Source organism: Lolium perenne, chromosome 4 (assembly GCF_019359855.2).
Source record: "Lolium perenne isolate Kyuss_39 chromosome 4, Kyuss_2.0, whole genome shotgun sequence".
Lineage (NCBI taxonomy): Eukaryota > Viridiplantae > Streptophyta > Magnoliopsida > Poales > Poaceae > Lolium > Lolium perenne.
Window position 1 is genome coordinate 137,013,794 of NC_067247.2, and position 144,179 is coordinate 137,157,972.

Below are 144,179 nucleotides of genomic sequence, written 5' to 3' on the forward strand. Positions count from 1 at the left end.
ATGATATCTACATGTTTTATGCATACTTTACATCATATTTATGCATTTTCTGGAACTAACCTATTAACAAGATGCCGAAGAGCCAGTTGCTATTTTCTGCTGTTTTTGGTTTCAGAAATCCTAGTAAGGAAATATTCTCGGAATTGGACGAAATCAACGCCCAGGGGCCTATTTTCACACGAAGCTTCCAGAAGACCGAAGAGTCAACGAAGTGGGGCCACGAGGTGGCCAGGAGGTAGGGCGGCGCGGCCCAAGCCCTGGCCGCGCCGGCCTGTCTCCTGGGCCCCTCGCGACGCCCCTTGACCTGCCCTTCTGCCTACAAATAGCCTTCGTCACGAAACCCCCAGTACCGAGAGCCACGATACGGAAAACCTTCCAGAGACGCCGCCGCCGCCAATCCCATCTCGGGGGATTCAGGAGATTGCCTCCGGCACCCTGCCGGAGAGGGGATTCATCTCCCGGAGGACTCTACACCGCCATGGTCGCCTCCGCAGTGATGAGTGAGTAGTTCACCCCTGGACTATGGGTCCATAGCATTAGCTAGATGGTCGTATTCTCCTTATGTGCTTCATTGTCGGATCTTGTGAGCTGCCTAACATGATCAAGATCATCTATCTGTAATGCTATATGTTGTGTTTATTGAGATCCGATGGATAGAGAATACTATGTTATGTTGATTATCAATCTATCTTTGTGTTGTTTATGATCTTGCATGCTCTCCGTTACTAGTAGAGGCTTTGGCCAAGTTGAAGCTTGTAACTCCAAGAGGGAGTATTTATGCTCGATAGTGGGTTCATGTCTCCATTGAATCTGGGGGAGTGACAGAAACTTCTAAGGTTGTGGATGTGTTGTTGCCACTAGGGATAAAACATTGATGCTATGTCCGAGGATGTAGTTATTGATTACATTACGCGCAATACTTAATGCAATTGTCTGTTGTTAGCAACTTAATACTGGAAGGGGTTCGGATGATAACCTGAAGGTGGACTTTTTAGGCATAGATGCATGCTGGATAGCGGTCTATGTACTTTGTCGTAATGCCCAATTAAATCTCACTATACTCATCATAATATGTATGTGCATGGTCATGCCCTCTTTATTTGTCAATTGCCCAACTGTAATTTGTTCACCCAACATGCTATTTATCTTATGGGAGAGACACCACTAGTGAACTGTGGACCCCGGTCCATTCTTTACATCTGAAATACAATCTACTGCAATTGTTCTACTGTTCTCTGCAAACAATCATCATCCACACTATACATCTAATCCTTTGTTACAGCAAGCCGGTGAGATTGACAACCTCACTGTTTCGTTGGGGCAAAGTACTTGGTTTGTGTTGTGCAGGTTCCACGTTGGCGCCGGAATCCCTGGTGTTGCGCCGCACTACATCTCGCCGCCATCAATCTTCAACGTGCTTCTTGGCTCCTACTGGTTCGATAAAACTTGGTTTCATACTGAGGGAAAACTTGCCGCTGTACGCATCACACCTTCCTCTTGGGGTTCCCAACGGACGCGTGCTGTACGTGTATCAAGCTCTTTTTCTGGCGCCGTTGCCGGGGAGATCAAGACACGCTGCAAGGGGAGTCTCCACATCGCAATCTCTTTACTTTGTTTTTGTGTTGCTTTACTTTATTTACTACTTTGTTTGCTGCACTAAATCAAAATACAAAAAAATTAGTTGCTAGTTTTACTTTATTTGCTATCTTGTTTGCTATATCAAAAACACAAAAAAAATTAGTTACTTATATTTTCTTTACTTATTTCAACATGTTTCCTTTTAATTTTACCGTAAAAGACATGCCGGTAGGACGTGGGTCTATAATTGGGAGAAATAATATAGAAATTTTTTTCAATCATGTTAGTACCATTGAAGATTTTGAAGATAGACACTTGGTAGAACTTGCTCCTACTTATGAAATTGCTGCTGCTGCTTTAGTTCGCATGTTGGAAACTAAATTTGTTAATCTCAATCCTATAATCCAACACATGTTTCTTACACTCGGTGATATGGAAGAAGGGGAAAAGAAAGATTTTGTTTTAGAAACCCTTCTTAGAGAATTTGGTGGTATAGCAAGAGAGGCTAGAAAGGTCTTTATTAAATATAAGATGCTTGGTTCTTATACCAATTTTGTTAGTCTCCTCGAAAAGATGGACATGGAGAGAGTAAGGTAAACTAATAATATTAATGATGGTGGGGAGATCAAAGCACCAAGACCATGTAAGCTCCTAGCAATGAATGACGCACTAGAAAATAACTATGCTTGGCTTGTTCCTGAAAATTTGTTTGATGCGAGTAGCAAGCCCAAGACTAATGAAAAGGGAGCCGCTAAAACTTATGTATCCAATATATTATGCATGGTTGAGAAAACTCCAAACCCCGCTGTAGATGCACCATCTCTTGATAATACTTGATACACACTTTCTGCGCCTAGCTGAAAGGCGTTAAAGAAAAGCGCTTATGGGAGACAACCCATGTTTTTACTACAGTATTTTGTTTTATATTTGTGTCTTGGAAGTTGTTTACTACTGTAGCAACCTCTCCTTATCTTAGTTTTGTGCATTGTTGTGCCAAGTAAAGTCGTTGATAGTAAGGTTCATACTAGATTTGGATTACTGCGCAGAAACAGATTTCTTTGCTGTCACGAATCTGGGCAAAATTCTCTGTAGGTAACTCAGAAAATTATGCCAATTTACGTGAGTGATCCTCAGATATGTACGCAACTTTCATTAAATTTGAGCATTTTCATTTGAGCAAGTCTGGTGCCTCAATAAGATTCGTCTTTACGAACTGTTCTGTTTGGACAGATTCTGCCTTTTATTTCGCATTGCCTGTTTTGATATGTTCGATGGATTTTTCGATTCCATTGACTTTCAGTAGCTTGGTGCAATGTCCAGAAGTGTTAAGAATGATGATGTCACCTCTGAACATGTATATTTTGATTGTGCACTAACTCTCTAATGAGTTGTTTTGAGTTTGGTGTGGAGGAAGTTTTCAAGGATCAAGAGAGGGAGATGATACAACATGATCAAGGAGAGTGAAAGCTCTAAGCTTGGGGATGCCCCGGTGGTTCACCCCTGCATATATCAAGAAGACTCAAGCGTCTAAGCTTGGGGATGCCCAAGGCATCCCCTTCTTCATCGACAACATTATCAGGTTCCTCCCCGGAAACTATATTTTTATTCCGTCACATCTTATGTGTTTTGCTTGGAGCGTCGGTTTGTTTATGTTTTTGATTTGTTTGAATAAAATGGATCCTAGCATTCATTGTGTGGGAGCGAGACATGCTCCGCTGTTGCATATGGACAAGTATGTCCTTAGGCTTTACTCATAATATTCATGGCGAAGTTTCTTCTTCGTTAATTTGTTATATGGTTGGAATTGGAAAATGATACATGTAGTAATTGCTATAATGTTTTTGATAATGTGATACTTGGCAATTGTTGTGCTCATGTTTAAGCTCTTGCATCATATACTTTGCACCCATTAATGAAGAAATACATAGAGCATGCTAAAATTTGGTTTGCATATTTGGTCTCTCTAAGGTCTAGATAATTTCTAGTATTGAGTTTGAACAACAAGGAAGACGGTGTAGAGTCTTATAATGTTTACAATATGTTTTTTATGTGAGTTTTGCTGCACCGCTTCATCCTTGTGTTTGTTTCAAATAGCCTTGCTAGCCTAAACCTTGTATCGAGAGGGAATACTTCTCATGCATCCAAAATACTTGAGCCAACCACTATGCCATTTGTGTCCACCATACCTACCTACTACATGGTATTTCTACGCCATTCCAAAGTAAATTGCTTGAGTGCTACCTTTAAATTTCTATTCTTCACCTTTGCAATATATAGCACATGGGACAGATAGCCTAAAAACTATTGTGGTATTGAATATGTACTTATGCACTTTATCTCTTATTAAGTTGCTTGTTGTGCGATAACCATGTTCCTGGGGACGCCATCAACTACTCTTTGTTGAATATCATGTGAGTTGCTATGCATGTTCGTCTTGTCTGAAGTAAGGGAGATTTACCACCTAATGGTTAGAGCATGCATATTGTTAGAGAAGAACATTGGGCCGCTAACCAAAGCCATGATCCATGGTGGAAGTTTCAGTTTTGGACATATATCCTCAATCTCATATGAGAATATTAATTGTTGCTACATGCTTATGCATAAAAGAGGAGTCCATTATCTGTTGTCTATGTTGTCCCGGTATGGATGTCTAAGTTGAGAATAATCAATAGCGAGAAATCCAATGCGAGCTTTCTCCTTAGACCTTTGTACAAAGTGCATAGAGGTACCCCTTTGTGACACTTGGTTAAAACATGTGCATTGCGATAATCCCGGTAATCCAAGCTAATTAGGACAAGGTGCGGGCACTATTAGTATACTATGCATGAGGCTTGCAACTTGTAAGATATAATTTACATAACACATATGCTTTATTACTACCGTTGACAAAATTGTTTCTTGTTTTCAAAATCAAAGCTCTAGCACAAATATAGCAATCGATGCTTTCCTCTTTGAAGGACCATTCTTTTACTTTTATTGTTGAGTCAGTTCACCTATCTCTCTCCACCTCAAGAAGCAAACACTTGTGTGAACTGTGCATTGATTCCTACATACTTGCATATTGCACTTGTTATATTACTTTACATTGACAATATCCATGAGATATACATGTTATAAGTTGAAAGCAACCGCTGAAACTTCATCTTCCTTTGTGTTGCTTCAATACCTCTACTATGAATTATTGCTTTATGAGTTAACTCTTATGCAAGACTTATTGATGCTTGTCTTGAAGTACTATTCATGAAAAGTCTTTGCTATATGATACAGTTGTTTACTCATGTCATTTACATTGTTTTGATCGCTGCATTCATTACATATGCTTACAATAGTATGATCAAGGTTATGATGGCATGTCGCTCCAGAAATTATCTTTGTTATCGTTTACCTGCTCGGGACGAGCAGAAACTAAGCTTGGGGATGCTGATACGTCTCCGACGTATCGATAATTTCTACATGTTCCATGCCACATTATTGATGATATCTACATGTTTTATGCATAATTTACATCATATTTATGCATTTTCTGGAACTAACCTATTAACAAGATGCCGAAGAGCCAGTTGTTGTTTTCTGCTGTTTTTGGTTTCAGAAATCCTAGTAAGGAAATATTCTCGGAATTGGACGAAATCAACGCCCAGGGGTCTATTTTCACACGAAGCTTCCAGAAAACCAAAGAGTCAACGAAGTGGGGCCACGAGGTGGCCAGGAGGTAGGGCGGTGCGGCCCAAGCCCTGGCCGCGCCGGCCTGTCTCCTGGGCCCCTCGCGACGCCCCTTGACCTGCCCTTCCGCCTACAAATAGCCTTCGTCGCGAAACCCCCAGTACCGAGAGCCACGATACGGAAAACCTTCCAGAGACGCCGCCGCCGCCAATCCCATCTCGGGGGATTCAGGAGATCGCCTCCGGCACCCTGCCGGAGAGGGCATTCATCTCCCGGAGGACTCTACACTGCCATGGTCGCCTCCGGAGTGATGAGTGAGTAGTTCACCCCTGGACTATGGGTCCATAGCAGTAGCTAGATGGTTGTCTTCTCCTCATTGTGCTTAATTGTCGGATCTTGTGAGCTGCCGAACATGATCAAGATCATCTATCTGTAATGCTATATCTTGTGTTTGTTGGGATCCGATGAATAGAGAATACCATGTTATGTTGATTATCAATTTATATCTATGTGTTGTTTATGATCTTGCATGCTCTCCGTTATTAGTAGAGGCTCTGGCCAAGTTTTTGCTAGTAACTCCAAGAGGGAGTATTTATGCTCGATAGTGGGTTCATGTCTCCGTGAATCTGGGGGAGTGACGGAAACCTCTAAGGTTATGGATGTGCTATTGCCACTAGGGATAAAACATTGATGCTATGTCTGAGGATGTAGTTATTGATTACATTACGCGCAATACTTAATGCAATTGTCTGTTGTTAGCAACTTAATACTGGAAGGGGTTCGGATGATAACCTGAAGGTGGACTTTTTAGGCATAGATGCATGCTGGATAGCGGTCTATGTACTTTGTTGTAATGCCCAATTAAATCTCACTATACTCATCATAATATGTATGTGCATGGTCATGCCCTCTTTATTTGTCAATTGCCCAACTGTAATTTGTTCACCCAACATGCTATTTATCTTATGGGAGAGACACCACTAGTGAGCTGTGGACCCCGGTCCATTCTTTACATCTAAAATACAATCTACTACAATTGTTCTACTGTTCTCTGCAAACAATCATCATCCACACTATACATCTAATCCTTTGTTACAGCAAGCCGGTGAGATTGACAACCTCACTGTTTCGTTGGGGCAAAGTACTTGGTTTGTGTTGTGCAGGTTCCACGTTGGCACCGGAATCCCTGGTGTTGCGCCGCACTACATCTCACCGCCATCAACCTTCAACGTGCTTCTTGGCTCCTACTGGTTCGATAAACCTTGGTTTCATACTGAGGGAAAACTTGCCGATGTACGCATCACACCTTCCTCTTGGGGTTCCCAACGGACGCGTGCTGTACGCGTATCATCCTCCATGTAGCAACTATTACAACTACTTTGAAATACTACTCAGCATGAAATTTAAAGACAACCATAAGGCTCCTGCCGGTTGCCACAATACAATAATGATCATCTCATACATATTCATCATCACATTATGGCCATATCACATCACCAAACCCTGCAAAAACAAGTTAGACGTCTCTAATTTGGTTTGCATATTTTACGTGGTTTAGGGTTTTCGAGAGAGATCTAATCTACCTACGAACATGAACCACAACGTTGGTACTAATGTTTTCAATAGAAGAGTAAATTGAATCTTCACTATAGTAGGAGAGAGAGACACCCGCAAAGCCTCTTATGCAATACAAGTTGCATGTCGAACGAGGAACAAGTCTCATGAACACGGTCATGTAAAGTTAGTCCGAGCCGCTTCATCCCACTATGCCACAAAGATGCAAAGTACTCAAACTAAAGATAACAAGAGCATCAACGCCCACAAAACCATTGTGTTCTACTCGTGCAACCATCTATGCATAGACACGGCTCTGATACCACTGAAGGATAACGTTGCATAGAAAACAAAAATTTTCCTACCGCGAACACGCAATCCAAGCCAAGATGCAATCTAGAAGACGGTAGCAACGAGGGGTTTATCGAGTCTCACCCTTGAAGAGATTCCAAAGCCTACAAGAGGAGGCTCTTGTTGCTGCGGTAGACGTTCACTTGCCGCTTGCAAAAGCGCGTAGAAGATGTTGATCACGATCCCTCCGGCGCCACGAACGGGCAGCACCTCCGTACTCGGTCACACGTTCGGTTGTTGATGAAGACGACGTCCACCTCCCGTTCCAGCGGGCAGCGGAAGTAGTAGCTCCTATTGAATCCGACAGCACGATGGCGTGGTGTCGGTGGCGGTGGAGAACTCCGGCGGAGTTTCGCTAAAGCACGCGGGAGCTATGGAGGAGAGGGGGGCGGCTAGGGTTTGGGAGGGGGTGACCGGCCACTTGGGGGGTGCGGCCAGGTGGTGTTCTTGAGGTGGCCGGCCCCCTCCCCTTGTCCCTCATTATATAGGTGGAAGCCCCAAGGGTTGGACTACAAGTCTCCGAATAAGACCCGAACCCAAAACCTTCCATATGATAGGGAAACCTACCCAAGCTAGGACTCCCACTAGAGGTGGGAGTTCCACCTTCCATGGAGGGGGTGGCCGGCCCCCCTTGGGGGAGTCCACTTGGGACTCCTCCCCCTCTAGGGTTGGCCGGCCATGGAGGTGGAGTCCCTCCGAGACTCCACCTTCCTTGGTGGTTTCTTCCGAACTTTTCTAGAACCTTCTAGAACATTCCATAGAACCTTCCGCATCATTTTAATTCACATAAAATGACATCCTATATATGAATCTTATTCTCCGAACCATTCTGGAACTCCTCGTGATGTCCGGGATCTCATCCGGGACTCCGAACAAATATTCGAACTCCATTCCATATTCAAGTTCTACCATTTCAACATCCAACTTTAAGTGTGTCACCCTACGGTTCGTGAACTATGCGGAAATGGTTGAGTACTCACTCCGACCAATAACCAATAGCGGGATCTGGAGATCCATAATGGCTCCCACATATTCAACGATGACTTTAGTGATCGAATGAACCATTCACATACGATACCAATTCCCTTTGTCATGCGATATTTTACTTGTCCGAGGTTTGATCTTCGGTATCACTCTATACCTTGTTCAACCTCGTCTCCTGACAAGTACTCTTTACTCGTACCGTGGTATGTGGTCTCTTATGAACTTATTCATATGCTTGCAAGACACTAGACGACATTCCACCGAGAGGGCCCAGAGTATATCTATCCGTCATCGGGATGGACAAATCCCACTGTTGATCCATATGCCTCAACTCATACTTTCCGGATACTTAATCCCACCTTTATAACCACCCATTTATGCAGTGGCGTTTGGTGTAATCAAAGTACCTTTCCGGTATAAGTGATTTACATGATCTCATGGTCATAAGGACTTGGTAACTATGTATCGAAAGCTTATAGCAAATAACTTAATGACGAGATCTTATGCTACGCTTAATTGGGTGTGTCCATTACATCATTCATATAATGATATAACCTTGTTATTAATAACATCCAATGTTCATGATTATGAAACTAATCATCCATTAATCAACAAGCTAGTTTAGAGGCATACTAGGGACTCTTTGTCTGTCTACATATCACACATGTACTAATGTTTCGGTTAATACAATTATAGCATGACATATAAACATTTATCATAAACATAGAGATATAAATAATAACCACTTTATTATTGCCTCTAGGGCATATCTCCTTCAGGATGAAGATGGCGAAAGCTTGCGGTGCAACTCGACTAAAAATCTTTGGCGACTCACAATTGGTGGCTCAGCAAGTTATGAACCAATGTGATGCAGTCAACGATAGCATGATAGCATATAAGGAGGTGTACCATGAGCTCGAGAAGCTGTTTGATGGATGCGAGGTCAATCACACCAGTAGGTTGAGCAATGATGAAGCCGACGTTCTCGCAAACATCGGGTCGCAGTGCCTTCCAATCCCACCAGGTGTATTTTGGGAAGAAATAGCGGAGAGATCCATAAAGCCAAAGAAGGCGCAGAAAAAAGCAAAGGAAGAAAAAACTTCGGCGCCCCTCAAATAGGCCGTGGAGGACGAAGAAGACCAAGAACTTGTGATGATGGTAGAAGTTCCTTGGATGCAAGCGTACATATCGTATATCCTTCGGAAAGAAATACCCGACGATCCAGTGGTGGCAAGGCGAATTATTCGGCGATCCAAAGCTTTCACAGTGGTCAAAGGGGAGTTATACAAGCGAAGTATTTCAGGCGTCCTGCAAAGGTGTGTCACACCCGAAGAAGGAAGGATAATCCTAAAGGATGTGCACGAGGGAATATGTGGTCACCACGCGAGCAGCCGAGCTATTGCAGCCAAGGTTTTTCGGGCAGGATTTTACCGGTTGACAGCAATCGAGGATGCAAAAGAGATAGTACGAACCTGCGACGTGTGCCAGAGATTCGCCGCAAAACCTCACTCTCCGGCGGCAGAGCTGATGCCAATACCATTGTCGTGGCCCTTTGCCCAGTGGGGACTTGATATGGTGGGCAAGTTGCACAAAGCTTCGCCAGGAGGATATGAGTACCTGTTGGTCGCTGTCGACAAATTCACCAAGTGGGTAGAAGCGAAGCCAGTAAATTCACCAGATGCAGCGTCGGCAATAAAGTTTGTGAAAGGCCTCGTCTTTCCGTTCGGAGTGCCTCATAGCATTGTCACAGACAACGGTACCAACTTCACAGCTAAGGAGTTCAAGGCATACTGCGCAGAAGTAGGCATTAAATTGCACTTTGCGTCAGTAGGACATCCACAAACCAATAGCCAAGTCGAAAAAGCTAATGGTATCATCTGCAACGGCATTAAAAAACGTCTGCTAGGACCGCTTGAAAAAGGTCGACATACCTGGCCAGAAGAATTGCCAAGTGTTTTATGGAGCATCCGAACAACACCAAATACGGCGACACAAGAAACTCCGTTCTTCCTTGTCCACGGAGCCGAAGCAGTACTACCAATTGAAATAGAGCATGATTCTCCAAGAGTAACAGAGTATGACGAGGAAACATCACGAAAAGCTCGGGAGGACGATATGGATGCACTCGATGAAGCTCGAGATGAAGTACTATCACGAGTTACCAAGTACCAGCAGGACCTGAAAAACTACCACAGTCGACGATTGCGGCCCAGATCCTTTCAGGTCGGCGATTTGGTCCTACGGCTTAACCAGCAAAGTACTGAAAAGCTCGAGTCACCATGGTTGGGACCTTACGTCGTCACGGAAGTCATCGACGGAGGAGCATACAGGATCAAGGACAAGAAGACAGGGGCTCCCGAGAAAAACCCCTGGAACGTGGCGCAGCTCAGGCGGTTCTACGCCTAGAGTCGAAATATAGTCCTCCTCTGTAAAAATACAATGTACTGAAACGCCCGCGAGTTTTCAGACGCACTCTTTTCCTTTTCGGGGCACCGAGTGGGGCCGGAAAGGTTTTTAATGAGGCGGGCTCGCGGTGCTGCAATATAATAAAGATAGTGGAGATATACTTCTTATTCTTCGACACGCTCGGGGGCTCAACGCCTTCAAGTTACAAAATATACACAATATAGATAAACTAGACTTACCGAAATATTTCTCCTTGGTACAAGAATACCTCGCCAAATAGAACATCGGGAGCTAATAATTATAAATATAGTGTACTCGTCAAAATTTTAGTGCTTTGGTCTGAAAACCTCGCAACAAAAATATAGAACGTCACCACCAAGACACTCGGGGGCTCGTACCCATTGACAGCAAAATATATATCTTCTTGCAACAAGAGAAAAATCTTCGAGATAACAAAACAGTATAAACTCAAGCCAGAGGCTCGGGGGCTTCACAATATAGACTACACTTCACAGTGTACAAAAGAGTTCGACAAAAATAAAGACATAGTTCCTTGCAGTATAAATACAGCTCAGTTTAGGCCTAATATACTATCTATGGATAAACCTTTGGTTGTCTTGTGCTCAGCATAGGTCCCCTTGATGAAGAATTCTGAATCCATCCGAAGAAGTTCATCCATCATCGCCTCAGCCACAGGAGTAACCATCGCCTCAGCCAAGCAATCATCAACAATCTTCGTCAGATCCAACTTGGGATGGCAAATGTGTATCATAATCATGGCGAACCTTGCTCCAGCAGTCAATTGAGCTCGCACAAAATTATGAATGCGAGGGGCATCTCTAAATTTCTCCATCATTCCAAGAAGAGTTTCGGGAGCCTCATCTCGAGGAAATAAAGTCTTGTAAACAAGGGTTAAGGTTCTCGTGCAGAAATTGAGAAATTCGCGCACCTGACAAGCGCGATCTTGGAACCTGACAATTTGCTGAGTTCGCTCAGGGGTGGCCCAGAACAGACAGCCATGGTTAAGAGAAAGATTGACGAGGAGATTCGTTCTGACATTCACTCTTTCATCTTCAGCGGCAGCGTCGAGAACCGAGCCTATTAAGCGACAAAGCAAGAAATCTAAGGGGAGGCACAGTAAAACAAAAAAGAAGCAGTGTGAGGTTGGAAAAACATACCTAGCGTATCTGCGCTAGCTTCAGTCATTAGCTCGAGCATGCTATTTTCTCGAGTAGTGGCTTTCTCAGCTTCCGACACAACAGCATCCTTGGCAGCTATGGCCTCTTTGGCTTGTTGAAGAGCACTTTTCTCCCTCTCGGATGCTTTTCGAGATTGTTCCATCATTGCCAGAGTTTGTTTTTTCATGGATTGAAGTTGTTGTCGAAGTTCTTGCAAATCTTGCGACAATTGTTTGCTTGAAGAACCTTCGATGAGGCTATCATCGACTAGTGTTTTCTTCGAGAAGGAAGAAGCAGGAGAAGTATCGGCAGGATGAGGATTGGCAGAGTAGTTATCAAATATCAACTGGAAAAGAAAATTCTAATATCAAATGATTGCACAAGACAGAATTCCATTGATCTTCAGAAAATTTACATTAATATTACAGAAGGAGTTCTTCAAAAGGACTACTAAGGTAATTGTCGCCAAAGCTAATATGGCGACAATAGCTAAAGAAGCAGAAAAAATAAAAAGCAGGGGCATTCAACTAGACCTCCGGCTTTGACGAGCTAGGAGTTGAAGATGGCTTGATTCCGAGATAGGCCAGGATTTTCTTCGTGTTGGGCTTTGCCACCTTGATCAGCGATCGCCATTTCGTTTGCTCTATCTGTTCTGTGTCGCCTACTTTCGCCCAGTCGATAGTTTGTTGGCTATCAGCGATCAAGGCAACAGTGCTTTCGACAGCAATCTTCATGTTCTCTTGGCGCATCTTCAGTCCAAGATCCTCTGGTGGGTTGAAGTCCTTGGCAAGAGCAAGGAAAGTCTTGGGTTCCTCTTTCTTTGGGAAGAAGTAGGGGAACAGCCGCAACAATCCTGAGTCAGCATGTCCAATGCCTTCGCGAGCTTCGGTTCCATGAAACTCAAGGATAGAGAGTGCGTCAAGAAGAGGATCGTTGTCGGGATCTTCAAGCTCAAATTCTTGGTTTGTTTTACCTGTCGCAGAAAATATATGTTGGTCGACAGCAAGTAAAAAAAAAGCAAGTATAAGAAAAATAGAATGGATCGACAAAATTACCGACAAAACGCTGATTCTGCGTGTTCAAGCGCTTGATGATCACCTTTTCACGAGTAGCCTGCGCGGCTTTGTGCTCGTTCAAAGCAGTTTCGGCATCATCCAGTCTTTTTTGCAGATCTTCGACACCAGCAGCTTTTGCCTTGGCCTCATCAGCCTCCGCTTTAGCTTTGCTAGCATCAAGTTTAGCCTTCTTGCAAGCCGCTTCACTTTGCTCTAATTTCTGAGCAAGCGTGTCGACAAGCTTGTTGGCTTCCGCAAGTTTTTCTGCCAAAATAGTTAAGAATCGTCAAAATTGCGACAAAACAGGAGCAGGAAGCTATAAACAAGGGCCAGTAAAGAATTATTACCTTTAGTCTTGCTGGCATACTCACGGTACACAATGAATTGGGCACCGATGCGAACAAGCTCTTTGATCATAGGCTGTCAAAGAAGGGCAAAGAAAGAAAATGTCGGTATGGGAAAAAATATGATGGCATAAAGAAGCAAAAAGAGGAAATATAGACAGTGATAAGAAAATTAAGAACTTACATCATCCAAGAGAGGGCTAGAGGAGCTACCCAATTGGAGGGTAGGCTCCGGGATTGTTTCAACCCTTGTCCTTTTTGGTGAAGGGACAAGAGGGCTTGAAGGAGGAGTAGGAGCGCCGACGTTTTGTTGAGGAGGTGAGGATTCCTCTCCTTCGACTAGCGTCTCCGAAACAACCAGAGTATGTGACGTACTCGTTCGAGCAGCCACATCAACAACTGGTACTTCTTCCTCATCATCGCTGCGATTAAATGTCGGCAGCATAAAAAGCAAGATAGACAAAAATCTTCGAGTACAAAAATAAAGGGAAATAAACAGTGACTTACGAGCTGATGAGGGCCTCGAGGTATGGATCATAAGCTGCCTTCTGACGTGAAGATACAGCTTCTTCGGCTTTGGAGGTGCCGGAATCTTCGACATCATCCCTTTTCCTTTTGTTCCTTGGAGAAACAGCAGGAGGAGGAGATTCTGCCGATGCAGTACCTTCAGAAGATCCCGCAGATTTTTGAGAATCTACGGGTTCATTCACAAAAGAGGGGGCATCTTGGTTGTCGTCGGTGACAACGGCCCTTTCATCGACTTCTCCACCTTCAGGAAGGGGAGGAAGCGAGACAAGATTTGGATGGTTCTATATAAAAAACAGGGGAAGATGTCAAAAAAGGAGTTACAAAAAAGATAGCAAGGCAATAACAAATCAATCGACAAAGCTTACCTTGGGAAGCGCATTGGTGGCGCTGTACGGTTTTACACGACAAGACGAAGGGACAGGATCTTTTTTGCTGAGGGAGGAGATTTTTCGGACAAGCTTTTCTAAGTCCTTGACCTCTAAATCCGCCGACAACCGATCTGCGTCCTTGTCGCCAGCGTACTTCCAGAGAGGGAATTTGCGAGCCTGAAGAGGCTGCACTCTGGTTCTAAGAAAATATGCTGTGATCTGAATACCTGACAGCTCTTTGCCGCGAGTATTCTGCAACTCATGGATGCGAGTCATCAGGGCTTCTGTCGATATTTTTTCTTCCTCGGTAGCCTCTGCATCCCAGGAGCGGCGGCGAAGGATTTTCTCGGCACCATCGAAAGGAGGGATGTTGTCTTCAGCACATCCATGGTTCTCCTCCTGAATGTACAACCACTTCTTGCGCCACCCTTGAACTGAGTCAGGGAGTTTGACATCGAAGTGATCGACTGTGGGGCGAACGGAAATAACAACGCCGCCTATATTATAGGCGACATTGGGAGAGCCATTGCGGCGACAAAAGAAAATGCGCTTCCATAGCGCCCAGTTAGGCTGGACGCCAAGGAAGGCCTCGCAGAGGGTGATGAAAATGGAGATATGGAGGATGGAATTGGGCGTGAGGTGGTGAAGTTGCAGACCATAAACAAAAAGCAGTCCGCGGAGGAAAGGATGAATGGGGGCGGAAAGACCGCGGATGAGATGGTCGATGAAACTTACCCGATACCCCATTGGAGGGGTTGGGTAGCTTTCTTCACTAGGGAAGCACAGCGCCTTCGGCTTCTTGCTGATCCCCAGCTTCTTCAAGAGATTGATGTCCTGGGTGGAAATTTTGGACCTTTCCCACTCCGCGCTTCCCAGATCTACGGCAGCCATTGAAGACTCCGGCGTGCTGTGTTTGATCAACCGACGAGGTGGCATCAACAATGGCACGGGAATGCAGCTTGGAGAGGATGAGCTCAGGGAGTTGTGGGGCGCAGGAGGAAGTTTTGCAGAGGAAAGCAGGGGAACGGCGCGAGCGGAAGTGCTCGAGGAAGAAGGGGATCTTATATAGAGGTGCGGTGAAGCGGCGGACCGTTGGATGAAAAATGTGTGCGGTATATGATAACCACGTGGAAACAGGGGTAAAAAAGTATTTTAACATTGGAGAAGTTACGGTACGTGCGCCAGGAAAAGCGGAGGACGTGTGTCCCCCACCTGCACGACGTGTCAAGGTAATGGATAAATTGGGCCCGCAAGGCAGTGGGAGAGGACTTAATCGCGATTTTCAGACTTGCAATCGTGGCTATCGTCAGCAATAACGTCACTTTAGCAGGAGAAAAATTCGACTCAACAGCTGTATAAAAAGGCGACATGCAAAAATATTGGAGAGCCTTTGATCAAATACAAGTTTTTGATCAAATGCTCGGGGGCTACTTTGAAAAAATGAAAAGATCAAGAAAGACAAAATAGAAATGGCGAGAGCCTATGATCAAATACAAATATTTTCTCATAGCCTCGGGGGCTACACCCATCGGGAGCGTTGTTTGCACACCCGAGAAATTATAAAACTTCGGGAGAAAAAGAAAATATAGTAGCATAAGGCGTGGAGCCTACACCCAAGCACAAGTCCTTGGCTGTAGCCTCGGGGGCTACTCCCATCGGGAACGCTGTTCGCGTGCCCGATGAAATTATAAAAAAGAAAGAAAGAATGAAAAGAAGAAAGATAGAAGAGCAAAAGAGTATATTTCGAGTTATAAATAACTCTGCATATACTCCCATCGGGGGAGCAATATAAGTCATCTTTGACTCAATAAAATGTGCCATTCCAACAGCCGAATAAGCACTCGACAATATATTCTCAGAACGCCAAAGTTGCGATCAATTTCTGAATGCCGCAAAACTTTGCGAAGGTAAGACCCCAGATCCGTTCTGTGAGGCGTGGCGCCGTCTCTGATGTCGGTTTGCTACTTTTATCCGTATCAACAGATACGAAGAAAAATCCTAACGGACGCGTTAGGTACCCGATAAATATGGCTGGGACCTGTCGAAGTTTACACCAGTATCCCGAGATCATGTCCAGGGACGTGATCTTGAAGTAGGTTTTTGCGGATTGCCACTAGAGCAGTTAACTAGTACCTGATCCGTCAGATGAACTAGCCCCAACTACCATTATCCCTGTACAATATAGCAATTTATGTGAAGAAATATAAAAAAGTTTTAAGTTGTCGAGTAAAAATAAACAGTGGAGATTTTCCCTGACTCTACGATTCAAGCAAAATCTCGGGGGCTACTGACATAGGCATCCCCAATGGGCATGCCAAAGTTAGTACCCGGGGTTTACTGAAGGCCCACTACCCGAAGAATAAGAAGATTCGGAAGCCCAAGATATTATTAAGGAAAGCTAGAGTTGTAATAGGAAGCATTATTTGTAATCTTGCGGGATGAGTTAGAAACCTTCCCGGACTCTGTAACTTGTACAATACGAATCCCTCGGCTCCGCCTCCTATATAAGGGGGAGTCGAGGGACAAAGAAAGCATCGAATCATTGTCTCTCAAACCCTAGTTTTCATAATCGTCGAGTACTTTTCGGCTGAAACCTTCGAGATCTACTTGCCCTCTACTTCCAACTAAACCCTAGTCTACAACCCGTAGGCATTGACAAGTTAATACCTTGTCACTAGTGCTATAAATTTGGCTTTCACGAAACATATTACAAATGCTCTCATAAAAGCTAGAGAGGAGAAACTAGAACGCGAAACTTCTATTCCTAAGAAGCTAGAGGATGGTTGGGAGCCCATCATTAAGATGAAGGTCAATGATTTTGATTGTAATGCTTTATGTGATCTTGGTGCAAGTATTTCCGTTATGCCTAAGAAAATCTATAATATGCTTGACTTGCCACCATTGAAAAATTGTTATTTGGATGTTAATCTTGCTGATAATTCTACAAAGAAACCTTTGGGGAGAGTTGATAATGTTAGCATTACCATTAACAATAACCTTGTCCCCGTTGATTTTGTTGTCTTGGATATTGAATGCAATGCATCTTGTCCCATTATATTGGGAAGACCTTTTCTTCGAACTGTTGGTGCTATCATTGATATGAAGGAAGGTAATATTAAATATCAATTTCCTCTCAAGAAAGGTATGGAACACTTCCCTAGAAAGAGAATGAAGTTACCTTTTGATTCTATCATTAGAACAAATTATGATGTTGATGCTTCGTCTCTTGATAACACTTGATACACACTTTCTGCGCCTAGATGAAAGGCGTTAAAGAAAAGCGCTTATGGGAGACAACCCATGTTTTTACTACAGTACTTTTATTTTATATTTGAGTCTTGGAAGTTGTTACTACTGTAGAAACCTCTCCTTATCTTAGTTTTGTGCATTGTTGTGCCAAGTAAAGTCGTTGATAGTAAGGTTCATACTAGATTTGGATTACTGCGCAGAAACAGATTTCTTTGCTGTCACGAATCTGGGCCTAATTCTCTGTAGGTAACTCAGAAAATTATGCCAATTTACGTGAGTGATCCTCAGATATGTACGCAACTTTCATTCAGTTTGAGCATTTTCATTTGAGCAAGTCTGGTGCCTCAATAAAATTCGTCTTTACGAACTGTTCTGTTTTGACAGATTCTGCCTTTTATTTCGCATTGCCTGTTTTGCTATGCTTGATGGATTTTTCGATTCCATTGACTTTCAGTAGCTTTGTGCAATGTCCAGAAGTGTTAAGAATGATTGTGTCACCTCTAAACATGTATGTTTTGATTGTGCACTAACCCTCTAATGAGTTGTTTTGAGTTTGGTGTGGAGGAAGTTTTCAAGGATCAAGAGAGGGAGATGATACAATATGATCAAGGAGAGTGAAAGCTCTAAGCTTGGGGATGCCCCGGTGGTTCACCCCTGCATATATCAAGAAGACTCAAGCATCTAAGCTTGGGGATGCCCAAGGCATCCCCTTCTTCATCGACAACATTATCAGGTTCCTCTAGTGAAACTATATTTTTATTCCATCACATCTTATGTACTTTGCTTGGAGTGTCTGTTTGTTTTTGTTTTTGTTTTTGTTTGAATAAAATGGATCCTAGCATTCTTTGTGTGGGAGAGAGACACGCTCCGCTGTTGCATATGGACAAATATGTCCTTAGGCTTTACTCATAATATTCATGGCGAAGGTTGAATCTTCTTCGTTAAATTGTTATATGGTTGGAATTGGAAAATGATACATGTAGTAATTGCTAAAATGTCTTGGATAATGTGATACTTGGCAATTGTTGTGCTCATGTTTAAGCTCTTGCATCATATACTTTGCACCTATTAATGAAGAAATACATAGAGCTTGCTAAAATTTGGTTTGCATAATTGGTCTCTCTAAGGTCTAGATAATTTCTAGTATTGAGTTTGAACAACAAAGAAGACGGTGTAGAGTCTTATAATCTTTACAATATGTCTTTTATGTGAGTTTTGCTGCACCGGTTTATCCTTGTGTTTGTTTCAAATAAACCTTGCTAGCCTAAACCTTGTATCGAGAGGGAATACTTCTCATGCATCCAAAATCCTTGAGCCAACCACTATGCCATTTGTGTCCACCATACCTACCTACTACATGGTATTTCTCCACCATTCCAAAGTAAATTGCTTGAGTGCTACCTTTAAAATTTGGGATTTCTATTTTCGTGCCCTCGGGTCCTTAGTTGTACTCAGTTTTCCCCAGCTCCTTAGTTTTTCCTCAGTTTTCCCCAAGCCCTTGTCTGAACCCGCAGAAGGAGCTCGGACGGAAGGAATCCGTTAAGTTGACCGTTCCATGCTGACGAGTGGGGTCGTGTCGTTTGTGGGGTCGCGTCGTGTGGGACCGCGTCGTGTGGGGCTGGTAGGAAGGGACCGCGTGGGACAGGACGAGACCATGTTTGTGGGGCCGTAGCGTGTGGAGCCGTGTGGGTCCGGGACGGGAGCACGAGTGGTTTCTGTCTCTTTCGCCCAGATTAGCAGTTTTCAATGTACCTTTTTCCTCTCTCTCGCTCGATCTCATTCATATTTGATAGCCCAAATTGGTAGCAAATCTAGAGCAGCTTGTCCTTCTGTTTTTTAACGCCATTCATTTCTTTATGCCTTCGTTTTTACCCAATCAGGTAGGAAATCTAGGGCACAAATCCAGAGAGAAAATATAGGATAAGCTGCATACAGCAACCAACATAGCATAGATATATTCAGGACAGATCCAAAAGTAGTACCGATAGATCCAACATAAGCTACATTTTACATGAATTTAAGCTGCTCTACAGATAGAGCAGTCACATACAGAGAGTGCAGTAGGCACGTTCAACGCCTCCAGGTAGCGCGTGTGACTCGCTTGGAGGTTGCGCAGGTGAATCCCAAGTGCTTTGTGTTTGGCCATGTACGCATGCACGTTCACGGTCCTTCCAACTCTAGCGCCACATCTGCCAATGGATTCAGCATGGTTCACCAGGGAGTTGAAGTCGGTGGCGTGGAGCTTCCTGTTGCAGAAGGGGCACTTGTAAATGCCTCGAGCAAAGGGGCCATCGTAATGGCCGGACTGCAGCCTCCTGAGGACGTGACGAGTCTTGGTGTGGAAGGACTCGTCGTCGCTGTCGACGTCGCTGCTCTGCACCTGTCACGTAGCACCAAAGATCGTGCAAAAAAACGGAGTCAATTGCAACGATGATGGAACAGAGAGTGAACAAAAAATCATGCATGATAATATGGGCTCGAAAAAAAGAGGTAGCCTCAGTTACATTGGACACACTTATATCCAGGATTTGAGTCAGCAAACCAAAGATCATGCACAACAAATTTGTACACACCAATTGTTTACTGACCAAACCCTGAATCAATTTATGCCCAAATATTCATCATCATCGGCACAAATCTTAAACAAAAGCAAATCACAAACACTAATAACGCAAGATCTAACACAAAAGGATCGAACTAGGAACAGACGAACAGTAATAACGCAAGATCTAACACAAAAGGATTGAACTAGGAACAGACGAACCGTAATAACGCTAGATCTAACACAAAATGATTGAAATGAGATAAGAACAAGGGAACAAAGGGTTACCTCCGCCTCGTTGTCGACGATGCTGGTGTCGTAGGGGTTCTCCGGCGCGTCGTATTGCACTGGTTCGTACGGGTCCCAAGCGACGGGGATCGGACGGTGGCGGCGGCCGATGCGCCGGCTGCTACGTTGGAAGCAGCGACGGGGCTCGGACGGGGGCGGCGGCCGATCCGCCGGCTGCTACGTTGGAAGCAGGGACAGGGGCCTGGACGGGGGCGGCGGCCGATCCGCCGGCTGCTACGTTGGAAGCAGCGACAGGGGCCTGGACGGGGGCGGCGGCCGATGCGCCGGCTGCTACGTTGGAAGCAGCGACAGGGGCCTGGACGGGGGCGGCGGCTGATGTGCCGACAATGGGCATCTCATTCTTCTCCATCGCCGGCGGTTTTCTTCGGGGTTTTTTCTTCGGTTGTGGAGAAGATGATGGGACAGGAGAGGCGGTTGCAGTGAGCCAGTGAGAACGTGCGTCGAGGGAGAGAAAGAGGGGCTCTATAAAGACGAAGGTGGCGTGTACCGCAACACGCGTCCGCTATGCACGGCTGCAGCGTGCACCGCTACACGAGTCTAACCCTGGGACGTTTGGTGTACTCAGTTATAACCTCAGGCCTTATACAGAAATTTTATCTGTACTCAGTTTTCCCCTCGAGGACTTAGACCGGCAAGTGCAATATACTCAGTTTTACCCTCAAGTAGCTGGTCAACAGAGAGTCAACAAATGAGATTAACATAGCTAATTGAGTCATTTCATGCGCAAAAAAATCCAAAAAAATAAAAACATAGTGGCAACTACTCATGGAGTCTTCCTACGCAACCTGCCACCTAGAAAACCTTAACAAACATATATAAATCAAGTTTTACCACAAATTGCCACTTCTCAGAATCACTAGTGTAGCTATGAAGATGATTGGTTTTCCACCCAAACCCCTTTGCAAAACATCTTTCCCAAAACATAGTTTGTCTAAATGATGCCATAATTGTCACACTCATGTATATTTGAATTGCAAATAATTTGATGTAGCCCAATATGAATTATATTGTACAAAACACACATTTTTCATTTTGTAATTCTTTTGTTTGAATCCCTTAGTCTATTTACTATTTATGTGCCCTTGGATTCTTAGTACTACTCAGTTTTGCCCTCAAGTACTGTCACAAATGCTCTGAGAAGCCCAAACTTATCCTGATTGGTTGAGCCGTTGTCACACGGATCGACTCCACGAACCGTTGATCCACTGATCTAACGGGCAGTATACCCCTATCCGTCTCTTCGTGGCAACCTCTCTCTCTCTCTCTCTCTCTCTCTCTCTCTCTCTCTCTCTCTCTCTCTCTCTCTTCGTGGCCACCCCTCTCTCTCTGTCGGTGGAGAATGCCCACCCCTCTATTTATGTGCAATAACGAGTTTGCCACTTAATATAGTTTGGGATATAGTATTGGTATAAACATGAGGCATACATATTTGCAGATTTCGGTGATTGCATTATTTGTCACCCCTCTAACAATTATCAACTATCTTTAGCTGTCCTTTTCTTTTAGGGAATATAGTTTGGGATATAGTATTGGTATTTTGAAACGGCCTAAAAGTGGTATAATTTTGTTATAAACATGAGGCATACATATTTGCGGATTTCGGTGATTGCTATCAACTATCTTTAGCTGTCCTTTTCTTTTAGGGAATATAGTTTGGGATATAGTATTGGTATTTTGAAACGGCCTAAAAGTGGTATAATTTTGTTATAAACATGAGGCATACATATTTGCGGATTTCGGTGATTGCATTATTTGTCACCCCTCTAACAATTATCAACTATCTTTAGCTGTCCTTTTCTTTTAGGGAATATAGTTTGGGATATTGTATTGGTATTTTGAAGGGACCCTATTTTGAAAGGGATCCCATTTTGAAACGGCCTAAAAGTGGTATAATTTTGTTATAAACATGAGGCATACATATTTGCGGATTTCGGTGATTGCATTATTTGTCACCCCTCTAACAATTATCAACTATCTTTAGCTGTCCTTTTCTTTTAGGGAATATAGTTTGGGATATGGTATTGGTATTTTGAAACGGCCTAAAAGTGGTATAATTTTGGTATAAACACGAGGCATACATATTTGCGGATTTCGGTGATTGCATTATTTGTCACCCCTCTAACAATTATCAACTATCTTTAGCTTTCCTTTTCTTTTAGGGAATATAGTTGGTAATTTCGGTGAATGCACACACTAACTTTGAAAACAACTACAAGTACATGTAACTGAATAATGGATTTGTAAGGTATCCCTTGTAACAACTTCTAGCGCCTGGTGAGCAATGATAAGAATCCGATCGTAATTATACAACAACAAAAAAACCAGCCATCAGTTAGCTTGCTTCTTCAACTCGATCAGCTGCCTTAACTGCTTGTTCATTTTCTTCAGTTCTCCCTTCACTTCCACCAGTTCTGCATTGGGAGCATTAGGCATAATCGGAACGGCTCCTCTCTCCGCCGCATTCTCTACAGCAAGTGCCCCTCCCACATTGCGCGCCCCCATAGCGCCAATTGATTCCTGCAATCGAAGCCTACGAACGTACACATCGATCCACTCGAAATGCCTGCATTTCTTCAAGATCTGAAAACAACAACGTGAACCCTAAATCCCAAATTCGAGGGAATAACAAGAAAATCGAGAGAAAACAGAGAAATTGGAGCGAGATCTAACCTTATCCCCCTCTCTATATGGCAAGCTCTCGCATGCAACGAACTCACGTCCACGGTTGCCGTTCTCGTCCGTCTTACAGATTGACCGCTTCAGAGGCTCCTGGCGTGGGCAGTCAGGGCATCTTGTCAAAGGCACGGGTCCATACTCCGGCCATGAAGAACGGGAGGTCGAAGAGAAACTAGACATCACCCGCCTGCCGGAGAAGGGATGCCGCTGGCGGAGAAGAAGAACAATGGGGCGCGGGGAAAGAAAGGGGAAGCAATGGCACGGGCACGGGAGCGGGGCTGGCTCGGGCTCCCATTTTGCAACGGTCACCTGGGTAAGTTGTGGGTCCGGCGCACTTAACGTGGACAAGTTGTGGGTCCCACGATGATCTGGATAAGTGAAAACGTGTCCACTGCGGGGCACCAACAGCGGCCCCACTTGCCAGCACCAACCAACGTCAACTAACGGGATTCCTTCCGTCCGAGCTCCTTCTGCAGGTTTCAGACAAGGTTTTGGGGAAAACTGAGGAAAAACTAAGGGGCTGGGGAAAACTGAGCACAACTAAGGAGCCAGGGGCACGAAAATAGAAATCCCTTAAAATTTCTATCCTCTACCTTTACAATATATAGCTCATGGGACAAATAGCCTAAAAACTATTGTGGTATTGAATATGTACTTATGCACTTTATCTCTTATTAAGTTGCTTGTTGTGCGATAACCATGTTCCTGGGGACGCCATCAACTACTCTTTGTTGAATATCATGTGAGTTGCTATGCATGTCCGTCTTGTCTGAAGTAAGGGAGATTTACCACTCATTTAATGGTTAGAGCATGCATAATGTTAGAGAAGAACATTGTGCCGCTAACTAAAGCCATGATCCATGGTGGAAGTTTCAGTTTTGGACAAATATCCTCAATCTCATATGAGAAAATTAATTGTTGTTACATGCTTATGCATTAAAGAGGAGTCCATTATCTGTTGTCTATGTTGTCCCGGTATGGATGTCTAAGTTGAGAATAATCAATAGCGAGAAATCCAATACGAGCTTTCTCCTTAGACCTTTGTACAGGCGGCATAGAGGTACCCCTTTGTGACACTTGGTTAAAACATATGCATTGCGATGACAATCCCGGTAATCCGAGCTAATTAGGACAAGGTGCGAGCACTATTAGTATACTATGCATGAGGCTTGCAACTTGTAAGATATAATTTACATAACACATATGCTTTATTACTACCGTTGACAAAAAAAAATCTTGTTTTCAAAACCAAAGCTCTAGCACAAATATAGCAATCAATGCTTCCCTCTGCGAAGGGCTTTCTTTTACTTTTATGTTGAGTCAGTTCACCTATTTCTCTCCACCTCAAGAAGCAAACACTTGTGTGAACTGTGCATTGATTCCTACATACTTGCATATTGCACTTGTTATATTACTTTGCATTGAGAATTATCCATGAGATATACATGTTACAAGTTGAAAGCAACCGCTGAAACTTAATCTTCCTTTGTGTTGCTTCAATACCTTTACTTTGAATTATTGCTTTATGAGTTAACTCTTATGCAAGACTTATTGATGCTTGTCTTGAAGTACTATTCGTGAAAAGTCTTTGCTTTATGATTCAGTTGTTTACTCATGTCATTTACATTGTTTTGATCGATGCATTCATTACATATGCTTACAATAGTATGATCAAGGTTATGATGGCATGTCACTCTAGAAATTATCTTTGTTATCGTTTACCTGCTCGGGACGAGCAGAAACTAAGCTTGGGGATGCTGATACGTCTCCGACATATCGATAATTTCTTATGTTCCATGCCACATTATTGATGATATCTACATGTTTTATGCATACTTTATGTCATATTTATGCATTTTCCGGCACTAACCTATTAACGAGATGCCGAAGAGCCAGTTGCTGTTTTCTGCTGTTTTTAGTTTCAGAAATCCTAGTAAGGAAATATTCTCGGAATTGGACGAAATCAACGCCCAGGGGCCTATTTTGACACGAAGCTTCCAGAAGACCGAAGGGAAGACGAAGTGGGGCCACGGGGCACCGCCACACTAGGGCGGCGCGGCCCAGGGGGGGCCCGCGCGGCCCTAGCGTGTGGGGCCCCCGTGAAGCCTCCTAACCTGCCCTTCCGCCTACATATAGTCTTCGTCGCGAAACCCCCAGTACCGAGAGCCACGATACGGAAAACCTTCCAGAGACGCCGCCGCCGCCAATCCCATCTCGGGGGATTCAGGAGATCGCCTCCGGCACCCTGCCGGAGAGGGGAATCATCTCCCGGAGGACTCTTCATCGCCATGGTCGCCTCCAGAGTGATGAGTGAGTAGTTCACCCCTGGACTATGGGTCCATAGCAGTAGCTAGATGGTCGTCTTCTACTTATGTGCTTCATTGTCGGATCTTGTGAGCTGCCTAACATGATCAAGATCATCTATCTGTAATGCTATATGTTGTGTTTGTTGGGATCCGATGGATAGAGAATACTATGTTATGTTGATTATCAATCTATTACCTATGTGTTGTTTATGATCTTGCATGCTCTCCGTTATTAGTAGAGGCTCTGGCCTAGTTTTTACTCTTAACTCCAAGAGGGAGTATTTATGCTCGATAGTGGGTTCATGCCTCCATTAAATCTGGGACAGTGACAGAAAGTTCTAAGGTTGTGGATGTGCTGTTGCCACTAGGGATAAAACATTGATGCTATGTCCGAGGATGTAGTTATTGATTACATTACGCACCATACTTAATGCAATTGTCTGTTGTTTGCAACTTAATACTGGAAGGGGTTCGGATGATAACCTGAAGGTGGACTTTTTAGGCATAGATGCATGCTGGATAGCGGTCTATGTACTTTGTCGTAATGCCCAATTAAATCTCACAATACTCGTCATATCATGTATGTGCATGGTCATGCCCTCTCTATTTGTCAATTGCCCAACTGTAATTTGTTCACCCAACATGGTATTTATCTTATGGGAGAGACACCACTAGTGAACTGTGGACCCCGGTCCATTCTTTTACATCGAATACAATTTACTGCAATACTTGTTCTACTGTTTTCTGCAAACAATCATCATCCACACTATACATCTAATCCTTTGTTACAGCAAGCCGGTGAGATTGACAACCTCGCTGTTTCGTTGGGGCAAAGTACTTTGGTTGTGTTGTGCAGGTTCCACGTTGGCGCCGGAATCCCTGGTGTTGCGCCGCACTACATCTCGCTGACACGCGTACAGCACGCGGCCGTTGGGAACCCCAAGTGGAAGGTGTGATGCGTACAGCAGTAAGTTTCCCTCAGTTAGAAACCAAGGTTTATCGAACCAGTAGGAGTCAAGAAGCACGTTGAAGGTTGATGGCGGCGAGATGTAGTGCGGCGCAACACCAGGGATTCCGGCGCCAACGTGGAACCTGCACAACACAACCAAAGTACTTTGCCCCAACGAAACAGTGAGGTTGTCAATCTCACCGGCTTGCTATAACAAAGGATTAGATGTATAGTGTGGATGATGATTGTTTGCAGAAAACAGAAAAACGAGTATTGCAGTAGATTGTATTCGATGTTAAAGAATGGACCGGGGTCCACAGTTCACTAGAGGTGTCTCTCCCATAAGATAAATAGCATGTTGGGTGAACAAATTACAGTTGGGCAATTGACAAATAGAGAGGGCATGACAATGCACATACATGATATGATGAGTATTGTGAGATTTAATTGGGCATTACGACAAAGTACATAGACCGCTATCCAGCATGCATCTATGCCTAAAAAGTCCACATTCAGGTTATCATCCGAACCCCTTCCAGTATTAAGTTGCAAACAACAGACAATTGCATTAAGTATGGTGCGTAATGTAATCAATAACTACATCCTCGGACATAGCATCAATGTTTTATCCCTAGTGGCAACAGCACATCCACAACCTTAGGGGTTTCTCACTCCCCGCATTCAATGGAGACATGAACCCACTATCGAGCATAAATACTCCCTCTTGGAGTTACAAGCTTCAACTTGGCCAAAGCCTCTACTAGTAACGGAGAGCATGCAAGATCATAAACAACACAAAGATAGATTGATAATCAACATAACATAGTATTCTCTATCCATCGGATCTCAATAAACACAACATATAGCATTACCGATAGATGATCTTGATCATGTTAGGCAGCTCACAAGACCCGACAATGAAGCATAATGAGGAGAAGACAACCATCTAGCTACTGCTATGGACCCATAGTCCAGGGGTGAACTACTCACTCATCACTTCGGAGGCGACCATGGCGGTGTAGAGTCCTCCGGGAGATGATTCCCCTCTCCGGCAGGGTGCCGGAGGCGATCTCCTGAATCCCCCGAGATGGGATTGGCGGCGGCGGCGTCTCTGGAAGGTTTTCCGTATCGTGGCTCTCGGTACTGGGGGTTTCGGGACGAAGACTATATGTAGGCGGAAGGGCAGGTCAGGGGGCCACACGGGGGCCCCACACGCTAGGGCCGCGCGGGCCCCCCCTGGGCCGCGCCGCCCTAGTGTGGCGGCGCCTCGTGGCCCCACTTCGTCTTCCCTTCGGTCTTCTGGAAGTTTCGTGTCAAAATAGGCCCCTGGGCGTTGATTTCATCCAATTCCGAGAATATTTCCTTACTAGGATTTCTAAAACCAAAAACAGCAGAAAACAGCAACTGGCTCTTTGGCATCTCGTTAATGGGTTAGTGCCGGAAAATGCATAAATATGACATAAAGTATGCATAAAACATGTAGATATCATCAATAATGTGGCATGGAACATAAGAAATTATCGATACGTCGGAGACGTATCAGCATCCCCAAGCTTAGTTTCTGCTCGTCCCGAGCAGGTAAACGATAACAAAGATAATTTCTGGAGTGACATGCCATCATAACCTTGATCATACTATTGTAAGCATATGTAATGAATGCAGCGATCAAAACAATGGTAAATGACATGAGTAAACAAATGAATCATATAGCAAAGACTTTTCATGAATAGTACTTCAAGACAAGCATCAATAAGTCTTGCATAAGAGTTAACTCATAAAGCAATAATTCAAAGTAAAGGTATTGAAGCAACACAAAGGAAGATTAAGTTTCAGCGGTTGCTTTCAACTTATAACATGTATATCTCATGGATATTTGTCAATGTAAAGTAATATAACAAGTGCAATATGCAAGTATGTAGGAATCAATGCACAGTTCACACAAGTGTTTGCTTCTTGAGGTGGAGAGAAATAGGTGAACTGACTCAACATAAAAGTAAAAGAATGGCCCTTCGCAGAGGGAAGCATCGATTGCTATATTTGTGCTAGAGCTTTGATTTTGAAAACAAGAAACAATTTTGTCAACGGTAGTAATAAAGCATATGTGTTATGTAAATTATATCCTACAAGTTGCAAGCCTCATGCATAGTATACTAATAGTGCCCGCACCTTGTCCTAATTAGCTCGGATTACCTGGATTATCATTGCAATGCATATGTTTTAACCAAGTGTCACAAAGGGGTACCTCTATGCCGCATGTACAAAGGTCTAAGGAGAAAGCTCGCATCGGATTTCTCGCTATTGATTATTCTCAACTTAGACATCCATACCGGGACAACATAGACAACAGATAATGGACTCCTCTTTTATGCATAAGCATTCAGCAATTATTTTCTCATATGAGATTGAGGATATTTGTCCAAAACTGAAACTTCCACCATGGATCATGGCTTTAGTTAGCGGCCCAATGTTCTTCTCTAACATTATGCATGCTCTAACCATTCTAGCGGTAAATCTCCCTTACTTCAGACAAGATGGACATGCATAGCAACTCACATGATATTCAACAAAGAGTAGTCGTTGATGGCGTCCCCAGGAACATGGTTATCGCACAACAAGCAACTTAATAAGAGATAAAGTGTATAAGTACATATTCAATACCACAATAGTTTTTAGGCTATTTGTCCCATGAGCTATATATTGTAAAGGTAAAGAATGGAAATTTTAAAGGTAGCACTCAAGCAATTTACTTTGGAATGGCGGAAAAATACCATGTAATAGGTAGGTATGGTGGACACAAATGGCATAGTGGTTGGCTCAAGGATTTTGGATGCATGAGAAGTATTCCCTCTCGATACAAGATTTAGGCTAGCAAGGCTATTTGAAACAAACACAAGGATGAACCGGTGCAGCAAAACTCACATAAAAGACATATTGTAAACATTATAAGACTCCACACCGTCTTCCTTGTTGTTCAAATTCAATACTAGAAATTATCTAGACCTTAGAGAGACCAATTATGCAAACCAAATTTTAGCAAGCTCTATGTATTTCTTCATTAATAGGTGCAAAGTATATGATGCAAGAGCTTAAACATGAGCACAACAGTTGCCAAGTATCACATTATCCAAGACATTTTAGTAATTACTACATGTATCATTTCCCGATTCCAACCATATAACAATTTAACGAAGAAGATTCAACCTTCGCCATGAATACTATGAGTAAAGCCTAAGGACATATTTGTCCATATGAAACAGCGGAGCGTGTCTCTCTCCCACACAAAGAATTCTAGGATCCATTTTATTCAAACAAAACAAGAACAAAAAACAAACCGACGCTCCAAGCAAAGTACATAAGATGTGATGGAATAAAAATGTAGTTTCACTAGAGGAACCTGATAATGTTGTCGATGAAGAAGGGGATGCCTTGGGCATCCCCAAGCTTAGACGCTTGAGTCTTCTTGAAATATGCAGGGGTGAACCACCGGGACATCCCCAAGCTTAGAGCTTTCACTCTCCTTGATCATATTGTATCATCTCCCTCTCTTGATCCTTGAAAACTTCCTCCACACCAAACTCAAAACAACTCATTAGAGGGTTAGTGCACAATCAAAATTTACATGTTCAGAGGTGACATAATCATTCTTAACACTTTTGGACATTGCACAAAGCTACTGAAAGTAAATGGAATCGAAAAATCCATCAAGCATAGCAAAACAGGCAATGCAAAATAAAATGCAGAATCTGTCAAAACACAACAGTTCGTAAATACGAATTTTATTGAGGCACCAGACTTGCTCAAATGAAAATGCTCAAATTGAATGAAAGTTGCGTACATATCTGAGGATCACTCACGTAATTTTTCATAATTTTCAGAGTTACCTACAGAGAATTTTGCCCAGATTCGTGACAGCAAAGAAATCTGTTTCTGCGCAGTAATCCAAATCTAGTATGAACCTTACTATCAACGACTTTACTTGGCACAACAATGCACAAAACTAAGATAAGGAGAGGTTGCTACAGTAGTAACAACTTCCAAGACTCAAATATAAAATAAAAGTACTGTAGTAAAAACATGGGTTGTCTCCCATATGCGCTTTTCTTTAACGCCTTTCAGCTAGGCGCAGAAAGTGTGTATCAAGTATTATCAAGAGACGAAGTGTCAACATCATAATTTGTTCTAATAATAGAATAAAAAGGTAACTTCATTCTCTTTCTAGGGAAGTTTTCCATACCTTTCTTGAGAGGAAATTGATATTTAATATTACCTTCCTTCATATCAATGATAGCACCAACAGTTCGAAGAAAAGGTCTTCCCAATATAATGGGACAAGATGCATTGCATTCAATATCCAAGACAACAAAATCAACGGGGACAAGGTCATTGTTAACGGTAATGCGAACATTATCAACTCTCCCCAAAGGTTTCTTTGTAGAATTATCAGCAAGATTAACATCCAAATAACAATTTTTAAATGGTGGCAAGTCAAGCATATTATAGATCTTCTTAGGCATAATGGAAATACTTGCACAAAGATCACATAAAGCATTACAATCAAAGTCATTGACCTTCATCTTAATGATGGGCTCCCAACCATCCTCTAGCTTCCTAGGAATAGAAGTTTCGCGATTTAATTTCTCTTCTCTAGCTTTTATGAGAGCATTTGTAATATGTTTTGTGAAAGCCAAATTTATAGCACTAGCATTAGGACTCTTAGCAAGTTTTTGTAAGAACTTTATAACTTCAGAGATGTGGCAATCATCAAAATCCAAACCATTATAATCTAAAGCAATGGGATCATTATCCCCAATGTTGGAAAAAATTTCAGCAGTTTTATCACAAGCAATTTCAGCAGTTTTAGCAGTTTCAGGCAGTTTTTCGCGCTTTGCATTAGAAGTGGAAACATTGCCAACACCAGTTATTTTACCATTATTAGTAGGAGGTGCAGCAACATGTGGAGCTTTAGCATTGCTAGTGGTGGTAATAGTCCAAACTTTAGCTATATTATCTTCTTTTTCATTTTCTTCTCTTTCCCATCTAGCACGCAATTCGGCCATCAATCTTATATTCTCATTAATTCAAACTTGGATGGCATTTGCTGTAGTAAAATTTTTATTATTATGATTCTCATTAGGCATAACTTTTGATTTCAAAAGATCAACATCAGCAGCAAGACTATCGACTTTAGAAGCAAGTATATCAATTTTCCCAAGCTTTTCTTCAACAGTTTTATTAAAAGCAGTTTGTGTACTAATAAATTCTTTAAGCATAGCTTCAAGTCCAGGGGGTGAATTCCTATTATTGTTGTAAGAATTCCCATAAGAATTACCATAGCCGTTGCCATTATTATAAGGATATGGCCTATAGTTGTTACTAGAATTGTTCCGGTAAGCATTGTTGTTGAAATTATTATTTTTAATGAAGTTCACATCAACATGTTCTTTTTGAGCAACCAATGAAGCTAACGGAACATTATTAGGATCAATATTTGTCCTATCATTCACAAGCATAGACATAACAGCATCAATCTTATCACTCAAGGAAGAGGTTTCTTCGACAGAATTTACCTTCTTACCTTGTGGAGCTCTTTCCGTGTGCCATTCAGAATAATTAACCATCATATTATCAAGAAACTTTGTTGCTTCACCAAGAGTGATGGACATAAAGGTACCTCCAGCAGCTGAATCCAATAGGTTCCGCGAAGAAAAATTCAGTCCTGCATAAAAGGTTTGGATGATCATCCAAGTAGTCAGTCCATGGGTTGGGCAATTTTTAACCAAAGATTTCATTCTTTCCCATGCTTGTGCAACATGCTCAGTATCCAATTGTTTAAAATTCATTATGCTACTCCTCAAAGATATAATTTTAGCAGGGGGATAATATCTACTAATAAAAGCATCCTTGCATTTAGTCCATGAATCAATACTATTCTTAGGCAAAGATAGCAACCAATCTTTAGCTCTTCCTCTTAATGAGAAAGGAAACAATTTTAGTTTTATAATGTCACCATCTACATCCTTATACTTTTGCATTTCACAAAGTTCAACAAAATTATTGAGATAGGCAGCAGCATCATTAGAACTAACACCAGAAAATTGCTCTCGCATAACAAGATTCAGTAAAGCAGGTTTAATTTCAAAGAATTCTGCTGTAGTAGCAGGTGGAGCAATAGGTGTGCATAAGAAATCGTTATTATTTGTGGTTTTGAAGTCACACAACTTAGTATTTTCAGGAGTACCCATTTTAGCAATAGTAAATAAAGCAAACTAGATAAAGTAAATGCAAGTAACTAATTTTTTTGTGTTTTTAATATAGCAAACAAGATAACAAATAAAGTAAAGCTAGCAACTAATTTTTTTGTATTTTGATTTAGTGCAGCAAACAAAGTAGTAAATAAAACAAAGCAAGACAAAAACAAAGTAAAGAGATTGGGATGTGGAGACTCCCCTTGCAGCATGTCTTGATCTCCCCGGCAACGGCGCCAGAAATTTAGCTTGACACGCGTATAGCACGCGACCGTTGGGAACCCCAAGTGGAAGGTGTGATGCGTACAGCAGTAAGTTTCCCTCAGTTAGAAACCAAGGTTTATCGAACCAGTAGGAGTCAAGAAGCACGTTGAAGGTTGATGGCGGCGAGATGTAGTGCGGCGCAACACCAGGGATTCCGGCGCCAACGTGGAACCTGCACAACACAACCAAAGTACTTTGCCCCAGCGAAACAGTGAGGTTGTCAATCTCACCGGCTTGCTGTAACAAAGGATTAGATGTATAGTGTGGATGATGATTGTTTGCAGAAAACAGTAGAACGAGTATTGCAGTAGATTGTATTCGATGTTAAAGAATGGACTGGGGTCCACAGTTCATTAGAGGTGTCTCTCCCATAAGATAAATAGCATGTTGGGTGAACAAATTACAGTTGGGCAATTGACAAATAGAGAGGTCATGACAATGCACATACATGATATGATGAGTATTATGAGATTTAATTGGGCATTATGACAAAGTACATAGACCGCTATCCAGCATGCATCTATGCCTAAAAAGTCCACCTTCAGGTTATCATCCGAACCCCTTCCAGTATTAAGTTGCAAACAACAGACAATTGCATTAAGTATGGTGCGTAATGTAATCAATAACTACATCCTCGGACATAGCATCAATGTTTTATCCCTAGTGGCAACAGCACATCCACAACCTTAGGGGTTTCTGTCACTCCCCCAGATTCAATGGAGACATGAACCCACTATCGAGCATAAATACTCCCTCTTGGAGTTACAAGCTTCAACTTGGCCAAAGCCTCTACTAGTAACGGAGAGCATGCAAGATCATAAACAACACAAAGATAGATTGATAATCAACATAACATAGTATTCTCTATCCATCGGATCCCAACAAACACAACATATAGCATTACAGATAGATGATCTTGATCATGTTAGGCAGCTCACAAGACCCGACAATGAAGCATAATGAGGAGAAGACAACCATCTAGCTACTGCTATGGACCCATTGTCCAGGGGTGAACTACTAACTCATCACTCCGGAGGCGACCATGGCGGTGTAGAGTCCTCCGGGAGATGATTCCCCTCTCCGGCAGGGTGCCGGAGGCGATCTCCTGAATCCCCCGAGATGGGATTGGCGGCGGCGGCGTCTCTGGAAGGTTTTCCGTATCGTGGCTCTCGCATCGGGGGTTTCGCGACGAAGACTATATGTAGGCGGAAGGGCAGGTCAGGGGGCCACACGGGGGCCCCACACGCTAGGGCCGCGCGGGCCCCCCTGGGCCGCGCCGCCCTAGTGTGGCGGCGCCTCGTGGCCCCACTTCGTCTTCCCTTCGGTCTTCTGGAAGCTTCGTGTCAAAATAGGCCCCTGGGCGTTGATTTCGTCCAATTCTGAGAATATTTCCTTACTAGGATTTCTGAAACCAAAAACAGCAGAAAAACAGAATCGGCTCTTCGGCATCTCGTTAATAGGTTAGTGCCGGAAAATGCATAAATATGACATAAAGTATGCATAAAACATGTAGATATCATCAATAATGTGGCATGGAACATAAGAAATTATCGATACGTCGGAGACGTATCACTCGCCGCCATCAACCTTCAACGTGCTTCTTGGCTCCTACTGGTTTGATAAACCTTGGTTTCTTACTGAGGGAAAACTTGCCGCTGTACGCATCACACCTTCCTCTTGGGGTTCCCAACGGACGCGTGCTGTACGCGTATCAACAATCAAGATCCCTGTGACTATTTTTGTTCATTTTGAGAAGAGTGGAAGATAATTCTTATGGGCAAATAAGGATGATTTCAACAAGGAAAATGCCTAGCAAGTTGGGAAATGATATGTAAGCCAAAGGATCAAGGTGGCCTGGGTGTTCTTAACTTAAGAACCCAAAACAAAGCACTACTCATGAAGAATCTTTATAAGTTTTATAACCACCAAGATATTCCATGGGTAAACCTTATTTGGCAAGCTTATTATCACAACAACAATACTCCCCACTTATGCAACAGAAAAGGTTCTTTCTGGTGGAAAGACTGTCTCCCTATGGTGGATGAATTCAGAGACTTGACTTCATGTTCTGTGCACAAAGGTAACTCAATATCTCTGTGGTTTGACAAATGGGATAATAATAGTAAGAAAGAAACCCAATACCCACGACTTCTATCATTTGCTAAGAATGACAAGATAAATGTGCTTGAGGCTACTGGATTTGAGGATTTATATGATCTCTTTCATTTACCACTATCTATTGAAGCTCATCAAGAATTCAGGAGTTTACAATTGGATCTAAATGGACTTTCCAATTCAGATCTTAATGACATATGGCATTTCAATGGAAGTGAAGCTTTTTTCTCCACAAAGAAAGTTTACAGAGCACTTATCGGTAATCATGAAGTGGCCAAGCTAATACTTGATATATGGAAAATATGCAATATTCCGAGACAGAAATTTTTTGCATGGTTGCTCAAGAACAACAGACTGAATACAAAGGATCTCATGTGCAGAAAGAATTTCTTTGTGCAATTCAATGACTGCGTTTTGTGTGATACTTGTCCAGAGGAAACCCTTATGCACCTTTCTTGAATGTTCTTTCAGCCAAAGTTTTTGGTGGGCACTTGGTATTGAGTGGAATACTGATTTTCAGCTCATACATATGATTTCTGATGCATGCCAGAGATACAATATGAGCTTCACCATGGAAATAATCATCTCTGGATGCTGGGCTATATGGGATCAGAGAAATGGATTAATATTCAGAGACATTGCTCCATCTTTCACATCATGTTTTTCTTTTTTTAAAGCCATTTGTGTCTCTAATCTTCATAGGGCTAGACCCAGTTTGAAGGAAGGCATGACTTCCTGGATTGATACCTTGTAATTGATAGACTTGTGATCCTCACTTCGCCTGTACATTTTTTCCACCTATTATAATATAAAAATCGACAAGCAGTAGGGTTTTTGCCCTACTGTACCGTGTAAAAAAAAAGTTATTTCTCTTTGGAAGAGAATGTGGCTCGTGTCCCAGCTAAGAATTGTTTTCAACCGGTTCGGTGGGTCTAGCGGCCTGCGTCAACATAAATGTTAGTTGTCGCTCTTGAATAGCGACACGGCTATGCATGCAGTCCTCAACCAGGTTTAATGAGTTTTTTTGTTTTTTTGGCACGTAGATGGCCTCTCGTGATCTAGTCAGCTACAGCAGTAGGCAAGTGCAGCTATTCATCGTGGCGTCAGTCACGGGTGGATGAATGGTTGCAGTGACTCGATCGGTACACGGCAGGGGCTGGAACCACACACGTAGCGGTGTAACTGATAGTTTCACTCGTGGCGCGCATATTTTCTTCGTGCTACCTATTAATACATGTTTGTGGAGAAAAGTACCCTTGACTGCGCAGATCAGTCTGTGGTGTAACGGATACACTCTCTTCAAAAAATATCTCCCAAATCAAATGAACATTCACGGTCAAGATGATTGCGGTGTATTGGTCCCGGAGCTCATTGGAGCCTAGAATGTTTTTTTTTCAAAGGAGACCAGAGAAAAATACCCGGGCATTGTCCGCAAAGGTGACTCAGAGGGAACCTAGGGTTCTGCATCCCGCTGCCACCTCCCCTGCGTTCCTCCATCGTCGCCGCCACCATCGACAACATGCTTCTAGCCTACAGCAGTGGCAGCGAGGCCTTTCATCCTCCATTTGTAAGGAAGGGTTCCTCCATCAAAGCATCGACATTGTGAGCCGCTCTAGCATAGTTGCTTCTCTTCAGCTGATCATCGTGGGTCTTTCTTGTTTGACAAACGTGGTGTTGCTCACAATGTGGCGTGGCTTTCAGCATCGGTAAAGCTTGTTTGGGGTCTTCTTCCTTAGTGTTGGTCTATTTTTACAGTTGTGAATTGTTTTGATCAGTGTGAGATATATGTCATCCGACATTGCAGCGTCCTTCGAAACAGGGTGAGAGGGCATTCTTTGGTGATGGATGGATGGTAGAGTAACAAAGGATGCCCTTTTCTAGAATCGAGATAGACACATTCATTTCGTCCCTAGGTTATATATGGACCCACTTGGACGGATGAAGACCTCGGCATCTAGGCCGCTATCCATTTCTTTTCTTGCTGCCTAAGTGTGTACTACCTCCGATTTAAGGAATAAGACGTCCTCGTTTTACGTGCTTTTCGTTTGACTAAAAATTACTTCAACAGGTATGGATATACAATAATAATAATATGTCTTTGTTCTGTTAGCTCTTCTTCCCAACAGGTATGTATATACAATAATAATAATATGCTAGGCTTAGCAAAAGGAAGGTAAGATTGTATAGTTATGAAAAAAAAAAGGAGAAGGTTATAGTACTGATATTGTTTGCCAAAACATTTTACATTGGTGGAGGGTTGTAGCAAATCGTCTGATGTTTTGATCCCAATGAGATGCCTCACCACACGGCTTTTTCAAGATGATTGCCCGCTCAATTTCTGCCCTCGTGATTAGGGTTGCAACAGGGCAATCCGTGTAAGCCCGCGAAAATAAGACTACTCCCTCCGTCCCATGAAGCATGTTGGAGGTTTGTCAAAATTTAAATTGTGTCGAGATGCTATTTAGTATCTAAATATACTATTTAAATCTAGACAAATCTCATACAAGTTTCCTGGGATGGTACGTGGGAGTAGTACAAACTAAACTAATTTGGTAAAAGAAAAAAATACAACGAACCTAAGAAATTTTTGATTACTAAGCGGGTCAGATCGAATGCCGCGCTGCATCTATACTCCTAATCAACCAGAGTTGTACCGATATCATGGCCATTCAGATCTCAAGCACCAAGCAAATATACATACCTGCTTGGGCCAAGGTTTTCAATAGGAGCTCGTTTGTGGATAATTGTTTTCAGTTTCACATACGCTGATCGTAAAACTAACCATAGAATCATGGTCGACGAACCTGGACAGAATTACGAATGAATTATAATTCCTTTAGATCGGTCTGGTTCGGGCTAGCCTGCGTCAATGTAAATTGTAGCCGTCACCCTTGAATATGGACCCGGCTATGCAGCCATCGACAGGTTGCTGGCCTCTCGTGATCTGATTAGCTAGTAGGCAAGTGCAACAGTACGTCCATTCACGGGTGGATCCACGGATTTGGACGTGGTGACCCGATCGGTACGCGGCGGGGCGCTGCAACCACACACGTGCCGGTGTAAGATAGTGCCACTCGTTGCGAGCAATTTTCTTCGTGCTGACGATTCAGATCAGTCTGCGGTGATAAGCACGTAGCACAGCACGCAGGACTTTGATGAACTGAGTAGACATAAAGCTGATCCATATAGTTGAAGAAACATCTTCCAAAATCAATCTGAAACAGTTCGATCTACATCTTTTAAAATTAGATATGTACACTGTAGTGTGAGATATAAATGGCGATTTCATACTTTCAAAAAAAGTGGCGATTCCATGGTTAAATATTACAGTTTGTTCTTTACACGAAACAAACAAGATCCGTTTCATTTGTCTTTTTAATAGCCAAAAACAAACATGTATTTTTTCAAAAAACTAGCAAGGTGGCCCTCGCAAATGCGAGGGCCATTGTAATGTTTGGGTGAAAAATAAGTATGTTATATGTATCATCTTTAATGTGTAATGATTTTCTAAATAGAGTAGTAAATTTTATTGCTCTGTGTGGAATTTTCTTCGACTCATTTTTTATACCCATTTAATACATGAGACTCTTCTAAAATATGGTATAATCTAAATATGAACACGTACTCGAAGTCCCAATTGGCGAATTGTTTTGTATACGAATATTATCTTAAATTGAAACTAATAAACTCAAATAGAAGTACGAAACAACCTAAGCTTAACTTATATATTTCTATAAATTGATAGCCAATTTATATATCCATGGTTACATTTTTTGAAAATTTAGAAACCTCTTCAAGACAGATTTCTTCAATCGGCAAATTAGAATGTTTCGGTCCGAGTTCGAGACTCGCCTATAGAAATTGATCCGTTAAGGTCATTTGGGTATAGTGGCAAGAAATCGCCAACTCTTGGATAAAGCAAATATCTTAGGAATAATATTTTTGAAACATCGATATCTTTTTACATGTTTTTTTTAACTACATGCAGCCGGCTAGGTCCATTCTCGTACATGACCGGTGCAATTATTCCATGGATCAAAATTTGGCAAGAAACCGATCTGCCGGGTATGTCACGTACTCTTATTCCTAAAGAACGTATGTATGCATCTAGGTTTACGTGCTATCAATTTACTTTTGTACATGTATAATATTGTACGTAATTTTTTTAATCTCATACGTTCATATTAATATTATCTGTTTATATTTTTCTTAGCACATGTAAATTAATCTGGTGCTTAAAAATATATTTTTTATGGAAAATCGAATCTAAACTATTTAGAAATCTGAACAGCGGATCGACAGATCTCTAAATCCAGCCCGATTCTACACGATCAAGCTTGATTGATGTCTCAAATTTGTCAAAATTTTATATATTGGTAGATAGATTTTCTTCCTTACAGGGATGGTGCATGTACGTGTCAACCATGACATGTCATGTAGGTTCACAAAATATGTGTTGATACATGTTACGTAAAATCTTTAAATCTTGACCATTAAATTACAGATCTAATAGGTGAAATAATTCTAATGATGTGGATTAACCTCATGTCTCTATTTTAAACATCCGTTTTTTGCTTTTAGTATATAATAGATAATCTTACGTGTACACACTAAAAATTTGTATCGTTCGCGTACTGTTGAGCATCCATGTCAGCGCGTCTGGCATAGGTTGGAAGATTTACTAAACAGATTGTGGCGATCACCAAAGATGCTCTGTTAAAGGGGTAATCGATCTGGAACATGACATGTATCATCAACTGTCCGTGTTCAACATTGTCAAATCTCCAAGGAATTGAGATAGTGGTGAAGGGGAGACGATATCATGTCGTGGTTGATGTTTAATCGCGCTCCTTGAGTATCAGGACTGAATCTTGGGTGTGAAAATTCTTGATCTAAACCACTATGGGGCAAAATGTTTGTTGTCACCCTTCAGGAATGCATTGCTTTTAAAAAAACCTTCTCGCGACCGTGTGATCCGACATTTGAATCTTACTTTAGGTTCTCAGGTATAATTGTTAGACAAGAGATGACAAACACCATGCGATTTACATTTCTAACGATAATTCGGTTGCGGTTATTCTCTAAGGTATCATAAGAAACGACCGGCACCATCTCATTGTGCTTCTCCTTATCTTGGTCGTCGGAGTGCCATTTTGATCATAGGTGACAAATTTCTTAGCTGTCAGAAGATATAAAAAAAGTATGATTTGTAACGAAATCATATTGGTGCTAGTTTGTACCTTTGTTGCCCCATCGTCCAACTGACTAGTAGAAAATGAAATTAAACCAGCTTAACAAATTATGGGGGAGGCTTAACCTTAAACTTTACTGGTCAGCATCCTCTTCGTTCCATAGATTTGTTTCTCAAGAAAATTGTAAGCTTCTCCCGTATCAAACGAGAAAGATGATAGGAGTCAAGAGTTATGTGGCTTAAAACAATATGTGCTTCTTGGGTACTTCTTTTTTCAAGTCAAATATGTTTGGCTATTGGGTTTTGAATTATGAAAAAAAAAGGTCTATCATGAATTATGAAAAAAATATGCCGTGTCTATGTTCCCCTTATCGATTTGTTTTACGTACCCAAATAAATGAAGATGAAAGAATCCAGTTGCCAAGTTATCATAAACTCAGTGATGCAACATATTTTTTTTTCAACAAAAAGCATACACCCCTAACGGCATTAGGGACACACACAACTAAAAAAAAATTGACACAAAATCGTGGTGCACATGGTGGTGCTCCTGGAATCTCTGTCCTTGGCACATCGCACCCCATCCATCAACGATACAAAATGTTCAGTCCGACACGACATCTTATCACCTCAGTAGGATAAAGCTTCTAGAAGCGCAGCCCCATCCTGATCACGCACTTTGTATGGCGAAACGTCAGGTAGGCATGCACAGCATCACTCACTTCAGATCCATAATCGAACTGCTGCCCACCAAACTGGACCCACCTGGACTGGAACAGAACTAAAGTATGGTGCCCTGTTTGCTCGAACCAAAAGGCCAAACAAAAGCTGTGGATGATTAACGGTGATCAGTGGGCGGGGCTTCCCCACCTCCAGCACGGGACGATGGAGACTGGTCTCCCTCCGCCTCACCCTCACATGATCCTGAGCAGATGACCTGCACTTCATCTCTCCCGCCATTTGGCCTCTTCCCCTCGTTCTTATCCTGCTAGAGCCCACCTTCTCGCCCATCCGACCCCAAGCTCCTGAATTCTATAGTTTATCCCCAAATACTTTTCTACTACATGATACACCTAGAAATGGATTGAAAATGATAGTGAGACAAGTGAAGATCCCCGTCTCCTTGTCATGGACCCGGCTGTGCGATCTTTTTTCCTATTCCCAGTGCGTGGAAAACTTGGGCGCGCGCGCATGTCGTTTTGCCTATCGTTCTATTCTCTCTGAGAGCGAGAGCTCAGAGCTGGATGCAATTTGGAGAAGAAAATGAACGCCGCCATCTCGTCAAACATGGAAGATAAGATTTACTAGTGCCTTCGTTCCGATCTACTAGTAGATTGCAGTGTTACGGCGTGTCGTGGTAACGGAAGAAGTCTAAGGGTAAGGAAGAACCGGCCGGAAAAACCAGGTGGCGGTCGGTCATCTGTAACATGCGCGCTATGCCGCTGAATGGAGTAAACAACATTGGATGTCGACCGCCAGCTGCGGTGTCGCCGCCACCTTGCCCCTCCTCCGCCATTGCTGCAGCTGTGTCCCCCGTGATCCCGCTTCATACACTGAACCACCATAGCTGCAGCTGTGTTCCCCATGATCCCGCTTCATTCCCTGAACCACCCACCGTCAGGTCTGAACCTCCCACGAGCCTCAGCCGCAAAACCTTCAAAATAGCTGAGCAAGCACATTGATTTAATCCAAACTGCTCTTTCAGCTAACAGACGGGGAAATGTGAAGCCGACCTTTTCTTCTAGCTAGCGGGTGGGCTGTGTACGTGTACCTTGATTTCCTTTGGTTTCTTTTGCTCTCCTCGGTTCTCTCTTTATTTTTTCATACAAACTAATTAATATTCTTCTGAAAAACTTACATGACCAAACAAATAATGGTGCCAAGCTAACAATTGGCATGGTGCTCACGAAGTCACGAACCGTTGCAGCGACGGATGATGGCACTCCTGGTGTTTCTATATTCATGTATACAAAATGAACGAGGGACACTGGTCGAATTGCTCATTCGTCAAACACAACATTCAACATCGGATGACACATGCCGCCTTCTGCCTGTAATCCAAATCAACTTGAAAATGATGTGCAAAAAACATCATCGAAACATATCAAAATATGGTCTAATTTTAAAGATCAACCGAAAATAGAACCCAAAAAAAGCACCTACATGTTTCCCCCACGTAATTTGATTGCGCACTGCTTCCGTCCACTCCATTCTCGCTTGCTCTATCCACTAGTGGAGAAAAGGTCTTTCGTCCCAAGCCCCTGGGAGCAAATGTTCCCGTTTTGAACCAAACCGGGACCAATGGGGGGCATTGGTCCCGGTTCATCATGAAAATCCTTTAGTCCCGGTTCGTTTGGACCCTTTAGTCCCGGTTGGTAACACAATCCGGGACTAAAGGGCCTTTAGTCCCAGTTCGTATTACCAACCGGGACTAAAGGTCTACCCTTTAGTCCCGGTTCGTATTACCAACAGAGACTAAAATATTTTTGGGTTTTTTTTTTGCCTCCCCATGCACCTCCACCCCCATGAATCGTCTTTTTTAACACTGTAAAATATAAAAGAAAATGATAGAAAAATCAAAAAATAAAATCATTTCAGATTCTTGTATGTTATGCAACCTACTATTAGGAAAAATTAACAAATTTGAATTTTCACTTTTTTTTTGCAAAAAAGGTTTGAAAAATGGTAAAACCGCATTAACTTTTGCATACAACGTCGAAAAAAAACGTATAATATATCAAAATCATCGTGGGAAAAAGTTACATCCGAATTCACCGGGGTTTACCCGGTTAGTCAATTTTTAGATTCTCAAAATTCCAAATGAAAATATGAAAGCAGGAAGATTTTAGTTTTTGCTAGAAATTCAGAATTTTATATTTTTAAAATTTTAAAATAATAATTACATCATGCATAAAGATTACTATTACTTAACCATAAAGTTAGCCAATTTTTAGATTTTCAAGCTTGGCAAAAAATATTAAAAAATAATAAATTAAAACAAATTTTAATACAAATTAAAAAAAATTAAAAAAATTATAATACCATTACCACAACATGTTATTACATCATTAGTTTTATTTATTAAAATAATTAATTGGAATTCGAATAATAAATAAGTGTGACATCGACCAACATGTTAATAGGATTGACATGATACTAGTATCACAACATGCGCACGAAGCTCTTGGAAATGGGACGGGAAAGGAACTTGAAAGTTAAGTCGTGCTAGTGCTGGAGTAGTGGGAGGATGGGTGACCAAGCTGGAAGTTAGACCACGGGTAAGTAATTTGACTAGAAATTAAGCGTAGTTAGAGATTAAGTGTAGTTAGAGACTAAACTAGTTAAATAACTGAAATACTAGAAATTCTGAAAAAATAGGAAAAAAAGAGCGAAAAATAATTGGGCATAACCAAATGGATTAAAAAAATAACGAAATAACCTTTAGTCCTGGTTCGTCATTTCCTCGACGCGCGCCAGTAGCCCACGTGGCGGGACCTTTAGTCCCGGTTTGTTTTACAACCGGGACTAAAGGGGAGGGCCTTTAGTCCCGGATCGTTGGTCCCGATTCCAAAATCGGGACTAAAGTCTTTTACCAACCGGGATTAGAGGCCTTTTTTCTACTAGTGATCCAACCTCAGCCTGTCAAATTTAAAACATTTGATTTCTAGTTTCGGCATTATACCAGATAGAAAAAAATGCTGCTTTACTTAATGGTAGATCCTATATCTGGTGAGACAATATGATAGCACTGATATGCATTGTTACATAAAAGAAACCCGCAACAGGCTGCACTTTTCATGCCCTTTAAACATGCCATCTGTTGCACTTTGTATTCCACTTAAGACACCAAATGATGCAATTGTGTGGCCTATGCAACTTGGCGCGTTCAATCGCACTAGATATGCCCTGTGACAATTTTGATATTGCTAATTTTTTTATACCTTATGATTGCTTATAGGGCGACGCTGACCGTCGATCGGCTGAAAAAGGTTGAGAAATCGGTCGTCCTCCGCTCCGTCGGATCAAGATCCGACGTCCAGAATCAATCGTAATGTAACTTTTATGTTTTGCTCCCTAGTATTTGGAAACTCAACCCGCAGTCCTTCTCTTCCCCAGTTAAACTGAAAAGTTATATCCCTTTGGGCCTGACATCCTCAATATTTACAACAAAAATGCCACCCGACGATGGATCTGAGTCATAACGAGTATTACAACAAAATCTTCATCCCGCTTACAAAAAATATATACTATTACAACAAAATATTCACAACAAAAATTCAAAATATAAATGTTATAAAAAATGGATAATTAACAGCTATTTTTCTACATGTTGGTTTACAACAAAAATTGACAACAATTACAATAAAAAATCAAAAGCTATAACAACAAAAAATATGTGTTCGTGACTATGAAAAATTGGTTAAACAATAACACATTTTCTATATATTTAATTACAATAAAAATCACCAAGTATTTTACCAAAAAATATAGGCGATTACAACAAAAAAAATTATGGCAAACGCCCAGATAAACATTACAACATCTCTTACATGTTTTCTTTATAAATTTTATACGCAATAGTTACAAAACTAACAAACGTATACAACATCTCTACGAAAAAAAAGTGTCCATGACTAAAACAATTACACCAGAAATCACAAATAATTATAACAAAAAAGTCAATCGTTTACAACATATCAAGAAAACACATTTTCGTAACATATCACTTAGAAAAATCTTACAAATTATGGCGTGTGAGTTTACAACAAATTTTTATCTAATTATTACAAATCTGAAAACAACACTGCACATTTCTTAAAAAAAAACAACACTCCAGTTTTGGGCCGAAAAACCAGGCCTATATGAGTCGCGCGGGAGCGAGCGGCGACGACCGATCGCTGCCAGCGATCGGTCGCCGGATCGGAAACGTTTTCCTTGTTTATATCTAACAATTATATAAGCGTTTTTGCTTCCGTATGCACCCACCACAAACAAGCCAAATCGCGAGAACACATGGACGGTTAGGATTCGTTCATACCGCTTCGGGTCTGGGGGCAAGATTGTCATTTCCTGTGTACTTCGGGTTTGGCTGGGTTCGTATCAGCCCACGTACAAGCCCGTATATGACCCATACCGCAATGTATTATACGCCTACGTGTCCACGCGCGGCCACGCGGAACCGCCGAGATATATAACGCTTTTCTCCCCTGTCCTCTTCACACTTCAGCGCATCCATCCAAAGCAATCCCCAAATCGGGAAAAAACCCTAGGTCAAGAACAGCTCGCTCTCGCTCGTGCTCGCTCGCGCTCGTCCATGGAGAGGGGGAAGGGGAAGGAGGGGAAGGGCAAGGAGGCGGCGGTTGACGACACGCAGTTGGCGGCACCATCGGCGGCCGGAGCTGCCCCAGATCTGAGCTCCGGTTGGGGCCAGACGGCAAGATACGGCTGGCCGGTGGCTGCACCGGCGAGCAAGAAGCGTGCGCACGAGACGGAGGCGCAGATGCGGCGGCGGAAGAAGAAGAACCAGAAGACCCGAGAGAGGCAGGAGAGGAAGGCGGCGGGGCTCAAGATCAACAGCCCCGATGATGTGCCCACCTTCGAAGAATTCGACTCCGCCGACCCGTCCGAGGTAAATTTCTCAACCTCTCAACCTTTTTTTTTGCTTTACATACCATTTTTTTTGCACATTTGGGGTTGTTGGCAAAGAAAACAGGGCATCATGGTCATGGTTTCTCAATCAGGCCATGGTTCAGAGCGGTTGCCTTCCGCTTCGATTGTGGCCTAAGCACATGCATTTGCATAATTCCCTAGAGAAACTAAGCAAGATGTAAATGGTAATCTGACAAGTCGTCCATATGTACCTGTGCCTTTTGGCTCATCCAATTAGTAACAAGAGAAATTCAATGATCTTTAATCACACCCCTTGGAACATTGGTGTTGTTTGCTTCCATACTCTTGGTTGCATCAAAATAGAGTGATTTCAGATTTGACTTATGTTGCCTCCATCGTTCTCCAATTGTTTTTAATATATACTTTTCCAATCGAGGAGGGTAAAGAAACCTCATCTACATATCCAACAAAAGTAATATTATCATAACATGAAATGTAAATCATAAGAACTGTAGCAAAATATTTTTAGTGAACTCTGGATCTACCTTTACTGCGCCAATATATCCATTTTTTTGCACATTTGGGGTTGTTGGCAAAGAAAACAAAGCATCATGGTCATGGTTTCTCAATCAGGCCATGGTTCAGAGCGGTTGCCTGTGTTTCTCTGCTCCTTGCTCAACGCATTGATGCTATGCTAATTTGATTAGCTCTTGCTTAGTTGCTTGCTACTCGATCGCTTAGCTCGATGGCGGAGGACGACCCAAGATTATGGTGTGGTGAAGATGATAGCTTAGAGGAAAAATTGATACCACAAGCCAAGATTAAGCGCTAGTTCTAGCATAAAATCTGCTCAAGTAATAGTCTATTAGTATTAATTGCCAATGCTAGCTATTGCATAGGCTAGACCTTGCCAGAATGGGAGATCCGCCACTTGGCTTAGCTGCTTGTTTGTGTTTGGTACATTGTTTGCTTAGCTGCTTGTGTGTATAAGAAAATTGGAGTAAAACCGAGGCTAACCAGGTATTAATCCTCGTATTCCTCGAAATGTAGCATTACATGCTTAGGTTACAAATTTACAACATATTATAGGGTTATATGTGCCCATCTTGACTTCCTGTTTCATGTTGTTTACTTGAATTACATAATTGCGTGTTTCAAATGGAGCTTAAATCCTGGTTAGCAATTTGTATGAATGTGTTAAACTTTTATTTAACCGTGTGATTAAGAGATGCTTGTCATATTAATTTAACACTTATTTCCATCAATTCGAACAACATTTGTTAACTGGTTAATTCACACTATTGCTATAATGTCTTATTTATACAAGTTTTAAATTGCAGATGCTATCTACAGTTAATAACTAATTTGCATTATTGATTTACTTATTTATGCAAGCTTTAAATTAGATATGGTATGTATAGTTACTAACTAATGTGCATTTATACAAATAAATACTTTGCATTGTTTTCATTCCTTTTCTATTTATAGTCATTACATTGTTTGTACACCATAGCAGCTAATTAACCTAATTTACTTCATTTAACAGGAGGATCCTTCGGATGAAGTCTGTTCTGACCGGGAGGATAGGGACGTGAAGAGTAGGCATGTTCTCCGCAGGCTTAGGTGCAGGGAGATTCGTTACCTTCTTGGCCCAGGGAGGTTCAAGTGCCCTGGTGCGGCCGCAAGGAAATGCCGACGGACTTCCTCGGCATGTACCAAAGCATGCCGGCTACATCGGTGTTGGCAGCGGGCGGACACCCGCACACATCAGGGCCAAGCATGCCGCCTACGGCCTCTTCCTCAAGAAGTACGCCCCCGTGCGGTAGGAGCATGCGGAGGATGCCGCCGACCTGCTCGCCTACTGCCCGCCGACCTGCCTACCTGATGCCTACCTGCTATCATGTTCCTTTAGTTGTGTGTTTATGTTAAACTCTGTCGTACTTATGGTGTTGAAACTTGGTTAATGCTGTGTTGAACTATGTTTCTAATTAAGTATGCTTAGTGTTTAACATGTGTATGTTGTGCTTACTACATATGCTTATGTGTTGTGCATGCTTGGCCCTGTTGTGTGCTTGGATGCTAGGTAAGAATGTTCTATTTGCTGCTGTTGATCTAGCCTGTTAGCATGATGTAGTGACAAAGATTTATTTTTTTAGATCAACACGGGTTGCCCCCCAGCCTCAATTTCATTGAAAAAGAAGCCAAGTCTATTACAGGATTAAAACTAGACACCAACAAAATAAAAGGAAAACAGGGTTTACTGGGAAGATTGGCTGCCATCCCAACCAACTCCGATGTACCAGGAAAACCTGGAACAGGTTTAGAGCAGTGATCACACACTGAAAACAACCGCCATCTAAATCCATTACATGGGGTCAAACAGATAGGTAGGACACACTAGCACAACTGCCATGCTTCAATTCACCAAGTGACAAAGATTTTGCCAAAGTAAGCGTTTGATTATAGGAAATGTATTGGCAGTTTTGCTCAGTTGTGTTGCAGACGATTTGTACATAATTGATAAGGTATTTTCCAGTGGAAATGGGGGAAAACCTCTGGTAATCTAAAATAAAGACGGCGTGTTGGCAGTAGGGTGGAGTTGTTATCTTATGTGATACTTGACAGCAAAAAATCTCTCAGTCAACAACAACAAATAGCTCATTTCACAGCTACAACACTCACAACAGACAGCAGCCCAATCTAGACTTGACTAATGGGCCAACTCCATCCAATTAGGCCCATTAGGCTACATATAAAACAGGAACAACTATCTCATTTAACAGCAACAATAATCGCAGCGGATAGCCCAATCTAGATTTGACTAATGGGCCATGTCCAACCAAATTAGGCCCATTAGACTAGTTGAGGTGGTACATATTAAATATCAAAAAAAATGAAGCAAAAAATGGGTGTTGCCGCGACTCGAACCGCACACCTAGTGGGAAGTCGTCTCGCAGGGGTAGTCTGGTAACCAGTGGGACGGATAGATACATATTGACACTCACAAGTAATAAAGGTATCTATAGTCATTTTATCACTTCCGTTAGGTTATTAAATGCATGTTTGTACATTTTTCAACACACAGATCTTTGTGTAGTCTATTATATACAATTCACTAATTCACTAATTGAATATGAAATAGATAATTCAATATGAATCTTAACACTAAATTTGTAATATATATGAATAACAACTTAAAAAAATTGAAAATAGCTAAAATTCTAGTCTTAGTGGATTAGAATTTTTTTGATTTTTTGTTGGGTTTTGTAAACAATTTGGTACAAGAAATAGAAGTCATTTGAGGACGAACAGGTTTGAACACACATAGAGACTCACTTAGATTACATAAATATGTCACATACATAAATAAGGATGTAAACAAGTACCACCGTCGTTACATAGATAAGTCCAGGGACACGACACGGTACAATATATAAAAACACGGCATTTTAAATAAACACGATAAAACTAAAAAGTAGAGAAACGTGCATGACAAGCTTCACGAAATTCCTCCTCAACTTTCTTCCACCCTGGCTGCGCTACTCGACCACCGTACGTCATCAACACCTCACTCCTCGTAGGGGAGGCAGTGCATCTGGTTTTCGGTGGGGAAGATGCACTCGCAGTTGGTGAAGATGTTGTACGTCGTGAAGAAGATTGACTCGCAGCCGCACCAGAACACTTGGCCGAGGAGCTCGTACGCGTCCCACGGGTTGGTGAGGGTGACCGTGAGCAACTTGAGGGTGACGCCGTCACGAACCTCCTCGAGGTGGAACATCGGCGGCGAGCCCGGTGGGAGGTGGGCGAAGCCGGCGGTGAAGAATGCGTCGGCGAGCTCGACGGGGCTCCTCCACCTGGATTGCACCCACACACGGAGCGTGCGCTCGACGAGGACGCCCGGCGGGTAGCGCAGCTCTGGCACGGTAGGCGGCCGAACGAAGGTCGGTCCGACGTACTGCATCTTCTGGTGGTGCTTTGGCGTTCTAGGAAAGGATGAAGGGCGTCGTGTCTGGAGTGGAGCTGGGTGGTGTGTGGGAGAGGAATGTAGACGTATAAATAGGCTAGAAAAATGTGGTGTGGGAGACGAAGATTGTTGTTTGGCGATGAAACGACGCGAGTGACGCGTGCATGTAGCCGTTGCCGTTTCGCACATTAATCGAGGGGGTGTCCTGTGTCGTTGTCGTTTTACACTGAAACGGGGCGGCGCGTCTGCTATCAGCTGAATCGATCGCACTGAAACGGGGCGGCGCGTCTGCTATCAGCTGAATCGACCGCACTAAAACGGGGCTTGCTGGCTCATTCATGGCGACGTCGTGGCGATGCATGCATAGCTGAGTCACTGCTGCGGGGCGCATGCATGCCGTCGTCGTCGCTTCCCGCGCATGCAGGCCTAGGCCGGCGCATTGCACAACGGGCACAAGGCCAGACCGCAACACGGCCCAACAGTCCATCTAGCGTGCCCGCTCGGAACCCCCACCCGTGTTCAGGAAAAAAAAAGGAGTTCAGCCAATCAGATTGCTGTATATTCAAATATTCCTAAAAATTTCAGAGAAAATCTAAAAAAAATAAAATCTTCAAAAACAGTGTATACATATCAAGTAGATGTCTAGGAAATTTATTTGGGTCGTTTAGACAAGGTCGAAAAAAAACATGCTTAGAAATGAGGCCGTTTACCCTACCTTTGGAGCCTGTTTCTGGCACTTTTTTGACCAACCCTGGGATGACCCCATATTGTCGGCAGTGGTGCACCATGTCATTTAACACACTTCAAGCCATGAGTTTTGCAATTTGCATGAGTGAATGCACTTGTTCATGTGGTGTACACCCCTCAAATACGGTGTCAAAACAGTGGATCGTCTGACGGCGCGTGTGCATGGTGGTCCCATCTTTTGGGATCTGCTTCACCATGGCATCCAAACACCACTTACATCACCATCCATGTAAGAAATCATGTGCTCCTTGCCTAGCTACCTCACGGGAGCCCGCACACATGGCTTACGTGCAAAACGGCTCTACCCAGGCCACAAAGTGGGCCCACAACCCTTGGGTGACCCCATGTGGTGGGCACTGGTGCACCATGTCACCCCACCCACTCCTAGCCATGGGTTTAGGGTTGTGCATGTGTGAATGCCCATGTTCATGTGGTGTAGACCCCTGAAATATAGGGTTCTCGTCAGAACACGGTGTCAAAACAGTGGATCGTCTGACGGCGCGTGTGCATGGTGGTCCCATCTTTTGGGATCTGCTTCACCATGGCATCCAAACACCACTTACATCACCATCCATGTAAGAAATCATGTGCTCCTTGCCTAGCTACCTCACGGGAGCCCGCACACATGGTTTACGTGCAAAACGGCTCTACCCAGGCCACAAAGTGGGCCCACAACCCTTGGGTGACCCCATGTGGTGGGCACTGGTGCACCATGTCACCCCACCCACTCCTAGCCATGGGTTTAGGGTTGTGCATGTGTGAATGCCCATGTTCATGTGGTGTAGACCCACGAAATATAGGGTTCTCGTCGTAACACGGTGTCAAAACAGTGGATCGTCTGACGGCGCGTGTGCATGGTGGTCCCATCTTTTGGGATCTGCTTCACCATGGCATCCAAACACCACTTACATCACCATCCATGTAAGAAATCATGTGCTCCTTGCCTAGCTACCTCACGGGAGACCGCACACATGGTTTACGTGCAAAATGGCTCTACCCAGGCCACAAAGTGGGCCCACAACCCTTGGGTGACCCCATGTGGTGGGCACTGGTGCACCATGTCACCCCACCCACTCCTAGCCATGGGTTTAGGGTTGTGCATGTGTGAATGCCCATGTTCATGTGGTGTAGACCCCTGAAATATAGGGTTCTCGTCAGAACGAGGTGTCAAAACAGTGGATCGTCTGACGGCGCGTGTGCATGGCGGTCCCATCTTTTGGGATCTGCTTCACCATGGCATCCAAACACCACTTACATCACCATCCATGTAAGAAATCATGTGCTCCTTGCCTAGCTACCTCACGGGAGTCCGCACACATGGTTTACGTGCAAAACGGCTCTACCCAGGCCACAAAGTGGGCCCACAACCCTTGGGTGAAACCAACAAAAAGATGACTACCAAAAACCTAACATAATCAACTGAAAACACTACTTTTTTAAAAAACTCCACGCATAGATCGGGTTCCCCACTCCTCCCGACACCGACGAAGCCGGCCGGAAGAGGGGGAACCCAATCTATGGAGGAGACTGAGGTGGAGGCGGCGGCTGTACCTAGGAAAAAGTTTATGTTCTTCTTACTTTCTGACTATTTTTAATTCAGACAATTGTTTGTAATTCAGACTATCGGCTTCGGCGTAGGGTATACGGGAGTCACTTATACTGTATTCTGTACGTATACGGGGATGACGTGGCGTGTAACGTGGCAAGGAAGGGAAGGCGTCGGTGACGTGTAGAAAGACGTGGCGAGGGAGCGGAGGCGTCGGGGCATATAAAAGTCCTGGAACCGCTCGTCCGCTTCCATTTCCCCCCTTCCCCACTTCTTCGAGCTCCATCTCTCCCCCAAAAAACCCTCGTCTCTCTCCCTCCGCCCGTAGGTTAGGCAGTGGATCGTCCGCCGTTGAGTAGATCTGGCGGCGATGGAACCTGGTAGAGCTGCCGCGGAAGAAGTGAAGATGCTGGCGGTCGTGGAAGGGGATGCGCGGCCGGAGGCGGTTGGAGGGGATGGCGGAGCTGGAGAGGAGAAGAAGACGGCGGACGGTGCAAGCAAGACCGCCGTGGAGACCTCCTTCATCGGCTCTCCCGCCGTCGGCCCGTTGGTGGCGGCAACGGCGGATGTGGACGGCGACGAATCTGCTACAGGGAAGGGCGATGCGGGTGATGCTGCGGGTGATGGTGCCGCAGCCGTCACGGTGGTGGCGGATCTGGTGGATCAGGCTGAACCGTCCGCGGCCTTGAAGGTGGTGGCGGATCTGATCGGTGCGGAGGCGTCCGGCCATGTCTGCGAGGTCAAGGACGACATGCAGATGGAGGTTAGTTCGTTGTCGGCTTTTTGATTTCGATTAACCGGTGCGAGAGGAAAGAATGGGTGCACAGATTATCACATATTGATAGTTTCAAATGTTTTCACACAATATGTTCATATACAGATTATCGCATATTGATAGTAGTATTTATACACAGACATGCATCAAGTGGTTTGAAACGTTGATGATGATTAAACACCAGGACGTACATGACATCAAACATTATATGTTAGTTAAACCTTAGTGATTTCAAAATACTATAGTATTGGAGCGGCCTAGCTAGAGCAGAGAACAGAACAAAAGAAACTGTAGTTTAGGAGGATGCTTCATTGTTGTTCTGATTCATCAAATTTGTCATGGAAGTGATGTGAAGATAAGCTGCTAGGTGCAATGGTTGCATTGCTGCTGGTTCTCATTTCATAGTTACTAGCTTACCATGCTAGCTGTTTCTTTAAGCTCATGTTGGTCGAATTAATGATGTTGCACATCCCATCTTTGCTAAGTTGGAAAGCCTTGAAGGAGTTATCAGTTATTATTTAAGATTGTAATTAATTATCAATAAATCCCATGAAAATAATGACTACAGGTGATATAGTTACTTGCTTGTTGACTTATTGCAGTTCTGATGCATTGCTTAACAGAGCAGACAGTATACATCTATATCAGTTACACTGACAAGAATTAGCCTCATGTGTCCTGCTACTTGGAAATTTCTTTTATTTTAATTATGTACATGGCTGTACTGTAAATTATTTAGTATGTGCTGATTATATTGCAAAATTAGAATGTAAGCATCCAGCTAATTTTGATGACCTAGAATAATGTGAGAATATTAACCTTTTGAGATTAATGTGGGGATTTATCATGGGATTAATGTGCTATCATTGAAAGGGTCCTGTAATGTATAGTATAATGAAAGCATGATCAGGGTAGGTGCTAGCATAATGTAACTATAAATATAATTCCCTTAGACTTGGTAGTTTGGAGTATACATAAGATATAATTAAAGAATAATTAAGATGATCTATTTGGTATGCATAGTATTTGGATGTTATTTTCCTATAGGTGATTACTGTGGTGACTTTTCATATTTGTATGTAGGCTGGTGAAGGTTCCAGGAAGCGGAAGCGCGAGGAGGAGGAGCCTGTGCCTCCTCCAATCCAGGAGCTAGGACCTGTCCCTCCTCCAATCCAGGAGGAGGAAGTACCTGTCCCTCCTCCAATCCAGGAGGAGGAAGAACTGTGCTGCTCCCGGCATTGCCTGCTCCACCAGTGCCTGCTCCACATGTCCCTGCTCCATATGAGGAGTTGCAGGATTCAGATGGCTCCCTGGAGGTGAGCTATACAAGTTGTTCTGTACCATTGCATGTATTTCATTGTGTTTGGTTTGTATCTGTAATCATAACTTGTACATTTTGTTGTTGTGCAGTATGACTCCCAGGATTCATCCGAGTCCGTGGACAGCAGGAACATTGGATCCTTCAAGACCAAGCTGATGCGTAAGCTGGATCTTGGGGCCTTCCCTTTCAAGAAGAGGGGGAAGTACTTCGTCCATGGCACAAGGTGAAGCCCGGGGATGGCAAGCTTAATAGCTCGAGGCAAAGACTGCGAGGAGCTAGCCCATACTGGCACCTCCAAGCAGATTAGGGCAGAGCATCATGGGCTTCTCTTGGTGCTTGCTATGGAGGATGCTTGAAGCCTAGTTCCTGTGGATGGTGGTTGCTGTCGATGCTTTTGTAGATATGCTTTTGGTTTATGATGTTGGAACTACTGCTTCGTGTTGTGTTGAACAGTGTTTGGTTAGCTTTTGAACTGAGTTGTCAGACCATCTACTATAGTGATGGTCTTAATTACTGAGTACAACGGCTCTTCGGAGTACTCCTCATCAGCTTTTCACTGTCGAAAAAGAAATTTTTATTTCTGGACATGATCACATTACAGAATTCACTGTTGCCCAACCATAACATCTAGGCCGAGCATTTTAAAAGCCCTGACATCGCGATTATAACAGCTACTAGAATAATTATAGCACACAAGGCGTACTGAAGAAACAATTCCCGTTGGAGAGCATATTTTTTGACCTTATTTATCTTCAACCTTGTTGTCGCCCTTGTTTCGTTTTTACTAATGTTGTGTTCATCGATGATATCAGCCATCATCAACTCGATTCGGCCTTTCTCTTCCAGAAGTGTTTCTATTTTTTTTGTTGGTAGTCATCAATGCTTGTTCCATCTTCCGAATTGTCTCATGAGCCACCCCGAGCTTCTCTTTGACAATCCTCAATTCTTCATCAATCTTCATTTTCTCCTCTCTTTTAAAATTTAGTTCTTCTAGGAGAACAATTTTTGCTTGTAGACAATGTTGAAACTGGGCACAGCCATCCCGAATACCACACTCACATATTGATTCCTACAATAAAACGTGAAAACATATTAAATTCGACATAACTTATGAACTGCACATACCGATGACTCTTCAAGATATTTAGAATCCCATGAGATGAAGACGTTAACTTAGAATCATACCTCATCCGATGAGTTGTGCATGGGTTCGACGCGGTCGATGTCGTCCATAGCCGAAATCACCATGGCGGCGGCGACCTGTAGGTGGAGGCAGGATGGAGATGCTGATGAGATAACGGGCCGAGGGATCCATCTTTTCGTTTGTGGTATGCTTCTTTATGCTCCTCGTGGGCCGCAATTGAGGCCCATCCTGGCCCAGCCTTTTATTTAGGTATTTAACTGCCGTACTAATCCTCAAATCTAATTCCCAAACGATCTATCTCCTCAACGCCTCCTCTGATCTACGACTGGACGCCGACTGCGTCCTCGAAGACGTTGGTTACGAGCTGACTCGGATCTCATCGCCATGGATGTAAGTATAGTTCGCTCACCTCGTGCCATGCACCTAATTTTTTTTATGAACTCTTGCCTGACAACATATGTAGACGCGGTAGATCGTCTTTACTTTGATCTGCCCAAGTTAGATCTGGTCGTCTAATATTACTTCCCTTGGTTGGGTCGCTTGGGAAAAAAATATCGGCCGACTTAATTAGATCTAGTGGTTAATTTCATCGTACGTATATGACATATGAGAACATTGACATTGATCAGCCATTCCTTGCTACGCCTCTTGACTTCGTGCTTTACCGAATTGGAGGAAAAGGCCTATTATAAGGGGTAAGTCTGTTTATGTCACTCAATGAGAACACAGTGTTATGAACAACTTAATTTAGAATTAATTGATGTCCCTTATGTTTTTTAATATTACATGTAGGTCCTGGAGAAGAGGAAGAGTATGATTTTGAAGCTTTCATAGAGTATGCAAATCGAGTTAAGATGAATTATGACGATTTTGATGCACTCGAACGACTAGTTGCGAAAACCCTACCAGTAATTCCATTGTACGTGTGCACCATCAAGAAATCACACATCGTGAAGAATAAAGCAAAGATGGTAATTAATTTTGATTTCCATCATTTCTTACTACTAACCAAGATATGCCGATAATTGACTGTCAAATTTATGTGTAGTACTTCTCAAGGAGGTTCACCCTCAAGCACATTCTGCCCAATATTCAGCTACCAGCAACAATAAAGCTGTACTCACCAGGTGCCAATGTTACAGAAGTTACGATGGTGATGAACATGTCAACGGTGAAAGGAGTACCAAAAGGAGGTGCCATGATAACATCACACTGGATGGATGTGGTGAGGCAGAATGGCATGAAGAAAAATCAGAAATACGTGTTCTGGTTCCGTAAGCAAGGAGAAGGTGGTCTGAAGATTATGCTTGACTGTGTGTGAGAGCAGCCCGGTTCAGACTTCGCTCGTGAAGACTACTATAGCTATCTAAATTTTTTGTTTATATCATGTCCGTTGGTACACTTTTAGTATGGTGCAAATTTATGTCATTTTTAATGGTTTCACACTTTTATGACAATGTGTGAAGAGTTCGATCGTGAATGCTTATTAATTATATCCAGCTTATTTCTCTACAAGTGTTGTATGAGGGTTGTAGCATTGTGAAATTTGTTGATGCCCCACTCGACAGTGGCACTATAGATATGTCAATTATGTACATTGCAGATCTAGTAATGTGCAAAAAAGACCATATTTTTAAAAAAATTCTTCGTTACAAACAATTGAAATCGTAATTAAAAAATATTTTGCACCGTCGTACTAGCTACAAGCCATTGTTGTGTGGTGCCATGCGGAACCATGGTATGCTTGTAGGTGATCAGCACCTTTGAACATGTATATATTGTTGCTCCAAAAGAGATAGGGAGAAGTAAGTTATCGTTGCGTCTGCCGAATGCAAAGCAGTGTCTTATCACATGCATAGAGTGCCCTCCGTGTATGGGCTGTGTACTAACGGGCTGGCCCAGATATCCATCGAGAGCTTGCCTAATTATAGTATTAACAGCAGATGCCCTAGTTAGCGGCACGTCCGACGCACAACGTCTAACTACCCACGATTTCTTCTTCAAGTCAACATCGCCTTCCATCGCCGTCTGGAGAAGATAGGAGTCCTTTCGTCAGCGGAGCCTACAGCTCAATCTAACAACGGCAACATCCGTGTTCCAGCCTTCCAGGTGCGCGCGTTTGCAATCTCGTTTATCATCGATCCTTTCGCCCACTTGATCTAGAGTGCGCTTGATCTAAACCTTCATTCTTTGCCGGACGTGTAAGTTTTAGGTTGACATTTACGCTGTAGATGGTTAGGAGATTTTCTATGTCGGCAATAATTGTTGTTTGTATATGTTATTTGCAGAATGGATGAATTAGATGGCCCGGTCTATTGTGACTACACATTGTGGACGGATCTCGTAGCCACTTTCTCAGGACCTCAACGTGCGAGGTTTAGCTCTACTACTTTGCGGACGATGTTGCAACTGCCAGCCTTCGCCACGCGCACAAATATGATTAGATTTATGATAGAGCTATATGATCCTAAAACTGAGACATTCGTCGTACAAGACAAGGCAGGAGCGATAACTGCAACCTCTGTAGACATAGAATGCATTTATGGTCTACGTAATGAGGGTTATTCCGCTTTTGATATAATTGATCAAGAATATCTAACAAGTAGAAGGAAAATACCGCCTAGTTATCTCAGCAAGTCTAGTGGAAATCTAGTTATTGAAGACTTGATTGCTGACATACAGAGAGAGAAAGCTTCCGATGATGACTTTGTGCGGAAAGCAGTGCTTGTGCTAATTGGCACGGTTCTTGCGCCATCTGGCCCAAAAACAGTCGATAGAGATCACTACTGTTTAGTGGAGGATGTTCCTAGACTGTTTAACATTAACTGGAATCACTTCACATTGCGATACCTCCTTGATAATTTGTCTGCTTACACAAGATCAGCAGGAAAAGGTAGGGGATGGCCGGTTGGAAATCTTTGTCTCACTCAGGTATGCAAACATGATTAGCACTATATTTGATGTATGTGACAATTTGAAACTTATTTCATTTAAAATGTGTTGTTTGTAGCTACTATACTGGGAAAAGGTGGTAGTTGTCGATGATCCTACGTATATTCCACACAAGTCTATTCGGCCACTAATGAAAAACTGGACTGAAGCGGAAGCGGAAAGGAGGTCGCAGTACGACTATGCAAATGGTCGTGGGAGAGGCAAAGTGAAGGTTTTGTTTTTATCACTACTTCTAGCTACATTATATCATAGTCGACGTTGTGTTGTTATATTAATTTATGACATTTGTTTTCTAATTTGACATGCAGATTATTAATGATCTTACAACTCAAGCCAATGCCAGAGCGCAAACAAAGCAAAACACATCGCAGAATGGTGAACAGTCACGTTCGACACGTTCGAGACAGAGGCTTAGTAACAAGGACATAATATTGGAAAGTTTGAAGAAGGAACTGACGGATCACATTGACAAACAATTAGCACTTGTACCAAAGAGATGTGCAGAGGTGAGGAGCCATTCATTTTACAAACACGAAAGTATTACATTATCAGTAATGAATAATTATGGTACTACTTGTTTTGCAGGAAGTCCTAAAAATGCTAAATAAGAATGGTGTCATGTACAAACCGGTTGAAGGATCAGAGTCAGGGAAAGGAGGAGATGAGGAAGAAGAGACTTCTAATCACATCAATGATTCGTCTAAGAAAGAATTCATGTACAACAACAGTTCTGACGAGTTAGATGCTATAATTAGCAATTTAACAAAGAATTCTGGTAAGTTTGTGACACCTCCTAAGCATAATGGGGTGCCGGAGGCAGGAGATAATGTGTACGTCACACCAGGAAACCTCGGTAACACGGAGGGTACACAAGATAATCCTTTTATCTTAAATGATACCACAAAATCGGCATCATCCTCGGATATACGTATACCGGATGACATTTTCGCAAGATCTACCACCAAGGTGAATGCTGGACAGAAGGATGACCTACATGACGGTGAACATGAAGTTATGAGTACTCATAGTGGTGAAACAATGGGATGACAGGCTAGTAGGAAGAAGGGCAATACAGCAAAGTGTGCAAATAGTAATGGAAGAAGGAGAAACGCAGCGGCGGTACAAGTTGGAGGGAAAAGGAAACGGACGACGAATCAAAAATATGGATCACCATATGTGGTCGCGAAACCTAGAGCAAAACGTCAAAGCCGTGTAAAGAAAGGTAACACCATTTATTCGTTATTTCTTTGTTAGCAAATAAATGATGCTGCAACCTGTAACACATATGTTATTACTATTATGTGCATCAGGGTTGTTTGCAGAACATGAAGTTGGGGTATCTTCGGCAGTACCAACACAGCAGGAAATAGAAGCTGCCACTTTATATGTTAAAACAATATCCAAGCTACCAAAAGAAGCATCTAAAGGAGTGTACAAGAATGAATATGGCGCCAGCTTGTCTTCAGAAAAGCTTAACGTCATTCTTGCGCACGAATGGCTATCTGATGATGTAAGTCTTCAAAACCAAAAGTTTGCGTTATACTCGTAATTAAACTATTTGAATTTGAAAATATTGTTGTTGCTATCAGATTATTGATGCTGCTATTGGATATTTGTCTCTCCGTGTTGGGTCTGATCGAATGTTATGTCCTGCGTGGAGGACAAACTATCTCCTTGAACAAGCAGAAAAACAATACAGAAAAAAATACAATATTAGAAATATAGATGAGGTAGTTACAAGACCAGGAGCCTTAGGTAGGGTTATGGATGAATATTTCAAGCGTGAGAAGGTAACAGCAGTTTCTTTCAATGTTTCATGCGAAATTAGAATAAAATAATATGATAATTGACAAAGTTTTTTCCTTCTCTTGTAGACATTTTTCGCACTGAACATACGGAAAACTCATTACGTAACTGTTGTCATGCATACAAAGAAGAAGGAATTCCAGGTCCTTGATCCTCTGTTTCGTTTAGGGGTGTCAAAATCAGTTGTGGAAGACTTGGTATTACACTCTCTACATACATGTCTTTGTGTACTTTCTCATGTCTGTGCAGTAATATATTTGTTGTTTCGTAGATTGGGCAAATTTCACAGGACATACAACAAGCAAACAATACTTGTGACACAGAATATCCTGATGTCGAAGAATGGCCTATTAAAAGCTATGACATCCCTAAGCAAACCGATACGTAAGTACCTATATTGCATTACACATAAAGAAAGTCGGTTTTGTATATGCGGAGACTTTTAAATTTTGTCACATTATATAGCAGCAATTCATGCGGATTATGGGTATTGCAATGTATGGAGCACTGGGACGGAGATCAGATGACTTGCCCGGTTTCTCAGGTTGGCTATACTATGTTCCATGCACTCGGTTAATTTTAACAATGTTAACAAGCCATGTGTATAACACCTTATAATGTTTTGGCAGGCCACAGTCGATGAATCGAGAGAAAGTAGAGTTGCAAACATTGTTTTATCACCACACAACATTCTTGACAGGGTGAAAAACAAAATGAGATTGCTAGCAAAGACCAGGAAAATATAAATTTGATAGTGTGACTGTTTGGTTTGCTCCCGCAGAAGGTTTCCGGACACATGTAATATTGAATTTTTAATTGTCTTCGGTTGTAAACAATATTTATTCGGTTAAGATTATCTACAAAATTTTGTAACATTGGTTTTATTTCCCATTATCGAAAGTATGCAATTATTTTTATCTTTGTACATGCATGCTATGATGATTATAAGGAAATGCCTACTTCACAATATATAATGTCTTTTGCCATTTTTACATAAGAACACCAGAGAATTAAGAACATCAGTACAAAATAAAAACATCAGTACGTTACAAACATTAACAACTCCATCAAATACAAAGCTATAGTCGTCCCATTCATAATTAAGGAAATTTACTGCCCTTTAGATAACTATGAAAGAACTACCCTTCCTGCTGCAGCACATTCCTGCACATGTTCACAGACATAAAATTACACAACAACTCATATGAATCTTTTAAAGTATATGAAACAAAATGGCAGAAAAACTTACTTCGGATGAAATATGCATATTGGGTTTCTTCTGTTATGCCCTTCTCCTTGGCATTCCCCGCACACCTGCACCCTGCGTTCCTTGTGTCCTAGTGGTCTTCCATTTTTAGTCATTGGAGATTTCTGCGCTTCTTGCCTAGGTGCACCCTTAGTGGACACTTTCAAAGGATCACCAACAACAATATCGCATGGTCTACTAGCATCTTCATTTTCATGCACCGACCTGAGGGGACCATATGCTTTACCTTTAGCATACCCCTCTCTTCTAGAAATTATGCCATCAATGGTACTGTTCCTGAGATCATATTCCTCTCGAATTGTTTAATGCAATATGCATAGCCTGTGATACCTTAATATTCATCCTGCTTTGTATTTCATCCGCTCCTCTCGCCCAGGACCAACCCCACCCAAACATGTCGCTGGTGCGTTTAATGGCAACCCTAACCTGGCATTTTTTGTGAATCGTCGTAGAGCACAACATTGTGGAATTTCAGTAAATTTCAAGAAATGCAGCACATGCAGTATGTGCTTGCAAGGGATCCCCTTTCTAATCATCCTTTGACAGCTGCACCTTATAATTTCTGCGTCCTTGGGTCTATATTCCACGTAGAACCTGGTCCTTACATTATTCCTCCATGTCACAATGAAGATGTTTGAGTCTCCTGCCTGCATTTTTTCTAAGATCTCTATGCCGCCAATCTTTGAAAGCTCACCTTGAATAATATAGAACACAAAGAGAGTGAAGATTTTTGCAAAGAAGCAACCTCTAGTTCTCTGAAATTAGTAATTGCCACTGGTGTAGTCTGTGAAGCCGTGCAGTCGTCGTGGGCTTCGTTCTCACGGAGACGGACAATTGCGTTGTCGTAGTGCATAATCATATCAACAATTGTCATTTCCCCATCTACGTGCAGGTGCAGACAAGAGTTTAAACTTTCACTCCGCTGGTTACTTTTCATACCCAGCCAGAATCCTTGAGAGAGATACGCTGCAGCCCAAAGTTTCTTCTTGGTGTACATCCTCTTCATCCATGTTCTGGTTTTTGGGGATTGCCATTTTCTGTAAAATGCATGCCATCGCTCCTCAAATACTTGCTCTGAGGTGGTGTAATACAAAAGAGTCCTGAACTCGTTCAGTGACTTGTTAGGTAGATGCATCTCCATATTTTTTTCAATGTGGAAGCTGCAGATGCGATGCGGCACACCAGAAAATACTTCGCCGATTGCGGCGATCATCGCGACATCTCGCATCCGTGATTATCGCCTTTGGCTTCTGTTGACACATCGCTTTGAGGAAAGTCTTTAGAAGCCAAACATATGTTTGTTCATTCTCACTTGAAAGGATGGCACACCCAAAAACCGTTGTCCTACGGTGGTTGTTCAAGCCCACAAAAGGAACAAATGGCATCTTATATTTATTCATCTTGTATGTGCTATCAAACACCCACACATCTCCGTAGTCCCGGTAATCCCTACGTGACTGGGAATCACACCGTAACATGTGCTTCAGACGGCCTTTTTCATCAACGTCATATTCAAAGAAAAATTCAGGGTCCCTCTTTTTCCTCTTTGACATAATGCGGATGGCTGTGGTAGCGTCACCGTCGAAAAGCAGCCTCCTCCTGTCCCTAGAGCACATGTTGTACAAATCCTTTCTTGTGAATCCAACACCAGCAAATGAACCGGAGCCTGCAATGAATTTTCTCATAATGAGGTGCTTCCTAATTCCCATGGATCCCATTGATAATATCTCAGATCTCTGCGCGTCGTTGATCGTCCTATGGGACCGAAGAAACGGAGTCTGACATGGTTCAGCTGGGTCATGGTTATGTTTGTCACGAAAATCTTCAACAACCCAGAAACTAGTTCTTCCATCAAACTTGACCACCAAACGTGCCTTGCAGCCGCAGCGAGACTCAGGTCTGTGCCTATATACACGGCCTTCCGTGGTCAGTTGGTTTTTGGGACGTCTGCCCTATCTGGAACACACAAAACGCCTTAACCGAATTACTCCATCATCAAACCGCTTAACCTGGTCAAGCCGGACCTTTGAACCCATAATCTTTAGCATATCTGTTGTAGAAAGAATATGTCATTGCTTCGTAAATAAAAGTCATCTCTTTTATCATCCAAAGATAAATCCCGATCACTATCGGGATATTCATTGCCATTGCTACCTTTGTGTGGTTTCTCAGCTGACTAGCGCTCGGCGTCGCTCGCAAGTAGAAAACGTAGGCATTAATTAAAACTATAAATTTATGTGTTCCAGCTATATAAGACTGATAAAAGAGAGATAACAACCTGGCTCATGTCAACAGAATCCTCAGAACCGATGCACCTTCCACATCATCGGTGTGGCCCGTGTCCAAGTCGATTCACCGTAATAGTCGTACTCAAGCTGCTGCGTGTCAAATTGTGCCTGAAATTTATTAATGCATTTCGAAATTTAGTAACCGTAAATTTTACAGTTGCCATCATTTCATGCATCATTTTATGTCACTGTATGAGTCACTACACATACCTCACTAGTATTTAGACTGTGTGTGTGTTCACCATGGTTCTCATCATTTTGATCGTCTGTGTGTTCGCCATGATTGTCATCATTATCAAATTCATCGTACGCAATCTGCATAAATTATGACATGAGGAACCATATATAATTTGATGATGCTGGACTGCTGGTAATCGAAATGAAAAATAGTGGCTCACATCAAACTCGTCTTCGCTCGGCTTCGTGTCGCAAATTTTCCTCCATTTCAGTAGTCATCGGAATTATAGCCGACGTACTCGTTTTGTTCCTCAATCATACCAGATATAGAGTTCTCCATATTCTGTAGTATTGGACCATAATTAGAATTGAAAAACCGGCAGAATTGCGTCCTCTTACTATGCTACAAGATGAAGTCATGGTACCTGTAATTTTAAACCCTAGCGGGGAAGATGCCGAGCCGGTGGCGCGCCTTTCCAAGGTCGTCGATCTGCGGGGGGGCTTCGCGCGCGGTCGGCGGCGTCGACATGCGAAACAACCACCGGCGGCGACGGACGTGCCGGCAACAACCGCCGACGGCCGGGCCGGCAACAACCGCTTGCGTTCAACCTAGCGACGGCGTGGAACAGCTCGATCAGATCTCCAGTGCCGATGAAAACGATGCATGCAATGGGAGCTAATCACGGTGATTAGCTTAGCACGTGGGACCCACCCACGTGGGGTCGTCCGTATAGATACGCCTGTGCCCCGTATACCCATACGAGTCTTGCACTGGGCTTGGATATGGGTTTCGGCGGGCAGCACAAAAAAAACAAAATCGGGACCACCGTACCCTTCGGCGATAAGTCGCGAGTTTGGAGAGGGTGCGCACCGAAGCACACCTCTTATATAAGACCTTTGTCGCTACTAGTTTGAATGCCTTGTATAAATCACGAGTATAGTGAAGATATTTGATTGCAAGACACCGACACGATAATATCATGGAAAATATAGCACCCTCTTTGATTTATATGTCTCTTGTGGATCACAAGATATCATTTATGCTTTTAATTCGTCAAAGACAACAGTACCCGCTATCGGCTACACTTGAAGATGAACTCAAAGAATTTTTTTGAAATATGTCCAAATGGTGTCTACAAATTTCGTCATAAGATAGTGGGGGCACTGTAGAGCAACAGTGCCTCGCGTCAGACAAGCCATCATGGTCCAGCTACATCACGCATCGTAGGCTACGGGCGAAGACAGCGGACGCCTAGCGCACGTCGCTGAGCACGTCATGTCTCCGCTGACCTCGGAAGGACGGACACGCCCTAACGGCTGGTGACGCCAGCGCCTCGGGAAGGAACGGGGAAGCCGGAGCCGGCGGGCCCGGCCAGTAGACTCTAGGGACTTCCTTGTAAAGTAACCGGCACTATATAAGCCGCACTACCCCTCCTGTGCGGGGGACGATCGACCAACTCTCATTTCATACTTAGCACCGCTCGGGAGAAAGGCCTTCTTCTACCTCCAACCCTCTCTCAAGCCGGACACAGCTCAAGGAGCACCATTGTACTATCTCTTACATCATATACACTCTAGAGCAGTAGTAGGGGTGTTCTCCGTACGAGAGCCCCGAACCTGGGTACGTCGCTGTGTGGCTCGTGCCCATACCCGCATCCGAAAACCATCGCAAGCCATAGGCAGGAACCACCCAACTTAAGCCATCCTATGGCATATGCCACGACGATACCACGACATTCCTCAAGACAAATAATTCCTCCAATTATTGAACTACATTCAGCTACAAGTCTCACTTTATACAACCCACATCAAACTTCTCCATGAAAAACAGCACAATAATCCGGCACATAGAGACCAATCAGTGTACTCCACGTAGCACCGCCTGCCCTTCCTGTCTATTTAAGCCTCCTGGCAGCGAGTGAGCCATCCGTGCCAAGAAGCAAGCTTTCTCTCACGAAAAACAAACAAAATGATGAACGCAAAGCACATCGACCTCATCCCGGGGATGCCCGACGACGTCGCCGTCGACTGCCTGGCGCGCGTCCCGCACGGCGCCTTTCGCTCGATGCGGCGCGTCTGCCGAGGGTGGAAGAGCGCCGCCGCGGCGCCGGACTTCGCCCTGGCCCGTGCGGAGGCAGGCGCCAACGAAGATCTCGTCTTTCTTCTGCAGTTCTGCAACCCGGCCGCCGGGGACGACGGTGGCCCCAAGGACGGCGACGCGCCGGAGAACTCCCCGGCCTACGGCGTGGCCGTGTACAACGTCACCACCGGGGAGTGGCACCGCGAGCGCGAGGCGCCGCCGATGCCGATGTTCGCGCAGTGCGCGGCCGTGGGGACCCGCCTCGCGGTGATGGGCGGCTGGGACTCCAAGACCTTCGAGCCCGTGGCGGACGTCCACGTGCTCGACGCCGCCACCGGCGTGTGGCGCAGGGGCACGCCGATGCGGTCGGCGCGGTCCTTCTTCGCGTGCGCGGAGGCGGGAGGCAAGATCTACGTCGCCGGCGGCCACGACAAGCTCAAGAACGCGCTGAAGACCGCGGAGGCGTACGACGCGGTGGCCGACGGCTGGGACCCGCTCCCGGACATGTCGGAGGAGCGCGACGAGTGCGACGGCATGGCCACCGTCGCCGGCGACCGGTTCCTGGCCGTGAGCGGGTACCGCACGGGGCGGCAGGGCGGGTTCGAGCGCGACGCGGAGTGGTTCGACCCGGCGACCCGCGAGTGGCGCCGGCTGGAACGCGTGCGCGCGCCGCCGTCGGCGGCGCACGTGGTGGTGCGCGGCCGGGTGTGGTGCATCGAGGGCACGGCCGTGATGGAGTGGCGCGGGGAGCGCCGAGGCTGGATCGAGGTGGGTCCCTACCCGCCGGGGCTCAAGGCCGGCACGGCGCGCGCGGTCGCCGTCGGTGGCGGCGAGCGTGTGGTGGTCACGGGAGCAATCGAGTCCGGCGGGCACGCGCTGTGGGTGTTCGACGTCAAGTCCAAGAACTGGACCGTGGTTCAGCCGCCGGCGGAGTTCGCCGGCTTCGTCTTCTCCGTGGCTTCCGTCCGCGTGTGACCGTCCCCCGTCTCCATTGCCCACGCCCGACCAAGAAGACTACTACTAGTGAGTCTGTATGTGAGTTCTTGAGTTGCAGTGCTTTTGCCGTTGATGGATCTGAGATCCTGCGCAACGACTACAAGAAATTGGGGAAAACAAAAAAACGGAGGAATCATGGTGTTGAGACAGTCTAGCTAGTACTACCTTTTTTCTGTTGTTGAGACAGCTTGGTGTTTTTAGTTCCAAGATTTGGGATTGTTCTTGTGAGATGTGTATTATCATCAATCAGTCAATCAATCACTGTTCCTCCGGTTCATATTAATTGACTTTAATATGAATGTATCTAGATACATTTTAGTTGTAGATACATCTATATTGAAGTCAATTAATATGAATCGGAGGGAGTACATATATTTTTGTTAGATGAAACATCATGGTGTGTATGGTTTCTCTGTCAGCTCATCAACGCCGGCGTGCTAGCAAATGTCTAGGAATCGCCGGTGGCTGCCGCCGTTGAGCTGTCAGCTTTACGCTACTGTTTTGTTCATTTTCTATTTGCCCGAAACCCGGAGGCTGCCCGCCATTGGTACGAGCTGGACGGCGGCCGCTAAAGCAGAGGAAGGGTTGACATGACTTGCACTCAACGCAACGGCGAATCAGCCAGCCATCCGTCTTCTTCCTCAACGTCGCCATCGTCTAACCGGGTGAACAGTAGGCTGATAAGGTCGCCGCCGATTATGGCGTCCGTGCTCCGCTCACCATCCTGAACCATTCGTCGCCCCTATCTCGCACGGATCGCTATTAAACTGCAGCGACTTTTAATTATTTTTGGAGAGAAAGCTTCAGTCGGAAGCAGCTAGGTTGCTGTTACCTGTTAGCTGTATGTATCCATCTGTTTTCTTGGCATGGACGACGTGAACCAAGCTTGCGAGGTATGCATCCACATCGTGCCATGCCGGGACGATTGATTGCGAGGACGATGAGTTTGCTGCCACATCTGTGCTAATCACCACCTCCCGTGCCAAACTACGGCCAGCTCAATCAGTCCTTGTTTATTCTAGGGACTGTCTAAATATTATCTAGCTGAAATTACAATTGGCTATAAGTCAGGTTTTTTCCTCGTGTTCATCACCCCATTCCCCCGTCCCCGCTCAGTCTTCATGCTGAAACGCAAATGAAAAAATGTTCATTATGACTCTGGTTTTTATTTCTGGTTTTACCAAATCGAGACTGGCCTATGCACCGAAACTTCAGCCTTCTTACACACCCCCGAAGTTATCAAAACAAAGTCCAACTTACACACTGAGAAACAAACAGAGAGGAGGAAGAAGGAAAGATTGAGCAAATATTTCTTTGTGGAATATATAAGCTCCAGTCTTCTTAGTGATCTATACGGATCTTGCGGCAAGGTAAGCTACTCTCATATGGAGGTCGGCTGGTCCTTACTAATTCTGTACTCACAAGCCTACCTATGTTTTTGCTATCCTTCTTGAAAATTCCAAAAGGGGTTTTGAAAAGATTGGATTTCTACCAGTCTCGTTTTTTCTAGCTGACTGACCAACATAAATGAATATACCGATTAACCAAATGGAATATTATATGCAGATCCAAAGATCAAGGAGGACTAGGCATTGAGGTACTTGACATTAAGAATAGGTGTTTATTAAGTAAATGGCTTTTTAAACTACTTAATGAGGAAGACGTATGGCAGGAGCTATTACGCAATAAGTATCTTAAGCATAAAACGTTGTCACAAGTAATGGCGAGGCCATTAGACTCTCCTTTCTGGAAAGGTCTCATGAGAGTAAAACATGACTTCTTCGAGAGAGGTTCTTTTGTTGTGCAAAATGGTAAATCCACCAGGTTCTGGGAAGATACTTGATTAGGAGAGACGCCGTTATCCGAACAATATCAATCGCTATATAATGTGGTACGCCGAAGAAACGTTTTGGTGGCTGATGTGTTAACAAGTAATCCTTTGAATGTCAAGTTTCGAAGGACTCTTTCCGATACTAAATGGGTTGCGTGGATCCATTTGGTACATCTGTTAATTCTATACATTTGAATAATGATGAGGATGAATTTGTTTGGAAGCTTACAACTTCTGGTAGCTTTTTCGTGAAACCTATGTATACTGATTTTATGAATGAACATACGGTCTATTTGAGAAAGTATATTTGGAAATTAAAGGTACCGCTAAAGGTTAAGATTTTTATGTGGTTCTTACACAAGAAAGTAATTCTCACGAAAATAATCTATCAACACGTAATTGAAATGGTTGTACGAAATGTGTCTTTTGTGACCACGACGAGTCAATCAACCATTTATTTTTTTGAGTGTCCCTTTTCTCGTCTTGTTTGGAGGGTAGGTCATATTACCGTTAATATTACCCCGCCAATAAATTATACGAATATGTTTGGTAATTGGTTGAATGTGGCTGATAAAGATACCAAAGCACGAATTCGAGTAGGAACTTGTGCTATTGTGTGGTCCTTATGGAGTTGTAGGAATGATATTATATTTAACAGAAAATGAAATGCTCATTTTCTACTGATTATCCGCATGGCTACCCATTGGATCCACGAGTGGTCTTTCCTACTACCGGAGACGCAACATGCGCATATGAATTCTGGGTGCACCCGTCTGGAGACGGTTGCACGGGATATCTTCAACCAGGCTGGCTGGTGGCTTTCTAGACGATTACAAGATGCATAGGCGTTTTGTTCTGCTTATTCTTTTCCGCTGGTTGATTTTTATGAACACTTTGTGTGATCCTTGTGGTGTAAACTTTGAAACATAAACTATGCAATAAAGGGCTGTGTGCATCAATTGATGCAGAGGCCGGGGTCTTCCCCATTTCGAAAAAAATACGGATCTTGCGGATATCTTGATGTTGCACAAAGAAATAGAAGCATCTCAAAACATTTGCTATATGCTAAGTAAATTCTCAAGCCAAGAGAAAAATTTTAAGGACAGTGATATACTCAGATGCAACTGCTTAATGATAAGATGCCCACGTTCTCCAAAAGCATATGGATGGTACTTGCAATAATTACAAGCGGATGGTTCAATAGCAAGGTACTACATAAGCAGAAAACAGGGTTAATGGAATTATCAGGTCCGAGTATATTACTTACTGAAAACAGCCAACTGTAAGACTGCGTGCACATGCTAATTAGACCATATAGTATATCAGTTTACCAGGCATATAGCAAACAACAACGTTTGTTTGAACATTTTTTCAAACGGTTGGCATGTGAGCAAACCAAAGGCCGCTCCAAATAACCTCCATAAAATTGAGCAAACAAAATTGAGAAGAAGAGACTGAAAGAAAGACTAGAAAATCAAGTCAAAAGAGAAAATTTAACTGAGGTTGGGAGATTGAAGATGACTGAGCAGATAAAACTGCAAACAAGTAACCATTGTTCAAAAAATCGTCCGAGATACCGATTTATTGACTGATTTATCATGAATTGGATGGTAGCCAATAAGATTTTAGCATATCGGCTAATTTATCGTTGCACCGATATTTTGGCTAATTTTCAGTCTGATAGCCAATATTTCGTCCGGTTTTGAGTCTGATGGCTGATATTTCGGCCAATTTTCAGTAGAGTTTCTTTCAAATTCGGTCTAGCAGTCGATATTTTCATCTTATTATCTTGGGGAATGATGCATTAGCTCCAAATTTCCATTCCTATTGATTCAAATGCAAGGAATCAAGGTAATACTTATGTTTAATATTATTTTTACATAGCATATTATAGAAAATTTAGTGCAAAAAATTAGGATTTACAAAAAAATAAGCCGATAAATGACTGACCGATAAAATCGATTAATTGGTTGATAATCAATTAATCTCCGTTTTGGGGCAGACTGATAAGTTAACAATTAACGATTTCTTGAACATTGCAAGTAACTAATAGACTGGGATACTGAGAGAAGAATTGACCGGGCAAAGACTGATGAAATAAGTGGTTCGTAAGAAAACCATACTGGTCCAATTTGACATCTTAATAATACAAAATACACAACCACACTTGTTGAGACTCGAAGCTTGCCACTGAATTAACACACTAGCTTCATATCTGCACCGTGGATTCCAGAAAAGCTGTTGTAAACTGTGAACTGTGGAAAAGCTGATGTGAATTGTCAACTGTGGATTATCTGGTAGTTGTTTGGTTGTGGCAACTGTGAACTGTGGGCTTTGCTAGAAATATCTGTAATGCCCCTGAGAGACAGAGAGACTGTTTATATGCGAATTGATCAGAAAACATTGATGTGCACCAATTGATATGTAAATCGCCATTTTGGGATAATATTTATAACTTTTTAACAATGTTCCATACTTATAGATAATATGAATAGAAAGTGATGTCCTCAAATAATTACAAGATAAACACACGTAGAAGACATGCTTCGCATAATAATGTTCTCGATCAACATAGATATTCTATTGCTCCCTCGCCATAAGCAAAGCATCAACGATCCTAGAACGCGATCCTACTCCGAACATTGTTCATGGACTATTCATTCTCCACTTCTGGCTCGTCATCCCATTGTGTTTGTAGTGCTGCACATGCTGCTCCAGGTAGATCATCCTCATCTTTATCACACTTATCAAACTTATGGTCATACAATTTGCTATCACGAATAAAATTGTGCAATGTATACAAGCCATAATGATATGCTTCTGTGTACGAGGTGAGAAACTTGGCATTGCCTTCAATATACGCCACTTCTGCTTCAAGACTCCAAATGCATGCTCTATTACATTGCAAAGAGACGAATGAAAGAAATTAAATATCTCATACTTCCCTCGAAGTGCACACCCACGGCGGGGACGAAACTGCGGTAGAAGGTAGTACTCCCTTTGAAAGGAGGATGGTAGATTTTGTCCATGAATATTCTAATATTTAATGCAGTATAGAGATGCTAGCTAGCATTGAACAGAAATATTCACATTTGTAACAAACTAACAACATACAAAGGAGTTGCGCAGCTCACCAAGATATGGCAGCCTGTCGTTTTCCATGTGAATTCCCCAAGCAGTCAGCAGAACAGCTACCTGTTTCATTCCTGAGAACAGCTCCCCATCTTCTTCCCAATAGCTAGCACCACAGTTCAATTTACCCCAGCCTAATTGTGGAGTTCTTTAGGTCAGTAATAATTCAAGATTAGCATCCTCCGACCTTATGTCAGTTGCTTTTTCTTCGGGTTGATCGCAAGTGTGTTACGAGTTGCTTACATCCCTTGCAGGTACGTGACCTTGGATGAGAACGACTTGCTTCGTCTGTTTCTGCCCCGCCCACCTTCGTTTCTGTGGACCAGGTACGTGACCTTCGACGAGGAAAATGTAATTTTCCCTCAATTTTCTTTTTTAATGTACTGAATTGACAAAAAATCACTAGGACTATATTGTAGACTCACCCCTTTTCTCTTGTTCTCTTATTGGGTAGTTATTGTGGCAAACTATGGGGGTAAAAGAAAGAATTTACTCTATATTTGCCATAGAAAACTAATTTTATTTCCTGTCCTCATACTCTCTTTTTGGGCCCTGGGAGCACCTATCCAGCCCAGCTGTTGTCGAGGGTGCTCCTCGGCAATGCCCTCCGATAGGGGCTTAGGGTTGGTGGAATCCTGCAAGCTGACACGAGACATCGGTTCACAGACAAGCGGGGAGAGCGATTTACCCAGGTTCGGGGCCCTCGATGAGGTAAAACCCTTACGTCCTGCCTGTCTGTTCTTGATTATGATGAAAACAGGTTACAATGGGGTGCCGAATAGTTCAGCTGTAATCTCGTCGAGATGCTAGTTGCTAGGGTAACCTAGTTCTAAGCTTCTGCTGGCTAATATTGCTAAGGTTGATTGTCCCCCTCGATAACCCCTCTCCTGGCCTTTATATAGATGGCCGGGTCCCGAGAGGTCTAATCGAGTACGAGTAGGTTTACAGTAGATCTATCTCCGATCTTTCCTTGTTCGGCTTCTTCCGTGCCTTGTACTCCAAGCAATCTTCCGCCGCACCGTCCTAGTGGCCCATCTTGCCATTGGGTACCTTCATGGGCCTCCAGTTGGACTGTGTAGGGTAGAGCAACATTGATTACCCGAAGGGTAATGCCCACGTCAGTAGCCCCCGAGTGTCTAGCCGAACATAGTTCGGGTGGAGACTAGAGCATGTCTTCTTCCGAAGTTCTTCTCCTCGATCATCCTTGCCTTTCTTCTATCTTCTATCTTTTATCTTCTATCGGGTGCGCGTCAACGCTCCCGATGGGAGTAGCCCCCGAGTCTAGGTACGGATGCTTGCAATCCGTGCGTAGACTCAAGTTGTACTACTCGAACATCTTCTTCTGCCGAAGTTTTTCCTGCAAGTCTTTGTAGACCATCCGATACATTTTCTTTATGCAAGGGATAACGAATAATGTGCCCAACTTTTGTTGGTTAACTGCCGATGGCAAAACAACGTTACCCTACACAGAATCAAGTCCCCGGGCATGATCCTGGAGTGCGAAAAAAAAATTTATCGGGTGCGCATTCAGCGCTCCCGATGGGAGTAGCCCCCGAGTCTGAGCATGGGCGCTTACGTCCAGCTGCAGACTCGAGTCATGTTTTTCCTTCGAGTCTTTTATTCTATCGGGTGCGCGCCAGCGCTCCCGATGGGAGTAGCCCCCGAGCCTAGGTGCGGATGCTCGCAATCCGTGCGTAAGCTCAAGTTGATCACCCGATACTTTCTTATCTCTTCGTATGTAATCAACAGTGCCCATGACGTCACTGATGACACGCCATTGTTGTGACCTGATTGACAAGACTTGACCCCCCGGGCCCACCCTAGTTCTGCGCAGGCAGTTTTTAGGTTTTGACCAGTGCACGCGCAACGACCGAGGCGTTTCCTCGATTTTCACGCGACGTGGGAATAATGGGCCGCCGGTTCCATCCTGTTTTCAAGCGCCACGTGTACAGCTAGATTCGCTCCAACTCCCACGACGCCCACGGAGTTATGGCCACGATCTCATGTTAATCCTTATGGTATAAATAGAGGGCTTCCTCATTTTTTACTTTTTTACACCTCCTACTGCTCATCTCCTTCGCGCATCCTCTCCTTCTTCCCGCATCCTTCCCTCAGAAGCTTCAAGCGCCATGGGTAAGAAGAAGGGTGCTAGTGCTTCGGACGCGGCCAAAGTTAGCCGTGATTGGAGTGCCTCCGCCATTTCCAACCGCGACATCAACAAACTGCGGGCCCTTGGATTCATCTCCGCGTCTGAGGACGATATTCGCCTTCCAGGTGCAGTTTCTCGCCCAAAGCCCCCAAAGGGCTTCACCGTCATGTTCACTGCTTTTTTGTTTCGTGGCCTCTCTCTTCCAGCGCACGAATTCCTTCGCTCTCTTCTTTTCTTCTACGGGATTCAGCTCTGGCAGCTAACCCCAAACTCCATCCTCCACCTTTCTATCTTCATCACTGTCTGCGAAGCCTTCCTTGGCATTGACCCTCACTGGGGTCTCTGGAGGAAGATCTTCTACGTGAAGCGCCATAATGACAGCAACGGCCCCCCCGTCGTCGGTGGCGTTGGCTTTGTTGTTAGGAAGGAAGTCGACTACTTTGATTATCCAATGAAGGAGTCCGTCCAAGGCTGGCGCAACAAGTGGTTTTACCTGTGAGACCCGTTAGTGCCTGGGCGACGCGTAAACCTTCCTCCCTTTGAAGATAGGCTGATAGCTAAGCCAAAGAAATCTTGGCAAAACATTCTTTCTCCCGAAGAGAGATTGACAGCCGACAGGCTGTTCGACCAAATAGTCATTCTGAAGAACACGGGAGGCCTGACAATGTGCGGTACTGAGGTTGTTTCGGTGTTCCTCCAACGTCGAGTGCAACCGTTAATGTCTCGCCCCCACCAGCTGTGGCTTTACACGGGCAAGGAGGATGAGTCCAGAGTTAGCTCTGCCGAACTTTCGGCTGAAGACCTCCGGGACGAAGTCCGCCGCTTAACGTGCCTTAGTATGAGGGACAACATCGTCCTGACATCGGCTCGTTCTACTTATGATTCTGATCATCCTCCAACTGAGGTAATCCTTTGTCTTGTTTCTTTTCTTCGGCTGTTATTATTTATTATTATTTTTTTATCCGTCGTGTCTCACAAACTTCTTTTCCTTCGGCAGGCGCTCGCTGCTGCCCGATGCTATCCTCCTACACCCGAAAGCGGTGTGGTACTAGAGGATGACGACGAGGATTCTGACGGAACCGAGGAGGCCCCGCACACCCTTGAGGATAGCGACGTCCAAGAGGAAGAGGCTACTGAAGACGATGCCTACATCAGGAGTAGGCGTCGGAAGCAGGTGCACGATGAATTTATCACTACGGCTGAATCAAGTCCCAGCGGAGGAGATAATGATGCCGATGAAACTGCCACGCCACCTCCCGTCATGAAGAGTTCAACAAGCTTCTTTGCAGGCGAAGATGACCTTGACCCGTGAGTGTCTTTTACTCCTTTCTCGATTTATTTCCCATCATCTTGCGTGCTAAGTGTGCACTGTTTTTAAGTAGCTCTGATGATGATGATGATGAAGTCCCTCTTGCGAAGAGGGCCAAATTTGTCTCCGAGAGAGCTGCATCAGCCAGGGAATCCAATCCTTCTCCCACGAAATCGACGCCTCCCTCGCGAACAGTTGTAGAGAAGGTTCCAATGTCGACGGTTATTCCTCCTGGCGACGTTCCTACTTCATCGGCTGGTCGTGACCATGTAAGTATTCAACCTGCTCCACTTTGCCAAGTTTTTCTTTATATCGACTGAATCCTTATGACCTTATTTCGCCGTAGCCAATTTATGCCACAGTCGATGCTGTGGCGGAGTTTGCTGAAGAGTTTACTCGACTAGAAACCGAAAACTCCCAACTTCGAAAGACTATCAGATCTTCGGCTGATCAGGTGCTTGAGGCCAACAGGCTTGCCACTGACGCCAAGAACGAGAACGTCTTGCTGAAGGAGGAAGTGAGGAAGCTGAAGCAGCGACTGAAGGATGAGCAAGATGCCAAGCGCGCATCGGCGGCCGCGATCGACAGGAAGGAAGGCGCTCTTCGTGAGTCTATCAGGGATTTGTTAGGTAAAATTCATAGTTCACCGTTTTCCGTCTTGGTGTTTCTATCATTGATTACTGATCTGTCTTCTTTTCAGACGCTGCTGACTTAACCGTCACCCGACGTCACCAGCTTCGGGAGGACTCTATAGCCGACGCCTTGTCACTTGCTGCCGAGTCCAATGTCCAAGTGCTTGATCTTTTAAAAAAGGCCAAAGGAGCGCTGTCGAGGTTATACTCGATGATCTTCCCAAAGATGAAGGAGGACAAGACTCTCGACGAGATGGCGGCTTCTTTCCTTGTTGACCCTTCCGAGCCTGTGGAGGTATTGAAACGCCGTAGCCGTTTATTTGGGGCAGTTCTTACTTTCCAATTGCTCATGGGCCATGGGATGGGGTCAGACTTGGAGGAATTGTCCAAGGCGTTGCATGTTGATAACGACAATCATTTAGTCGACCTTGAACCTTACAAGCGATCGGCAGTTACTTGTGCCAACCGACTTCTGAAGCTGGTGGATGAAGCTCAAGCCAAGCCTGCTCCCGAATCTGCCCCTGGCTCGTCATCAGCGAATCCTTGAACCTTTCATTCGACTTGTTGTAAATAAGATCAGTCGTAACTTCGTCGTAGTCTAATTTTATTTTGGCTCTGTTGCCAATTTGAACATGCTTTTGAATGTATCACATATGCCCAGCGCTCCCGATGGTATTTTTATTTTAATACTAGTCTGATTTAAGGATTGCACTGCAGATTCCTCCGTCTTCTTCGCGTGCTGAGCTTTTTCTGAATCCTTCAAGTAGCGATGAGTCAAACCTCGTTCGCCGCTTGCGTGACCAAGTTTCTAGTTTAGACAGAGACATCACTTCTCTTCGTGCGATGGCGGCCTTGATGAAGAAAAAGGGGGAGATAGCGACAGCTATCGAACAGTACGCTCTTGATGGTCTCCATATTGCTACCGAAAGTTTGGGCTGTAAGTATTAACCCATGCTCTACTTTCTGCCGAAGTTTTGAATATTCCCTTAACTGGTTCTTATTCCTTTCCAGTCGTAGCTTCAGATGTGACTGAGGAGAACAAGAAGATCCATGAAGAGGTTGAGGCAATGACTGATGTTGCGCACCCGAATCACGGTTTGTGGCAGCATCGTCCGGAGGCTGTTGTCATGGCGAAGTTTAAGTATTGGGTGGGGAAAGCGCATTATTACTTTGATAAGTTCCACACTCATCTTACGATGGTTTGGAAGACCTTGTTTCCTCTGGATCAAGCACCCGAAAGCTTATCTGCCTTGTTCACCCGATTCAAGTCTCCCGAAAGGATTCGACAGCTGGTGCGGAAGGAACTCCTGGCTGGTGCGGAGGTTGCTTTTGCTTCAATATTGGCATGTCATCCATCTCTAGACTTGGGAGCCGTAGCAAACACCGAGAGGAGCTTAGGCCAGTATTATGATGCCGCTAGAGGTCCTGCATACACCATTGTTTCTCGGATGGAGTCGTGCCTTGAGAATGACCTGAAGGCCCATTGGGACCGGGGAGCTCGACTATGAATGTAATAGCCTTAGTTCCCGCATAAGATTATTTTGCATAAATTTATTGCGTACGTTGCATGCTATGTTAATTCGATTGATATTTTATTTGTCGGGGGCGGCTGAGTGATCAGTTCAACCTGCTCTCCCGACGACTTCGTTGGATTACGCAATGTTATTGCGAAGACTTTGTGTAAGTTTTGTAAAAGCGAGACCCGTCGACTTAGTCGAGGGAATTAGACGCTTGGCATCGTCACGCGGTGCACCGGTTTGAGCCTTATTTTGTGATAATGTAACCATCGACTGCAGCACTCGCGTATTTTCTCGAGGCTTGGATTGGTTGTTTTCTTTTTGTGTGTCACTAATCTTAACTCCCGTTGAGAGTATTTAATTAATGACACTGCGTGTTTTCTAGGCCAGCGCTCCCGATGGGAGTAAGAGCCGAAGGTAGGGGCCGCGGTCGACCTGTTCAGGTGGTAGGGCCTAAATTGAAGAAAGGAGGCAGAAAACCTGATTAAAACTTTATTCATAAGGAAAAGCAACTTTAAAGGCTATTTAAATAATAAAAAACGATCGCGCCCTATGTATAGAACCGTCGCAGGTGTGCGATATTCCATGGATTTCCGACATCTTTTCCCGAAGTTGGATTTTTGAGCCTGTACGCTCCCCCTGGTATCACTTCGGTGACGATGTAGGGTCCTTCCCATGGAGGCTCGAGTTTCGAGGGCCTTTTTTGTTTCAGCCGAAGTACCATATCTCCAATACTAAAGCACCGGTTGCGTATTCGTCGACTGTGGTAGTTCCTCAGCGCCTGCTGGTATACCGTGGTTCTGGCTAAAGCAATGTCTCGGGCTTCATCTAGTAGGTCTACATCATCTTGTAGTGCAATGTTGGAAGAGGGTTCCGTGTATGCCATCACTTGAGGTGCTTCGAATCGAACATCAGCTGGCAGGACTGCTTCGGCTCCATGTACCAGAAAGAATGGGGTGTACTGCGTTGACCTGTTAGGTGTGGTACGCAAACTCCAAAGTACTGATGGTAACTCTTCGATCCAAGCTCCCTCTGCGCCTGTAAGACGCTTCTTGAGACCGTCCCCTATTAGACCGTTGATCCTTTCCACCTGACCATTTGTTTGCGGGTGAGCCACTGATGCGAATTTCAGTTTTATTCCCCTGCCATCACAAAATTCTCGGAATTCTTTGGAGTCAAAGTTAGTCCCGTTATCTGTGACGATACTGTGAGGCACACCGAATCGACATGTTATTTCCTTGAAGAATTGGACTGCTGTTTTTGCCTTCTGGTTTCGTACTGGTACTGCCTCGATCCACTTTGTGAATTTATCGACTGCGACTAATAAGTACGTGTCTCCTCCAGGCGATGATCTCGGTAGTGGTCCAACTTGATCGAGTCCCCATTGGGCGAACGGCCACGCCAAGGGTATCGTCATCAGGTCTGTTGCAGGGGCGTGCGGTTTTGGGGAAAACCGTTGGCAAGGGTCGCACTTCATGACCAGATCTCGAGCATCCGACGCCGTCGTTGGCCAGTAAAATCCTGCCCTGAAGGCTTTTGCTACGAGAACCCTACTTCCCGCGTGATGCCCGCAAGTTCCCTCGTGTATCTCACGCAGCAGTGCTCTTCCGTCGTCGATGGCAATGCACCTTTGGAGGATACCGGAGATGCTGCGCTTGTAGAGTTCACCGTTTACTATGGTGAAAGCTTTCGATCGCCTAACGATTCGTTTTGCTTCTACTGGATCCGCCGGCAGTTCCTGCTTTGTTAGGTACTCCAAGAACGGTTTAGTCCATAATGGCTCAAGGAGGAGGACTTGTTCGGCTGGGAGAGTTGAAGCTTCGTTGGCGATTTGCTGCGGGTTTGCCTCTGCTTCCTCAGTCGATGGGTTTAGAGGTGCTGGCGCCTTCTCTTTTATTGATCGCTGAGTGATCACCTCGTAAAATACTCCATCTGGGATGGGAGAGCACATGGAGCCGATATTTGCTAAGGTGTCGGCTTCCTCGTTGCTAGCTCTGCCGATATGTTTGAGCTCGCACCCCTCGAATTTGGCTTCCATATTTTGATACAGCTGCCGATAGGTGATCATGTTGTCGCTAACTGCGTCGCACAGATTCATCGACTGTTGTACTACCAAGTTTGAGTCCCCGTAGATTTCCAGGCGAGTCGCCCCACACGCCTTTGCCATCTTCATTTCGTGCAGCAGTGCTTCGTATTCTACTTCATTGTTTGTCGGCAGAGAGAAGTTCATACGTAGTATATACTTCATCTTATCTCCTTGTGGTGATATCAGCACCACTCCTGCTGCTGCGCCTGTGCTTCGTTTCGACCCGTCGAAATACATTATCCACGATCCCGACATGTCGGGTGCCGGAGGTGTCTGGGATTGAATCCAGTCCGCCACAAAGTCTGGGAGGATTTGGGATTTTATAGCCGTCCGGTTAACGTAAGTTATGTCGTGAGGTGCTATCTCGATAGCCCATTGGGACACTCGACCTGTGGCCTCTGGATTAGTCATTATATTTTTCAACGGCGCTTCGCTCACGACGACAATCGGATGCTCTGTGAAGTAGTGCCGTAGCTTGCGGGCTGACCTCCATGCTGCATATGCCAGCTTCTGATGATGAGGGTACCTCTGTCTTGCGGGTGTGAGTACTTCGCTGAGGTAGTAAACGGGCCTCTGCACGCCATGAACTCTCCCTGCTTCTTCTCGTTCGACGACCAAGACGCTGCTGAAGACTTGGGCTGTCGCAGCTATGTACATGAGCAGCGTTTCCTTCTCGCGGGGGGTTACAAGAACTGGAGATGTCGACAAGATTTTCTTCAGGTTGTCGAAAGATTCCTGCGCCTCCTTTGTCCACTCGAACTTTTCCGATTTTTTCATCAAATTGTAGAAAGGCAAAGCTTTTTCTCCTAGCTTGGCGATGAACCTGCTGAGCGCTGCTAAACGTCCTGCCAACTGCTGCACTTGATGCAGATTCTTTGGCGGCTCCATGTCGAGAATAGCTTTGATTTTTAAAGGGTTGGCTTCGATCCCCCTGGCCGAGATGAAGTATCCTAGCACTTGCCCTCCTGGTACTCCGAAGAAGCATTTTTTGGGATTCAACTTGATCTTATACCTGTCTAGGTTATCGAAGGTCTCCCGCAAATCGTCGACGAGGGTGGCAGTGTGCTTCGTTTTCACCATGATATCGTCAATATAGACTTCGATGTTTCGCCCGATCTGCTCTCCAAGGCAAGCTTGTATGCAACGTTGGTAAGTTGCTCCCGCATTTTTCAACCCGAAGGTCATGACGTTGTAGCAGAAAACGCCGTGTGGGGTGATGAACGCGGTTAGCTCCTGATCTTCCTTCTTCAATTTGATCTGGTTATACCCAGAGTAGGCATCGAGGAAGGAGAGGCGGTCGCACCCGGCTGTGGAATCGACTATCTGGTCAATTCTAGGCAGCGGGAAGTGGTCTTTCGGATAGTGTTTGTTGAGGCCGGTGTAATCGATACACATACGCAGAGCGGTGGTGTCCTTTTTGGGTACCATGACAGGGTTAGCCACCCACTCTGATTCCTTGAGCTCTCGGATAAATCCTGCTTTACGAAGTCGATTGATTTCCTCACCAATTGCTCTCCTCTTGGGTTCGGAGAATCGACGCATCGACTGCTGCACTGGTTTGGCTGTCGGGTCAACATTAAGGGCGTGCTTAGCGAGTTCCCTGGGGATACCTGGCATGTCGGATGGTTCCCATGCAAATATCTCCCAGCGCTCACGGAGGAACTCGATGAGCGCGCCTTCCTATGCGACCGTAAGGTCAGCCGATATATTGACCGTTTTCTTCGGGTCAGTGGGGTGCACCTGCAGCTTCTTGGCTTCCTTTGTAGCGTCAAACTCGTCGGATCTTACGTTTCGGTTGTCGGCTGGTGGCTGCGTATGATCCACGGCTGCGTCGATCGCATTGAGTTCCTCTTTAGCGCCGAATTTCGAGGCGATCTTCTGGAACTCCCTGTCACAGGTGTCTGATCGAGCAAAACTCCCGTGAACAGTTATTGGGGTTCCGTTGTTGCCTGGCATCTTCAGTTTTAGGTACGCGTAATGAGGCACGGCCATAAACTTGGCAAACGCCGGTCTGCCGAGGATGGCATGATACTGAGACTCCCAGTCGACAACTTTGAACTCGATCTTTTCTTTCCTGAAATTGGTGGGCGTGCCGAAGACCACATCCAATGACGTTTTTCCAAGGGAATAAGCGGGTCGAGTCAGTATAATGCCATGGAATCATGTGTCGGATTCCCTCAGCATATCGACTGTTAAACCCATTGCTCTCATTGTGTTGGCGAATAGTAGGTTTAAGCCGCTTCCTCCGTCCATGAATACTTTGCTCATGTTGTACCCTCCGATCTGCGCCTCGAGGACTAGAGCTGCATGGCCTGGTCTAGGGACGACTTTCGGGTGGTCTGTCCTGTCGAAGGAGATACTTTGTGCAGACCAGTCGATGAATTCGGGTGTGTCGACCATAACGACTTCTGCGTACTTCACTTCTCGCGAGAATTTCTTGATTTCCCTTTTTGAGAAGCTGGTTTTATGGATCATGCTGACCTGCCCGCGCGGTTCTGGGAATACCTCGGCTGGTACATACTCGCCCTTTTCCATTGGTTCGTACGGCTCCGGCATGTATGGCTCCGCCCGATAGATGTAGGATCTTGCCCTTTTCTCCATTATGTGAACTCTTGATATAGCTTCACTCCTGAGGTCATCGCAGAACTGTCGAATCTCCAGGAAGTGTCGGCAGTTCCTCAATAGGTGACTGGATTTCTCCCGACCGTCCTTTGGGTCGATATAGGAGTGGAGGTAGCATGGCGCATCGAGTTGCTCCGTGGCCGATAAGTGTGGTGAACGAGCGCGGCCATGGATCGACTGCACGCCCTCCTGTTCCCGTTCGGACTGACGAGGGCGAGGCGCTGCACGTTCTTCTTCTCCATGGTATAATTCCCTTCGCCTTTTCTTTCGCCCTGTTGTGGGATCAAAACTTCCTCGGCTGCCTCCATGCGTGCTTCTGGGTGGAATTCCCAAGGTTGCTGCCAGGGTATCCTCTGCCGAAACCGAGGGCCCCACATCGGACGTATCTGTCCTAGGGAGGCGAAGAAAGCCTCCGGAGTCGATGATGAAGTGGACGCCTCCAAAGGTGGTGGTCATGTCGTCACACGATTCCGCAGGAATCACGTGCGACGGCTTGAGGTGTGGTACGAATTCGAAGGATCCGCAACGAATCGGATCTTTCGGATCTGGAGGCGTTGGTGACTCGAGCACGAACGCTGCAGATGTGACTGGTACTGCCGATGCCCTGCCTTGTGCCGACAGGCTTCCCACAGACGGCGCCAATTGTCGAGGGTGCTCCTCGGCAATGCCCTCCGATAGGGGCTTAGGGTTGGTGGAGTCCTGCAAGCTGACACGAGACATCGGTTCACAGACAAGCGGGGAGAGCGACTTACCCAGGTTCGGGGCCCTCGATGAGGTAAAACCCTTACGTCCTGCCTGTCTGTTCTTGATTATGATGAAAACAGGTTACAATGGGGTACCGAATAGTTCAGCTGTAATCTCGTCGAGATGCTAGTTGCTAGGGTAACCTAGTTCTAAGCTTCTGCTGGCTAATATTGCTAAGGTTGATTGTCCCCCTCGATAGCCCCTCTCCTGGCCTTTATATAGATGGCCGGGTCCCGAGAGGTCTAATCGAGTACGAGTAGGTTTACAGTAGATCTATCTCTGATCTTTCCTTGTTCGGCTTCTTCCGTGCCTTGTACTCCAAGCAATCTTCTGCCGCACCATCCTAGTGGCCCATCTTGCCATCGGGTACCTTCATGGGCCTCCAGTTGGACTGTGTAGGGTAGAGCAACATTGATTACCCGAAGGGTAATGCCCACGTCAGCTGTTTTGGGCTTTTCCCACCTTAGCCCTTAGTTGTCCAAGAGAGAGCCACACGCCCACACCTCATCTAGAATATGCACCGTGAAGTGTGGTAAATGATGGAGCAAAGCATCTAAAACAAAACGCTGGAGAAAAGTCCTTGTTATAACTGTTAGAAGTAATTGAGATGTAGATTGAGAGAGACAATAAATGATTCAACTATTCTGTTCCATTGATGATTCACAACTTATATACAAGGGGAAGGGACGCGAATATGGGTCACGTCCGTTCGAAGAGGTGTGAGGAAGGGTTGTGTCTGTTGACAAACCAATCAACATAGGGAATTACATGAGGGAGGATTACCCCTTTAATTAACCTATTAATTAAATCCTAACACTCCCCCTAATCCTTCTTTGTCCTTGTGCTTGGTTATCTCTAGAATCATCTTTGGAATCATCTCCTCTAAAAACCTTGTGGGAAAAATACGAGGAGAGTAGTGTGTATGTTATGTTGCTAAAACTCCTTAAAACCCAGTGGGACAATAAGGAGAAAATGGTGCAACATATAATGGTTAGATATGCTGTTAAAACTCCTTCAAAACCCAATGGGAAAATAAGGAGAAAATGACACAGCATATAATTGGTATTGTCTCTTTGTTGACTCAATATGAGAAAAACCTTGTAAAAGGGAAAAACCCATAGAGTTTAGAGAACAATATATGTCGTATATACTTTCCTAAAAACCCCAGTGGGGAAAACAGAAAATATGACATATCATCTTGTGTTGATATTACCTCATTAAAAGCCTTGATGAGAACCTGTGTAGTAAACTCATAAAGGGAAAAAGAGTGTAATATGATGCTTTGAACATGATTGATTCAGGAAGATACTCCCCCTGATTCTTGCAAGTTTGGAAGCCATCGCATACCAATTCCATAAAATACTTATGGAATGTTGAAGTTGGTAGAGACTTGGTGAACAAACCAACATCATTATTGTGTGATTTGACTTGCAAGATGTTTATTCCCCAATTCTTCTGAAGTTCATGGAGATAAAACAATCTAGAGACAATATGGTTAGTGATATTGCTCTTGATGTATCATGTTTGCATCCATGCAACACAAGCAACATTATCTGTGTAGATAATGATTGATGGTTCAAGGGAACCAATACCACATGACCGATGTATGTGGTTTATCATTCCATAAAGCTACACGTGTGTACGAGACCTTGTATTTTAGAATGATTGGTAGGTGTAATCACCATGTCTCGAAGACATCAATGGAGTGACAATTCTACCATGTTGATACACATTGTGGGGATCATTCAAGTAGCCAACATCAGTGTATCCTGATGATATTGGAGTTCAGATTTCTCTGAAATTATAAGAATATGTCAAGTTATGTGTGGTACCTTGGAGATATCGAAAGATATTCTTGATTCCCAACCAATTGTGTTGGTGGGTCCAATAGCACTGAGATATGGAACTTCAAGTCCCAACATCCGTAATACATCATCCCGTGGTTTGAGTGAATCTTTCTCTACGTCTAGAGATCGAACAACTGGCATGGGAGATGGATATGACTTGTCCATTTTCAGTTTCTCCAATATTTATAATATAGGCAACTTGGTGTACCAATACTTGAGTGAAGTAGCTCGACTTGTAATATCAAAGCACTATTTGGGTTTCACCAAATCCTTCATCTCAAATTCCGTCTTTTAGATGATCACGTGCTTCGTCGTTACAAGAGTAATCCTTGTGTATGACAAAAAACACATGGGTAATCATCATTGTAGGAGTAATCCTTGTGTATAAGGAACTCACTACATCGGTTGTACCAAAATATACCGACAACAATAAGCCATGTTGTGACTTATTAATTTTACACAATACATGTTGCATTTGCATTTCGATTCGGATTGTGATTCCATCGGGAACCATACATGTCCAAATCTAGTGATCCACATCGATGTGTAGTCACTACATCTATCAACTGCATAGATAGATAATTTTGTATTGCCAATGATATAATGTATCGGAAATAGGATTTCACTCGCATCTGGAGATTAGGTCTCGGATCTCTGCGTAAATCCGACCTTGTGCTACAAGTCTTGCTTTCTCACCACCTTTTTATGTCATTCCGTTGCTGGAAGAGAACAAATTGAACCACATAGGGAATTCATTTGGAGGAGCAAGGCTAATTCTGCTTGGATTGCATCCTTCGATTGTTTCAGTCCGAGAAAGTGGTTTTACACTATGCCATGGCCATGGTCTTTGGATCTGAATCATTGTGAATGATGTTTGCAATCATACAAGAGAAATATTGTCGACATTTGTAGGCTTTGGTTATATGATTCTCCAGAATCGATATGGTTGGAGAAAATCTCAAGCACCCATGATGACTCTTCGTGATTTCCCAATACGCATGAGTCCGGGTGTTCCGATGTCCCAGGCAGTGTGTGCAAACTGAAGCTAGGTTGTGGAGGTTTCCCGTCCAGTGGGTGTATACTACCCATCAGGTGTTTATCAATGCTAGGTTGATATGTATTTACTGATTCATAAGATTTCTCCTCGTCTCTCCTTGTTGCTTGTAGGAAGCTAGATACTGGTTTGAGGCCGTACTACTCCCCCTCTTTTAAGGAATAGGGAGTTGAGTGGTTTTTATTGGTACCTCCACTCTTTCGGGCGCATTTCTAGCCGGATTAAAGGATTATATAACACCTTTGAGATCAGTAAATGAATCTGGCAGGTTATTTGCGAATTGTTGCAAATTTGTGAATCCTAGACGTATAGTCCATATTCTTGAGTACGTGGACATGAGGAGGAACGTGGAGTTCCAAATGATTTCCTGACATTCTATTTGGTACTTGAAATCTTCCCCTAATGCCTGGAAATATCCATCCTTCAATTTTTGTAATCAACGTACGAGGCTATGAACAGATCCCTTATGAGGAGTTCAAGGTACTTAGTGATCGATGGAGATCTGTACCTCACATAGATCCCTAATTTGTGGGCCTATGATGTACGCTGTGATGGTGAGATCGGTACGCGTGAAGCGATTCCGAACTTACGCAGATAGGAAATGCTCGGAGGATTTCCACGTATCAATTGCAGAGGGGAAGTTCTGCGATATGCAGTTAGTTAGTCAAGGGTGTGTAAATCCGCATGACTCCAACGTGAAGTTGGTAAAATTTCAACTCATTAACAAAGGTCATGCAACGAGCCCGATCCTCTTGCTCAGATATTCAACCAAAACTTTTGTGTATGGAAATATGTGACAAAGTGCTGAACTCCAATCTTCGAAAGCCATGCAATAATTATTGGAGGCACATTAAGAGAATTTTGCATCATTGTCCATTCGAATTGATTATAATTCATTTTCAGTCCACACTATGGTTGGAAGAGGCCACAAATATCACCTCGAATGCATTCGATCGAGGGACTTAAGTGATCTAGCTTTGATATTGAGGTATATGAGAACCTCAAAATGGGCTACATATCCGATGATTGAGAAAACTTAGTTTCATGCAAATCATGACCAATGGAATTGATTTACAGGCAACATGTGCTACGGGTTGGTTGTATGTGTAGTACAATCCAAACAATAGAGAGGGTACCTTTTCAAATAACATGTTCCTCATCCATCGGATTGGCTCCCGCAGAAATCTATATATCGAATTCAAGAGTTTCTGGTATGAAAATATTTATAAAATATATAGAGGACATCCAATCTTATTTATATCAGAGTGCTGATACAATATATGTATGTTGCAACAACATAAATAGACATGAATAAATCAATCACTAAGGAGATAATGGGACCACTCAAAGTCTCCAAACATGTCGACTAAGGCATACTCAATCATCATGTTCTCCATGCCCATAGGGTCATGTGACCGCTAGAGAGGCGTGGTGTTGCAACGTCCATGAGAAACGTCTTGCAAACAACTAGCTCCATTGGTGCGGTCTGGATAAAGGTTGAAGTGAGCTTCAAACCTTTTTTCCTTGAGGTACTTTGCGTCCCTGGAATTGCTGGTAGAGAATTGCCAGATGCTTCGGGGTCTTGCACTTGTTAGTAGGATGCGTGTAGCACCCACACTTGTCACAAAGCTTAGTTTTGTCAAACTCTGTCTTTGCAGTTGTCGAGGGTGCTCCTCGGCAATGCCCTCCGATAGGGGCTTAGGGTTGATGGAATCCTGCAAGCTGACACAAGACATCGGTACACAGACAAGCGGGGAGAGCGATTTACCCAGGTTCGGGGCCCTCGATGAGGTAAAACCCTTACGTCCTGCCTGTCTGTTCTTTGATTATGATGAAAACAGGTTACAATGGGGTGCCGAATACTTCGGCTGAGATCTAGTCGAGATTGATGTTGCTAGGGTTGCCTAGCTCTAAGCTTTTCCTGGCTAAGGTTGCTAAGATTGTTCGTGTCCCTCGGCAGCCCCTCTCCTGGCCTTTTTATAGGAGGCCAGGTCTCAAGGGTCCTAACCGAGGATGACTAAGTTTACAGTAGTTTTAGATCCAATCTTTCCTTGTTTGTTCGCTTCCTTGTCTTGCCTGTCAAGGAATATTCTGACGCGCCGACCTAGTGGCCCATCTCGCCTTCAGGTATCTTCATGGGCCTCCAATTTGTCAATACCAGATAGGGCAATACTGGTTACCCGAAGGGTAATGCCCACGTCAGTAGTCCCCGAGTGTCTAGCCGAAGATAATTCGGGTAGAGACTAATGCATGTTTTCTCCTTCATTGCTTTTGTTCATCTTGATTATGCTTCATCTTCTTTTTATCGGGTGCGCGTCAGTGCTCCCGATGGGAGTAGCCCCCGAGTCTAGGTACGGATGCTTGCAATCCGTGCATAGACTCAAGTTGTACTACTCAAATACTTTCCTCTGCCGAGATCTTCATAAGTCATCTGATATATTTTCTTTATGCAAAGGATAATGAGTAACGTGCCCAACTGTTGTTTGGTTAACTGCCGATGGCAAAACACCGTTACCCTACACAGAATCAAGTCCCCGGGCATGATCCTGGAGTGCAAAAAACTTCTATCATGTATGCATCACGAGCTCCCGATGGGAGTAACAGCCCCCGAGTGCCTGGGTGCACGCGCTTTGCAACCGAGTGCTGATTCAAACCTTCTTCCTTCGACTGCCCATTCTGTCGAGTATTCATTTTATCGGGTGCGCGTCAGCGCTCCCGATGGGAGTAGCCCCCGAGTCTAGGTACGGATGCTTGAAATCTGTGCGTGGACTCGAATCCTTCATCCGATAACTTTTTATGTTTCCTTCGAATGCTTCCAAATTATGACGTCATTGCTGACGTGTAACTGCTGCAGGCTGATTTGACGGGCCCATCATGATGAGCTAGCCCTAGCCCTGCTCAATCAGTGTTTTAGGGCTTGACCACTATACGCGTAACGACCGAGGTGGCTCCTCGATTTTCGCGCAATCGTGGGTGTAGTGGGCCGTCAGTTCCTTCCCTTCCTCAAGCGCCACGTGCTTACTTCAATTTTTCCTTAAAATCTCCAAGGGACAAAAAGTTCTCAATTTTCTCCACGGTTCCCGCAGCATCGCCTCATTCTCCCTCTTCTTCCTTCTTTCGCCATTGTTGCGCCGCCGCCACAGTTTCAATCTTCCTCAGATCTCGCAATGGTGAAGAAGAAGAACACCGCCGCCGCTGCTAGCTCCACCAGCGAAGGTGCCGCTGCCAAGTCCTCCTCTTCTCTTCCGAAGGGGAGCGCTCCAAACGCCCCTCCCCCAGCTCCGGCGCCGCCGCTGGCCGGGCTCGATGGCCAAACCTGGGGACTGGGTAGCTTCAACCGTCACCAAGCGCGACGAAAAGAGGTCTCGAAGCTTCGGATTGATATCCTCTGACGCGGGAGATGTGATCCTTCCAGGTGCGATCTCTCGGCCTGATCCTCCTGCTGGATTTTCTGTGATGTTCTTATCTTTTCTTCATCGAGGCCTTTCACTCCCCACTCATGGATTCCTCCTCCATCTCTTGCGGACGTATGAAATCCAATTGTGGCAACTTACCCCCAACTCAATCCTCCATGTTGCTGTGTTCATCACCCTTTGCGAGGCGTTTTTGGGTATTGAACCTCATTTCGGGCTGTGGAAGAAGATCTTCTATGTGAAAAGATACAGCAGTAGTAATTGGTACTTTGTCACCGGAGGAGTAGGTTTTGTTGCTCGCTCAGAAGTTAATTACTTTAATTTTCCAATGAGAGAGTCTGTGCAAGGATGGAGGTTGAAATGGTTTTACGTTAAAGATTCCTCGTCACCCGAATGTCGACTCCCCTGCTATGCCGACGTTACTGAAGCCAAGCCCAAAGACTCTTGGAAGAACATCCTATCAGCCGATGAAAGGGCCTCAGCCGAAGAATTGTTCGCCAAATTCCTTCGAATCAAAGAGGCCGACGGCCAAACTATGATTGGTACGGAGGTGGCAGCAGTTTTCCTGAAGCGCTGAATCCAGCCAGTCATGGCCAGAGTTCACCCGATGTGGTTGTACTCAGGTCCAAAGGATGAGACCAGGATCAATGCTGCCGATCTATCAGAAAAAGAGTTGCTTGACGAAGTTCGTCGTCTTACTTCCTTCAACCAGGAAGATTCGATTCCGCTGATCTCTTCTTATGCTCCCCTTGACGTTGATCATCCATCATCAGGGGTATTTTCCTTTTTTCACATCTCTATTATAGCTCCTTGCTTAGCCGACATGATTACCTTTGTTCTTACTTGTCATTCTTCTTTGCCAGATCCCTATAGCTTCTGAAAATACACGTGATTCACCGGGTGATACCTCTGAGGGGAAAGGCTCCTCAATCCCAGTAGATTTCCACACCATCGATCAAACAGGTTTAGAGGATGAATATAATGGTCCAATGAATCTTGAAGTTGCCCGCGCTGATCTTCCCTCCTCAGCCGATAATACTTGTATCGCAGATGGATCAGTGCGTAACGTCGACACTGATCGTGATACTTTTGTTGATGCAGCTGCGGATGGGGTCAGAGCTTCTCCTGCGAAGAGATCAACCGGCGGCTTTGCCGATGAAGATGATCTCTTCGACATGTAAGTAGTTCCTTTCTGAAAGTTATACTGTGCCTTTTTTACCTTCCATACTCCTGTTATAATCACAGTCGACTGTTTACTTTTGCAGTGACGAGGGCTTTATCGAGCCTCCTCCTAAAAAGGCCAAATCTGATGCTGTTTCGCCGGTCGTGGTGGCTTCCGAAGCTTCGGCTCCTAAGGCTGCCCCCATGGCTCAAGCATCGACTGCGTCTTCCCTTTCCAAAGGGAAGGATATTTCTCCAACTGCTGCTACTGCGGCTCCTTTTTCTGTAAGTCCTCTTCTGATCTTAATACAAATTCCTTGGAGCGTGCCCTGTTTAATTGTTTTTCTTTCTCTCTTTAAGGACCTGCGTGGCGTTATCTCCTCTTTGGAGGTTTTCGCCTCTCGATTCACTTCTCTAGAGGCTGACAAAGTTCGGCTGCAAAAAGAAGTCGAATCTTCCTCCTCAAAACTGGATGGCGCAGTCAAGATAGCTGCCGCGGCTGGCCAAGAGATTGATTCTCTGAAAGAGGAGCTGGCCAAACTGAAAGGGAAGCTGAAGGAAGAAGAAGCATCCAGGCTGGTAGCTGAGGCTCGAGCAGCCGAAAAGGATGAAGTCCTTCGTCAATCTTCTTTGGCCTTGCTTGGTAACCTCTAACATACTTTTGTCGGGAGACGTTCTTATGTATTTAAACTTTTTGTCAATGACTGAATTTTTTCCTTTTTTTCTATTGCAGAGGCAGCAAACATTCCTGTCGATGCCCTGGAAAGAGTTCCAAATAATTCCCCAGCGAACGCGGTGTCAACGATTCTCGCTTCTCACCAGCTTACACAAGAGCTTCTTGTGAAGGGGAAGGGTGCTCTGGCGCGGATGCACTCGATGATCTTCCCCAAGATTAAGCAAGAGAAGACACTGGGACAGCTGATCGATACCTTCGTGGTTGACACCAAGGAGGTCATCGAGGTATTCAAGCGTACATCGCGCACTTTTGGTGCTGTCCTAGCCTTCCAGCTTATGATGGGTTACGGCTTTAAGGGTGACATCGAGGAAATGACTAAGGGGCTTCCAAAAGGGCAAGACGGGCAGCCTGTTGATTTGAGCAACTTTAAGGCATCTGCTCTTACTTGTGCCCGTCAGCTTCTTGAACTGGTTTCATCAAGGAAATCTTCGACTGGCCCTAGTTCATCGACTCAAACTCAGCTTCCTTGATTCTTGTACCAAACTTGTGCCTTGAGTTGATGCAAAACATTGCTCTGCCGCCAAACTCATGTTTTGTAATAAACTTTGTGCTAGCATTTGTTGTAGGCCCACTTTTGCTATGATATCACTTTCTTGCACTTCTCCCGATGGGAGTTATTTTGGACGTTGGGCTGTACCATATCCATCACTTTTTTATAACCAGTACTTCTTGCAGGTCTTCCCAGTACCCTCATTTGCAGACGACTCGTCGGGTGCGCTTCCTGAAAGCGATCGGATCCAGTGCATGAAAGACCGAATAACACAGATGGAGAAGGATTTACGCAGCACTTATGCCTTAGCTGCCATCGTCAATAAAAAGAGCGAGATTGCAGCCGACGTGGAGCGGTACATTCTTGGCGAGCTGCATAAGGCTACCGAAAGTTTAAACTGTAAGTTTCTTGATCCTTTTGCCTGCTTGCTAGCAACTTCTTGTCTGAGTCTTTTACTAATTCTTTTGGCAGTCATAGCGTTGAACCCTGCGGAAGAGAACAAGCGGATATACGAGCGGGTGCATGCTTTGACTCAGCTTTCCTCATCCGAAGAGATTTTCTGGCGGGAACACTCGAAGGCTTCGGCCGTCGTCAAATTTCAAGATCGAGTGCAACAGGTCCACCAGTTCTTCGACAAGTGCTACAAGGCCATGAGGATAGTTTGGAAAACAATGTTTCCTCTCAATGCAGTTCCCCTACCCTTTTGACTTTGATGTCTGAATTTGGAAGTGCCAAGAAGGTTCGGGAGCTAGTAAGATCTCAAGTCTTTGCAGGGGCCAAATGTACGCTTGCCCTTGTGCTTGCTTGTTATCCTTCAGCTTGCTTGCTGTCTATTGCCAACGCAATCGGTGATTTCGAGAGCTGTGCTGAAGGTTTTAGCTCCTGCTCATGTAATTGTCGACAGGCTTGAGGAGATGTCAAAGGTACCTGAGGAAAAGGAAACTCCGCAAGGGTGATGTAAAGGTGTAAAGTTACTTTTGTAAATTGTATTGGCTAATTCATCCGAGTGTTCGGGTTTTTTGGGCCAAAAACTTCTTATCTGGTTGGTACATGAATGTGTACTTTTACCTTGCCGTTGGCAAATATTTAAAGGGGCGAAGCTTAATTGCCCGTTGGATGTATGAGTACTAGTTGGTTAGCAAATCATTATGAGTGATCAGCTCGTGTTGCAGGTTTTGCTAAACCTGTTGTATGCGCAACTTTGCTTTCAACCGTTTGTAAATTTCGACAGTCATTCCCGAATTTTTCGGGTGTAATGGTTCTGCCGATGAGCCCGTTGCTCTCTGATATTTCCATAAGTGAAATATCGAGCGTGGGTTGTGTGTAAGTTTTTCCAAACTCTTGCTTTATACGGCACTCGTAGAGGCATCTGAAGCAGAGGGAAAGGTGACGTCATTTTAGCACTCGTAGAGGCTTTTTGGAGCATGATCTTCCGCCCTGTACTATGTTTGCATAGTGATGGGGCTTAGAAGTTTGTAGTTACTGCAATGCTTAACAAGAATCGAAGCTTTAAGTTCTTATTAATAAGGTAAGCACGATGCTAGAGGGCGAAAAGAGGAAGGCCCTGTTTATAATGAAGGGAAAAAAAGAAAGTAAAGGCTGGTAAAGTGCTTAGTCAAGGAAGGGGTTCTTCTCTTCTTCTGGCTTCTTCTCCGCGTTAGTGATTGCTGCAGCGTTGCTGGTTTCATCAGGGGTTTGAGCGGTGGTTGCCAGCGTCTTGCTTTCTCCTAAACCTTATGTGCCATCAACTGCCGAACCCTTTGCTGCCGAAGCTTCTGCTGCCGAAGCTTTAAGGGCGAGAGCGGCTGGCTTCTTCTTTATTTCCCGGCCATCTTTTTCTTCCTTGATCTCTCGTAAGGACAGCTTGGGCGGAAGGTCGATGATTTCTTGCTGTTTCCCGAACTTCGCAGCAATCCTCTGAAAGTCGCGATCACAATTGTCCGAGCGCGAAAAACTTCCATAGACTGTGATGTTTGTCCCATTATTCCCAGGCATTTTCAGCTTGAGGTATGCATAATGTGGTACAGCCATGAACTTGGCATACGCTGGTCTCCCGAGTATAGCGTGATACTGTGACTCCCAGTTCACCACTTCAAACTCGATTTTTTCCTTCCTGAAATTATCGGCTCTACCGAAGATAACATTCAGGTAAACTTTGCCAAGAGAGTGGCCCGGTGCGGTTGGAAGGATCCCGTGGAAGCAGGTGTCTGTTTCTTCCAGCATGCTCATGGTGATCCCCATGCTTCTGATTGTGTCGACGAATATCAGGTTTAGTCCGCTTCCACCATCCATGAAGACTTTGCTCATCTTGAACCCCCCAATTTGTGCTTCGACTACCAATGCGGCGTGTCTGGGTTTTGGTATGGTCATCGGGTGATCTGCTCGACTAAATGTAATGTTCTGAGAAGACCAATCGACGTATTCAGGGATATTTGCCATGATGCTTTCTGCCAAGTTGATCTCTCGGGTGAGCTTCTTCATCTCCCTTTTCGAAACACCTGTCCTGTGGATCATGCTCATCTGCCCACGTGGTGGTGGAAACGCCTCGTTGGGTTGATGGGTTTGAGCCTGCTGGACTTGATGCTGTGGTGGAGGTGGGGGTGGTGGTGGTATCTGTTGCTGACCTGACTGCTGGATGAGTTTGTGCTTGTCAAGGAACTGCCGACAGTCCCTGAGCAGGTGACTTGACTTCGTCTTGCCGTCCTTGGAATCGACATACGAATGTAGGTAACAGGGGGCGTTGACCTGTTCGGCGTAAGGTAGTTCGGGAGTTCTCTGCTGTCGTGGTTTATAGTTACCACGGTTCCCAGAGTTGTTCCGGTTACCATCGTGCCTGTCGTCTCGATCGTCCTGCCGATCGGAATACCCTACGGCTACCAGATTGTTGTCATCGTAGTTGCGGTTTTTCCTTCTCTTGTGACGATCCCTTCGGCCACCCGAGTCGTGCTTCGGCTGGTCATCGTCTTCGTCATCACTACGCTGCCGTGGCCTTCGTACGTTATCCTCACCATCAGCCCAGCTGTTGGCGATTTCCATTAGCTTGGTTATGGTTTTTGGCTTTTTGCGCCCGAGTTCTTCTATGTAACTTTCCCGCTGAACGCCGTCGCTGAAAGCGTCGATTGCTCTGTCGACAGATACGTCTTCGGCGGCGTTGAGGAGCTTCGTGAATCTCCCGATGTATGAACGCATTGACTCCTTCGGCTTCTACCGACAGTTCCGTAGCTCTTCGATCCCGACGGGCCTCTTGTATGTTGCTTGGAAATTGGCAACGAAGGCGTCTACTAGGTCGTCCCATGATTTGACAGAACCTTTCGGCAGCCCCCTTAGCCAGGCCCGTGCTGAATCTTTCAAGTAGAGCTATAAACACTGCATTGCCGCTATCTGGTTTCCTTTGTGCAGGATCACTGTCTGCAGGTAGTCATCTATCCAGGATCTTGGCTCTTGCTGCCCATCATATTTGGCAGCGTCAGTAGGGGTAGGCTTAAACTTTTTGGGCGGCATTGCTTCGCGTATCTTGTAACTTAAACAATCGGCTCCCCTGAGTTCGCCGTCGTACTCCTGGTCTTCATCCGAAGAATCGCTGTCGTCGTCTTTCCTGGTGGCGCGTCGCCGTCTTGCTTTGTCGACCCTGCTCTGGGTGATCTCGTCCCGAGCGTCTCTCGCGTGATGTTTTGACCCACTACCTTGGACCATAGTCCTTTCCTTTTGCGGGACTAGGTTGTTCCCCAATATCGCGAGACTTTCGAGGGCACCTCGGTGAGCTTGAGCCATAGATCCTTCGGGGCGCTGGTTGATGAGGTAAGCGGCGAGGTTGGCCGTTGCTCCTGCAACGGTTTTCGGCCGTGGCATGCCCGCAGTATCCGTAGTCACAAAGGACTTAGTCAGATTCGATGTTATCTCTCTGGCGTCATCTTCCGAAAGCCTCGATATCCTTGACCGGTGCTTGCCTGCTCCCTGAGTGTTTCGGGAGGCACTCCCTTGTGAGCCCCTTCGTCGTTCGCTGGATCGATCCGCTGCAGATAAGCGTCTCTCGAGGGAGGCTTGCTCTTTTGAAAGGTGCTCCCGATTCTTCTCTAGTATGGAGCGATAAGCATTGAGGGTTCCAACCGAAGTCCCCGCGGGGAGCGGCGTATTGTTAAGTACTGCTGCCCTTGCTGCTGCCCACTCCTCATCCGCGATGGTGTAATCGCTGTCACGGTTGCTGGCGCTATTCTCAAAACTCGCCCTTCTACTGGAACGAGGGGTATGATCCTCGTCACCTCTACGCCTTGTGTTTCCCGTGTTATTGGCGACATAAACCTGATGGTGTGCCGGTCTTCGGGTGATTCCCTGGACGGTGCTATCGAGCATCGTCCTCTCCCGACGAATATTGGGCGTTGCGGATGAACGGCGTGTCGCTCGATCCCAGCCCGTGCACGGTGTCGCGATTCGAGGCGATAGTACGAGGTTAATTCCGAAGACGTGGGATCGTCAGACCCTACCGACATGGAGGATACCGAGCGGGGAGTCGAGGGCGCTGGTGAGCACGTCGATTCTGTCAGACCAGCCGACAGATCGGGTGATGATGGTGCGCTTGACCTCGTGGATCCGGAGGTGGGAGATTCCAGCAATCGAAGGATTCCTTCTGCGTTGACGTTGTAGTGGACGCTGCCGAAGGTCATCTCCATGTTCCCTTGTAGATCTGAAAAGTTCGAGCGGGAGGAATCGCTGTGTGGAGTAAACTCGTAGGAGCCGAATCGAATCGGGCTTCCCAGGATTGGCGACGATGGAGTCGACGAAGTCGCCGATGGATTTGCCGGCGAATTTGCCGGCGAAACGGCCGATGTCATGATCGGAGCTGCCGATGTCCTGCCTTGTGCCGACATGCTTCCCACAGACGGCGCCAATTGTCGAGGGTGCTCCTCGGCAATGCCCTCCGATAGGGGCTTAGGGTTGATGGAATCATGCAAGCTGACACGAGACATCGGTACACAGACAAGCGGGGAGAGCGATTTACCCAGGTTCGGGGCCCTCGATCAGGTAAAACCCTTACGTCCTGCCTGTCTGTTCTTTGATTATGATGAAAACAGGTTACAATGGGGTGCCGAATACTTCGGCTGAGATCTAGTCGAGATTGATGTTGCTAGGGTTGCCTAGCTCTAAGCTTTTCCTGGCTAAGGTTGCTAAGATTGTTCGTGTCCCTCGGCAGCCCCTCTCCTGACCTTTTTATAGGAGGCCAGGTCTCAAGGGTCCTAACCGAGGATGACTAAGTTTACAGTAGTTTTAGATCCAATCTTTCCTTTTTTGTTCGCTTCCTTGTCTTGCCTGTCAAGGAATCTTCTGACGCGCCGACCTAGTGGCCCATCTCGCCTTCAGGTATCTTCATGGGCCTCTAATTTGTCAATACCAGATAGGGCAATACTGGTTACCCGAAGGGTAATGCCCACGTCAGCAGTGCTTTTCCCACGGTCTGAGTTTCTAGGCTTCATGTTCCGGTTGCGCTTTTGCTTACCATTCAATTTGATTACTTTCCTTTGAAAGTATCATCAAACTTGCGTCCGTTCGCGGCGTTCATATGAACTTCAGGCAAAGGTTGGGAACCAACCAGACGCTGAGAGCCATTTTTAGCGAGTAGCTCATTATGCTTTTCAGCCTGAAGTAGGATATGAATAAGTATGTAATAGACTTGAGGAGCCGTTTAGATGGGAGCATAGTAGAGAGGGTTTTCTCTATCTTCTCCACATTAGTAGGCTCCTTTCCATAAAAGCACAATTTGGAACTTATCTTATGAACCTCATGATTGTAATCTCCACCGGACTTGAAGTCCTAGAATCGCAGATGTGTCCAATCATGGAGTGCTTCTGATAGGACAACTGCCTTCTGCTGTTCATACCTCATCTTGAGGGCTTGAAACAAAGTAAGTGGGGATTCCTCCTCCAAATACTCAGACTAGATCTGGGTGGACATGGTGCCTTATGATGTACAAGACAACATATTTTTGCTCATCTCTCAGCGTCGTGACTCCAGCTGGGAGGGGATCCTCGGGGGTCTGGATAGCACGCACTAATCCACGGGATGCAAGAGCGATCTTGATGTCCATGGTCCAGGTAGGGTAGTTGTGACGATTGAGCTTGAGTGCATCGAACTCTCTTCCAGCCATTGGTTACTGTTTGAACTGCTGTTGCATTCGACTCGAGCGCACATGGTCATACTGGACCTGTACGTACCGGAGGATAAGGACATCCAGCGACAGCGGCAACCACACACGTTCGCGAGCCCGAGCGCGGCGGGCTCCAAGCCTCCAAGTGTCGGCGCGACGGCCACGGCCACAGGCTATGCAGCGGCACGCCAAGGATCAGGACGCGGCAGCGAACGCCCATGTGCGGTTATGGTCGGAGGGTGGCAGGCGTCGAGGACGGCAGGCGCGGTGGCGCGACGACGTCAGCGAGGCAGCGACTAAGCGAAGACAAAAGCGGAGGCTCCCGCCGGCGCCGAGACGAAGGCGCGAGGCCTGTCCGGGAGGCGCGCCACCGACGGGAACATTAGGAGCGGTGCGCCGGCTTCGATTTCAACAACCATGGGGGTCGCAGACGGCACCAACGGTGCGACCTCCTCCTCTTCATCGTCGACGACGACGGTGTCGTCCTCCGGAGGCAGGATTGCCTCGACAGGGGCGATAGCCGCGTGAGTGCGGCAGACGGCGGAGCCGCGAGCGTCGGGTCGATGTTCTTGTCGGCCCCCAGGCGCGGCCGGATCGGCGAGAAGCCAGGCGTGCGCGGCCGGCTCGAGGGGCGACAGCGAGGAGGGGCCGAAGTCGTTCGGCTGATGGTGACGAGGGCTTTTTTTCTGTAGAATCCTTCCCGTCGATCTCTTAGAATCGCTCAGATTGTAGAGGCGTGCTGGTCCGCCGCCGGTCGCCGTGGCCGCCACCGTGCGTGCGAGGATACGAATCAAATTGCCACCGTGATCCGTGGATAGCGTTGCTTTGATCCGTGCCTTGATCAAGTTCCTGAGATCTCCTCGTTGCAGATGATGCATGCGGAATCAACAACAAAATTGATTAGGATCTTTTCTTTAATCAAAGCAGGAACGAATCAAAATAGGATGTAGCGTGCATCAAGATCAATTTCTCCGATCATCCGACTGACAAAACTTCGTCGTCCTTTGCCGATTGCTCGTACTTAGGCCGCCGCAGTTGCGAACGAAGCGATTACTTTCCCAAAAAAAAGGCGTTGCTGTTCTCATGTTCGTGTGCACAGGAGACAGAAACCAATCTGATAGATGTGTCCTGATCAGTTCTGTTCCGAACGAGAGCATGCATGTCAATGACGTCTTGCTCCGCCGGACATCGTTTTTCAGATTAGGCTAAATGCCCGTGGCAGAATCATGCTTGTGTGCTTCCGGAGCGATGATGAGTCTATCATGCGTGATCTTCGTTCTTCTGATCTTGGCCAAACTCAGTAGTTTGAGCGTGCTGATAACGTGTTAGAAGTAATTGAGATGTAGATCGAGAGAGACAACAAATGATTCAACTATTCTGTCCATTGATGATTCACAACTTATATACAAGGGGAAGGGACGCGAATATGGGTCACGTCCGTTCGAAGAGGTGTGAGGAAAGGTTGTGTCTGTTGACAAACCAATCAACATAGGAAATTACATGAGGGAGGATTACCCCTTTAATTAACCTATTAATTAAATCTTAACAATAACTATAACATGAAATACTTGAGCAAGATTTTTCTACAGTATTAAATTTCCCACGTTAAATATGCTGTCATTACTAGTTTGTGGGATCGACACCCTATGCCTAAAAATACCATACCTTTAGTGGCGGAGCTTGCTAAGGAAATAGGGGGCAAAGTCCTGAAAATTTTCTCTTGTAAGCCTTGTAAAAATTCCTTCAGTGATTATCAAAAAGTGGGGGGGGGGGGGGGGGGGGGGGAGTTGCACTTGGCTCCTATTTTGGCTAGGCCATCGTAGCAGAAATACAAAGCTATCAAGGCGAACTGGTTGCTCGGGCCCTAATACCTACATATACACCCTAGATGCATTATTAAATATACAATATACTTTTTTTTATTAAATACCTTTATAGCATTATAACTTTTCCTATAAATTTGCTCAAAGTCTACGTGATTCTCTTTTAACATCTATATGGCACAATTCTTTAATCCCAACAACAACAACAACAACACGGGTTGCGCTAGAGTTCGGTCTCTATGGCGGGGGGAGCAGTCGGCGCCGTCATCCTTGTATTTCTCTTGTACAAGGACTTAGTCAAATGCGCCGTTAGGAGACGGGCGGCGATCGCCCGCCGCAACATCGTGAAGACTATCAGGAGCATGGCCCTGAAAGAGTTACGCAGCGGGCTGCCTCCAGGCAATGAGGCAGAGGAGTGTGCGGTGTGCCTAGAGGATTACGAGGAGGAAGTGGAGGTGGCGAAGCTAGACCGCGGACACCACTACCACGACAGGTGCGTGAGGCGCTGGGTCACCGAGGGACAGCCTACGTGCCCCCTCTGCGAGATGGCCGTCGTTTGGGTATATACCATGTATTGATGTGTATGTGGTGTGTGTATACAGTACATTTCTAGACAATGTATTGTGAGGTTCAAAGTTTAATATGGAGTACATATATTGTTTATTGATCAACTTGTATGCATGTACTATTTACTATAGCGCTGGGGGGGGGGGGTGGGGGGGTGCCCCCCTGACTTGCACGTAGCTCCTATTTTGGCTAGGCCATCCTGGTAGAAATACAAAGCTATCAAGGCGAACTGATTGCTCGGGCCCTATTACCTATATATACACCCTAGATGCATTATTAAATATACAATATGCTTTTTTATAAAATACCTTTATAGCATTATAATTGTTGGAAGCTTTTCCTATAAATTTGCTCAAAGTCTATGTGATTCTCTTTTAACATATAAGGGGGGAACAGTCGGCGCCGTCATCGTTGTATTTCTCCTGTACAAGCCCTTTGTTAGATGGGCCGCGAGGAGACGGGCGGCGATCGCCCGCCGCAACGTCGTGAAGACTATCAGGAGCATGGCCCTGAAAGAGTTACGCAGCGAGCTGCCTCTAGGCAATGAGGCAGAGGAGTGTGCGGTGTGCCTAGAGGATTACGAGGAGGAAGTGGAGGTGGCGAAGCTAGACTGCAGACACCACTACCACGACAGGTGCGTGAGGTGCTGGGTTGCCGAGGGACAGCCTACGTGCCCCCTCTGCGAGATGGCCGTCGTTTGGGCTTATGTAGATTCTATATACCATGTATTGATGTGTATGTGGTGTGTGTATACAATACATTTCTAGACAATGTATTGTGAGGTTTAAAGTTTAATATGGAGTAGATATATTTTTTATTGATCAACTTGTATGCATGTACTATTTACTATAGGGCTTTTACCGTGAAACGTTGTACTACAGGGACAGAGACAAGGGGGGACGAGGGGGGGCTGCCCCCCCCCATGCTCATGATTTTCCTTTAAACACAAGCCATGTCATCTCCTTATTTGTTGATTTTAGCTAGTTCCGCCCCCCTTATACTAAGGTTGCCCCCCTTATATTTCATTCCTGGCTCCGTCCTGTGGGCCAATTGAAAACAGAATAAAAATCTACAATGTCCGCAAATGCCAATGTGATACAACACTCTGAATGGGAAAAAACGGGGCGGTCATCGTTTAGATGTGATAACTGGAAACAAAAAGGAACTTTTGCGCAGCTAGTTTCACTGTTTGAATTATCTATTGAGCAGTGGACGATCAAGCAACAGTTCCCATTACATAGTGTAATACTGGATAAAGAAAACATATATTTAATTTCCTTTTTTTTGAGGGAAACATATATTTAATTTCCTATATATACTTATAAAAATCTCCCCATGGTCACATGAGGAGTGGGTCCCCGAATCTGTCAAGACTCCAAGACCAACTGAAACTATCAAGGCCAAGCAACGGACTGGCGCTCGCCCTGAGAGGCTCATCTAGCTCGTGGGCTGTAAGGCCAAGTCCAAGGACAATCCAAGACCCAAGTGTGACCAGTGGTGGCCCACGTTATTTTAGCTGCGCTCCTAGCCAAGAATAGGCACATTACGACTAGAAGGGGTGTTTCACAGTTTGATCAGCCTATAACATCTTAACTATTATATTGCAGTCCGTACGTCATAAAAAATGTTTGATATTAAATATCAGAATCATCTTGGTGTTAAACACCTACCGCTTGATATCTAACCGTCTATGCTCTACCCGGATCAAAATTTCCTAAGCACGGATCACTTTCCAAAAGAGGTATTAGCACCCCAGGTACATCAACTTGTTAAGTTGGAGCAAATTCATACAACAACTTGTAAACTGAACTCTGCAGTACACAAACTTGCACTGGTGGAGCAAATAGGTACAAGAGCAATCAGAGAGCGACGTGTGGCGTTGTATTTTTTGCAAAAAAGACCCTTTCATTTTTTATCTTAAACTTTGTAACCATGGAGCTGCCTTACATGCTGATCCCACCTGTCAGTTGCCTACATAAATAATTAAAACTATATAGACGGAGTGGGGATTCAAACTCGCGATCAAACAATACAGCACATACGTCATTGCCACTACAACACACATCAATTTGCTAAACATGCTGGACATTATCTTTTATCTCTAGTCTGTGAATACTTGATCTAAACATTGAATATTTCAGTTACGCAAAGAAACTGCATACTGCTGTTTTGTCTTTTATTTATAGAGTCCGTATTAGCAACTCTTTAGGTTTATGCTTTCGTGGTATCTTAGCAGGAACTACTGATAAACAATGGGTGGGATCTATATCAAGTGCTTCACATTCTCATATTCCTTGTGCCGCTATATAAGAATATGCATTGTTTCGACGTTTTGAATCTATGCTGGCAGCTTTGTGTGTTATGCTTCCACATTATTTACTGATAGCTATTGATGAACAATGTATAGTTGTTCGCAAAAAAAAAGGTAATATGCAGGTACAGGTTACTCCTTCGCGCCACTCATATAATAAGATGATGTCCTGTAAACGTGTATGAAGTGTGGCTAGGTATGATGGTAAGTCTGCGTTGATTGCATTGTTACATTGCAAGTTCGAATCTTCACCTCTGCATTGCCAGTTTTAACTTTTTATGTAGACCACTGACGGGTGGGACTAGCCTCTAAAGCAGCTCTATGGTTACAAGTTCAAAAGAAAAACACATAGGGGTGTTTCTGCAAAAAATACAACGCCACATGTCACATTCTGATTGCTTTTGTACCTATTTGCTCCCGCGGTACAAGTTTGCGTACTGCAGAGTTCACTTTACAAGTTGTTGTATGAATTTGCTCCGGCTTAACAAGTTGATGTACCTGGGGTGCTAATACCTCTTTCCAAAATCAACCCCACGAGGAGTAAAACCGTCCTGCCTAATATTTCCTAAACACGGATCACTTTCCAAAATCAACGGCACGAGGAGTAAAATCGCGCTGCCTAATAAGGAAGTAAACATGGAATATTAATTGCGAGATGGCGAGGGTCAAGTAATCGGCATAGTGAATTAGGAGATTGAGTTTCTCAAGCACTAACTCTTCTCCTAATTTGTGTCATTGATTGGCTCCTACTACCAAATTGTCGTGGAGGCGGGCAAGGAGAAACAAGAGCGCCATCGGGTAAATCCTCTCTGCATGACCATCGGCATCCCTGCACACCTCCCCACCTCCACGAGTTCTCCCTCTCCTCCACGAGAGAGCACACAATGGGCGAAGGCTGGGAGGGCTGACGTCTACAGTAGCGGGGCGGCCGCTGCCTTAGGTCGGCGGCGGGTGGTGGCTGAACCTCGGCCTATCCCCTCCCCGTCTTCCATCTTCTCTATGCTATATACCCTCATAGATCTTTCTCTATCTGATTTCATGGTTGTATGATCCAGGTGCTTACCATGGATTGACTGCAGGTGGATTAGTGTAGAGCAGGCTGGAGGCGTGGATGGACCAGCCACGAGGCTGTTACGCGACCTTCTGTCACCAACTTAACCAAGACTACAACGAACCTTCTGTCTATCGTGTTGCTCCATGACCAACGTGAGCAGCAATTCCATGTTCTTACATTTCTCTTGTTTGATTAATATGAGATATTTGCATGTTCATGGCCAGTCCGCAGCCCTTGCGTGCTCCAAGCCACAGCCCTGGCAGCAATATACTCATGTACATGGTAAAAAAAAAACTGAACTAGCGGTTTCCTGCCAATATACTTAGGTTAATGAATCAGAGACAATTGTTTTAATTTGTATATGGAAGTGGCTGCCAATGCAGTTTCCTGCCAATTTATTTTTAGTATGGTTTCACTGGTAGAAAAAAGGGCTTCGGTCGCGGTTCGCAACTGCCATTGGTCGCGGTTGCGCAACCGCGACCAATTAAGCGCGACTAAAGGCCCCCCCTTTAGTTGCGGTTCCTTACGAACCGCGACTAAAGCCCCGTCCACGTGGGCGGCAGGCGAGCGCCAGGGCGGAGGACCTTTAGTCGCGGTTCTGCTGGCCAACCGCGACTAAAGGCCTCCGCAGGGTTTAGGGTTTAGCCCCCCTGCCCCTAAATCTGGTTTCTTTTTAATTTGTATTGTTTTATTTCTTTTGGGTTTTAATTTTGAAGGAGTTTCACATATTCTACGGTACTACATACATGCATATGAATGTACAATTTCAAACAAATTTGAAATTAGAACCAAAAAGAATTCAAGAGGAATATACAATATATATTCAATATCGGATGACCATATACAATTTTGAACAAGTTTCCATACATAATTTAGTGCATATGAAGTTCTACGTCCTCTACATAGTGTTCTCCTCTAGGATCGATGACTTCCCTCGCGAACCATCCAGCTAGTTCCTCTTGAAGTGGTCGGAAGCGAGCTTCTGGACTAAGCGTCTTCCGGAGGTTATTCCTCTTGATGTTGTTCTCAGACGGCTGCCGCTCAGTGGTGTATCTCCGGATCCTCTCACAAACATAGTATCCACATAGATTGGTCCCCGGTGGCTGAATATCCCCAGTCCCAGACACTGCCCTTTTAAATTGTAGCACTTTTTTGAATTCACCGACCTTTTCATCTACGAACCGTCTCCAAACCCTACGAGGCAAAGAAAAGTAAATGAACAAGAGAGTTATTAATTAGTTATTTGATATTAGGAAATGAACGAAATAGGCCGATCGATATAGAGCGCAAATGAATGAAAATAATTACTTTTGCATTATTTTTCTCATGTCGGCCCAAAGCGCCGGATCCATATTAGGAAATGAACGAAATAGGCCGATCGATATAGAGCGCAAATGAATGAAAATAATTACTTAGAAGGCGACGACTACCAGTACAACGGCGGCGACTATGAAGACTACGAGTATGCATATTATACGCCTAGGCAAGAGTATGACTAAATCACGTACTCCAAATTTCATGTATCATCAGTGCTATCTCGAATCAATCGAATCATTCGAAAATGGACACCAGAACACATCACGGATAATATAATTCACATGATCCATTCAACAAAGTTTGGTACAATAAATTATTACACATCATTTCTTCCCTTGTGTCCCTGCTTGCTTACGATTGGGCCGTATCCATGGAGCATCCTCATCATTTAACTTAATGCTTGGGTCGGTGTTCACTTTGAAGGGCGGAATTTCACCAAACATATTATAATCTTCTGATATGTCTGTCTTGTCCTCCACTCCCACGATGTTTCTTTTCCCTGAAAGAACAATGTGGCTCTTTGGATCATCGCATGATGTACTGATCGTTTTCTTATCTTTCCGTTTCCTCGGTTTGCTACTCATGTCCTTCACATAGAAAACCTAAGCGACATCTTTCGCTAGGACGAATGGTTCGTCAAGGTAACCAAGATTGTTGAAATCCACCATTGTCATTCCGTATTGCTGGTCCACCTTTACCCCACCACCTGTTAGCTTGAACCATTTGCACCGGAACAAAGGGACCTTAAAGGATGGTCCATAGTCAAGTTCCCATATCTCCTCTATGTAACCATAATATGTGACCTTTTGCCCATTCTCGGTTGCTGCATCAAAGCGGACACCACTGTTTTGGTTGGTGCTCTTTTTATCTTGGGCGATCGTGTAAAATGTATTCCCATTTATCTCGTACCCTTGGAAAGTCGTTATAGTCAAAGATGGTGTCTTGGCCAACATGTACAGCTGATCTACAACATCAATGTCATTCATTAAATGTTTTCTCAACCAACTGCCGAAAGTCTCCATGTGGGCCTTCCTAATCTAGGATTCAGGCTTCCCCGGGTTGTCCGAGCGTAAAATATTCTTGTGTTTCTCAAAGTACGGAGCCACCAAGCTGGAATTGGTCAGAACTGTGTGGTGTGCTTCAGTCAGAGAATGGCCATCCATACATATCGTTGATTTCCTTCCGATCGTGCCTTTTCCACTTAGTCTCCCCTTGTGTTGCGATCGAGGAAGACCAATCGGCTTAAGGTCAGGAACAAAGTCAACACAAAACTCAATTACCTCCTCATTTCCATAGCCCTTGGCGATGCTTCCTTCTGGCCTAGCACGGTTACGAACATATTTCTTTAATACTCCCATGAACCTCTCGAAGGGGAACATATTGTGTAGAAATACAGGACCGAGAATGGAAATCTCTTCGACTAGGTGAACCAGGAGGTGCGTCATAATATTGAAGAAGGATGGCGGGAACACCAACTCGAAACTGACAAGACATTGGACCACATCGTTCTGTAACCGTGGTAGAACTTCTGGATTGATTACCTTCTGAGAGATTGCATTGAGGAATGCCAATAGCTTCACAATGGCTACTCGAACATTTTCCGGCAGGAGCCCCCTCAAAGCAATCGGAAGCAATTGCGTCATAATCACGTGGCAGTCGTGAGACTTCAGGTTTTGGAACTTTTTCTCCGCCATGTTTATTATTCCCTTTATATTGGACGAGAATCCAGACGGGACCTTCATACTGCTCAGGCATTCAAAAAAGATGACCTTCTCTTCTTTGGTAAGAGCGTAGCTGGCACGACCTTGAAACCATTCCGGATACCGGTCATCAGGGTCTTTCAAACGTTGCTGGTCCTGCCGTGCTTCCTTTGTATCATTTGTCTTCCCATACACGCCCAAGAAGCTTAGGAGGTTCACGCAAATATTCTTCGTAACATGCATCACGTCGATTGCAGAGCGGACATCTAGGACTTTCCAATATTCTAGCTCCCAGAATATAGATTTCTTCTTCCACATGGGTGCGTGCCCGTCAGCTCCCTTCGGAATTGATTGTCCGCCAGGACCCTTTCCAAAGATGACTTTCAAATCCTTGACCATATAAAATACCTCAGCACCAGTGCGTTCCGCAGGCTTCGGCCGGTGATCTGCCTTGCCGTTGTAATGCTTGCCTTTCTTTCTTACTGGATGAATTTTCGGAAGAAATCGACGATGCCCAAGGTACACGTTCTTCTTACAATTTGGCAAATGTACACTTTCAGTCTCATGTAAGCAGTGCGTGCATGCATTGTATCCCTTATTTGACAGTCCCGAAAGGTTACTAAGAGCAGGCCAATCGTTGATTGTTACGAAAAGCAACGCTCGTAGGTCAAATTCCTCTTCTTTGTGCTCATCCCACACACGGACACCAGGTCTGCCCCACAACTGTAAAAGTTCATCAACTAATGGCCTTAGGTACACATCGATATCGTTGCCGGGTTGCTTCGGACCTTGGATGAGCACTGGCATCATAATGAACTTCCGCTTCATGCACAACCAAGCAGGAAGGTTGTAGATGCATAGAGTCATGGGCCAGGTGCTATGGCTGGAGCTCTGCTCGCCGAAAGGATTCATGCCATCTGTACTTAGACCAAATCTTATGTTCCTTGCGTCAGCTGCAAAATCTTTGAACTCTCTGTCGATCTTTCTCCATTGCGTTCCATCTGCGGGGTGTCTCAGCTGCCCGTCCGACTTACGGTCCTCTTTGTGCCATCGCAACAACTTGGCATGCTCTTTGTTCCTGAACAGACGTTTCAACCGTGCTATTATAGGAGCATACCACATCACCTTGGCGGGAACCCTGTTCCTGGGTTTCTGGCCCTCAACATCGTCACCAGGGTCATCGCCTCTGATCTTATAACGCAATGCAGTGCATACCGGGCATTCATTCAAATTCTCGTATTCACCGCGGTAGAGGATGCAGTCGTTGATGCATGCATGTATCTTCAGAACCTCTAAACCTAGAGGGCAGACAACCTTCTTTGCTTCGTACGTACTGGAGGGCAACTCGTTACTCTTTGGAAACATATTCTTCAACATTTTCAGCAAGTTTTCAAATCACGAGTCAGCTACACCTTCCTGTGCCTTCCATCTCAGCAAATCCAGTGTGCAGCCCAGCTTTTTCAGACCATTATCGCATCCTGGGTACAGCGACTTTTTGTGATCCTCTAACATGCGATCCAAATTCTCCCTCTCCTTTTCAGTTTCGCAGCGTCTCCGTGCATCAGCAATGGTCCGACCAGGATCATCAGCGGGCTCATCACGTGCCTCTTCTTCACCTTCCCCTTCACCTTCCCCTTCACCTTCCCCTTCACCTTCAGCATCCTCCATGAAAGTATCACCGAAATGATCAAGATAGTTTTCATCGATGAAATCATCCCCTTCTTCATCTTCTTCCATTATAACCCCTCTTTCTCCATGCTTGGTCCAAAAATTATAGCTTGGCATGAAACCGTGCCGAAGCAGGTGTAGGTGAACTTCTCTTGAGGAAGAGTAACCCTTCTGATTCTTACAGTCAACACATGGACAAATAAGAAAACCCTTCTGCTTGTTCGCATTAGCCACTACGATGAAATCTTTCAAACCCGTAGTGAACTCGCCGGAGAGTCGGTTACCGTACATCCATTGCCGATTCATCTGCATTATTATAATATAAAATAATAATGGGATTTCTATTTTCGTGCCCCTGGCTCCTTAGTTGTGCTCAGTTTTCCCCAGCCCCTTAGTTTTTCCTCAGTTTTCCCCAAAACCTTGTCTGAAACCCGCAGAAGGAGCTCAGACGGAAGGAATCCCGTTAGTTGACGTTGGTTGGTGCTGGCAAGTGGTGCCGCTGTTGGTGCCCCGCAGTGGACACGTCTTCACTTATCCAGATCATCGTGGGACCCACAACTTGTCCACGTTAAGTGCGCCGGACCCACAGCTTACCCAGGTGACCGTTGCAAAATGGGAGCCCGAGCCAGCCCCGCGCCCGTGCCCGTGCCATTGCTTCCCCTTTCTTTCTCCGCGCCCCATTGTTCTTCTTCTCCGCCAGCGGCAGCCCTTCTCCGGTAGGCGGGTGATGTCTAGTTTCTCTTCGACCTCCCGTTCTTCATGGCCGCAGTATGGACCCGTGCCTTTGACAAGATGCCCTGACTGCCCACGCCAGGAGCCTCTGAAGCGGTCGATCTGTAAGACGGACGAGAACGGCAACCGTGGACGTGAGTTCATTGCATGCGAGAGCTTGCCAAATAGAGAGGGGGATAAGGTTAGATCTCGCTCCAATTTCTCTGTTTTCTCTCGATTTTCTTGTTATTCCCTCGAATTTGGGATTTAGGGTTCACGTTGTTGTTTTCAGATCTTGAAGAAATGCAGGCATTTCGAGTGGATCGATGTGTACGTTCAGAGGCTTCAGTTGCAGGAATCAATTGGCGCTATTGGGGGGCGCAATTTGGGAGGGGGGACTTGCTGTAGAGAATGCGGCGGAGAGAGGAGCCGTTCCGATTATGCCTAATGCTCCCAATGCAGAACTGGTGGAAGTGAAGGGAGAACTGAAGAAAATGAACAAGCAGTTAAGGCAGCTGATCGAGTTGAAGAAGCAAGCTAACTCGATGGCTGTTTTTTTGTTGTATAATTACGATCGGATTCTTATCATTGCTCACCAGGCGCTAGAAGTTGTTACAATGGATACCTTACAAATCCATTATTCAGTTACATGTACTTGTAGTTGTTTTCAAAGTTAGTGTGTGCATTCACCGAAATTACCAACTATATTCCCTAAAAGAAAAGGAAAGCTAAAGATAGTTGATAATTGTTAGAGGGGTGACAAATAATGCAATCACCGAAATCCGCAAATATGTATGCCTCGTGTTTATACCAAAATTATACCACTTTTAGGCCGTTTCAAAATACCAATACCATATCCCAAACTATATTCCCTAAAAGAAAAGGACAGCTAAAGATAGTTGATAATTGTTAGAGGGGTGACAAATAATGCAATCACCGAAATCCGCAAATATGTATGCCTCATGTTTATAACAAAATTATACCACTTTTAGGCCGTTTCAAAATGGGATCCCTTTCAAAATAGGGTCCCTTCAAAATACCAATACAATATCCCAAACTATATTCCCTAAAAGAAAAGGACAGCTAAAGATAGTTGATAATTGTTAGAGGGGTGACAAATAATGCAATCACCGAAATCCGCAAATATGTATGCCTCATGTTTATAACAAAATTATACCACTTTTAGGCCGTTTCAAAATACCAATACTATATCCCAAACTATATTCCCTAAAAGAAAAGGACAGCTAAAGATAGTTCATAGCAATCACCGAAATCCGCAAATATGTATGCCTCATGTTTATAACAAAATTATACCACTTTTAGGCCGTTTCAAAATACCAATACTATATCCCAAACTATATTCCCTAAAAGAAAAGGACAGCTAAAGATAGTTGATAATTGTTAGAGGGGTGACAAATAATGCAATCACCGAAATCCGCAAATATGTATGCCTCATGTTTATACCAATACTATATCCCAAACTATATTAAGTGGCAAACTCGTTATTGCACATAAATAGAGGGGTGGGCATTCTCCACCGACAGAGAGAGAGAGGGGTGGCCACGAAGAGAGAGAGAGAGAGAGGTTGCCACGAAGAGACGGATAGGGGTATACTGCCCGTTAGATCAGTGGATCAACGGTTCGTGGAGTCGATCCGTGTGACAACGGCTCAACCAATCAGGATAAGTTTGGGCTTCTCAGAGCATTTGTGACAGTACTTGAGGGCAAAACTGAGTAGTACTAAGAATCCAAGGGCACATAAATAGTAAATAGACTAAGGGATTCAAACAAAAGAATTACAAAATGAAAAATGTGTGTTTTGTACAATATAATTCATATTGGGCTACATCAAATTATTTGCAATTCAAATATACATGAGTGTGACAATTATGGCATCATTTAGACAAACTATGTTTTGGGAAAGATGTTTTGCAAAGGGGTTTGGGTGGAAAACCAATCATCTTCATAGCTACACTAGTGATTCTGAGAAGTGGCAATTTGTGGTAAAACTTGATTTATATATGTTTGTTAAGGTTTTCTAGGTGGCAGGTTGCGTAGGAAGACTCCATGAGTAGTTGCCACTATGTTTTTATTTTTTGGATTTTTTGCGCATGAAATGACTCAATTAGCTATGTTAATCTCATTTGTTGACTCTCTGTTGACCAGCTACTTGAGGGTAAAACTGAGTATATTGCACTTGCCGGTCTAAGTCCTCGAGGGGAAAACTGAGTACAGATAAAATTTCTGTATAAGGCCTGAGGTTATAACTGAGTACACCAAACGTCCCAGGGTTAGACTCGTGTAGCGGTGCACGCTGCAGCCGTGCATAGCGGACGCGTGTTGCGGTACACGCCACCTTCGTCTTTATAGAGCCCCTCTTTCTCTCCCTCGACGCACGTTCTCACCGGCTCACCGCAACCGCCTCTCTGTCCCATCATCTTCTCCACAACCGAAGAAAAACCCCGAAGAAAACCGCCGGCGATGGAGAAGAATGAGATGCCCATTGTCGGCACATCAGCCGCCGCCCGTCCGGGCCCTGTCGCTGCTTCCAACGTAGCAGCCGGCGGATCGGCCGCCGCCCCGTCCAGGCCCCCGTCCCTGCTTCCAACGTAGCAGCCGGCGGATCGGCCGCCGCCCCCGTCTGTGCCCCTATCGCTGCTTCCAACGTAGCAGCCGGCGCATCGGCCGCCGCCACCGTCCAGTCCCCCGTCGCTTGGGACCCGTACGAACCAGTGCAATACGACGCGCCGGAGAACCCCTACGACACCAGCATCGTCGACAACGAGCCGGAGGTAACCCTTTGTTCCCTTGTTCTTATCTCATTTCAATCATTTTGTGTTAGATCTAGCGTTATTACGGTTCGTCTGTTCCTAGTTCAATCCTTTTGTGTTAGATCTTGCGTTATTACTCGTTCGTCTGCTCCTAGTTCGATCCTTTTGTGTTAGATCTTGCGTTATTAGTGTTTGTGATTTGCTTTTGTTTAAGATTTGTGCCGATGATGATGAATATTTGGGCATAAATTGATTCAGTGGTTTGGTCAAGTAAACAATTGGTGTGTACAAATTTGTTGTGCATGATCTTTGGTTTGCTGACTCAAATCCTGGATATAAGTGTGTCCAATGTAACTGAGGCTACCTCTTTTTTCGAGCCCATATTATCATGCATGATTTTTTGTTCACTCTCTGTTCCATCATCGTTGCAATTGACTCCGTTTTTTGCACGATCTTTGGTGCTACGTGACAGTGCAGCAGCAATGACGTCGGCGGCGACGACGAGTCCTTCCACACCAAGACTCGTCACGTCCTCGGGAGGCTGCAGTCCGGCCATTACGATGGCTCCTTTGCTCGAGGCATTTACAAGTGCCCCTTCGCAACAGAAGCTCCGCGCCACCGACTTCAACTCCCCTTGTGAACCATGCTGAATCCATTGGCAGATGTGGCGCTAGAGTTGGAAGGACCGTGAACGTGCATGCGTACATGGCCAAACACAAAGCACTTGGGATTCACCTGCGCAACCTCCAAGCGAGTCACACGCGCTACCTGGAGGCGTTGAACGTGCCTACTGCACTCTATGTATGTGACTGCTCTATCTGTAGAGCAGCTTAAATTCATGTAAAATGTAGCTTATGTTGGATCTATCGGTACTACTTTTGGATCTGTCCTGAATATATCTATTCTATGTTGGTTGCTGTATGCAGCTTATCCTATATTTTCTCTCTGGATTTGTGCCCTAGATTTCCTACCTGATTGGGTAAAAACGAAGGCATAAAGAAATGAATGGCGTTAAAAAACAGAAGGACAAGCTGCTCTAGATTTGCTACCAATTTGGGCTATCAAATATGAATGAGATCGAGCGAGAGAGAGGAAAAAGGTACATTGAAAACTGCTAATCTGGGCGAAAGAGACAGAAACCACTCGTGCTCCCGTCCCGGACCCACACGGCTCCACACGCTACGGCCCCACAAACATGGTCTCGTCCTGTCCCACGCGGTCCCTTCCTACCAGCCCCACACGACGCGATCCCACACGACGCGACCCCACAAACGACACGACCCCACTCGTCAGCACGGAACGGTCAACTTAACGGATTCCTTCCGTCCGAGCTCCTTCTGCGGGTTCAGACAAGGGCTTGAGGAAAACTGAGGAAAAACTAAGGAGCTGGGGAAAACTGAGTACAACTAAGGACCTGAGGGCACGAAAATAGAACCATCATGCATTTGTTAAACTAACTAGCTACAAACAATAGAAATTAAACAATGAACTACACACATGCATATTTTATCAATGACACATATATATGAAAGGTTCAAGTTGCTAACCGCGATCGAGGAGGAAAAAATAAATGAGGAAGCTCAAGTGTGGCTCCGACACTTCATATCATGTTTGTTTCATGCTCTTGGGGCATTTCATCAAACACTTTGTGTGCATAAGAGGAGCCAAAAGCAAACCTACACCCCCTTGTGAAGTTTGTGAAGAGAAGTGGCACCAAATAGCTAAGTGCTGTGGGCTGAACGGTATATATAGGGGTGGGGCTTTAGTCGCGGTTGGCCAACCGCGACTAAAGGTGGAACCGCGACTAAAGCTCCTCCCGTCCACCAGCTGGCCACCGAGCACCCTAGGCCCAGGCCTTTGGTCGCGGTTCGCCTCCCGAACCGCGACTAAAGACTTCATTAGTCGCGGTTCCTATACTTTCGCGACTAATGGGGCTGGACGGAAGCCTCTTTTTCTACCAGTGTTTCTTGACACATTATCTTGACAGCTTCAATCTGTTTTTGAAGACGGAAATAAGGACATATAGTACTATGGTGTAGAGAACATATCAGCCATATACTTGAAGAAAGGAACTACGTGGAGGCTCTATGATTCATCTTGCTTAAATAAGGAACAAACAATTTCGTTGTTTATCTTACTGCATGGATGTAAAGCTAGGCCAACCGACCGGGTTTCATTTGGTTTTCAATTTACCAAATTGGTAATGGGTGATGCATGGCCGATGGAATGCCTTTGTGGCAGCACAGGTTGTTTACTTTGCAACTGCACAACAGTTGTACGATGTCTACTTCAATTCCATATTCCCATCAATTAACAACGGCAAAGAAACGAAGATTTTAGGCATATCAATTTATTATTCATGTGATAACTCAACGAACACGATGGGTAGTACAAGGAATTTTGTCAACACATTTTCCTTTGTTAAGATAAGCTAGATCAATTTACATGATGCGTACAATATCTGAGGACAATCCAAATGTAAGGAAATTGTAAATTGTCTTTTTGGTTCGTTTAAGCTTTTGATCTAACAGGTAATGAAATCCTTAAATATTCTTTCTCTTTCCTTCAAAATTTAGTATCATAGAACTGTCAGAATATCTTAGTATTATTTTCTATTTGAATTATCAACATTATAATTTCTTTACAATATGTTCTGTTTGGGGGAAATAACTTCATTTTTTCTATATCCATGCATATGTTTTTGACTTTTGTGAATGACATTTAGGGAAAACGAATATTGGCAAATGAAGTAATGAAAATAAGACCGATGCCTCATTTTCATCTTACCATGCTTAGTCCATGGAATATTTGCAACTTGCAAGACATCATAGTTGCACAACCTCTTCCACATTCCTTGTGAATCTATGCTAAACATCAATTTCATTGGCAAGGTAAATGCCCTTTAATTTTCTTTATTGGGACTATTCCATACAGGTTTTAGATCTTTAGTGTTGAGTTTTTGTCAGCACGCTATAGGATATATGAGTGTGGTTTCATGTATCGACAGTATAACGATATGCTGATTTAATTTGACTTTTCTTGTCCCGGTCATGAATCTCAAGCCACATAATTTATATGTTCTTTTCCTGAGGAGATACACACTTGCTATTTGCTTAGGAGGCTTGACATTTTTAGGTAATTTAGGGGAAACCCAGAGATATTTTGTTGCCATTATTTCAGGACTATCACTTTGTTTGTGGAGAAGTTATTTTAGTCTATTGGATTGTTTCACTCTCAGATTATAGTGAGGACAATGAGAGTTCATGCTATTTGTAACATCCCAAATTTTCAAACAAAGAAGAAAATGAATTTCCTTTTTTCCAAAAATGAGAAGCAACAAAAACTTTTATTAAATCATGTGCTATGCATAGTTCTCATAATTAATCTTTGTGTTATTGCCATGATGAGTGTGTGCACCCTTTTACAATGTTCCAAAACCCTAAACCTCACTCTTCATTTCACCATCCAAGATAAAATCAAATAAAAAGAAATTAAATTAAAAAGGAAAGGCCTATGTAAGCCTATGACTATTTTTGCAAATAATCAAATATGCCATGTTCTACTTGTTTAGGTGGTTTGCAAAACATCCACAAACCTAACCTAGTGCTTACCAACCAAATCAAATGTGAAACCAAAAATAAAATAAAATATGCATAGAGGCATATGTGGCACATAGCCATACTACCAAACCTTGGCCTAGGCCATTATGTAGGATAACGTAGCATAGAAAACAAAAAATTTCCTACCGCGAACACGAAATCCAAGCCAAGATGCAATCTAGAAGACGGTAGCAACGAGGGGATTGTCGAGTCTCACCCTTGAAGAGATTCCAAAGCCTACAAGATGAGGCTCTTGTTGCTGCGGTAGACGTTCACTTGCCGCTTGCAAAAGCGCGTAGAAGATCTTGATCACGGCGCCACGAATGGGCAGCACCTCCGTACTCGGTCACACGTTCGGTTGTTGATGAAGACGACGTCCACCTCCCCGTTCCAGCGGGCAACGGAAGTAGTAGCTCCTCTTGAATCCGACAGCACGACGGCGTGGTGTCGGTGGCGGTGGAGAATCCCGGCGGAGCTTCGCTAAGCGTGCGGGGAAGAAGGAGGAGTGGGGCGGCTAGGGTTTGGGGAGAGGGGGTGGCCGGCCTCTATGGGGTGCGGCCAGCTTGTGGCTTTGTGGTGGCCGGCCCCCTCCCCTTGGCCCTCATTATATAGGTGGAACACCCAAGAGTTGGTCTACAAGTCTTCGAATAAGACCCCAAACCAAAACCTTCCATATCACATGAAATCTACCCAAGCTAGGACTCCCACTAGAGGTGGGATTCCCACCTTCCCTTGGGACGGGGTGGCCGGCCACCTTAGGTGGAGTCCACCTGGGACTCCACCCCCTAGGGTTGGCCAGCCATGGTGGTGGAGTCCCTTCGGGACTCCGCCTTCCAAAGTGGCTTTCTTCCGGATTTTTCTAGAACCTTCTAGAACCTTCCATAAATGCACCGGATCATTTTCAAACACATAAAATGACATCCTATATATGAATCTTATTCTCCGGACCATTCCGGAACTCCTCGTGATGTCCGGGATCTCATCCGGGACTTCGAACAAATATTCGAACTCCATTCCATATTCAAGTTCTACCATTTCAACATCCAACTTTAAGTGTGTCACCCTACGGTTCGCGAACTATGCGGACATGGTTGAGTACTCACTCCGACCAATAACCAATAGCGGGATCTGGAGATCCATAATGGCTCCCACATATTCAACGATGACTTAGTGATCGAATGAACCATTCACATACGATACCAATTCCCTTTGTCACGCGATATTTTACTTGTCCGAGGTTTGATTATCGGTATCACTCTATACCTTGTTCAACCTCGTCTCCTGACAAGTACTCTTTACTCGTACCGTGGTATGTGGTCTCTTATGAACTTATTCATATGCTTGCAAGACATTAGACGACATTCCACCGAGAGGGCCTAGAGTATATCTATCCGTCATCGGGATGGACAAATCCCACTATTGATCCATATGCCTCAACTTATACTTTCCGGATACTTAATCCCACCTTTATAACCACCCATTTACGCAGTGGTGTTTGATGTAATCAAAGTACCTTTCCGGCATAAGTGATTTACATGATCTCATGGTCATAAGGACTAGGTAACAATGTATCGAAAGCTTATAGCAAATAACCTAATGATGTGATCTTATGCTACGCTTAATTGGGTGTGTCCATTACATCATTCATATAATGATATAACCTTGTCATTAATAACATCCAATGTTCATGATTATGAAACTAATCATCTATTAATCAACAAGCTAGTTAAGAGGCTTACTAGGGACTCATTTGTTTGTTTACATAACACACATGTATCAATGTTTCGGTTAATACAATTATAGCATGGTATATAAACATTTATCATAAACATAAAGATATATAATAACCACTTTTATTATTGCCTCTTGGGCATATCTCCAACAGTCTCCCACTTGCACTAGAGTCAATAATCTAGATTACATTGTAAGGTACCTAACACACATGGCATTCTGGTGTTGGTCATGCTTTGCCCTAGGGAGAGCTTTAGTCAACGGATCTGCTACATTCAGATCAGTGTGTACTTTGCAAATCTTTACTTCTCCATCTTCGATGTATTCGCGAATCGAATGATAACGCAGCTTGATATGCTTCAGCCTCTTGTGTGACCTTGGTTCTTGTGCATTGGCGATGGCACCCATGTTGTCACAGTAGATGACTAGTGGGTCCAATGCACTAGGAACCACACCGAGCTCTATAATGAACCTCTTCATCCATACCGCTTCTGATGAAGCCTCTGAAGCCGCTATGTACTCCGATTCTGTTGAGGATTTTGCCACCGTGCACTGCTTCGAGCTTGCCCACCATCGCAGCACCATTCAATATAAACACGTACCCGCATCGTGACTTAGAGTCATCGGGATCAGTGTTCCAACTTGCATCGGTGTAACTTGTTACAACGAGCTCTTGGTCACCTCCATAACAAAGAAACATATCCTTAGTTCTTTTCAAGTACTTCAGGATATTCTTGACCGCTGTCCGATGTTCCATTCTGGATCACTTTGATATCTGCTAGTCAAACTAACAGCATGTGCTATATCCGGTCTTGTACATAGCATGGCATACATGATAGAGCCTACTGCCGAGGCATAGGGGATTTGACTCATCCTTTCTCTTTCTTCTGCCGTAGCCGGACCTTGAGTCTTATTCAAGACCTTGCCTGGTAACATAGGTAAGAATCCTTTCTTACTTTCGTCCATTCTAAACTTCTTTAGAATCTTGTCCAGATATGTACTCTGTGATAGCCCTATTAGACGTCTTGATCTATCTCTATAAATCTTGATGCCTAATATATATGATGCTTCACCAAGGTCTTTCATTGAAAAACTATTATTCAAATAACCCTTTACACTGCTTAATAGTTCTATATCATTCCCAATCAATAATATGTCATCTACATATAATATCAGGAATGCTACAGAGCTCCCACTCACTTTCTTGTAAATACAGGCCTCTCCATGACACTGTATAAACCCGAAGTCTTTGATTACCTTATCAAAACGTCGGTTCCAACTTCTCGATGCTTGCTTCAGTCCATAGATTGAACGCTGAAGTTTGCATACTTTGTCAGCATTTTTAGGATCGACAAAACCTTTGGGTTGTACCATATACAACTCTTCCTCAATGTCTCCATTAAGGAACGCCGTTTTGACATCCATCTGCCAAATCTCATAATCGAAAAATGCAGCTATTGCTAACAAAATCCTCACAGATTTTAGCTTCGCTACAGGTGAGAAAGTCTCATCGTAGTCAACACCTTGAATTTGTCGGAAACCCTTTGCGACAAGTCGAGCTTTATAGACAGTAATATTACCATCAGCATCTGTTTTTCTCTTGAAGATCCATTTATTCTCGACAGCCTTTCGGCTATCAGGTAAGTCTACCAAAGTCCATACTTTGTTATCATACATGGATCCCATTTTGGATTTCATGGCTTCTTGCCATTTGTTGGAATCTGGGCTCATCATCGCTTCTTCATACGTCGCAGGGTCTTCATTATTGTTATCCACAATCATGACATTTAGACAAGGATCATACCATTCAGGAGTGGCACGTTCCCTTGTCGATCTGCGAGGTTCAGTAGTTGTCTCATTTAAAGTTTCATGATCATTATCATTAGCTTCCTCTGTTGTCTGTGTAGGCGGCACAGGAACATCTTCCGGTACTGTGCTATTCTGATCAACGAGCAGAGATTCTTCAATCTCATCGAGTTCTACTTTTCTTCCAGTCACTTCTTTAGTGAGAAATTCTTTCTCAAGAAAGGTTCCGTTCTTAGCAACAAAGATCTTGCCTTCGGATCTGTGATAGAAAGTGTACCCTATAGTTTCCTTAGGGTATCCTATGAAGACGCATTTCTCCGCTTTAGGTTCTAGCTTGTCCGGTTGTAACTTTTTTACATAGGCTTCGCAACCCCAAACTTTCAGGAACGACAGCTTAGGTTTCTTATTAAACCATAATTCATACGGTGTCGTTTCAACAGATTTTGATGGTGCTCTATTTAAAGTGAATGCGGCTGTCTCTAATGCATAACTCCAAAATGATAACGGCAAATCAGTAAGAGACATCATAGAACGAACCATATCTAAGAGAGTTCGATTACGACGTTCGGACACACCGTTTCGTTGTGGTGTTCCCGGCGGTGTCAATTGTGAAAGTATTCCGCATTTCTTTAAATGCATGCCAAACTCATAACTCACATATTCACCTCCGCGATCAGATCATAGAAATTTAATCTTCTTGTTACGTTGATTTTCTACTTCACTTTGGAATTCCTTAAACTTCTCAAAAGTTTCGGATTTATGTTTCATGAAATAGATATACCCATATCTACTCAGATCATCTGTGAAGGTTAGAACATAACGATAACCACCGCGCGATGCTACACTCATTGGTCCACACACATCGGTATGTATGATTTCCAATAAGTCAGTAGCTCGCTCCATAATACCAGAGAATGGAGTCTTAGTCATTTTTCCCATTAGACATGCTTCGCATCTATCAAGTGACTCAAAGTCAAGTGATTCAAGTAATCCATCGGTATGGAGTTTCTTCATGCGTTTCACTCCAATATGACCAAGACGACAGTGCCACATATAAGTAGAATTATCATTCAATTTAATTCGTTTAGCATCAATGTTATGTATATGTGTATCACTACTATCGAGATCTAACAGAAATAAGCCATTCTTTTCAGGTGCTCGACCATAAAAGATATTATTCATAAAAATAGAACAACCATTATTCTCAGACTTGAATGAATAACCGTCTTGCATTAAACAAGATCCAGATATAATGTTCATGCTCAATGCGGGTACAAAATAACAATTATTGAGGCTTAAAACTAATCCCGAAGGTAGATGTAGAGGAAGTGTGCCGACAGCGATCACATCGACTTTGGATCCATTTCCAACGCGCATGGTCACTTCATCCTTTAGTAGTCTTCGTTTATTCTTTAGTTCCTGTTTCAAGTTACAAATATGAGCAACCGAACCAGTATCAAATACCCAGGTACTAGTACGAGAACCAGTAAGATAAACATCTATAACATGTATATCATATATACCTTCTTTCTTCTTCTTGACAAGGCCGCTCTTCAGATCCGCCAAATACTTGGAGCAATTACGCTTCCAGTGTCCCTTCTCCTTGCAGTAATAACACTCAGCATCAGGCTTAGGGCCAGTCTTAGGTTTCACAGGAGGCGTGGCAGCTTTCTTGCCACCCTTCTTGAATTTTCCCTTAGACTTGCCCAGTTTCTTGAAACTGGTTGTCTTGTTGACCATCAACACTTGGTGCTCTTTCTTGATCTCAATCTCAGCAGATTTCAGCATGGAGAAGAGTTCAGGTAACTCTTTGTTCATGTTCTGCATATTGTAGTTCATCACAAAGTTCTTGTAACTAGGTGGCAGTGATTGAAGGACACGATTAATCCCCAGTCTGTTAGGAATCACTATTCCCAAGTCACTGAGTTTCTTCGCATGCCCGGTCATGGCGAGCATGTGCTCACTAACGGAGCTGCCTTCTTCCATCATGCAGCTGAAGAAGTGTTTCGATGCTTCATAGCATTCCACGGCCGCATGAGTTTCAAAGATAGTCTTCAACTCATTGATTAACTCATGTGGATCGTGGTGCTCAAATCGTTTTTGAAGATCGGCTTCCAGACTGCATAGGATGGCACACTGAACTTGAGAGTACCGAGTTTTCCGAGTTGCGTAAACATTCTTTACTTCATCGGTTTCAGTTTCTGCAGGAGGGTCACCTAGCGGTGCATCAAGCATATATTGCAGATTTCCGCCATTGAGGAAGATCCTCACATGACGGAACCAGTCGGTGAAGTTGCTACCGTTGCTCTTAAGCTTTTCTTTCTCTAGGAACTGGTTAAAATTGATTGAGGACGCCATATCTACAACATATTTGCAATAGTTTAGACTAATGTTTATGACAAATTGAGTTCAAATTTTAATTCAACATAATTAAAAACTAGGTGAACTCCCACTCAAAACAATATCCCTCGCATTGTCTTAGTGATCACACGAACCAAATCCACCACACCAAGTCCGATCATCACGAGACAAGATGTAACTTCAATGGCGAACACTCAAAGTGTTCATCATATCAATCATATGATTCATGCTCTACCTTTCGGTATCACGTGTTCCGAGAGATGTCTGTACATGCTAGGCTCGTCAAGGCCACCTTAGTATCCGCATGTGCAAAACTGTCTTGCACCCGTTATATGCACTTGTTGAATCTATCACACCCGATCATCACGAGATGCTTCGAAACGACAAGTCTTGGCAACGGTGCTACTAAGGATGAACACTTTATTATCTTGATATTTTAGTGAGAGGGATCATCTTATAATGCTACCGTCGCGATCTAAGCAAAATAAGATGCATAAAAGGATTAACATCACATGCAGTTCATATGTGATATGATATGGCCCTTTTGTCTTTGCGCCTTTGATCTTCATCTCCAAAGCACGGACATGATCTCCATCATCAACGGGCATGATCTCCATCATCGTCGTGACACCAAGGTCAATGGCGCCGTCTTCATGATTGTCCTCCATGTAGCAACTATTACAACTACTTTGAAATACTACTCAACATGAAATTTAAAGACAACCATAAGGCTCCTGCCGGTTGCCACAATACAATAATGATCATCTCATACATAGTCATCATCACATTATGGCCATATCACATCACCAAACCCTGCAAAAACAAGTTAGACGTTCTCTAATTTGGTTTGCATATTTTACGTGGTTTAGGGTTTTCGAGTAAGATCCAATCTACCTACGAACATGAACCACAACGGTGATACTAGTGTTGTCAATAGAAGAGTAAATTGAATCTTCACTATAGTAGGAGAGACAGACACCCGCAAAGCCACTTATGCAATACAAGTTGCATGTCGAGCGTGGAGCAAATCTCATGAACGCGGTCATGTAAAGTTAGCCCGAGCCGCTTCATCCCACTATGCCACAAAGATGCAAAGTACTCAAACTAAAGATAACAAAAGCATCAACGCCCACAAAACCATTGTGTTCTACTCGTGCAACCATCTATGCATAGACATGACTCTGATACCACTGTAGGATAACGTAGGATAGAAAACAAAAAATTTCCTACCGCGAACACGAAATCCAAGCCAAGATGCAATCTAGAAGACGGTAGCAACGAGGGGATTGTCGAGTCTCACCCTTGAAGAGATTCCAAAGCCTACAAGATGAGGCTCTTGTTGCTGCGGTAGACGTTCACTTGCCGCTTGCAAAAGCGCGTAGAAGATCTTGATCACGGCGCCACGAACGGGCAGCACCTCCGTACTCGGTCACACGTTCGGTTGTTGATGAAGACGACGTCCACCTCCCCGTTCCAGCGGGCAGCGGAAGTAGTAGCTCCTCTTGAATCCGACAGCATGACGGCGTGGTGTCGGTGGCGGTGGAGAATCCCGATGGAGCTTCGCTAAGCGTGCGGGGAAGAAGGAGGAGTGGGGCGGCTAGGGTTTTGGGAGAGGGGGTGGCCGGCCTCTATGGGGTGCGGCCAGCTTGTGGCTTTGTGGTGGCCGGCCCCCTCCCCTTGGCCCTCATTATATAGGTGGAACACCCAAGAGTTGGTCTACAAGTCTTCGAATAAGACCCCAAACCAAAACCTTCCATATCACATGAAATCTACCCAAGCTAGGACTCCCACTAGAGGTGGGATTCCCACCTTCCCTTGGGAGGGGGTGGCCGGCCACCTTAGGTGGAGTCCACCTGGGACTCCACCCCCTAGGGTTGGCCGGCCATGGTGGTGGAGTCCCTTCGGGACTCCGCCTTCCAAAGTGACTTTCTTCCGGATTTTTCTAGAACCTTCTAGAACCTTCCATAAATGCACCGGATCATTTTCAAACACATAAAATGACATCCTATATATGAATCTTATTCTCCGAACCATTCCGGAACTCCTCGTGATGTCCGGGATCTCATCCGGGACTTCGAACAAATATTCGAACTCCATTCCATATTCAAGTTCTACCATTTCAACATCCAACTTTAAGTGTGTCACCCTACGGTTCGCGAACTATGCGGACATGGTTGAGTACTCACTCCGACCAATAACCAATAGCGGGATCTGGAGATCCATAATGGCTCCCACATATTCAACGATGACTTAGTGATTGAATGAACCATTCACATACGATACCAATTCCCTTTATCACACGATATTTTACTTGTCCGAGGTTTGATCATCGGTATCACTCTATACCTTGTTCAACCTCGTCTCATGACAAGTACTCTTTACTCGTACCGTGGTATGTGGTCTCTTATGAACTTATTCATATGCTTGCAAGACATTAGACGACATTCCACCGAGAGGGCCCAGAGTATATCTATCCGTCATCGGGATGGACAAATCCCACTATTGATCCATATGCCTCAACTCATACTTTCTGGATACTTAATCCCACCTTTATAACCACCCATTTACGCAGTGGTGTTTGATGTAATGAAAGTACCTTTCCGGCATAAGTGATTTACATGATCTCATGGTCATAAGGACTAGGTAACAATGTATCGAAAGCTTATAGCAAATAACCTAATGACGTGATCTTATGCTACGCTTAATTGGGTGTGTCCATTACATCATTCATATAATGATATAACCTTGTCATTAATAACATCCAATGTTCATGATTATGAAACTAATCATCTATTAATCAACAAGCTAGTTAAGAGGCTTACTAGGGACTCATTTGTTTGTTTACATAACACACATGTATCAATGTTTCGGTTAATACAATTATAGCATGGTATATAAACATTTATCATAAACATAAAGATATATAATAACCACTTTTATTATTGCCTCTTGGGCATATCTCCAACACATTATACCTTGCCCAAATGATTTGAAACCATCACTAAACTTAATATAACACTAAATAGACCCTAGACCTCGCCTAAGTGGAGCAAAGAAAGAGAAAAGGAGAAAATAAGAAAAAATGCAATTCTTCACATATGAGGCTATGGCCATTTTTGCAAATCTTCAACCTAGACCATTTTGGCTTGCACCATTGGTTGGAGATGGTTACTAAACACTTATAAACCCTTTTGTAATCAAAGAAACTCAAATCAAATCAAATTTGAAATCAAATTGTGCTCACATGCACTCATGGTCAAATCTGCCATTTTTAGCCTGATGCCTACTTTGAGCCTCTGTATTAGGAGTTTTTCAAACCAAACAATTCCAAATCTTTGCACCTCATCCAAGACCACATCAAGTTGAACAACTTTGGTAAAGACCACCCCTGCAAATTCATCCTAGATCAAAATTTATGCTCAAGCAAAGTTGTATCTTTGAAGCAGATTCAAGATCATATCCCAATTTGATTTTTTTTGCAAAATCATTTATTTTTGAACACCACCACCACAATTGTGTGTCTTTGATCACATGAATCAACACCACCAAGTTTCTTTCAAAATTTTCAAAATTTAATTCATGCGTCCATTATAGCAAACACCTTGTGAGCAAATCTTACCCAAATCCAATTTCACTATTTGCAATAGTGTATAGCCAATTTCTGGTCACCACTTGCTCAGGCCTTCTCCCCTGGTCCCCTCCAACCCCAATGCCACCTGCTCAAACCCTAAGAACTAGGCAGACATGGCAATGCCATGCCATGCCGGCCATGTCCCCCATGGACATGCTTCCCCTCTCTCCCCACCTATCTAGCTTGGCCGACCATGTCCCTCTGCTTCTCCACACCCTACTGAGCCTGCCTATCCTAGCCACGGTCGAAGAGGAACCCTGCACCGCCGGGAACGCGCCATGTCTGCGGCGCCCAGAACGCGCCAGGACGCGCCCCAGACACGCTCTGGACGCGCCAGTGCATCGACGCGCGCCGTCGACACAACCCCTCTCTCACCCTCTCTCTTCTCACACGCGCTCACCTGAACGACAACAACCCGCCAGACACGCTCCCGTGCCTGCGCAAGCACGGTAGCCGTCGCCATCGTCGCCGTTTTTCCGCCACTGTGCCGCACGGCATCAACCTCGCCAGAGCTCCCCCGACCACCCCCGTCCTCGCCAGCATGCTCCCGAGCCTCGCCTTGACGCCGCCTACCTAGCCCTGCCCTCACCTTGCCCCTTCACCGTCCCAAAGGTCGCCGCCACGCTCGACCTCACCGCACCCCCGCAGACCTCCTCGCCTCTATAAATAGAGCATGCCCCAGCACGAACCCCCCACACCCCTCGCTTCCCCTCTTCCTACTGAGCATCCTCCACTCCTCTCCCATTCACATTGCCAATTCGTCACCGGAGCCCCGCCAGAACACCTGCAAGCCGCCGTCGATTGCGACCACCGCAGCTCCTCCCATGGCCACCGCTGAAACCGCCATCGTCGACAACCTCGATCACCGTCGACGCCCTGCCAGCCCAACTCCCTCTCCCCCGTTTCGGCCCGTTAGCTTTCCCGCGCGAGCCCAAGTATTTGAATTCAAATATTGGATTTAAAAGAAATTGCTTGCAGATGCCTTTTTCAATATCAAATAACTTCAAATGTGCTCCACCAAATTTGGTGAATTTTATATTGTTGGAAAGCTTGTCAAATTCTCTATCCAGCCACATTGGATTCAACCTCATAGCTATTGTAGATTTTGAATAATAAAAATAACAAGACAGGGCCTTTTGCAACTTCAAACATTTATTAAAAATAAACTAAAAACGCTTTTGAGTTGATTCCAACTCTCATAAATCACATTTCACATACACTACATGTTTATCTACAAATATCACATGGTTACTTTGAATGATCATGGTCTAGATTTAAAAAATAGCTCTATGGCTAATTCTAGTCCATTTAATTGATTCAAAATGATTTATTAAATCATATGAGAGGTATTGCTCTCATTTAAATGTTGTCTCCAATGATTCACCATGAGGTGGTGACCCTAGTCCAATAAATCTCATGATGTATTATTTGATGATATTAAATTATTAATAAGGTAATGTTAAATTGCATGAGGTACTTCACCTCATTTAAATCATTTTCAAATGTAGGATTTTAAATCTATGAGGGTAGCACCTCATTTAAATCATCTCCCCAAGTGTTATGAAGTAATGTGATGACCCTTGTTGCATGGTCTCATACTTGCTCACTTGAGGATCTTAAATCAAAGTAGTTTTTAAATTACATGAGATGGTGAATCTCATTTAAATCTTTTGCCCAAATGATGATTATGAATGGTTGACCTTGGTCAACATGGGTTCATATGTTATTCATTTGAGGAGATTAAATCTTAACAAGATTCAATGAGAGGAAATTATTTCCTCAAGGAACTAAATAGAAACCCAAATCCATATTTGTAATGAGAGGAAATTATTTTTCTTAAGAAGAAAACAAAGTCAACCAACATGATAGTAATGTGGTGATGATAGATTAGCATTGTTTGAACCTTGTGTGTGCTTAGACTAGATCATAAGCTTGTTTGGTGATTGTTATCTCGTATCCGTTTTTAGACGCTAGTACCGAGGAGTATCCAGAGGAGGAGGAGGTCTAATTCCAAGGAGAAGAAGACCACTTTGATCAGTACACCAACCAAGGCAAGCTAATATTCTTGCAAAGTGCAAAGCTCTACCAGAGCAAGGCACACTCACCTATTACTTTATGCTTCATGATCCCATCCCAAGTTCTATCCTTACAAGCTTTTACTTTGATTATTGAAGCTTACTTTTATAGTTAACTTTGGTTTAAGTATAGAGTACTACAAGAGTATCAAACTTAGCCTAAAGCAATCAAAGCTAGTTAGCACCCCTCATGACTAGTTGCTAGTGCTAACAATTAAAAATGACTACTCTAGATGAGAACATGTGAAATGAAATGACCTTGAAAGGTTTTGAAGGTGAAGGTGACTTGAATGACATGATGCATTTGATAAAAACTGATGGTTGGGTTCGGATGCGATACCATTCCAATTTACAAGTACCCCCACAATACCTGATTATGGGTAGGGCTTAACTAGAAGTTTATGTGTCTTAGTATGGGTTCCCTCTAAACAAGCGTCATATGGGTTATGCCGAGGCTGCCTCCGTTGAAAGTGAACTGATGTGAAATGACGTGAAATGAGGTGAATGTCCGGCCCAAGCCCTGTGCAATTCCCAGGCTGACGATTTGTCTTCACTGGGAGGCCAAGCTCATGGGGAGAGGTGCCTATACTACGATATGTAAGTGAAAGGTTATGGTTGATGATCCGCGTACTGAGTTACGATTATTCAGGGCTACCCCCTGACGGATGTAATCAAATGTTGTGGCACAAGTGTGCAACCTCTGCAGAGTGTAAATCTATTCGAATAGCCGTGTCCACGGTTACGGACGATTGGAAAGGCCATACTTTACCGTTGTCAGATGTTTTCTTGAAAAGGGATGATGATTTGAATGGGGACTTGACTTGAATCACAACTGAGTTGTGGGAATGACACTAATGTTCCCACTTGAGTTAGTTAGCAATTGAAGAGCCTTTTATCAAATGCTTGTGAACTAAAATCGGCTTTATGCAAATAAACCTAGAGCTTAGCACTCCTTTACTAGAATTGATAGTATTTACACTAATATTAGTTTGCGAGTACTTTAAAGTACTCACGGCTATGTCCCTGGCTATTCAAATGGCCAGACTATGAAGAGGAGCCCCAATACCGTGAAGATGGACAGCAAGACGTCTACGACAAGTAGGACTACTCCTGACGTCAAGCGTTGGCCTGTGGAATAGATAGTCCACTACTTCTAGGCTTCCGCTATGTATTGTGTTCGTTGATCATTAGATCAACTATTTGTGTAATATTGGATCATGTGATCTACTTTTGTAAGGTGACTATGGTTTGCAATGAATGATGACTTATGATATCAACTGTTATGTCTCGCAACAACAATATTCCTTGGATTGCGATGTATGGCATAATAGGCATCTGGACTTAAAAATCCGGGTGTTGACAAGTTGGTATCAGAGCCATTGTTTGACCTTAGGAGACCCTAGTTAGAATGGACGTCCGAAAAACTTAGTCTCAAAAACAAATGAAGTGAATATTTACGAAAACTTATTCTCACTCTTATCCTTGAGATCCTTACAAAAATAAGAAATTCATGCTCTACTTTTCTTTGTAAATTCTACATAAAATTTGGCACACTTGGTCACTTCTCTAACTTACTCATCCTCTTTGTCCATAGATGGAGTACAAATGTGAGTCCTACCAGCTCGGCCACGGAGGAGACCTAATGTTCGAGAAGGATCTGGAGAAACTAGTTGAATATCTAGGACGCCTATCCCGAGTTCTTTGGAGTGCCACTCAATAATCCATCGGGAAGACAACCTCGGTGGGAAGTTACTGCAGATCTGAGAGGAAAGCTAGGAACCCCAATATGGGAAACCATATGGTTTTCTGTAACAGGGAACTCTTGGAAGGATGGAATAGCCAAAGCCATGCAGGAAGCAATCGCCCGTCTGTGTGGACAAAATGAGAACAAGATCAAGAACACTCGCTTTGTTTACTACCCAAGACATGACCCCATGGGAAGACCACTAACCATGCCACCGCACCCAGAGATGAACTACTATGTTGCATGCCTGGACTTCCTGCTACACAAGACCCGCAAGGAATTGGACAACGCCCGCACCTTTCTCTAAGCACATTGCCCATGAAGATGAAGAACCCACCATGAAGAGTAGTATCACTAAATCACTTGAGTAGGTGTGAGTTTGTATCTGTCCCCTTGTATCGTAGAGCGAATGAATGGTTCCTCAAACCAACGGTGTGTTAGATTTGTAATGTGTGATGTTTGGTATGAATGAAAAATTGTTGTTGGCTGTACCCCCTCAACACTACTCAAGTTTTCAATTTTTGAACTTTTTTAAACTTTAAACTAAACAAACCATAGAAATTTCCCTCTTATCTTATCATCTACCTCCATGTTCAGATGGCCCCACCAACCCGCAGCACCAACCAAGACGCCATGATGCAGATGATCCAGATGATGATGGAAGACCGCGAAGCCGAGAGAGCTGAACGACAAGCCAATATCGCTGCACTACAGCAGATAGCTCAGAACAATCAAGGCCATGGAAATCATGATCACCCTGGATCGAAGTTGAAGAACTTTTAGAACACCAACCCTCCCATGTTTAACAAGACAGAAGAGCCCCTGGACGCTGATGACTGGCTCCAGACAATGGAGAACAACCTGGAAGTTGCGGGAGTAGAAGCCGCAGAAAAAGTACTGTTCGCAACCCACTACCTGTCAGGACCCGCAAGAGCCTGGTGGACAAGTGCCCGCGCAATGAATGCCGGACAAATGATGACCTGGGAAGATTTCAAGCTCAAGTTTAGCAAGCCCCAAGGACTGATCAAGAAGATGAGAGACGAGTTTCGCGAACTCAAGCAAGGAAGGATGTCCGTGGTGGAATACCGCGACAGGTTTCTTACTCTGTCAAGGTATGCCCCGGATGAGACCGACACAAACGAGAAGAGGAAGGAAAGATTTCTGAACGGACTGCACGACGAGATGCAAACTGTGTTAGTAAACATTCCGTTTGCTGACCTGGAAGCCCTGGTGGACTCAGCCATCCAGATGGAAGGGAAACTGCACCAAGCCAACGAGAACCGCAAGCGCCGTATGATGCCCCAGAATGGACCCAACAATGCCCAGAAGTACCGCAATAATTCATCTGGAGGATTTGCCCAAAGATACAACAAGCCCCTGCTCAGACGTACCGCCCAAACTACCCCACCAACAACCATGGAGGACCCCCGAAGCCCGGAGGCAACCACAACAACAACAACAGCAACAACAACAACAACAACAGCAACCACAACAACAACAACAACAACAACAACAACAACCACCCCAATGGCAACAATAACAACCCCAATACTGCCCCAAGGACTGGAAGCAACGCTGTTCCCATCACCCCCAAGGACAAGTCAACCATCACTTGTTATGAATGTGGAATTGTGGGACACTACTCCAATGAGTGCCCCAAAAGGTTAGCCAAGATTGCCGCCAACACCGCTGCACCTGCCCAGCAACAGCGCCGCTTTGCAGCAAAAAGGAACCCGAACAACCGCAACGGTCGTCTCTACCACATGAATGCAACAGAAGCACAGGAAGCACCCCAGACCATGCAGGGTATGTTTTCCTGCTAACCCCTCTGCTCAATCTCTCTTAGGAACCTAACTTTTCTTAAAATCTCGGGACGAGATTTGTTTAAGGGGGAAGGGTTTGTAACATCCCAAATTTTCAAACAAAGAAGAAAATGAATTTCCTTTTTCCAAAAATGAGAACCAACAAAAACTTTTATTAAATCATGTGCTATGCATAGTTCTCATAAATAATCTTTGTGTTATTACCATGATGAGTGTGTGCACCCTTTTACAATGTTCCAAAACCCTAAACCTCACTCTTCATTTCACCATACAAGATAAAATCAAATAAAAAGAAATTAAATTAAAAAGGAAATGCCTATGTAATCCTATGACTATTTTTGCAAATAATCAACTATGCCATGTTCTACTTGTTTAGGTGGTTTGCAAAACATCCACAAACCTAACCTAGTGCTTACCAACCAAATCAAATGTGAAACCAAAAATAAAATAAAATATGCATAGAGGCATATGTGGCACATAGCCATACTACCAAACCTTGGCCTAGGCCATTATACCTTGCCCAAATGATTTGAAACCATCACTAAACTTAATATAACACTAAATAGACCCTAGACCTTGCCTAAGTGGACCAAAAGAAAGAGAAAAGGAGAAAATAAGAAAAATGCAATTCTTCACATATGAGGCTATGGCCATTTTTGCAAATCTTCAACCCAGACTATTTTGGCTTGCACCATTGGTTGGAGATGGTTACTAAACACTTATAAACCCTTTTGGAATCAAAGAAACTCAAATCAAATCAAATTTGAAATCAAATTGTGCTCACATGCACTAATGGTCAAATCTGCCATCTTTAGCCTGATGCCTACTTTGAGCCTCTGTATTAGTAGTTTTTCAAACCAAACAATTCCAACTCTTTGCAGCTCATCCAAGACCACATCAAGGTGAACAACTTTGGTAAAGACCACCCCTGCAAATTCATCCTAGATCAAAAGTTATGCTCAAGCAAAGTTGTAACTTTGAAGCAGATTCAAGATCATCCCAATTTGAATTTTTTGCAAAATCATTTATTTTTGTACACCACCACCACAATTGTGTGTCTTTGATCACATGAATCAGCACCACCAAGTTTCTTTCAAAATTTTCAAAATTTAATTCATGCGGCCATTATAGCAAACACCTTGTGAGCAAATCTTACCCAAATCCAATTTCACTATTTGCAATAGTGTATAGCCAATTTCTGGTCACCACTTGCTCAGGCCTTGTCCCCTGGTCCCCTCCAACCCCAATGCCACCTGCTCAAACCCTAAGAACTAGGCAGACATGGCAATGCCATGCCATGCCGGCCATGTCCCCCATGGACATGCTTCCCCTCTCTCCCCACCTATCTAGCTTGGCCGACCATGTCCCTCTGCTTCTCCACACCCTACTAAGCCTGCCTATCCTAGCCACGGTCGAATTGGAACCCTGCACCACCGGGAACGCGCCATGTCTGCGGCGCCCAGAACACCCCAGTTCGCGCTAGGACGCGCGCAAGACACGCTCTGGACGCGCCAGTGCATCGACGCGCGCCATCGACACAGCCCCTCTCTCGCCCTCTCTCTTCTCACACGCACTCACCTGAACGACAACAACCCGCGAGACACGCTCCCGTGCCTGCGCAAGCACGGTAGCCATCGCCATCGTCGCCGTTTTTCCGCCACCGTGCCGCACGGAATCAACCTCGCCAGAGCTCCCCCGACCACCCCCGTCCTCGCCAGCATGCTCCCTAGCCTCGCCTTGACGCCGCCTACCTAGCCCTGCCCTCACCTTGCCCCTTCACCGTCCCAAACATCGCCGCCACGCTCGACCTCGCCGCACCCCCGCAGACCTCCTCGCCTCTATAAATAGAGCATGCCCCAGCACGAATCCCCCACACCCCTCGCTTCCCCTCTTCCTACTGAGCATCCTCTACTCCTCTCCCATTCACATTGATCACCGGAGCCCGCCAATTCGTCACCGGAGCCCCGCCAGAACACCTGCAAGCCACCGTCGATTGCGACCACCGCAGCTCCTCCCACGACCACCGCTGAAACCGCCATCGTCGACAACCTCGAGCACCGTCGACGCCCTGCCTCGCCGACCGCCGGTGAGCTCGTCCGCACCAAACCCTTGCCGCCAGTAAGCCCTCTCTCGCCGGAGAAGACGACGCTTCCCGCTCGTCCGATCTGCTTTAATCCAAGGGCTCACACACGCGCGTACCTCTTCGGGTTTTATGAGGCACTGACAGGCGTGCCCCACCCTGTCAGGCGGCCCGCTCGCGCCAGACGCGTAGTTGGGCCAGCCCAACTCCCTCTCCCCCGTTTCGGCCCGTTAGCTTTCCCGCGCGAGCCCAAGTATTTGAATTCAAATATTGGATTTAAAAGAAATTGCTTGCAGATGCCTTTTTCAAAATCAAATAACTTCAAATCTGCTCCACCAAATTTGGTGAATTTTATATTTTTGGAAAGCTTGTCAAATTCTCTATCCAGCCACATTGGATTCAACCTCATAGCTGTTGTAGATTTTGAATAATAAAAATAACAAGACAGGGCCTTTTGCAACTTCAAACATTTATTAAAAATAAACTAAAAACGCTTTTGAGTTGATTCCAACTCTCATAAATCACATTTCACATACACTACATGTTTATCTAAAAATATCACATGGTTACTTTGAATGATCATGGTCTAGATTTAAAAAATGGCTCTATGGCTAATTCTAGTCCATTTAATTGATTCAAAATGATTTATTAAATCATATGAGAGGTATTGCTCTCATTTAAATGTTGTCTCCAATGATTCACCATGAGGTGGTGAACCTAGTCCAATAAATCTCATGATGTATTATTTGATGATATTAAATTATTAATAAGGTAGTGTTAAATTGCATGAGGTACTTCACCTCATTTAAATCATTTTCAAATGTAGGATTTTAAATCTATGAGGGTAGCACCTCATTGAAATCATCTCCCCAAGTGTTGTGAAGTAATGTGATGACCCTTGTTGCATGGTCTCATACTTGCTCACTTGAGGATCTTAAATCAAAGTAGTTTTTAAATTACATGAGATGGTGAATCTCATTTAAATCTTTTGCCCAAATGATGATTATGAATGGTTGACCTTGGTCAACATGGGTTCATATGTTATTCATTTGAGGAGATTAAATCTTAACAAGATTCAATGAGAGGAAATTATTTCCTCAAGGAACTAAATAGAAACCCAAATCCATATTTGTAATGAGAGGAAATTATTTTTCTTAAGAAGAAAACAAAGTCAACCAACATGATAGTAATGTGGTGATGATAGATTAGCATTGTTTGAACCTTGTGTGTGCTTAGACTAGATCATAAGCTTGTTTGGTGATTGTTATCTCGTATCCGTTTTTAGACGCTAGTACCGCGGAGTATCCAGAGGACGAGGAGGTCTACTTCCAAGGAGAAGAAGACCACTTTGATCAGTACACCAACCAAGGCAAGCTAATATTCTTGCAAAGTGCAAAGCTCTACCAGAGCAAGGCACACTCACCTATTACTTTATGCTTCATGATCCCATCCCAAGTTCTATCCTTACAAGCTTTTACTTTGATTATTGAAGCTTACTTTTATAGTTAACTTTGGTTTAAGTATAGAGTACTACAAGAGTATCAAACTTAGCCTAAAGCAATCAAAGCTAGTTAGCACCCCTCATGACTAGTTGCTAGTGCTAACAATTAAAAATGACTACTCTAGATGGGAACATGTGAAATGAAATGACCTTGAAAGGTTTTGAAGGTGAAGGTGACTTGAATGACATGATGCATTTGATAAAAATTGATGGTTGGGTTCGGATGCGATACCATTCCAATTTACAAGTACCCCCACAATACCTGATTATGGGTAGGGCTTAACTAGAAGTTTATGTGTCTTAGTATGGGTTCCCTCTAAACAAGCGTCATAGGGGTTATGCCGAGGCTGCCTCCGTTGAAAGTGAACTGATGTGAAATGACGTGAAATGATGTGAATGTCCGGCCCAAGCCCTGTGCAGTTCCCAGGCTAACGGTTTGTCTTCACTGGGAGGCCAAGCTCATGGGGAGAGGTGCCTATACTAGGATATGTAAGTGAAAGATTATGATTGATGATCCGCGTACTGAGTTACGATTATTCAGGGCTACCCCTGACGGATGTAATCAAATGTTGTGGCACAAGTGTGCAACCTCTGCAGAGTGTAAATTTATTCGAATAGCCGTGTCCACGGTTACGGACGATTGGAAAGGCCATACTGTACCGTTGTCAGATGTTTTCTTGAAAAGGGTTGATGATTTGAATGGGGACTTGACTTGAATCACAACTGAGTTGTGGGAATGACACTAATGTTCCCACTTGAGTTAGTTAGCAATTGAAGAGCCTTTTATCAAATGCTTGTAAACTAAAATCGGCTTTATGCAAATAAACCTAGAGCTTAGCACTCCTTTACTAGAATTGATAGTACTTACACTAGTATTAGTTTGCGAGTACTTTAAAGTACTCACGGCTGTGTCCCTGGCTATTCAAATGGCCAGACTATGAAGAGGAGCCCCAGTACCGTGAAGATGGACAGCAAGACGTCTACGACAACTAGGACTACTCCTAACGTCAAGCGTTGGCCTGTGGAATAGATAGTCCACTACTTCTACGCTTCCGCTATGTATTGTGTTCGTTGATCATTAGATCAACTATTTGTGTAATATTGGATCATGTGATCTACTTTTGTAAGGCGACTATGGTTTGCAATGAATGATGACTTATGATATCAACTATTATGTCTCGCAACAACAATATTCCTGGAATTGCGATGTATGGCATAATAGGCATCTGGACTTAAAAATCCGGGTGTTGACACTATTGAAAAAAAAAGTTTGTCACATGCATGATTAAGTGAAGGGCGTACCATTTTTCTGTTTTCTGTATATTTGGAAGCTGCAACATCACAATTATCTTCGGCTATGAGTTTTATATGTATATTGAAAGAATAGAGTGATCTGCCTTTGGTGAAATTAATCTCCCATTGAAAACTTTAATACTTTTGTATGCTGTTGAATTAATATATGCATGTAGTTGTATTGCGAGATATGTTTCTCTCGAAGATCAAATGGTACATACCACAACGTGCATACGAGCAAAGTGGTAGCTTAGTCCATAGTAATAAAAATTAGATAATTTTTTGTGTATTCCTCTTTATGAAAATGATCTTGAATTATAGATTTTTGTTGAATTACATTTCAAGTAAGGTACAATCTTACAATCCGGGTAAATTTCATGTCTATTATATCTACATTTATGTCATCAATATAATAGACGAGACCGTAGCAACCCACGGACATTCAACTAGTGCTTGTTAGTAAGTGAGACAGAAGTGAGGCATGGCGGCCTCATGCGGGGAGCAGATCGAGCGCGAGTGGAGCTCATTGTGGCAAACCCGAGTACCATCAAAAGTTAAAATGTTGACTTGACAAGCAATCCCTGCCAACGAACGATCTAAGACACCATAGACACATGGCTCTCATGCAATTTATCATGACGAATATATTTTAATCTTTCACCAAGATTAAAAATCTTAGTACTCAAGCTTATGGCTGTGTGCATCTCTAGTTGGTGCAGATGCTGGAAGTAAAATTCTCCCCATTTTTCAAGAGAGTGAGACTAGCTCAACTGACTGGGGGAGTGGATGTACAAACCTAGCAGCTGAGTTCAAATCCTCACGGACGCGAATTTAGGTTCTTATTTATACTTGAGACCCAGGCTAGACCCGGTACTCATGCAATTTATCTTGAGAACTATGCTTTAATTTTCCCCAAAATTTAAAATCTTAGTACTCATGCTTAATGGATGTGTGCATCCCTAGTTGGTGCAAAGGTCGGGAAGTGAAATTCTCCCTGTTTTTGAAGGGAAGTGAGCATAGCTCAACTGGTTGGGGAGTGGATGTACAAACCCAGCACCTGAGTTCAAATCCTCATGGATGCGAATTTAGGTTTCTATTTATACTTGAGGCACAGGCTGGTCCTGGTACTAATGCAATTTATCTTGAAGACTATGCTTTAATCTTAACCAAGAATTAAAATCTTAGTACTCATGTCAAATGGTTGTGTGCATCCCTAGTGGTTGCAGAAGTCGGAAAGTGGAATTCTCTCCATTGGTAACAGTAAGCAATCGAAAGGGAGGTCAAAAAATAAACTCCATAACCGTTCCCCCTCGTCGCTCCCGTGGGCGACGGGAGGGAACCCTAGCCGCCACCTGCCCAGCCCCCTTTCCCTGCTCCTTCCTCTCCTCGCCGCCGCCGGAGGGTGTCGCTGGGAAAAGCCCGGGCACTGGCGGCGGCGGGGACTCCTCTCCCCCTCGCGCGGAGGACTTGGCGCGGGCCGACGGGGCCAGTGAGGGCGGCGCGCTTGACGAGGTGCGTGGTGGTGCGGCTTCCTCGGCAGCGGCGTGGAGGCTTTGTGGTGTGGCGGCTTCGCCGTGTTGGAGGCGGCGGCTGCACTCGGGCGGCCACTAAATCCGGTGCTGGAGGCACGGCGGGCGGGCAGGCCCTGTGTTCTGCGGAGGTGGCAGCGCGGCGACGGGGCGCTGGACGCCACCGGATGGGCGATGGCGGCGCGGCGAGCTGGCGACGGTGCGGTCCCAATATGGGCCTAGAGGGCCTGGTCGTTTTCTGCTTCGCCTTCTATGGTCTGTCGCGAGGACGGCCTTGGCCGATTCGTTCGAGCGACCATGGGCAGCGCCGCCGGGTTCCTGGCCGGGGGACGCAACCGGCTATCGAGTCTTCTTCTCTGCAGCCGCCATGGGCTTGGCGGTGACGACTTAACGAGGCGACGTTCTGATTTCTAAACCTCCTTTGTCGTCGTCTGGCGCCAGATTGCGGCGTGGGGGGTTGTTTGTCCGCGTCGCAGAAAAAAGGTGGCGGTTCTAGGATTCTTCTCGCACCAAGTTTGAAGATCTGTCGGATGCTTGTTCCCACCAGTCTGGGTGGATTGTCGTGTTCTTGAAGGCCCTACCGGCGAGATTCATTGTGCGAATAATGCCTGAAGATTGCTGGATTGGGTGATTTTGGTCGTGCCCACCCATTTTTTATCTGGCAGTTTGGTTTCAGAGGGAGCGCTTCGAAGCTCTGCTGGCTGTTAATATCATAGAGTTCGTTTTCTTTCCATGGTGCTAGCGGAGAAGGTCATCAAGCCAAGATTTGTGGAATAGCTATGATGGTCGGATCTTGGTGGTGAGGTGGATTTGGCTTGGTGCTTCGTGACTTGAAACAACGACTGGTATGTGGGTGCGACTGCAGAGGAGAACTTCAAAGTCTTATCTTTCAGGGTGAAAATCCAAGGCCTGGCCTTAATTGTTTGTGCATGGCAATGTTCTTATTGAAGGCATTGTTTTGAGAGAGACGACTTTCTTCAGGGTAAAAACTTAAGATCTATGATCGGGCGACGATAGCATTTGTGCACTGTTTTCTTCTTAGATGCGTCGTTTATGGAGAAGTTGATCTTCTGGTGTTGTCTTGGTGGTGTCAAGTTATGGATCTCGTCTTTCTTTTTTGTAATTCTTTTCTCTTTTTTAGCTATGTGCATTCTTTATGCCATTAGAGTATGATATTGTTTCAGAGGCTGATGTAATTGGCATCTCCACGATATTAAAATATGCTCTTTATCGAAAAATAGACACATGGCTGACAGTGACCACTGCCAGATGTGTGGAGGTCGAGCTTCATGGCTGCGCGCCCTCATTGACTGCACATTGGTGGCACGTTGCGTGTGGACCCTTGTGGATGAAGAGCAATAATGCTTGAGCTTGGCTCGCTATCATGATTGACACCCTAAAGCGGGAGGATCGGACCAAGGTTTTTTTTTTTGACCTTATGGGCTATTTGGCATGCAAGACGGAAAGCAATCTATGAGCAGATTTTCCAAAGTCCGTTCTCCATCCACTGTTTTGTCGAAAGTTTCATTGCGGGCCTGAAGCTTTCTGAGGAGAGGAACACGAAAGAACGAACCACCAAGGCGGAGAGTAACACTACGCGTTGGATCCCGCCTTCGAGAGGATTGATAAAAATAAACGTGGACGCGGCAGTTGGGAAAGGGAAACATTGTGGCGCGGTGGCAACCGTTGCTACAAGTGATGCTGGAGTTTACATGGGAGCCTATGGAGTGACTATGCTTGGTAAATCAGATGCGAAGACGTTGGAGGTTCTTGCATGTCGGGTGGCACTAGCCTTAGCGCATGAGATCAACTATATTTTGGGGCACACCCAGACGCACGTTCCTTTGGGTTAGTTTTGTACGCATTTTGTAAAAACCTTGATTAACAAATGAGGTATAGCAATCGACAAAATATTTAAGATAAAATGTAAGAAACAATATTATAGGCAATGCAAGATGGTAGAACAACATATACACACGCCAAAAGCGGCATGTTTTTTAACAGTTCTCATATGAGAACACAAACGACTACAAAAAAAAAAAGTAGAAGTTTACAAACTGAGAACAATCTTCAAAAGCCATGATATGCTGAAAGTTCAGAAGGCACAAAGGACTACGGCACCAACATGTTTAAGCCTAAACCTCATATCCTAGAAGTTCAGAAGTAGAATATTCTAAATCACGCCAAGGGGGTCATGTCCAACATTGTGGTTAAGGTAGACAATACTTAATTAGTATTTGTTGAGAAAACAAAGAGATACGGACCGCAAGAAACCAGCCTCTGGCGTGTTTTTTCTTGTATTCATTTGCCTGCCTAAGCTGACGCCGCAGGAATTTATTCTCTTCTTCCAACCTCTTTTACCCAGGTGTAGTTTAGATCTCTGACAATCGCATTGGTTGTGGCTTCAACGTACCTAATAGCTCCATACACGCAATGTCTTTCACTGTTTCACAATCCTTCCTTAAGACTCTAGGTACCGCCATGTTTAGAGGAGAACCTTGTAACTGTCACTCGAACCTGGTTATCTTCACATAATTCAAGATGGTAGTCGGCCTTTGAAAGACCAAGACTTTGTAGCACGAAATCAAGCGATATTATGCAAGGAATTATGACCATTCTTGGTGTATCCTACAGCAGTTAATACAGGCATATGTGTTAGAAATTATTTTGATAAATCAATGGAATACATATGGTAGAAAAGCATAATTTGCACCTACGAATGGAAGAGGCTACTAAAACAGATCTATATCCTACAATCACTAGTAGAAAAAGAGGCTTCCGTCCACCCCCATTAGTCCCGGAAATATTCGAACCGCGACTAAAGGGGGCTTTAGTCGCGGTTCGGGAGGCGACCCGCGACTAATGCTTCATCCGCGACGAAAGGGTACCCCTTTAGTCGCGGTTCGGGAGGCGGCCGGCGGAAAAACCTTTAGTCGCGGTTGGGGACGCCAACCGCGACTAAAGGGTACCCCTTTAGTCGCGGTTGGTGTCCCCAACCGCGACTAAAGGTTTTTCCGAGTTTTTTTACTCCCCACGCACCTGCACCCCCCCCCCCCGTGGATCGCCTTTTTTTCGTTTGTAAAATACAAAAGAAAATGATAGAAAATTCAAAAAAAAAATTGTTTTCAGATTCTTGTATGTTATGCAACCTACTATTCGGAGAAATTAAGAAATTCGAATTTCCACTTTTTTTGCAAAAAAAGTTTAAAAAATGGTAAAACCGCAATAACTTTTGCATACGACGTCGGAAAAAAACGTATAATATATCAAAAAAATCCTGGGAAAAAGTTACATCCGGATTCACCAGGGTTTACCCGGTTAGCCAATTTTTAGATTCTCAAAATTCCAAATGAAAATAGTTTTTTCTATAAATTATGGACTTTATATTTTTTTAATTTTTTAAAACCTAAAATTAATAATTTCATTCTGCATAAAGATTACTATCATTTTTACCCAATTTTTAGATTTTCAAATTTTTAGATTTTAGGTTTGGCAAAAAAAAAATTAATTAATTAATAAAATTAAAAATAATACAAATTAAAAAGTTAATGTTTATTTATTTATTCAATATTATTATTACATCATTACTTTTATTTATTAAAAGAATTATTTGAAATTCAAACAATAAAGAAATGTGACATCGATCAACATGTTAATAGGATTGATATGATACTACTATCACATACATGCGCGCGAAGCACTTGGATGCGGAACGGAATGGAACTCGGAAGTTAAGCGTGCTAGAGGTGGAGTAGTGGGAGGATGGGTGACCGAGCGGGAAGTTTGACCACGAGTAAGTAATTTGACTAGAGATAAGTGTAGTTAGAGATAGAGACTAAGCTATGCAAATAACTGAAATAAGAGAAATTCTGAAAAAAAAAGAAAAAAAAACGGAGTGAAAAAAAATTAGAAATCCAACTGAATTAAAAAAATTTAACGAAATAGCCTTTAGTCCCGGTTGGGGACACCAACCGCGACTAAAGGTCCTTCGCCCAGGCGCACGGTAGCCGCCCACGTGGACGGGCCTTTAGTCGCGGTTCGTAAGGCAGTTGCGAACCGCGACTAAAGGCCATTTTTCTACCAGTGAATGCACATGCTTATATTGTGTAGAAAATGGAGACTATTAGCAAATCTGTATAATCGAGGGAGATATTTAAATCAAACAGCCTTGAATCCAATCCTCCAGGGGATTAACAAAACACGTTGAGCAGTTAACATGTATATTCCTTTCTTTAATGAATAGCAAGGTAGGGACACGGGCTGGGAATAATCATGTGCGGGCATATAAGGGCATGGCCAACGCTCCAGCGTGGACACCTGCCTCACAGATCCACGTAAGTAATTACTTGTACCAGACAAAAAAGGTGGTAGCTTGCAGAGCTATGTAGTCTCCTGCAGGAGAGCTCGCTGCCTGAGATGGGAAATGTGGTCCGATGACAAAAAAAGGTGAGAAAGAAAGAGCATGGAAGGAGAGAGAACACAAGCAAAAGCAGTAAAGTGGGTTGGAGGAGAGAGAGACTGAGACCCAAAAGAATAGATGAGACCACCACTTGCGTTGGGTAGGTTTTTCTAGGTCGAGAGGCTGGAGAAGTAGCATACTGCTGCTACCGCTGCTCATGCCCTAAGGCTGGTGCCAACGCGGGCTGGAGGAGGGGCGGTACCGCCCGTGTCGGGGCGAGAGGGAGGCGAGAGGCGGGCGAGACGGCAGCGCGGGGCGGTGGATCCACCGCCCGGCGGTAGCGCTCGCTACCGCCCGGCTGCCGCCCGCCCTGGGGGCGAGAGGGGGGCAGCAGCGTTGGCAGGACGGGGCGAGAGCGCGGGCGAGAGGGAGGGGGTAACGGCTAGCTGACGTGGCGCGATCTGATTCGTCCACGTCAGCTAGCCGTTGGGGTAGCCGTTGCTGGCTCAAAAATTTCGAAAAAAGCCAAAAAACCCCAAAATTTCATCCTCACCCCCTATAAATACCCCCATATGGTTTCACTCACTCCACACCCATTTCATCTCATTGATCTCCTTCACTCTCTCAAATCTTCTCCACCATGTCTGGTTGGACTCCAGATATGACCTCGTTCACGGATCTCTTGCAGCCCGACGGGTCACCAGTACACCTAGATGATGTCTCTCCGACACATCGTCGCTCCAATGTCGGTTCTTCGCCGCTTCCCCGAGTTTTATACTCCTCCGGCACACCACCTCCGGGGCCATATGGGCCATACGCTCCACCTCCGGCGCCATATGGTTCATACCCTCCGTATCCATACCCCCCACCACCTCCACATGCTCCACCTACAGGTAGCGAGAGTGGGACTGTACCTCCTTACCCACCACCTTCGTACGGTTCATACGCTCCACCTCCGTATCCATACGCGCCATATGGTCCGTACCCCCTACCACCTCCTGAAGCCAGTGCTCCAAGCTTCGAGTCCGATGCCGCGGAAACAATCCTACCAACGCGTCCAACGCGTCCATAGAGGCTTGACTGGACAACTGCGGACGAGGAAAAACTGGTACTTTACTTACCCATCACATATTTATTTCGGGGTTGGTTCTTGCTTGTATTTTTCACTAACAATATTTATTTCGGGGTAGGTTCATGCTTGGATTTTTAACTCCAAGGACTCTGTCGCCGGTAATTGCAAGACCGGCAATAGTTTTTGGGGTCAGATAGCTGCAACCTTCAACTCTACCTCGGATCCTGCTCGTCATCGGACCACGAAGCAACTGAAGGATCATTGGAACGCCTACAACAAGGAGGTGTCCCTGTTCAATGCATACCACATCCAAGAAGAAGCGTTACGTCAGAGTGGAGCAGACGATACAATGGTCATGAAGGCGGCAATGGAGAGGTACGCGAATGACAAAAGAGTGACTCAGCCGTTCAGACGACACCACTGGTGGGAAGTTGTTCGCAATGGAGCGAAGTGGAAAGGACAACATGGTCCTGGTAGTGGAACCAATTCCACTGCCAAGAGAAGCCGTGTAGGAGTTTCTGGTGAGTACAGCTCTAGCGAGGCGACGACGGAGGAGGAGCGTCCAACGGGCCGCGATAGGGCCAAGGCCGCGGCACGTAAGGATAGGAGGAAGGGGAAGTAATCCTCATCAAGCAGTGAGGTAGCAAGTAAATCCTTCGCGATGAAGAACATGTGGAAGTTTAGTGAAGGCTAAGCTACTCAAGCAATGGTACAAAATGAAAGACCGATCAACCGCCGACATGAACGAAGCAGAAAAGCGCAAACATGCGAAGGCCATCCAGATGGTGGAAAAAGAGCTTGGTCTGGAAGATGATAACGACGAGGAGGAGGAGGAGGAGGGGGAAGAGGATTAGAATTTATTATTTATTTATTATGTAATTTTTAAAATTTATTATGCAATTTTATTAATTATTATGTAATCGGTAACATTTTGAGTTGAATAAAATAATTTTCTTGCATTATTTTGAATGTCTAAAAAAAATCGAGTGAAATAACTTAATCTGAAAAAGAAATGGTGATGTGGAGGAGAGAGAAGTGAGAGCTGGCACTATAGCCCGTGCACTGACACCGTGGGGTGAGAGTGGGGTGAGAGTGGAGTGAGAGTGAGGGTAAAAGCTGACGTGACGAGGCTATAGGCAGTGATGCATTGGCACCAGCCTAAGGAAACAATGAATAGCAAGGTAGGGACACGGGCTAGGAATAATCATGTGCTGGCATATAAGGAAACTGGTCTTCATATGGCTAATTGTAGGTTTTGTAATCATAAATGGAATCCTCTACCGAGGCAAAAATATGTGCAGAATAGTAGCTTGGGGTTCTTAGACATAACTGATGTTTCCTGTGATGAAGATACCTACATTTCTATACTTATATGCACTAGCAGTACATAAGATTAGTGTAACTACCTGGTAGACGAAAGAAGACTGTCTCCTAACAGCTGAGACCAAATTATAGGAAAACAAATGCCCCTACAGCTTCATTACTCTCATAAACGGAACCATCAGAAGGACCTGTGCACTCCAGCTCAAAGGCTCCGCAGGACATAATAACTCGGTCCAAACTTTCACAGCCTAACACTGGTGGAAAAAGGGGCTTTGGTTGCAGTTCGCAACTGCCATTAGTCGCGGTTGCGCAACCGCGACCAAAGTAGCGCGACTAAAGGCCCCCCCCTTTAGTCGCGGTTCCTTACGAACCGCGACTAAAGGCCCGTCCACGTGGGCCGCAGGCGAGCGCCAGGGCGGAGGACCTTTAGTCGCGGTTCTTCTGGCCAACCGCGACTAATGGCCTCCGCAGGGTTTAGGGTTTAGCCACCCCTCCCCCTAAATCTGGTTTCTTTTTAATTTGTATTGTTTTATTTCTTTTGGGTTTTAATTTTGAAGGAGTTTCACATATTCTACGGTACTACATACATGCATATGAATGTACAATTTCAAACAAATTTGAAATTAGAACCAAAAAGAATTCAAGAGGAATATACAATATATATTCAATATCGGATGACCATATACAATATATATTCAATATCGGATGACCATATACAATTTTGAACAAGTTTCCATCCATAATTTAGTGCATATAAAGTTCTACGTCATCGTAATGGTGTTCTCTTCTAGGATCGATGACTTCCCTCGCCAACCATCCAGCTAGTTCCTCTTGAAGTGGTCGGAAGCGAGCTTCTGGACTAAGCGTCTTCCGGAGGTTATTCCTCAAGATGTTGTTCTCACA

At 44.5% G+C, this 144,179-nt stretch overlaps 1 protein-coding gene across 1 annotated transcript; it reads left to right on the forward strand.

Annotated features, from left to right (window-relative positions):
• Nucleotides 1-65,359: 65,359 nt before the first annotated feature.
• Nucleotides 65,360-66,802, forward strand: LOC127294000 (F-box/kelch-repeat protein At2g44130-like). The gene has a single exon (XM_051323734.2). The coding sequence runs from the start codon at nucleotides 65,419-65,421 to the stop codon at nucleotides 66,502-66,504; it is 1,086 nt and encodes a 361-aa protein (XP_051179694.1). The 5' UTR covers nucleotides 65,360-65,418; the 3' UTR covers nucleotides 66,505-66,802.
• Nucleotides 66,803-144,179: the final 77,377 nt, after the last annotated feature.

Bases quoted from the DNA above. Each gene is read 5' to 3' on its own strand.
- LOC127294000 (XM_051323734.2), top strand. From the start codon at position 65,419: ATGATGAACGCAAAGCACATCGACCTCATCCCGGGGATGCCCGACGAC.